Source organism: Saccopteryx bilineata, chromosome 2, assembly GCF_036850765.1.
Source record: "Saccopteryx bilineata isolate mSacBil1 chromosome 2, mSacBil1_pri_phased_curated, whole genome shotgun sequence".
NCBI lineage: Eukaryota > Metazoa > Chordata > Mammalia > Chiroptera > Emballonuridae > Saccopteryx > Saccopteryx bilineata.
This window is the reverse complement of record NC_089491.1, coordinates 378140326-378261042: the sequence shown is the minus strand read 5'-3', so window position 1 is coordinate 378261042 and position 120717 is coordinate 378140326. Positions and strand designations below refer to the sequence as shown.

General features: G+C 45.1%; 2 protein-coding genes across 5 annotated transcripts; one reads left to right on the top strand and one right to left on the bottom strand.

Moving 5' to 3' along the window:
* Nucleotides 1-2555: 2555 nt before the first annotated feature.
* On the top strand, nucleotides 2556-85926 carry SPOP (speckle type BTB/POZ protein). Of its 4 annotated transcripts, XM_066263896.1 has the most exons (12): nucleotides 2556-2729; nucleotides 26652-26760; nucleotides 47280-47326; nucleotides 63188-63331; nucleotides 63997-64118; nucleotides 67203-67354; nucleotides 67511-67638; nucleotides 74883-75060; nucleotides 77691-77746; nucleotides 78966-79088; nucleotides 83188-83330; nucleotides 84697-85926. In XM_066263896.1, exons 4-12 carry the CDS (start codon nucleotides 63254-63256, stop codon nucleotides 84839-84841), a joined length of 1125 nt encoding a protein of 374 aa, XP_066119993.1. In that variant the 5' UTR covers nucleotides 2556-2729; nucleotides 26652-26760; nucleotides 47280-47326; nucleotides 63188-63253; the 3' UTR covers nucleotides 84842-85926. The 4 variants fall into 4 exon arrangements, with proteins under 4 accessions (XP_066119993.1, XP_066119994.1, XP_066119995.1 ...); XM_066263897.1 differs by lacking the exon at nucleotides 26652-26760; XM_066263898.1 differs by lacking the exon at nucleotides 47280-47326.
* Nucleotides 85927-103953: 18027 nt separating this feature from the next.
* NXPH3 (neurexophilin 3) lies at nucleotides 103954-108355 on the bottom strand. Its single transcript, XM_066255503.1, has 2 exons — nucleotides 107943-108355; nucleotides 103954-105593 (listed from the first exon to the last, which is right to left on the bottom strand). Exons 1-2 carry the CDS (start codon nucleotides 107994-107996, stop codon nucleotides 104889-104891), a joined length of 759 nt encoding a protein of 252 aa, XP_066111600.1. The 5' UTR covers nucleotides 107997-108355; the 3' UTR covers nucleotides 103954-104888.
* Between the last annotated feature and the right edge of the window lie 12362 nt (nucleotides 108356-120717).

Here is a 120717-nt window from a genome sequence, read left to right as displayed (position 1 = left end):
GGAAAGATAATAATGAGAATCCTATTTTTCAGTCCCACACTAAAGGGATGCCTAGTATATTTAATCATGCTGTACAAATCCTGGCAGCTTTCTCTGAGCCCAGCCTCTGCTCTAATTACATTTCTAGATTTTAGTAAATTGAAAGGGAAAATGTAGGAACAAAATAATTAAAACCAAAGAGGAAGTGCATATTAAAAAGGAGAAGCTGTTTAAAATTCTTCCACACAGTGCTTCCAAGGACATCTCTAGTCATTTAATCAGACCCACACCAAATCAAAGTCCTTTGTACAGAGGCTGGTGGGATCACATCTCAGGTGGGCGGTATGTTCCCCACAGTAGAATGGGAGCCTCATTGCACTGGGCTACAGATGGGGATAGGACTTTTATGTCCTCACAGATCTCTGGGGATTCAGGGCCAGCCTGGGCATGCTGCTGGCAGACTCACTAGCCCCAAAGAGTCCCCTCCCAGGTGCCAGGCAGAATCTGACTAAACTGTAATGATTAGCCCAAGTTGTGTAGTAGCTAAAGTATATTGTCCATGCCTCCAGTTTCCTCTTTATGCACCTCTTACCCACCTTCAAGAAGGGAGTACTCCTTTTTTTTTTTTTTTGCTGCTGTCTTGTGAAATCTAAAGTCAAGAACTGAACAATCTCATGATACCAGGAGTCTGTTACTAGGAACTGGTTACTGGGTTGCTTGTGGGGCTCTTTCAGTTTTCACAGGGACTAAAAACCTTGCTGGTTTCGGCTAAAAGAATTAATGTTTGTTGATGATGATGTTGAGTGAAATCTAATTGGAAAGTTTCAAGCATCAGCCTAATAAGTGACAGAAGCTCTTTTTGTTTCAAGAAGACAGGCACAGTAATCACCACACTATTGTCATGTTTAGGATCTCTATTTCTTGATCAGTTTTACTGTAATTCAAGTAAAACTTGATCAGTTTTACTGAAATTCGGTTTAGGCAAGCTCTAGGAGTTTGGAGTGTTTTGTCTGTGATTGCTAGGACATTTTAAGCTGTGGGATCATAGGGTCTGCATGTGTATCTGAAAGGAGAAGGCAGCCTGGTACTGTCAGGGGTTTCTTTCCAACCCCCCGTGGCTTTGTTCAGGGGCTCCTGGTCTTCCTTGCTGAACAGACTCACCAGCCACTTGGTGCCAGCAAACATGCGGCAGGAGGTGGTGAGCACTGTCTCCTGGAGATAGTCCCACAGCGGCAGAGCTTCCAGAAGCTGTTCGCAAGACAGGGCCCACGCTTTGTCACCGCATGACCAACAGGTTCACTTGGCTGTTCTTTTGGGTCCAGTGCCTCCTGTGTTTGTGTGTCTGCATAACGATGCTATCTCGGTATGTAAAAGAGACAATGTCTACTCTGGATTATTTGGCTTGATTCAATAAGAATAATTTTTTTTTAAATTTTTTTTTGGTTTTTTTTTTTTCTGAAGCTGGAAACGGGGAGAGACAGTCAGACTCCCCGCATGCGCCCCACCGGGATCCACCCGGCACGCCCACCAGGGGCGACGCTCTGCCCACCAGGGGGCGTCGCTCTGTTGCAACCAGAGCCACTCTAGCGCCTGAGGCAGAGGCCACAGAGCCATCCCCAGCGCCCGGGCCATCTTTGCTCCAATGGAGCCTTGGCTGCGGGAGGGGAAGAGAGAAACAGAGAGGAAGGTGGGGGTGGTGGAGAAGCAAATGGGCGCTTCTCCCATGTGCTCTGGCCGGGAATCGAACTCGGGTCCCCCGCACGCCAGGCCGACGCTCTACCACTGAGCCAACCGGCCAGGGCCCAATAAGAATAATTTTTAAAGTTTAAGCTAAAGGAAAGCATCATAGCAATAAAGATATCCCATCCTGACGTTATTACTGTAACCAGGAGATGACAGTTTTCCTCGCAGGGTCAAGAATGCTCTGAGACTTTTTACCACTAAACTCAGGAATCACTGACAGCCCTTGGGAGCTAGAACATGAGGCCAACTGGGGACCCAGGTGTCCAAGACAACAGATTGTCACTGAATCAGCTTCCTTTCAGTTAAGTCATTTATGCCCGCCTTCTCCCAACCCCCCCCAAATGTTCCTTCCTATTTTTGTTTCCAAATGCTAAATTTTAAGTTACTTAACAGACTTGAGCACTATCATAAAGTCCAAAAACATTTTACTGACAACTGGTTAGAAAAAAGAGGTAATGCACGTAAAAGTCCTTGGTAATTCATAAATTACTTGCAAATATAAGTTGCTGTAGTTACGTGCCTTATTGTTACACCGCCTATCCCTCCACTCCTCTGGGTGTGCCTCTATTTGGTCCTCGCACCTCGAAGCAGTCTGCGGCGCCCTACACACAAACCCCATCAAGATCCCGCCTCTTTCTTCTGAGGCCCCTCCTTCTCTTCATAGCTCCTGGCCCGGGTGAGACCCCCGGGACGCGTGCGCGATAGGAGAAGTAGGCGGGGTCTTGAGGAAGAGAGAGGAGGGGCAGGAGAACCCAAGGAGGAGAGAGGAGGGGAGTAGAGTGGGCGGAGGCCGCGCGGGGTGGGGCCCGGCGGGTGCGCGCTGCTGCGTCGACGTGCTGACGCCATGACGCCCCGGCCGGTGTGTGTCGGTGTGTGTGTATGTGAGTGTGCGCCTTCCGAGTGTGTGTGTATTTGTGTATCGGCAGTCCCGCAGGTCCCGGATGTTGCGGACAGTATGAGGCGAGCGCAGGCGGACGGGGACCAGCAGCTGTTGCCGCCGCTCTCAGGTGAGTGGTGGGGAGGAGAGTCGAGGGAGAGGGTTGTTCTGTCGGAGTGGGGGGCGCCTCTCTTAAGAGGTGACTGACACCCCCCCCCCACTCCTCTCGTCCCCCCCTCCCGGCACACATATACTCTTCTCTGCCCCATTTTCATATCTCGGGTTACGTGGCTTGTGAATGCCAGAGCCTAATCAACCGTTCCTTCTCCCAATCCCAAGCATTCAGAAGACACAAACGCGCCCCCTGCCTTCAGCCCCCCCCACATCATTTTCCCAGCCCCATCCCCCTTGCCAAATAGTGAGCTGTCGCCTGCGGCGAGATGGGGGACTGCGCATGCGCAAGTGTGAACGAGCTTGGGGTGCTTGGTCGCTGCCCTCGGGGCGCATGCGCATCGCTGTGTTGCAGGGACCTGCGGGATAAAGAGCCCCTTGACCACGCGCCCGCCTTCTTAGGCAGTGGGCTAGACTTACTGCTAGTGGTGAGCCTGTTGCTCTTATTCAAGAGGGAGAATTTGAATTATTTGAGGTACTTATTGACAAAAGACTGTTTGCATCTAGTGTTGCCTTAGAGACTCCCCGGCTACAAACGCTTCCCAGAGCCAACTTGCCCCACGCTGACCCTTCTTTCGAAACTGTCATAGAACTTCTAGTTGTCACATTACTTTTTTTTTTTAACTCCCATCGTTATGCTGTACCTTTAATACAAACATCCCCTAAATATTGGAGTAGATGCCCAAACCCTTTCAATTTATCATACTTTGGCAGGGGATTTTGGAAGGCTTTCTCGGTCATAAAAAAGAAAGAGGGGGTTTCCTTTTAGTGAAATTCTTAATTATCTTCGCAGAACTAGATAAGGTATAAAGAGCACACAATGAAGATACCAGAGTTCTCTCATCTCCAGCCCTCTTGTTTGTGTGACCTATTTGCCTCTTTCTTTGTAAAAGATCTTAGCGCTTTCGTTTTCACTGTACATTATTGATGCTCTGTGAACATCACATGAAAACAAAAGCAATCTGAAACTACTGGTGGATGATAACCAGTGGAGGTTTTACCTCTTAAGTAATGAGAGTGCAAGTCACAAACAGCGGTTTAAATTTAGGAACATTAAAGTACAGTAGTATTTCAGTGATCTAGACCCTGGGTTCTCTGTTGGCAGATTATCCATGGTCCTTTAGTTTGCTCCGGTGTTGCCACTCTTTTGCATACTTTGCTGTTTCTTACCTCTGCCATTAGAACGGGATGAGGAAATGATAAACTCTTACCAACAGAAGGGTTTCTGAATAGTATGAGTAGCTAAGTGGTTAGGTGTGGGGAGAGTGGGACGTGTTTTCTGTGTTTTTCAGTTATCTTTGCCAACCATGCCTCTTATCTGGATAACTGGGAAGAAGATATTTATTAAGCTTTATTTTCTGTTCTCTTTTCTTTGTTTTCTTTCTTTGGTATTCTTCTCTCAAGGCTTTTTTGGCTGCTTTTTTTTTTTGTATTTTTTTGAAGTTGGAAACGGAATCAGTCAGACAGACTCCCGCATGCGCCCGACTGGGATCCACCCGGCACACCCACCAGGGGGCGATGCTCTGCCCATCTGGGGCGTCGCTCTGTTGCAACCAGAGCCATTCTAGTGCCTGAGGCAGAGGCCACAGAGCCATCCTCAGCACCCGGGCCAACTTTGCTGGGAGGGGAAGAGAGAGACAGAGAGGAAGGAGAGGGGGAGGGGTGGAGAAGCAGATGGGCGCTTCTCCTGTGTGCCCTGGCCGGGAATCGAACCAGGGACTCCTGCGTGCCAGGCTGACGCTCTACCACTGAGCCAACTGGCCAGGGCCTTGGCTGCCATTTTTAACTCTAGGACCTTATGTTCTTGGGCCTTAAAGTCTATATTTTTCACTTCCCCATTTAACTCTGGCCTTTGCATGGTTCAGCTGTCTTTTGTGCTGTTTTCTGTTGCCATGGTTACAGTGGAGCCAAGAGATGACACAGGAAGCATAGGAATTTGGGGGCATATATCATCCTTACTCTGGGAAAGAGCTGGAAGCTCATCTCTTTTTTTCTCCTTGTGTGAACATGAGGAGTGTTCATTTATTGTGACAACCTAGGGTTGGGGTAGTTGGTCCATTTGGTACTTTAGTGACTTCGCCTTTTAGAGCTCTTCATAGTGGTTAGTTTGGTACTTGCAGATGATTAATGTTGCCTAGTCCAGACTTCCATCAGGTTCTGGTAAAATCTTAAAACTATTGAGGCAATAAGTGTCCATTTCTTTTCTCAGTAGGCTTTTGCCATCTAGGATGCATTGTTTTTATTTGGAAGTGTTACATCTGGTTGAATTTACTGAAGCCTCATTTAAAATTGCTGTGATACCAAGGCATGATATGCCTTTAGCATTAAGAGAAACATATTTTTTTTAATTTATTCATTTTAGAGAAGAGAGAGAGGGAGAGAGAGAGAGAGAGAGAGAGAGAGGAGCTGGAAGCATCAACTCCCATATGTGCCTTGACCAGGCAAGCCCAGGGTTTTGAACCGGCGACCTCAGTATTTCCAGGTCGACACTTTATCCACTGCACCACCACAGGTCAGGCCCATATTTTTTTTTGAAGTGAGAGGAGGGAAGATAGACTCCCACATGCACCCCAACCGGAATCCACCTGGCAACACCCGTCTTGGGCTGATGCTCGAATCAACCGAGCTATCCTCAGTGCCTGAGGCTGACACTCAGACCAACTAAGCTATCCTCAGTGCCTGAGGCTGACACTCAGACCAACCGAGCTATCCTCAGTGCCCAGGGCTGATGCTTGAACCAAATGAACCACTGTCTGTGAGAGGGGAAAGGAGAGAGAAGAGGGAGGTGGAGAGGAAGAGAAGCAGATGGTCACTTCTCATGTGTACTGACCAGGGATTGAACCCGGGACTTCCGCACACCTTGCCAATGCTCTATTCACTGAGCCAACTGTCCAGGGCCAAGATAAGTATCATTAAATAATTCTTATTGAGCTCTGGTTGCATAGCTCCATTGGCATTGTCCCAAAGCACAGAGGTTGCTGGTTCGATCCTGGTCAGGGCACATACAGGAACAGACTCATGTTCCTGTTTCTCTCCCTTCTTCTCTCTCTAAAATCAATCAATAAAATTTTTTTTTCTACAGAGACAGAGAGAGAGAGAGAGATAGGGACAGACGACAGGAACGGAGAGAGATGAGAAGCATCAATCATTGGTTTTTTGTTGCGACACCTTAGTTGTTCATTGATTGCTTTCTCATATGTGCCTTGACCGTGGGCCTTCAGCAGACCGAGTAACCCCTTGCTTGAGCCAGCGACCTTGGGTCCAAGCTGGTGAGCTTTGCTCAAACCAGATGAGCCCGCGTTCAGCCTGGCAACCTCGGGGTCTCAAACCTGGGTCCTCCGCATCCCAGTCCGATGCTCTATCCATTGCGCTACCGCCTGGTCAGGCTAAAATAAATAAAAATTTTAAAATTCTTTTTTTTTTTTTTGCATTTTTCCGAAGCTGGAAACGGGGAGGCAGTCAGACTCCTGCATGCGCCCGACCGGGATCCACCCGGCATGTCCACCAGGGTGTGATGCTGTGCCCCTCTGGGATATCGCTCTGTTGCATCCAGAGCCATTCTAGCGCCTAAGGCAGAGGCCGCAGAGCCATCCTCAGCACCCGGGCCATCTTTTTTTTTTTTTTTTTTTCTGAAGCTGGAAATGGGGAGAGACAGACAGACTCCCGCATGCGCCCCACCGGGATCCACCTGGCCCGCCCACCAGGGGGCGATGCTCTGCCCACCAGGGGGCGATGCTCTGCCCCTCCGGGGCGTCGCTCTGTTGCAACCAGAGCCACTCTAGCACCTGGGGCAGAGGCAGCGCCCGGGCCATCTTTGCTCCAATGAAGCCTCAGCTGCGGGAGGGGAAGAGAGAGACAGAGAGGAAGGAGAGGGGGAGGTGTGGAGAAGCAGATGGGTGCTTCTCCTTTGTGCCGTGCTGGGAATCGAACCCGAGACTCCTGCATGCCAGGCCAATGCTCTACCACTGAGCCAACTGGCCAGGGCTAAAAAATTCTTATTGGTACAGAGCGGTATTTCAAAAAAATAACTCTTTAAAATGGGTAACACAGTACATATGAAACAAAATTCAAAAGGTATACAGAGAGGGTAAAAAATCTTTATTTTACTCTCCTCCTTTCTTCCATATAGTTATCCTCCCCAAAGGAAATTGTTGTTACCTGTATCTTACTTACTCTTCCAGAGATAGTCGATGCTTTTTTTACTGTAATTTTACACAAATGGTAAACTATACCCATTATTCTGCACTTTGCTTTTTTCATTTAATATATTTTGGTTATCAATTAATACAGTACATAGAGTACCTCTTTTTTTTTTTTTACAGGGACACAGAGAGAGTCAGAGAGGGAGAGATAGGGACAGACAAATAGGAATGGAGAGAGATAAGAAGCATCAATCATTAGTTTTTTGTTGCAACACCTTAGTTGTTCATTGACTGCTTTCTCATATGTGCCTTGCCCATGAGGCTACAGCAGACCGAGTGACCCCTTGCTTGAGCCAGTGACTTTGGGTCCAAGCTGGTGAGCTTTTTGCTCAAACCAGATGAACCTGTGCTCAAGCTGGCGACCTTGGGGTCTCGAACCTGGGTCCTCCACATCCCAGTTCGACACTCTATCCACTGCGCCACCGCCTGGTCAGGCGAGTACCTCTTTTTGAAAGCTGGCAGGTATGCCGTTGTATAGATGTACCATCATTCATCCAGTTCTCTTATTAATGGATCCTTAGGTTGTTTCCAGAGCTTCATGTGATTTCTTGTATGTACTTTTTATGTACATGGGTGTCTTTTATGTAAATTCATAGTGGAAATGCTGGATCAGAGGATATATGCATTTTTAATGTTGTTAGATATTGTTAAATTGCTTTCCATAAAGCTTATACGAATTTATATTCTGCCAGCAGAGTATGAGTCTACCACTTTTTTTTTTTTTTTAGATGAAAGGAGGAGAAATACAGACACAGACTCCCTCCTGCATGTATCCTGACTGGAGTCCACCCAGCAACCCCTGTCTAGGGTTGATGCTCTGCCTGTCTGGGGCCATGCTTGCAACTGAGCTATTTTTTAACACCTGAGGTGGAGGCTCCACAGAGCCATCCTCAGTGCCCAGGGCCGGTGCACTTGAATCAGTTGAGCCATGGCTGCAGGAGGGGAAAAAAGGGAGGGGAAGGGGAGGGGGAAGAAGGAGATGGTTTTCTCTCCTGTGTGCTCTGACCAGTAATTAAACCTGGGACTTCCACATGCTGGGTCGACACTACCGCTGAGCCGACCAGCCAGGGCCAAGTCTGCCGCTTTCCTCACCAACATTGTATTGTCAGAAACTTTTTACTTATGTGCAGTCTTTTATTTAATATTTTAAAGTTTAGCCTGACCTGTGGTGGTGCATAGACCTGAATGCTGAGGTTACCGGTTCGAAACCCTGGGCTTGCTTGGTCAAGGCACATATGGGAGTTGAGGCTTCCTGCTCCTCCCCTTCTTCTTTCTCTCTGTCTCCTCTCTAAAAGAATAAATTAAAAAAAAAGATTTTAAAGTACATTATGTAGCTTAGATTTCATTACACCCAGGAGTTGTGGATAAATACTGTTTTGCAGATGGGGGGTGGTGGTAGAAGATACTATTCAACTGAAGAATAATGTCATGGGAATAAAGTCATATGCCTAGATAACAGCAAATCCATGACAATGCTACAAAAACATGTAAAACATATATTCTAATTTCTTTAAGTTTTAGATGCCAGCTTTTCTATGAATTTCTCGAAGCCTATAAGTGAGGTTTTATGATCTCTTTTTGATAGCTGTGACTCAAAATGGTTTATACAAGTGAGCTGCCATTCCGTTGAGGAATTGAAAAGCTAACTCTGGCCCTGCCTGATTGGATCAGTGGTAGAGCATCGGCCCGGCATATGGAAGTCCCAGGTTCGATTCCCAGTCAGGGTACACAGGTGAAGAGACTGTTTCTCTACCCTTCCACCTTCTCTCTCTCCTCTCTCCTTTCTCTTGTGTCTCTCCCCCCCCTTCCCGTAGCCATGGCTCAAATGGTTTGAGCAAATTGGCCTCAGATGCTGAGGATGTCCTCACCTCAGGTGCTAAAATAGCTCGGTTGCTGAGCAACGGAGCAGCCACCCCAGATGGACAGAGCATTGCCCTGTAGGGGGCTTGCTGGGTGGATCCCAGTTGGGGTACATGTGGGAGTCTGTCTCTGCTTCCTGCCTCTCACTTAATGAAAAAAAGAAAAGAGAAAAGCGAACTCATTTAAGGTGCTTTACTGAGTACCTACACAGAATGTCAGCACTAGTACTTTTTTCTTTCTCTTTTTGAGAGACGGAGGGAGAGAGATGAGAAGCATCAACTTGTAGTTGTGTCACTTTAGTTGTTCATTGATTGCTTCTCAGATGTGCCTTGACTTGGGTGCTCCAGCCGAGCCAGTGACTTTGGGCTCAAGCTAGCGACCTTGAACTTCAAGCCAGTAACCCTTGGGCTCAAGCTAGCAATTATGGGGTCATGTTAGTGATCCCTCGCTCAAGCTGGTGACCTTGGGGTTTCAAACCTGGGACCTCAGTGTCCCAGGTTGATGCTGTCTATCTATTGCACCACCACTGGTCAGGTTGTACTGGTCCTTTTTAAAAGCCTGCTGATCAAAGAATACCTCATATGAGCTGTGAGGAAATAGAAAATAATTAAAAGATTATTGTTCCTGAAGGAGCTAATGGTCTTGTTGGAAACCAACTCCACTGAATATATGAAATAAGAATAGAAAACAGAACGGGAACATTAATACACTGTGTTCTGTGCTGAGAGGACTTTGTAAACAAGGGATTAAGGGTTTGAGGCGAGTCCTTTTGAAATGCCTTCCTGGAAGAAGTACATTTTGAGCCCACTTCTTTTTTTTAAACAACTGTTTAAGTGGAAAAAATGTAAACATACAGAAAAATTGAAAAAATGGTATAATTATCACCTTTATACCAGGTATACCCTAGATTCAACAGTTCACATTTTGCTATATTTGCATGTATGTTTATATATATAAATTTTTATATTGCAGACAACACCTCAATACTTTAAGTACGTTAGATGCTTCTTAAAATATGTTTTACTTAATTGTTCTTACAGTATACTGCCACAGTTAAGGCAATTAACAATAATTTCTTAATACCATCTAATATCCAGTTCATATTCCAATTTTCCCAGTTGTTTCAAAGATGACATCTTTTAGCTATGGAGTTTTTTTTTTCTTCAAACATGTCTCTTTTTAAATCTAGAACAGTTTATATGGAAGCCACATGATACTGACTTTTTGAAGAGACCAGGCCATTTGTCTTATAGAATATGTCACTTCTAGACCTTTCTGATTTTCTCACAATCATGTCATTTGTTCCTTTATCCCTGTATTTCCTATAAACTGGCAGTGAAGTCTAAAGGCTTGATTAGATTCAGATTAAACATTTTTGATAAGAATGCTTCCTAGGGCCCTGGCCAGTTGGCTCAGTGGTAGAGCGTCGGCCTGGCGTTCAGGAGTCCTGGGTTTGATTTCCAGTCAGGGCACACAGAAGAAGCGCCCATCTGCTTCTCCATCCCCCCCCTCTTTCCCTTCTGCAGCCAAGGCTCCATTGGAGCAAAGTTGACCCAGGCGCTGAGGATGGCTCCATGGCCTCCACCTCAGGTGCTAGAATGGCTCTGGCTGCAATGGAGCAATGCCCCAGATGGGCAGAGCATCGCCCCTTGGTGGGCCTGCTGGGTGGATCCCAGTCCAGCGCATGCAGAAATCTGTCTGACAGCCTCGCTGCTTCTAACTTTGGAAAAATACAAAAAAAAAAAAATAAGAAAGAATGCTTCATAGGTGTTGTGCTGTAGCTTACAGTGTCACAGTAAAAGAAACATAATGTCATAGTGCCTACTATTAATGACTCTGAGTTTGACCATTTTCTATGATGATAAATACCATGTATCTCCTTTGTAAATGCTTTTTTTTCTTTGTAATTAACAAGTAACCTGCAGAGTGGGGACACTTGGGCACCATATTATTATCCTCTCCAGCAACCTTTCATCTAGTGATGATGATCCTTGTCAGTTTGTCTTTGGTTGTTGCAAAATGGTAATTTTCTAATTCTCATTCCCCCAATGATTTGTAAAAGTTAGTTTTTACATCATCAGTTAGGAATAAATGATAATTTCTACCTAAAAGGTCAGGTAAACATCTTTCTGAGTAAGGAGATGGTATAATAGTCAAGTCTAATGGTGGCAGATTGTTTCTTTTTCTTGCTTTTTATTTTAGTACCATTATTAACTTAGGAATTTCAACTTATTCTGTGCTTTACCAAAAATTACTTTTCTTTGATGTTCAAGATGTTTCATATTTGGTGTATGGGAACCCTTTAAGGTTGGTGTATGAGCACTTCCTTGCCTTCTAGTACAAGAAGTTACTGGCTCACTTTGTATTTTCCTGTACCAGATGTGGAATCCTTGCGTGCGTGTGCGTGTGTGTGTGTGTGTGTGTGTGTCACATTTTCTTCTCTTTTAATAAATTGTTGTTCATCTCCCTATGGAATTTCAGAAACCAAATTCTAAAAGATAAAGGTGCCTTTATTTTAACACAATGCACCTAGTGTGTGACTCATTTCTGTGCCACTGGCATTGCTGGATTCTAGATCTTAGACCTCACAGATTCCTTGTCTTCAATCCTCTTTGTGAAAGACAGGTAGCATCTCTGAAGAGAGCCTTGCTTCCTTCCACTGCGCCCCCTCCACCCCCTTAATATAAGGCTAGCTGGAGAAGAGACTGGGGAATTTCTCCTCTCACGAGCAGCATTGCTTTGTTCTGAGATGAAAGATACACATAATGAAATTTAGAGACTGAAATTGTCTTCATAAGCTTTCTGGGAGATGTGGGATTGTGATTGTTATAGAAAAACATCTGTGTGTGTGTGTGTGCGCACGCACACAAGTACATATTTTTCTTTTCCTCATTTCTGTGCATTATGTCCACACAGTTGGAGTTACATAAGATTATGCTGTAATAGCACATTTTTTTCATTATCACTAGATTTTCATAACAAAAAAGGAGACAAATTGTCCTTTTCTTCAGTTGAATTTATTGGGGTGACATTGGTTAATAAGATTTAGAGGTGAGACAAATTGTTCTTAATTAGGGAAAATTTTCTGATAGGCCATGAACTCTTAATGTCTAGCTGTCTTAACTGAGAGTCAGGAACAGTGCTGAATCCTGGGGTTTCTGCCCTGAGCTGGAGATTCAGGAGAAATGGCGCATCCATAGTATTTTCTGAAACTCCATCACACTAATGAGGGTTAGTACAAACAGAAGAGACAGTGCAACTGCATTCTAGAGCTGGTTGTAGGGGCTGCACTAATTCCTGCTTTACAAGAAAGTGTTTTATTGGATCTTACGATGTAGTGGTATTTTGGGTAACTTTTAAAATTGATTTTAGAGAAAGAGGGAGCAAGCAGTATCAACTCATAGTTGCTTCATTTAGTTGTTCATTGATTGCTTCTTGTGTGTGCCCTGACCGCATTTGGGGTTTTGAACAGGCAACCTCAGTGTTCCAAGTTGATGCTCTATCCACTGCACCATCACAGGTCAGGCTATTTTGGATAATATTTGAGTAAACTGACTTCAGATTACTGAAAGCCTGACAATAACAGTATTCTGATATTTATCTGAAATTCATTTTTCTTTTTACCATCTTGTCATGTTTACTTCCAGATTTTATAAGGTTATTCTCAACCTGGCTTCATAAAACAGTACTGACCCCATATTAAATTCTGGCTGTGTATTCAGGGAAGCACACCTGTTCCTTGTGTTTGTTTTAAGGTGTGAATCACTTTGAAAGGCTATGCTGACACATTTGCTACTAAGGTCCAGTAGTTTCTTTAACTTTTGTTTTCAACAAGCTCCCATTATAGAAAAAAAGATAATAAAAAATGGCCTCTTTAGGAAATGCTTGGGTCTTCATTCCTGCAGCTGTGGTCACATTTTAATAGAGCAGGGGTTGCCTGCCCGCTGTGTGTGGCAGAGCTGGTCATGCCACTTTGAGAGAGCTGGATGCAGACCTCAGAGTGGGGATTAAACATTCAGACAGTAACCCTTATTGGACCATGGCAACCTTTTTTCTTTTTGTTTCTAAGAAGCTGTTGGCAGGAATCTTCTTGCTGTTGTGGCAACCAGCTACATCAAAGAAGGGCTAGTACTAGTTTTCTGAAAGCCTCTAATTCCGCCTGTCTGTCTGTCTATTTGTAAGAAAAAAATGTGTATGTGATTATTCATCTCCTTAATTTGAGATTTATATAATTCTTTTTTGGTATTTAAGCACAACTACTGAGTTCTGTTTCTGTGATTTTGACTACTTGAGATACATCATATGAGTGGAATCATGCAGTGTTTGTCCTGTTGTATCTGGCTTATTGCACTTAGCATATTTCCATGAGAGTCATCCAGGTTGGAGCATGTGTCAGAATTTTCTTCCTTTTTAAAGCTGAATAATATTTCATTGTATGTGGTACCACATTGTGTTTATTCATCTGTCAATGAACACTTGGGTTGCTTCCACCTTTTGACCATTGTTAATAATGCTGTTATGAACTTGGGTGTAAACATTTGAGACCCTGCTTTTAGTGCTTGGATATATACCCAAAGTGGAATTGCTGAATCATACGGTAATTCTATTTTTAATTTTTTTAGGAACTGCCACATTGTTCAGTGTAGTGGCTGCACTATTTTACATTCCTAAAAACGGTGCCCAAGGGTTTCATTTCTCTACATCCCCTCCACCGCTTGTTATTTTCTTTTTTTAAAAATAGTTACCATCTAGGCCCTGGCCGGTTGGCTCAGCAGTAGAGCGTCGGCCTGGTGTGCGGGGGACCCGGGTTCGATTCCCGGCCAGGGCACATAGGAGAAGCGCCCATTTGCTTCTCCACCCCCACCCCCTCCTTCCTCTCTGTCTCTCTCTTCCCCTCCCGCAGCCAAGGCTCCATTGGAGCAAGGATGGCCCGGGCGCTGGGGATGGCTCCTTGGCCTCTGCCCCAGGCGCTAGAGTGGCTCTGGTCACGGCAGAGCGACCCCCGGAGGGGCAGAGCATCGCCCCCTGGTGGGCGTGCCTGGTGGATCCCGGTCAGGCGCATACGGGAGTCTGTCTGACTGTCTCTCCCCGTTTCCAGCTTCAGAAATTAAAAAGAAAAAAAAATATTTGCCATCTTAATGGATATGTTTTAATTTGTATTTAAACTTCATTCTATTTTTTTTTTTTTTTTGTATTTTTCTGAAGCTAGAAACGGGGAAAGACAGTCAGACAGACTCCTGCATGCGCCTGACCGGGATCCACCCGGCACGCCCACCAGGGGGCGATGCTCTGCCCACCAGGGAGCGATGCTCTGCCCCTTCCGGGGGGTTGCTCTGCCGCGACCAGAGCCACTCTAGCACCTGGGGCAGAGGCCAAGGAGCCATCCCCAGTGCCCGGGCCATCCTTGCTCCAATGGAGCCTCGGCTGCGGGAGGGGAAGAGAGAGACAGAGAGGAAGGAGGGGGTGGGGGTGGAGAAGCAAATGGGCGCTTCTCTGTGTGCCCTGGCCGGGAATCGAACCCGGGACTTATGTACGCCAGACCGACGCTCTACCACTGAGCCAACCGGCCAGGGCCTCATTCTATTTTTTTTTTTTTTTTTTTTTTTTACAGAGGCAGAGATAGACAGGGACAGACAGACAGGAACGGAGAGAGGTGAGAAGCATCAATCATCAGTTTCTCGTTGCGCGTTGCGACTTCTTAGTTGTTCATTGATTGCTTTCTCACATGTGCCTTGACCGTGGGCCCTCAGCAGACCGAGTAACCCCCTGCTGGAGCCAGCGACCTTGGGTCCAAGCTGGTGAGCTCTTTGCTCAAGCCAGATGAGCCCGCGCTCAAGCTGGCGACCTCGGGGTCTCGAACCTGGGTCCTTTCGCATCCCAGTTCGACGCTCCATCCACTGCGCCACCACCTGGTCAGGCTCATTCTATTTTTTATTAAGACTAAGTTTTAAACTATAACAGAATCAGATTTATTATGTTTTTCCTTTGTGATGTGAGTTTTTTATGTCTGAATTAAGGACCCCTTCTCTATACTGAGATAATAGTTACATCCTATATTTTCTTCTAAAAGGCTTAAAGTTTTTGCTTTTCACATTTGGTTTCTAATCCACCTAGAATTTATTTTGATAATTGGTGTGAAATAGGGATCTAATTCTTTTTTTTTTTTTTAACCATAAGGGTAATTCTGAAGTCAGGATTTAATTTTTTTTCTAGCATCATTTATTAAATAGTCATATCTGCCCCCTACCACTATGTTTCCAAATATACGAATGTTTGTATTTGTATCCTCTACCCTGTATCATTAGTCTGTTTGCATATCTTAATTTATCATAGCTTTGTAATAATTGTTCATACCTGATAGGACAAGTCTCACTAACCTTGTTCTTTTTCTATCAACCTCCCTGAAAAACCCTGTCAGATTGGGATATTTTAATGAAGTCATTCGCTGTCTAATGTATATATATATATATTTTCTAATGTATATTGACATGATACATAGAATGAACTTCTCCAAAAAAGGGAGGGAAAAAAAAATCAAGCCTCCCTTATCTAGCAAGCTAATCATATCTTTTGTTCTGAATGAGCCTAGAATTTCCATTCAGTTTTTAGGTTTTTTTGGAGTGATTTTCATTTTTATATAGGGATCTGATCTTTCAAATGGAGGAAAGGAAACTTTTAAAATAGCTCAGATAAAAGATTTGTCAAAAGGAAATAGTTGTCATAGAATCCAAGGAGAAGCTGAATAACCAGGCCTTGAGAAGGGCTGGAGCAGGAACAGTTCGGAGGACTTCAGCAATGAGAGCTAATGGACTCTAGTGTTCTGCCATAAATAGACCTCAGTATCCATGGGGCTACTTCAGATTCCTGAGTGATATCTGATTTGGTCAGTCTAAGGCTTGATTTCCCTTGGGCCAGATAGCTGCCCCAGGTTCAACTATGGTTGAGGATGGGGGAAGGGAGATATGGTACAAACAGCAGTGATTGGAGTGGTAGGAATAAGAGGCAGATTCTCTTAGAGCAGTAGTTCTCAAACTGTTTGGTCTCAGTATTCTTTATACTCCTTTAATTACTGAGGACCCCAAAGAGCTTTTGTTTATGTGGTTTATGTCTATTGATATTGGCCAAATTGAAGTAAAAAATGGAAAACATTTTTTAGAAATATTAAAAAACTATCTTATGTTAACATAAATAATAGTTTTATAAAAATAACTTTAAAAACTTAATGGGAAGAGGGGCATTTAAAAAAAATGTTCTTGCAAATCTCTTAAATATCTGCTTAATAGAGATGCTATCCTGGCTGGGCAGCTCAGTCAGTTAGATCATTGTCCCGATCCACCACAACAAGGCTGTGGGTTCCAGCCCCGAGCAGGGCACATACAAGCATCAACCAATGACTGCATAAATACATGGAACAACAAGTCAATTTCTCTCTTTCTTACTCTCACTCACTTTCTCATTCTTCCTCTTCTCTTTCCTTTTTCTAAAATCAATAAATAATAAAGAAAAAAATCTACTTAATACAAGACAGCTAGATTCTCATATCTGCTTCTATATTCATTCTGATATGAGATTATTTTGGTAGAAGTTATGTGAAGAAAGTATGGCCTCAGATGATGTAGTTGGAAAAAGGAGTATTTTCAGACATTTATGCATATTCTTCTATGGTACCACACCAAAACTTGACAATTGCTAGTTTTGCTAGTTTCTTTTTTTTTTTGTATTTTTCCAAAGCTGGAAACGGGGAGAGACAGTCGGACAGACTCCCGCATGCACCTGACCGGGATCCACCCGGCACACCCACCAGGGGCGATGCTCTGCCCACCAGGGAGCGATGCTCTGCCCCTCCAGGGCATAGCTCTGTTGCGACCAGAGCCACTCTAGCGCCTGGGGCAGAGGCCAAGGAGCCATCCCCAGCACCCGGGCCATCCCTGCTCCACTACATCCCAGTCCGACGCTCTATCCACTGCGCTACCGCCTGGTCAGGCTCATCCCCGCTCCAATGGAGCCTCGGCTGCGGGAGGGGAAGAGAGAGACAGAGAGGAAGGAGGGGGGAGGGGCAGAGAAGCAGACGGGCACCTCCCCTGTGTGCCCTGGCTGGGAATCGAACCCGGGACTTCTGCACGCCAGGCCTACGCTCTACCACTGAGCCAACCAGCCAGGGCCACAATTGCTAGTTTCTTATACGTTGCAGTGTGGACTCTGAAGTCATATTGATGTTCCTGTTACATTAAAATCCATTGCTCTGTCTTGCATTGTGGATGGATCTTTTACTTATACATGATTTTATAATACCAAGTATTGGTTGTTTGGGAAATATTGGTTCATTGAGTTAAGCAGATCTTCCAAATGACACATTATTATAGTGCCATGTCAAAAAAACCACGTTAGTTAATGTTACCACCCATTTCTTCAGGAAAGTTACTGGAATCTGTCAAGCAGCTACAAGATTTCCGGAATTCAAATTTTTGGTTAAAAGTTCTTATTTTATCATTGGCAACGCATACTGTCAGTTGTTTTCCTTGAAGTGACAGACTCACTTCATTTTCAAGGAAACGTCTGCTAAATAGTCATGTCTGAATAACCACAGTTTGTGCTTTGTTCCAAGTAAGAGTACTATTCTGTGAAAAAAGAAGTTCAACTCACAACTCAAATAGAGTCACAAGTGCTTTTCCTTGATACAGCCATTATTGTACTGGAGTATCGTGCTGAAGTTCCTTTTGCATACTTCTCATTTCATCACACAGAATATTTAGAAGACCTATGCTCCAGGGTTTAGATTTGTAAAATTAATAATTTTTATTGCTTCATCAACAACATTCTTAAGTGAAATTGACTTTTTAAAATCATCAGTACAGCCTGACTGGGCGATGACGCAGTGGATACGAGCGTCGGACTGGGATGTGGACGACCCAGGTTCAAGACCCCGAGGTCGCCAACTTAAGCGAGGGCTCATCTGGTTTGAGCAAAAGCTCACCAGCTTGAGCCCAAGGTCGCTGGCTCGAACAAGGGGTTACTAGGTCTGCTGAAGGCCCACGGTCAAGGCACATATGAGAAAACAATCAATGAACAACTAAGGTGTTGCAATGCGCAACGAAAAACTAATGATTGATGCTTCTCATCTCTCCGTTCTTGTTTGTCTGTCCCTCTCTCTCTCTCTGACTCTCTCTCTCTCTCTGTAAAAAAAAAAAAAAAATCATCAGTACATGGTGGTGAAAGACATTTTGAAACCACTATCTTGATTTATGCTAAGACAGTAGTTTTACCTATTATTGATTTTATATTACCAGTGGAAATGTCAACATAATGAAAAAGGCAAACAGTTTCTTAGTTTTGACTTCATGGACTCCTTGAAAAGTACCTCCAGGAATACACGGACTACACTTTGGGAACCACAACCTTATGAGAGGATGTGGGTGGAGAAACAAAGGTCTGATACTTGAGGTGTAACAAGTATTTCATGGTAGAATTTTACTGGGTTGCTGGGATGTTACTTAGCGTCACTTAACATGTTGTAGAAATGAATGGAATGTTTTATTTAATTTGTTTTTTGAGAGACAGACAGGGACAGACAGGAGTGGAGAGAGATGAGAAGCATCAATTCATAGTTTTAGCACTTGAGTGAGTCATTGATTGCTCTCTCATATGTGCCTTGACCATGGGGCTCCAGCTGAACCAGTGACCCCTTGCTCAAGCCAGAGACCATGGGGTCATGTCTATGATCCTGTGCTCAAGCTGGCAACCCGCGCTCAAGCTGGTGAGCCCATGCTCAAGCCAGTGACTTTTGGGTTTTGAACCTGGGTCCTCAGCATCCCAGGTTGATGCTCTGTCCACTGCACCTGATCAGGCTGCATTGGATACTTTAAATGATTATACAGTGTTTCAGATTTGTTGTTGAATATATTTTTCTAGTAATTATCATTTTCAGACAAAGTTTAAGATATTCAGATTTTCAGCCAGCTATTCTTTCAAGTATGTGATAATCTTAGAGTAACCCATTTTAATATAGCTTATGAAATTTATGTCATTATAGTAGCACATTACAACTTAACTTTTTTTTTTCAAGCAGTTGAATACATTTAAAAATATGAACTCTAAAAATTGCATTTGGGAAGCCTTTGCCTTTTCAGAAAAGGCATAGAAGTGAGGTCCTTCCAGCTTTGTATCTTATGGTCATTAAAGGGCGTTTCTAAAGAGAATCCCCTTCCCGATTTAATTAAATATGTGTTATAACTGAGGAGGGAGTAATAGTATTAACTGACTTCAACAAATATCTATTAAGTGACTATAAACAGAAGGTCTTGTGAAAGGTAAGGGACAGGTTCTAAAAAGAGTAGGGGAATTAAACTAATATTATTAACTTTGGTATTTAGAAGAGGAAGAGATCATTCTTTGGGAAGTTGGGGTGGGAGTCAGGACTGTCTTTGTGAAGGCTGCATTTGAGCTTGGTTTTGAAGGGTAGGTATTTTGAAAGCTGGAGTTTTAATTGGTAGAGATGGGACAGGATTCAGGCAGAAGGAATGTCATGAACAAAAATGTGGAGGTGGGGAAGTGCAGTGTTTGTTAGTGTTGGGTGTGTACCGGAAATAATGAGCAGTGCAGTATAGCTGAAGCAAAAGATGCACGAGATAATGGGAAATAAGGCAGGAAAGTAAATTGGCCCAGAACATGGAGGGTTTTCTACCAAAGCCAGTCAGTTAGGGTTTAATGTGTTAAGTGATGGAGAGACTTTGAAAGTTCTTGATTGAAAAAATAGCATGATCAGATGTGCTTTCAGAAAATGTATTTGGCATCATTCATTCATCGACTATTTTTTTTGTGTGTGTATTTTTTCCAAAGTTGGAAACTGTGAGGCAGTCAGACAGACTCCCGCATGTGCCCGACTGGGATCCACCCGGCATGCCCACCAGGGGGCGACGCTCTGCCCATCTGGGGCGTTGACCTGCTGCAATCAGAGCCATTCTAGTGCCTGAGGCAGAGGCCACAGAGCCATCCTCAGAGCCCGGAGCCCGCCCGGGCAAACTTTTGCTCCAGTGGAGCCTTGGCTGCAGGAGGGGAAGAGAGAGACAGAGAGGAAGGAGAGGGGGAGGGGTAGAGAAGCAGATGGGCGCTTCTCCTGTGTGCCTTGGCCGGGAATCGAACCTGGGACTCCCGCACGCCAGGCCGATGCTCTACCACTGAGCCAACCGGCCAGGGCCTCATCGACTATTTTTTAAAGAAGTCATTCTCTGCCACTAAGCATGAGAAATGGTGTATAGTATAATGGTGAACCAAATAATGTCCTTATTCTCAGAATTTACAGTCTAGGAAAGAAGCTTCAACAAATATAAATATAATTACAGATTAATGTAAATGTTATGAAGGAAAGGAATAAATTTGTATTCGGGGAATAATGGCGAAATTAAATTTAGTTAGGGAAGTCTGGGAAAGCCTTGCTGTGGAGTTAAATACTGATTATCTATCTTATGTCAGATGTTATTCTGGGTGCTGGAGACATAATTAATGACCAAAATCAGACAAAAGTCCCTGCTCTCATGAAGTGTATAAACAAGATAAAACATATGGTTTGTTAAAAATTGGTACTCCCCAAGGAGAAAAATAATACCAGAGAAAGAAGAGATAGGGAATGTTGGGGTGGGGGTGGGATTGCAATTTTCAATAGAGTGGCCAGGGACAGTCTCACTAAATCACTGCAAAGGAAATATTAGAGTAAATATCTGTAGAAGGTGAAGAAGTAAATCAGAACTCCTTCCAGGTAGAGGGAATAGCAAGCGGAAAAGCTGTGAGGAATGTTTGTGCCTGACATGTTCAAGGAACCAGCAAGGAGGCCAGTGTGGCTGTAGTTAAGTAAGCAAGGGAGAAAATGGTAGAAGTGAGGTCAGAGAGGTTAGTAGGAGTCCAGAACCTGTAGAGCACTGGTTCTCACCCTTACCTGCATGTTAAAATCACCCAGGGAGCTTTTAAAAATCCTAATGCCTGGGATGCACCTCAAACTGTTTAAATAAGAATCTTGGCAGGTGGGACTCAGTGGCAGAGGTGATGGAGAGAAGTAGATGGATTTGAGAAGTGTATTAAAGAAAGAATCCATTTAATTATAGACTGAATGTGGGAGTTGAGGGAAGAAGAAAGTGTCAAGGATGACTCCCACGTTTCTGGCTCAAGCATTTGGATGGGTAGAGGTGCCACTTACTAAGATAGGAGAGGGGGAGAGAGGAATAGGAGTAGGTGTGGGATTTGGAGGGAAGATCGGAAATCGGGAGTTCAATTTTAGACATGTTAAATTTGAGATGTGAATGAAGCTAAGTATAAATATGTTAAGTAGGCAGATATTTGAGTGGTGCTTGAAGTCAGAATTTGAGTTAATAAGTTTATATGTTATCTGCTTATTGATGGTCTTAAAAGTATTTAAATGACATCATATAGGGTAAATTTGATGAAGAAAGAACTGGTTAGTCTATTCCCAGTAACCTGAACAAGAATTGGTAAGAGTGTGAACTAAAATGGTTACAATGGGCGTAAGATCGAGTACATGGAGATTTGAGGACCTGTGGAGCCCATATCTAGTAGCAGTGGACAATAGGAAGGAATGAAAGATAGCTTTGAGATATCAAGTCTGGATCTTTTTAAGTGAAAGGAGAGGAGATAGTGAGGCAGTTTCCTGTATGCATCCCGACCGATGGGGATCCTCCCCATATGGGGCCGATGCTCAAATCAACTGAACTAGCCTCAGTGGCTGGGGCCAATGGTGCAAGAGGGGAAGAGAAAGAGAAGGGGGGAGAGGGAGGGGAAGAGAAAGCAGATAGTCACTTCTCATGTGTGCCCTGACTGGGGCTCAAACCTAGGGCAACCGAACGCTGGGCCAACACTCTATTCACTGAGCCAACCGACCAGTGCTAGATCTGTTTCTTCTATAAAATCAGGGTTTAGACCAGGTGGTCACCAAAGTACTTTCTGGCACTGAAATTATTATGTAATCTTTCAAGAATACCTTGACTGTATGAAATGAATTGCTTGAGTTAGGCTGATACTCACCCCTAGCCCTTTAGGCATAGTAATGCGCCTCCACATCTGTGGGAGCCAGAATCTTTAATTGGATGGTTTTCTCATGACTTTCCAGGTCTAGATTGATTCCCCTTTAAAACTCAGTTGTTCTCATCACTTATTTCTAAGTGTCATTTAGAGATTTTCGCTTGGAAAATTTTTATGGCTAAGATTGAACCTCAAGAGGATGCCGTGAGGTTGAGAGGAATTATTATATAATAATAGTCCGTTTTAAGTTTTCCTCGTGTAAACTATCTGTGGGAGTTTATCTCATGCTGACTTCCTCCTTTCATGTTTAATCATTCCTATGATGTTTCTAATGTACGGCCAGGCTATGTAAATATATTTTAGTATTAGTTCAGCCCAGATACAATTTTGGATATGAAGCTATAGGAAAAATTACATAAAATTTCATAATACATGCCAAAATAAAAGTAAAATGTTAAGAAATTTTGATTATTTATACCACTTTTCACCTCCTTTGGTGTGGATAATTGAGAGCTGACTAGTGTTTTTTTAAACTCAGAGACTTTCTCTTTAAAGTACACAGTCATTTGCAAAGCTAATTAGTGGCATGCTTTATCTCCCTCCCAGCATCACATTCTTTTCACTAGATTGTATCATCTTTGACCAAAATGTTGCCTTTTAGAGAGAACCAAGATAAGGTGTCATAGGTGACCAACTAGCAGTTCTTAAAGCCCTCTCAGGATGCTGCTAACTTGATGGGGTCCTCAAGATTCAGGATTTATTCCTGTTCTGCAAGTAAACTCCATTCATCATCACCAGAGTTGATTGGTCTCATGGTCAAGTGGCTGACCAAACTGCAAGAGGCTGACAGATAAACCAGAATGTCACTTTATTCATGTACATCGAGAAGTAGTCTTTTCCATGACTTAAAACGTGTGTCTGCTCAGTCCATTTCCCTCCTAGCATTGGTAATTATTAAAAAACTAGTGCCTGACCAGGCGGTGGCGCAGTGGATAGAGCGTCGGACTGGGATGCAGAGAACCCAGATTCGAGACCCCAAGGTCGCCAGCTTGAGCGTGGGTTCATCTGGTTTGAGCAAAAAGCTCACCAGCTTGGACCCAAGGTTGCTGGCTCGAGCAAGGGGTTACTCGGTCTGCTGAAGGCCCACGGTCAAGGCACATATGAGAAAGCAATCAATGAACAACTAAGGTGTCTCAACGAAAAACTGATGATTGATGCTTCTCATCTCTCTTCGTTCCTGTCTGTCCATATCTATCCCTTTCTCTGACTCTCTGTCCCTATAAAACAAACAAACAAAAAACTAGTAACAATAGTGTTTATTGAGCACTTACTATGTATCAGGTACTGTTCTAAGCCTTTTACAGGCATTTAACTAATTTAATCTTCACAGTGACCTTATGGGGGAAGTAGTCCTTCTTTTTTCTTTTTTTCTTATTACTAAGCGAGAGGCAGGGAGACAGAGACAGACTCCTACATGTGCCTGGACCGGGATCCACCTGGCAGGCCCCCTCTGGGCCTATGCTCTGCCCATCTGGGGCTGCTGCTCCGTTACTCACCAACCAAGTCATGTTAGCGCCTGAGGCGAGGCCATGGAGCCATCCTCAGCACCTGGGGCCAACTTGCTCAAACTGTTTGAGCCATAGTTGCTGGAGAGTAAGAGAGAGAGAGAGAGAAGGGGTAGGGGTGGAGAAGCAGATGGTTGCTTCTCCTATGTGTCTTGACTGGGAATCGAACCCAGACTTCCACACGCCAGCTGACACTCTACTGCTGAGCCAACTGGCCAGGGCTGGGGAAAGTATTCTTATCTGTACTTTGGGGGTGAGGAGGCTGAGGCACTGAGAGGTTTTTAGTAACTTGCCTGAAATATACAACTACTGTGTTGGACTAAAAGCAAAAGATAACTTGGTAAATATGGAAGTCATTTTATCTGGATCATGAAACATACACTCATGTGTTTTTTAAACATTTATTAAGCATCTACTATTTGTTGGGCACTGCCTAGACACCAGGCTTACCAAGGTGAACAACACAATGAAGTGCCTTCCTGGGACTCGGTCTGGTGGAAAAGACAGATAATTACAACAGCAAGAGTTTTACACATTGAGAATGATGAGGAGGAAGCATTTAATTTTTTTTTTTTTTTTTTTTAACAGAGAGAGAGTCAGAGAGAGGGATAGACAGGGACCAGACAGACAGGAACGGAGAAGTGAGAAGCGTCAACATTAGTTTTTCATTGCGCATTGTGACACCTTAGTTGTTCATTGATTGCTTTCTCATATGTGCCTTGACTGTGGGCCTTCAGCAGACCGAGTGACCCCTGCTCGAGCCAGCGACCTTGGGTCCAAGCTGGTAAGCTTTGCTCAAACCAGAGGAGCCCGTGCTCAAGCTGGCAACCTTGGGGTCTTGAACCTGGGTCTTTCTCATTCCAGTCCGATGCTCTATCCACTGCGCTACCGCCTGGTCAGGCAGCATTTAATTTTACTTGGAGAGATTAGAGTAGATTTTTACCAAGATGAAGGAAAGGCATTTTGGGTGGAAGAAACATTATAGGCAAAGGTGCCATGCTGAAAAAACAGCTTAATCTGCAGGAATGAAACAAGAAAGCATTGCATTAAGTAACCCTGCAGTATACTAATGTCCTGAACTGATTTAGCTGGTTGTTGGTTGTGGGGATCAAGAGAAATAGATCATTTGGGATGAATTTGAGAGGCAAAATTGATGAGACTTGGTGATTGACTAAATTGGGGGTGGGAAGTAATGAAGGAGTGGGGAGTTAAGGCTAACTTCAGGGTTTCCAGTTGGAGTACTTGGATGAATGGTAGGATTACTGGAAGACAGGTTTGGGGCAGGAGGGAGGTGGGTTTCCATTTTGGATTTGCTGAGTTTGAGATGCCCATGAGTCATGAAATGTCTTGTAGCAAGAAATCAGCTTGTGATACAGAACAGATACACTTGTGCATAGTAACTGATACCATGGGAATTAAAGAAATTGGGACAATTGTAGTGATTTGGGTTCACTAGAAGGCAGGAGTAAAAGTAGACAGGGGCCAGTATTCCTCAGTTTTCAGTAAATCCTTGTTTACGTTTTTAGGTCCTATTTATCTGCTTTTTTATGAAGTAAACCCTTTGATAACTCTTACTTATGGTTGTCCTAAAATTCGTATGAAAACTGCTGTTATTTTAACTGGTGGTGGTTACATGTGAATTTTGTCAAAATTCACAGACTATAATTTTATGCAAAAGGTTGATTTTACTGTATATAAAAATTGTTTTTAAAATGCATTCAGAATTTATCCTAAAGTTCTGTGGATGCTCTTCTCTTGACTCTTTTTAACAGGATCTAATTAGAACTTTTCAAAACCACTTTTTAACAAATTCCTCTAAACTTTGTTACCAGTTCTTTGACCAAGCTCACAAATAAGAAAATGGCTGAACTTTATCTATTCTCTTCTTACTTGGTTATCACTATTTGAAGATGGAGGCAACAAAGGATTTGAAGAATCTACAAATTGAGTACTATATGGACTCCAGTCTTTTCCCCCCAGTAAATTGCTAATGAGTTCATTATAGATATCTATAATATTGAAAATTTTTTCTTTCAAATAGTTTTCATCTTCAATAAGGTGACCAACTTTTTTTGCAATGAAAAGGACAAAAATAAATTGAAGAAAACAATATCATAAATAAAAAAAACATTTTATTCATTGTAACAGTAATATACTATAATGTGGTAAATGCATAATAAAAACATTTGTAATATTTTATATTGTAATTATGCTTACATGCCTATTAATTTTTAATAATAATTATAAGAAAAAAGTACTCATTTAGATACAAATATGTCACATCACAAACAATGGATCGACTCTGCATCGATCGAATATGGACATTTACAGATTAGTCTTCCAATATCAAAAAGGAGGACATGTAGGAGGATCTTTTCCAAGGAGGAACTTACAAAAGAAGGACTGTTCTCCCTAAAGGAGGACGATTGGTCACCTTATCTTCAAGTATGGTAGGAATTGAAATAAAGATCATAATTTTATTCTAGAATAATGAGAATATTACCAACTATAATGTAAAGATATTTTAAATTAGCTAAACTAATATCAGTTAACAAAGTTTATAGAGATGCTGTACTTATAGAAGTGATTGGGTTAATTATAAATTATGTGGAAGTTGTACATTAGTTTTTGTTAATTTTTAGGCAGCAATAGACTAAGACGCTCTCATTCCTCTACTGGACTATACCTTGTATAGAGTACATGCTCATTAAAAACTTAGTGAAAAAAAACCCAAACTACTTATTTTGGAAGTTACTTGCAATACATGATTTGATTGGATCAACTTATGGCAAGTGTGGGCAGTAACCAATAAATAATGCACAGTTACTAGACTGTCTACAGCCAGTCATGAACCATTATTTTATGTCATAATAGCTTGCTAAGTAACAGGAAGCCAACCAAACATTGCTTTGGTTTGGTTTTGACTTATGTGCAAGCTCAGTGTTAAATTGAATGTCTTTAGATTTGATTTTTGAATTAATTTCAAGTAGTTATTAATTTTCTCTTCTTCATTCATTATCACTTAATACCAATCTCAATCAAGTCCAAGAAACAGATTGTTGTATGTCTTGGAAACAGTGGATTATATTCAAGGATGTAATTATTTCATGTTAGTCTGAGGCCCGCCTCATTACTTATGTGATTGGAATATTTGTTTCTCTTTGGTTTATAATTTTTATTTGAAAACTGTTAACCTAAAATTTTTATCTACAAATCTGTGGAATTCAGCCTGGTAGATGGGACGTTGAACTCTATTCAGTAGAATTTGCCAGCGCCTAGAAGACTTTCTTCAGCTGCAATCAATCTTAAAGGATCTATCCAAATTATATGCCTACAGGTAAGGGTTTCTTTATTAGTATTAGAATTTGGGGACCTCCCACATGATTTTTTTATAATATCATAGGCAGGACACTTGCCAAGTAAGTTTTATTTGGCTTTGTGTCCCATTTAGTTCAACTCCCTCTTGCCTTTGCCAGTTGATGCCTTGCTAGATGCCTGAAACTATGTGCTCTGAGTCTGGTGTCGGGCACTGGGCCCCACTGATCATTTGTGATGTACTCAGAACAATGGTGACCACCTCATTTTATTTATTTATTTATTATTTATTTATTTATTTATATTTTTCTGAAGTTGGAAACGGGGAGGCAGGCAGACAGACTCCCGCATGCACCCGACCGGGATCCACCCGGCATGCCCACCAGGGGGCGATGCTCTGCCCATCTGGGGCGTCGCTCTGCTGCAATCAGAGCCATTCTAGCGCCTGAGGTAGAGGCCATAGAGCCATCCCCAGTGTCTGGGCCAACTTTGCTCCTATGGAGCCTTGGTTTCGGGAGGGGGAGAGACAGAGAGGAGGGAGAGGAGGAGGGGTGGAGAAGCAGATGGGCGCTTCTCCTGTGTGCCCTGGCCGGGAATCGAACCTGGGACTCCTGCATGCCAGGCCTACGCTCTACCACTGAGCCAACCGGCCAGGGCAACCACCTCATTTAAAAATTTTTTTTCTTTTTTTCTTTATTTTATTTATTTATTTTTTATTTATTTATTTTTTAATTTTTTTCATTTTTCTGAAGCTGGAAACAGGGAGAGACAGTCAGACAGACTCCCGCATGCGCCCGACCGGGATCCACCCGGCACGCCCACCAGGGGGCGACGCTCTGCCCACCAGGGGGCGACGCTCCGCCCATCCTGGGCGTCGCCATGTTGCGACCCTCCTGGGTGTCGCCATATTGCGACCAGAGCCACTCTAGCGCCTGGGGCAGAGGCCACAGAGCCATCCCCAGCGCCCGGGCCATCTTTTGCTCCAATGGAGCCTTGGCTGCGGGAGGGGAAGAGAGAGACAGAGAGGAAGGCGCGGCGGAGGGGTGGAGATGCAAATGGGCGCTTCTCCTATGTGCCCTGGCCGGGAATCGAACCCCGGGTCCTCCGCACGCTAGGCCGACGCTCTACCGCTGAGCCAACCGGCCAGGGCCTTCTTTATTTTTTTATAGAGACAGAGTCAGAGAGGGATAGATAGGGACAGACAGACAGGAATGGAGAGAGATGAGAAGCATCAATCATTAGTTTTTCATTGTGGCACTTTAGTTGTTCATTGATTGCTTTCTCATATGTGCCTTGACCGTGGGCCTTCAGCAGACCGAGTAGCGACCTTGCTTGAGCCAGCAACCTTGGGTCCAAGCTGGTGAGCTTTGCTCAAACCAGATGAGCCTGCGCTTAAGCTGGCGACCTCGGGGTCTCGAACCTGGGTCCTCCACATCCCAGTTTGACTCTCTATCCACTGCTCCACTGCCTGGTCAGGTGCAACTACCTCATTTTAAAAGAGATACTTCTGGCCCTCAATTTAGGGCTTGCTGTGCTTGGTTAGTTTTATGCATAGGTATCTATAAGGTTTGTCTTGATTCTGAATGCTTCCTATTGATGCTTGAAATTGTGAGTTCTTTTTTTTTAAGTGATCCCCAATAATAGAAGAAACTGGGGGTAATTTTCTTACTCTTTCTTTTTTTAAAGATTTTATTTATTGGCCCTGGCTGGTTTGTTTAGTGGTAGAGCATTGGCCCGGCATATGGATGTTCTGGGTTTGATTTCTGGTCAGGGCACACAGGAGAAGCGACCATCTGCTTCTCCATTCCCCCCCTCTCCTGTCTCTCTCTTCCCCTCCTGCAGCCAAGGTTCCCTTGGAGCAAGTTGGCCCCATGCGCTGAGGATGGCTCCATGGCCTTGCCTCAGGTGCTAAAATAGCTTGGTTGCGGAGCAACAGAGAGCAACGGCCCCAGACGGGCAGAGCATTGCCTCATAGGGAGCTTGCAAGGTCAGGGTGCATATGGGAGTCTGTCACTCTATATCCCCACTTTTACTTAAGAAAAATTTTAAAAAAATTACTGATTTTACAGAGGAAAGAGAGATTTGAGGGGGGGGGACTAGAAGTATCAACTCATAGTTGCCTCACTTTAGTTATTCATTGATTGCTTGTCATATATGCCTTGACCCAGCAAGCCCAGGGTTTCGAACCAGAGACCTCAGCATTCCAGGTCTATGATTTATCCAGTGAGCCATCACAGGCCAGGCTGGGGGCAGTTTTCTTAAGAGAATTAGTGTTGGGTATGATTGATTAACTTGGGTGAGGAGAGGAAAGAATGTGTTGTAATAATCTCATATTGAGTGTTCCTAAATTGTATTTTGCTACTTCTCTTATAAAAATGAAAGGGAATTTCTGCTGAATATAAACATACTACATCAGATACACTGCATTTCTCTGATTATAAATGAAAAAATTATTTTTCACATTTTAGTATAAGACCAAAGTATAATTTTCCTTCCCTCTATCCCAAAATGTGATAGCATGGTACAACTGAGATATAATAAATATTTACATAGTTGACTATTAAACAATGTGGGCATTAGGGGCACTGACCCCCATGCAGTCGAAAATTCACGTACTGTATAACTTTTGACTCCCCCAAAGCTTTACTGCAGTCATTCTTCAGTATCTGTGATGGATTGGTTCCAGGACTACCCCCCCCCCCCCCCCCCCCCCCCGCCATGGGCAGAAACCGAAATCTTAGGATCTCAAGTTCCTTATATAAAGTGGTATAGAGCAATGGCGTAGACTTGGCCCTCAGCATCTACAGGATCTGCAGATGCGAAACCAGGGGACACAGAGGGCTGGCTGTATATTTATTGAAAACATTCTGCTTATAGGTGGACACATGCAGTTCAAAGCCATGTTGTGCAAAGGTCAGCTGTAACAGCAAATTACCAGACAGTAAAATGAGAACTTTTGTCTGTATTTAGGTTTTAGAAACTTATGTGCGCGCGCTTTCTCTCTCTCTCTCTCTCTCTCTCTCTCTCTCTCTCTCTCTCTCACACACACACACACACACACACACTCAGTCCTTCAGTTGCCTGATGTTCACATGGTTTTTGCACATACATACTGTTATCAATGAAGATGATAATTTTCAAAGTGGACAATGTGAATAATTTAGCAGTTACTTATTGAGCATAATCTATTACATGCTAGGTATTATTCCAATTACTTAATAAAAAACACTTTTAAAGTATAGCAAGAATTGCTTCCTATGTGCTTTAACACTTTTATCACTGCTGGAATCATGCACTATTTCAATTAATTTTGGAGTAAAAAGCTGAATTAATAAATGGATCCTTTGCCAGTGGTAAAGATAAGCAACTAAATTGACTTTTTACTGTGCTGATAACCATCCCTGGATAAAAGTAGCCAGATTATACGTGGAGGAATTTAGTCATAGATGTTATTGAGTTCATATCCTGACCTAAGACAAAACTGGGTGTGCTTGGAATTACAGAATCTGCAATACAAGTTGCTCACCTTCTAACCTTATGTTTCCTTTCCATACTCCCAAAATTTACTTTCTGTGAGTTCCTTATTTTACAAACATCTGAAGCACACAACACTTAAATCTTATAAAACAAACGAGTACCACATATCATTTCTGGTATATATTTTTGGCCAGAGTTTTTCTGCTTAATTCATAAAGGACATTTTTGGTTTAAGTCTCACTGGCTGCTCTGCTTAAAGGTTTGTTTATGTCTGTCTCTGGCCATCCTGGATGTATCTATCAATAGGACAGATGCTCAAAAGTGTAGAGGATCAGGCAGTCACCTGGGAAGTACATATCATTGGTACCACATTTTGTGGGGCAGTTTGGCAGCATCTATAAAGATAAACAATGCAAGGGTTCTTGGGCTTGTTTGCACTTATGTTCAAGTATACCTGTTTGCTAAGTTGTCTGCTGTAGCAAAATTCTGAAAATGATACATCAGTGTACACTAGAATTCTTTGTAACCTTTAGAAAGAATAAGTGTATCTACAAGAGAAGAGAAAGGAGAGAGAGTGTGTTTGCTGCTGCATGCCCCTTTTTTGGTTTTGTGTGTGTTTTTGTTTGTTTCTGAGGATACAGAAGAAAACTGGTTATCTTTAGGCTTTGGAAGAGGGATTTGGGTGTCTATAACTTTTGAATTATTTATGCTGTGTGTATAGTATTGTTTTTAGTTTTGAAAAAGTATATATGAAGAGAGGTGGCCATAATTTTAACAGTATTTCCAAAGACGCACAGAACGTTAGCTCTGGAAGGGACCTTAGAGATTACTGGACTGTTGGCCTCAATTTAGAGGTGAGAAACTCAGATTTCAGAAAGTATCTGCAAAGCTAGTACTAGAATTCAGGTCCTGAGGACATGCAAAAGCTTATGAATAAATTGACGTGTTCATGATCTAACAGTTAATTTAAATGATGTCCTTTTCTTGTTGTGAAGAATTGATTTTGGAAGACCCAGTAAAATGTTGACCTTTCTAAGACAGTTTTTTTTTTTTTTTTTTTTAAGATTTTATGTATTGATTTTACAGGGTGTGGGGGGTGGATGTAGAAAGAAGTATCGACTCATAGTTGCTTCATTTTAGTTGTTCTTTGCTTGCTTGTTGTGTGTGCCTTGACCAGGCAAGCCCAGGATTTTGAACTGGTGACCTCAGTGTTCCAGGTCGACACTCTATCCACTGCGCCACTATAGGCCAAGCAGTTCTGGTTTTTTGTGTTGTTGTTTTTTTTTAACAGTTTTTTTTTTTTTTTTTGTATTTTTCTGAAGCTGGAAATGGGGAGAGACAGTCAGACAGACTCCCACATGCGCCCGACCGGGATCCACCTGGCACGCCCACCAGGGGCTACGCTCTGCCCACCAGGGGGAGATGCTCTGCCCCTCCGGGGCATCGCTCTGCCGCGACCAGAGCCACTCTAGTAGTGCCTGGGGCAGAGGCCAAGGAGCCATCCCCAGCGCCCGGGCCATCTTTGCTCCAATGGAGCCTTGGCTGCGGGAGGGGAAGAGAGAGACAGAGAGGAAGAGAGGGGGGGGGGGATGGAGAAGCAAATGAGCGCTTCTCCTATGTGCCCTGGCCGGGAATCGAACCCGGGTCCCCCGCACGCCAGGCCGACGCTGTACCGCTGAGCCAACCGGCCAGGGCCTTTTTTTTTTTTTAACAGTTTTTAAAGTCACTATCTCTGGCACTCGATCCCCTAAAAGTGAATTTATTTATGAGTTCTGTAAGAATTTAATATTTGAAGTGAATATGTGTCTAGAATCTAAGCTTCCCTTTGTGACCTGAGAACTATTCTAGATTTTACTGAATTTTTGCTTATATTATATCCAGAGATGAATAGATAGAGAAATAATTTTTGTGATTTCTAAGTGGTTTGCTATTTAAAGGCAATGTACTGTAAAAGATGGTAGTAAAATTGTTCAAAGGAGGAAAATTTATATATGGAGAATTTCTCAGTTCTTGAAAATATGAGCATTTCTTTTAACTATGAGTTGAGTCCTTTCCTGGCTCGTTAAGGCAAAAAACATTTTTCTTTATTCAAACCAAGTCACTGGAAAGTCATTCTAAAGAAATTGGTAATGGTGAGGCTGGTAGTTAGTTCTGCATGGGACTGGACATCCAAATTGCATTCACTGAATTTTTTTTATGGTTGATTGACCTTAGGGCTCCAGCAATAGAAACATTAATTTTTTTAGCATAGGTACTGCCGAAGCAAGCACAGAAACATTAATGTTAATTGTTAGATTTTGGATAAAAATCTATCTTTGCTTGTAATTCTGCTACTTTATAGGTGGGAAATACTACTCTTCCAAAATTTAAGTTATCCATAGGCTTCCCTCAAAATGGGCACTCTATTTGATAATAATTTGATGAGGCTGTTAAGATGAATCTTTGCTTTTTGAAGGAACAGGTATTTTTCACATCTTGAGGATCAAAGTCAAATCGTGTCTGTGCACTTTAAATCAGTAAAGGTTTGGTTTAATTGAAAGAGAGAAAAGGTTATAGAGGGCCAAGAACAAATAGAGGTGCAAAATTGTCTTTGTAGCCCTGTGTACTTAGGGAGGAATCCAGTTTGTATAACCATTTGAATTCTGTTCTGAATGAGCAGTGGAACCGGGTAGTCTGACAGTTGACTTAATTGGAACAGTTGTATTAGGTAGGACTTTAGAGCTAGGTTGGTTGGAGGATGTCAGCGTTGCATGTGTTTTCTGGTTTGTTTTCGGTATCCTTTCTGATAATGGAGAGAAGAATTTGGTTGATCCATTTGGACTCTACATAGTGGGTAACTGTAGTGTTTCATCCAGGTGTTTTTTTGCCATTCAAATCATTATTGAACTCAGTGTTCTTGAACCCAGCAGCTGCTTTTTCCAACATAACTGTAGGAAGATAAAATAGCTTGGGCTTTGGGCTCAACTCAACTCCTGGCATTCTGTGTGTAGTGTGTCACATTGGGCCAGCCACTAAGCTACTTTGGGGTTCAGTTTCCTGATCTGTAAAACAATCATTTGACTGGGTCTTCATTAAGTCCTTTTATATCTCTAGAACTATTTTACAAATTTATTTGCCAGATGTTTATGAAGCGCCTTCTACGTGCCAGGCACAATACAGAATCCTCTGGGTGCAGGTCCCTTGCCCTAGGAGAGTCTTCAGGCTAATGGCAGAGAATGCCCTCCTTTTTATTCAGATCACTTCAGTCTTTTACTCTTGAAGAATTAAGCACTATTAGCAAGTTTTCTTTATTATTATTATTAATCTATAGGCATTTATGAAAATTGTTGGTATTATTTATATCTCCATTTCCAAAAATACTCTTATCTCTACCTTTTTCTGTTTAAAGATTTTATGTTCTGATTTTAGAGAGAGAGAGAAAGGGCCTTGGGGGGGGGGGCAGGAAACATCAGCTGATAGTAAGTAGTTGCTTCTGATATGTGCCTTGACTGGGCAAGCCTGGAGTTTCGAACTGGTGACCTCAGCATTCCAGGTTGACACCTTAAACCACTATGCCACCACAGGTCAGGCTCTACCTTTAGTTTTTTTTTGTAAGCCAGTTTTCCGGATCCCGGATCCCCAGTCCTATTATGATTAGTTGTTGTTTTCTTTAATTGATGGAAAGTAAACTATGTATTATATGGTAAGGCTTAGTGGTCAGAAAAACTAGTGATTTCTTTAAAGCAAATAAAAAATAATGATTGAGTCTAGAGGCTTGATACTATGATTTTTAAAAAGAGAAGCATAAATGAATATAATAGGAAGAAGTTTAAAGATTAACAGTGGCACTATTTTAAAAATTTATACCTAAAAGAAAATTTAATAGAGCTTCTGTTGGATGCTAAAAAGGAAAAGATCAGGGTGCTGCTTCTGACTTTGAAATGGGCATTATATTTACATAGCCCCACACTGTCTAGGGCAGGGGTCCCCAAACTACAGCCCCCGGAGGGGGTCCCTTGAGACCATTTATCTGGCCCCCGCTGCACTTCCGGAAGGGGCAGGCACCTCTTTCATTGGTGGTCAGTGAGAGGAGCACAGGATGCGGATGCTGGAGTACTGTACGTGGCGGTGCCGCAAAGCGCGACATCGCTCATGTACAGTACTACTTCTGTTTTGTTTTTTTTTACTTTAAAATATGTGCACTGTGCATAGGGATTTGTTCATAGTTTTTTTTTTATAGTCCGGTCCTCCAACGGTGTGAGGGACAGTGAACTGGCCCCCTGTGTAAAAAGTTTGGAGACCCCTGGTCTTAGGGTCTGGTTTTCAGCTTGGCAGGACCAGAATGTCAGCATTATAAGTGCACTCAGAAGTGATGAGCAGGCCATATAGACTATAGACAGTGTAGAGGATTAATTTGCATAAAACAAATTCATAGAAAGTGGGGGGTGGGACTGCTACTTTTGACTGTAGTCAGAAAAGGCCTTTAAAAAAAAAGAGGTGCCTTTGAGCTAAGACATAAATAACAAGAGGCAAGTAATATGAATATCTAGAAGGGTCTTCCAGGTTGAGGGAGGACAGCGCAATGGCTCTGTGATGGAAACAGGCTTGGCTTATTTATAGAAAGAATGCCAGTGTGTTTAGAGTGAAGTTACTGAGGCAGGAGAAGGGTAGGCGATAAATTTGGTGTAGTGGGCCAGTGCTTGTAGGATCAGGTCTAAATGTGGTTAAATGGAAGAAAGACATGATCTGATGTACTTTTTAGAAGTTGATGGTAGATTCTATGTGGAGAATAGATTGAGCTGTGGAGGAAGCTGGGAGATCATTGAGAAACCAGTTGACACTGGTTCAGGTAAGAGAAAACTGCACATAAATGGATAAAATTGAAATGAGTACATGTGGACTGTATCAGGGAACAGGGCAGCTGATGGGACTTGCTGATAGACTGGATATGGAAAGATAGGTTTGGGGAAGAGTAACTGAGTAGAAGATCGTGCCAGCTAGTGTTCTAGCCTCGTTAGATATATCAGACGGGTATAGTTAAGTAATGATAGAAGTTGTATTTTTATATTTTGTAATCTTGTGGCAAAAGGGATATAGAGATCTGCACAGGAAAAAACCCACTGGTTTCTAAGAAACTCAGTCTAGAAAGTTATTCTGGCATGTTAGAACAGCAGACATTTTGTTTTAAAAAATTAATGGTGATTAGGTACTAAAATATGGACATTCTAACAGTTATTAGGACATATGATTTGTTTGCAGGGTCCAGTCTTCACACTTGATCTTAGCCAAAAGGCCGAGAAGCGATGCAGGGTCCAGTCTTGAAAGTAGATAGGTGTGAGCCTGTCAACAGTTTGCCCAGGTCTCCCTTAATAATGGTGCTCAGAATTCATTAGAATAGAAGAACATACTTTTCAACAGTGTTGCCACTTGAAAATGAAATCGGAATTGGAAGCTAGGGTATGTGAATGTGTCTTCTGTTAGATTATTTTTCCATGCCTACATGTGAAATAAAAGACCGTACCTGATCTAAGAATCACGTAGCCACATGCATTATAAAGTATTGGATTAGGAGATGAAAGACTTAAGTTCTGAACTCAAACCCCTTAATAGCTGTGTGACCATGACAGATTGTAACCCCTGAGCTTCTGTTTCTTTATTTGTAAAATACTTGCGCTGCATACCTCACAGAGCTGTTTAAAATCCCAAATAAGATCATGAATGTCAAACTACTTTGAAGACACTGAAGCACTGAATACCGCTTGTGAGAGAATGCTTATATAGCTGAAAGCACTTAACAAAAAAGGACCTTGGAAGGTTTTTTTTTATTATTTTTTTAAAGGCCAGGAAGATGAGGTGGGAATGTGTGAGTTCTACTGTGAATCTTGAGGTTATGTTTCTACGAGGCTATAGTACTCAACTGTACAGACCTATTCTCAGTGGCCTTATCTTACTGAACCCAAGTGCCTGTGAACAGAGGACTCCAGATACATTTAAATGCTATAAACATGATAAAATGTATAAGCAAGTTTGGTTTTGCTCTTATTAGGTAGAATTTTATCCCTAGCCATCATCTCAAAATGAAAGGCAGGAAAATATGGTTATTATTTTTTCCTTTAGTTTTTTTCCCCTGTATTTGACCTTTGGGCTGTGGAGTGGGATTTTGTTTGGTTGACTTGGGAGTATCTTTTCCTTAAGAAGTGAAATGTATAAAATGCTAGAGGCTTACTAGTAGTTGAAAGCAATGGTTGGTCAGCAAGAAAAAGGAAAGAAAAAAGACAGGTTGGGGATGGAAAAAATGAAAAGGGAGGAAAAACATTTGCAAGAGGAGTAAAAGCTTAAATAATTTCAGAAAGTTTCAAACTTTCTTCTAAAAAATCTGTCTTTGAGTATAAGCATTAAAATTTGAGGTGAAGAAAGGAGGGATTGGTCCTTACAGAAGAAATGAGTAAAATGAGGGGAAGATGGAGCCGAGTCTGTAAGAGGTTATACAGTAGACTAGAACAGAGGGGTCTATAGCAGTTAGAAGGTTAGAAAGGAAGGTCCTCTCCAGAAACATGGTTTCTTTTGAGGATTTCCAGTCTCTCCGAAGATATGCTGGATTGCTGTATTATTTTTTTCTAAGATTTTATTGATTTTACAGAGAGAATAAAGAGGGGGAATGGAGTGAGAAGTAACCACTCATAGTTGCTTCACTTTAGTTGTTCATTGCTTGCTTGTTGACTGACTTGTTGTGTGTGCCTTAACCCAGTGAGCCCAAGGTTTCAAACCAGCGACCTCAGTGCCCCAGGTCGATGCTCTATCCGCTGTGCCACCACAGGCCAGGCATGAGTATTATTTTGATTTAAAATGTACTTTTTTGCCTGACCAGGTGGCGGTGCAGTGGATAGAGTGTCGGACTGGGATGCAGAGGACCCAGGTTCGTGACCCCGAGGTCGCCAGCTTGAGCGCAGGCTCATCTGGTTTGAGCAAAATCCCACCAGCTTGAACCCAAGGTTGCTGGCTCAAGCAAGGGGTTACTAGGTCTGCTGAAGGCCCACGGTCAAGGCACATATGAGAAAGCAATCAATGAACAACTAAAGTGTTGCAACACGCAATGAAAAACTAATGATTGATGGTTCTCATCTCTCTTCGTTCCTGTCTGCCTGTCCCTGTCTATCCCTCTCTCTGACTCACTCTGTCTCTGTAAAAAATAAAAAAATAAAATAAAATGTACTTTTTTATGGAAATATGTATAAAGTCAGTCTGTTTACTTCTTCCCTTTTCAAGTAATGCCAGTACTATGTAATTCCCATCAACTGGGGGAAATATTTTATAATACTAACAAAAGTTATCTTTTCATTATTGAGAAGATAGGGACTGAATTCATTCTTTTTTCTGGTTTGATTCTGATTACAATATTGTCTATTTAAAATATTGCTCTAATGTCGATTGTTAAAAAGCTTTTCTAATTTACCTTCCCTCTGAATTTATTGTTTTTGAGAAGTTTTTTCAAAAAGCCAAACAAGTAGAGAGATTGTGACAAGCACCTTCAACTGAAATCCTTTTTACTTATTTTCTCAGTTCTTTTTCCCACCCTCGCTCCCCAGAGACAGCCTATTACCATAAATTTAATGTGCATTCCTCCAGTGCAGCACGTGTGAGATATATCAGTGTGTTTATAAATATGTAAGTCAATTCTGTGGAAGTAATTTTTTTCATTTATTCTTGTTTTTCTTCATCTGTTTATCTGCATACACATATATCTAGGTTCTAGGTCCCTTGTTTTAGCTGTTTTATTTTTATTTTACTGTATTGATTGCTTTATAGTTATTCCAAGACCCTTTGATGTATATATAAATTTCTCCCCTCCCCTTCCCCTCTCCCCTCTCCCTCCCCCCTCCCCCTCCCCTCCCGCTTTCCTTCCCTCTTCTTCCCCTCCCCTCTCTCTCTTTCTTCTTTTGCCATTAAAGATACAACTAGTGAACAAAAAAATTGCATACATATCCCTTATGGTTTTCTCTCCCTACTCCTTTTTTTTGCTGTTGCTTTGGTGGTTTGATTTTGTCATAAGTATCTTTTTATTTGAATTCTCCCACTTGGTCTACAGCTTGGAGGAGAGGGAGGAATGAGGAAAATCTTCCATAACTTGGAATGCCAATCTTTTACTTGGGCCAGAGGCTCTGAAAATTTTCTTTTCCTGTGGATTCTTTTTGGAATCTGATAAATTTGGCAAGCTTTGCATGTTAATATTTTGTGATTTAAAAAATTTTTATTTTTAGAGAGAGACAGGAAGGGAGGGAGATTAGAAGCATCAACTCCTAGTTGCGGCACTTTAGTTGTTTGTTGATTGCTTTTAATATGTGCCTTGATGGGGGTGGGGGGCCTCCATCCGAGCCAGTGACCATGGGATCAAGCTTATGAGCCAGTGCTTAAGCCAGCAACTTGGGGATTTGAACCTGGTCCTCAGCGTTCCAAGTCAGTGCTCTATCCACTGTGCTATCACTGTTCAGGCTTTATGATTTTGTTGTCTCATATCCAATATCTGTTTTTTATAAATGTAAATAACTATTCAACTTTTCCCATTCTCCCTTCTAAGTTTTCTTTTTACTACTTTTTTAACTCCTAGAATATTCCCAACCTACTAAATGTAGACCTATTTAGTGAACTCCAGTCTAGTTCATGCAATTCTTGTGTTACCTTATAAGTTAAGCATGATCCAAACGTAGTTGATATTTATGAAAGAGTTTCTTGGAGTGTTCTTAGCTAAATTAAGCATTTAAAAAATATATAAACCTTCACTTTAAATTAGAATTATTACAGGTAAATTTTGTCAGGGACCATATGTTTCAATGACCAGTGGTTTTCATTTATAATTTTTTCTGGAGTCTTTAATCTCTACTATACTTTTATTTGTTATTGTGAGGTTAAATATATTTTTAATTTTTTTTTTTTTGTATTTTTTTTTTTTTTCTGAAGCTGGAAACGGGGAGAGACAGTCAGACAGACTCCCGCATGCGCCCGACCGGGATCCACCCGGCACGCTCACCAGGGGCGATGCTCTGCCCACCAGGGGGCGATGCTCTGCCCCTCCGGGGCATCGCTCTGCCGCGACTAGAGCCACTCTAGCGCCTGGGGCAGAGGCCAAGGAGCCATCCCCAGCGCCCGGGCCATCTTTGCTCCAATGGAGCCTTGGCTGTGGGAGGGGAAGAGAGAGACAGAGAGGAAGGGGGGGTGGAGAAGCAAATGGGTGCCTCTCCTATGTGCCCTGGCCGGGTATCGAACCCGGGTCCCCTGCACGCCAGGCTGACGCTCTACCACTGAGCCAACCAGCCAGGGCCAATATATTTTTAATTTTTATGTTCCATTTTTCCCTCTTAAATATGGATCCAGTTCAGAGCTTTGAGCACTTGGAATGCTGAAGTGTAACAAATGAAAACTGTTACTCTTCTCTAATAATACATTCCGCCTGCTGCAAGTATTTGAGTAGGAATTTCTTAACTAGTTTGGACAGCCAGCTCATATTATGAATATATATTCATGATACATTTAACCCCAAATATATCAACTATTTTAAGAACTTGAGAAGAATTTACATGCTATGTATTTTTAAAAACAATTGATAAAACTATAACTAGGCTATCTGATGGCTGTATATTTTCTCTAAGATTTATTGTATCTTAGGATATGGTTCAGGTCACAAATACTGTGGTTAGAAAGTAACCTTTTGGATCTAGGCTTATTCTGACTTTAACTGGGGTGAAGTATTCCATCAAAAGAATAAGCTCTGCCTGACCTGTGGTGGCGCAGTGGATGAAGCGTCTACCTGGAATGCTGAGCTCGCCGGTTCAAAACCCTGGCTTGCCCAGTCAAGGCACATAGGACAAGCAATCAACGAACAACTAAAGTGAAGCAACTATGAGTTGATACTTCTCATTCTCCATCCATCCCACCCCCCTGTAAAATCAATAATTAAAATATTTTTAAAAATAAGAAAGAGAAGCTCTACCTCTACTTTCAGCGTTATCTGTCGTGTCACTGAGTAGGCTGTACTTAGTGAATTACCTTCCTTACGCCATTGTAATCACTTAAGTTGAATGGAATTGTTACCTGCACTGCATCACACATCAGTCCTGCATTTTATGCTGTGGAGAAATGTTCCTATTTTAAACCTTTCTTTAGAATAGAACTGTGTTCTTATGGAATACTAATACCATGGAGTTCCAAACATTTTCCCTTCTACTCTGGAAGTGCTGCCATAAAAGTTTTTAATTTCTAAGTCAAAAATGACTTTCCCCCCCTCACTCTAGTCTCCTTCTTGGGCTATTTCATCTGCATAAATAACAGAAGCCTTTATTGTTTCTGTTAGTCACAATATAATGTAAAGAACTTGAAATTATATTTTGTTTGCAAAATTTTTTAAAACGCTTTTTTTTTACTGACTATAAAAGTAAAACATGGTTATTTAAAAAGAAAAAAGCTTTAAAATAACGAAAAGTATAGCTCAAGGGAGCAATCATTCAGTCTTCATGCTCTGTCTTGTTAGGTAGTTGGCACGGCGATTGTGCCAGTGCGTACCTGCACCAGCGGTACAGGGGAGGGCGTGTCTCCCAGGCTCGCCAGCGAAGTCACTGAATGAGGCACCGCATGTGTGTCAGGGGAGAGCACAGTCAACTTCGCATCAACTGTATGTTTTACCTGTGACTCATTCATGTTAATAAGAACATAAATCTGATGCTTGTTAGGAACGCAGACTTACAGTGTGTTGTTTTTAAGTGTATGGAGTTACTGTCTAATCTTTCAAGGATGAAATTCAAACGAAAAGGAGATTAATTTACTTGTTTCTTAAATAAGTATTTATTCTGGCCTTCCATGTGCCAGACACTGACGGGGTGTGGCAACAAATGGACCAGAGTCTTCCTTTTTATGTTCCAGATACAGGATATAGATGTTTAACTGCTATAGAAAAAATAGTGAAGGAGGAATACAATTAGGGCTGCGGGGTTGGGGGGTACATTTTTAAGGGTGTCATGGTAGGCTGCACAGAGATGGTGACCATCAGAGAAAGACCCAGCAATGGGGAGGGAGTGTGCCAAGAGACTGTCTCAGAGAAGAACTATCCAGGAGAGAGAGGCAAGTGCAGAGCGTGGGGCCGAAACGAGCCTGGTCTGTTTGAGTAAGGGCAGCGTGGCTGGAACCTAGTGAGCTCAGGGGAGTGCAATTAGAGATGAGGCTGGAGAGGTACAGATGTCCAGATTGTGCCCGGCCTATCAGCCATGTAAGGATTTGGCTTTTTTTTTTTTTTTAGAAAATTGTGGGTTTTTTAATTTTTTATTTATTCATTTTAGAGAGGAGAGGTAGAGACAGAGAGAGAGTGAACGGAGAGACAGAGAGAGAGAAGGGGGGGGAAGAGCTGGAAGCATCAACTCCCATATGTGCCTTGACCAGGCAAGCCCAGGGTTTTGAACTGGCGACTTCAGCATTTCCAGGTCGATGCTATATCCACTGCGCCACCACAGGTCAGGCAGGATTTGGCCTTTACTGGGAGTGAGATGGGAAGTCACTGGAAATTTCATCAAAGGCCTCAAAAAAACCCCCAAAAACAATAATACCAAAAAAATACTTGTATCCTGGCTTTGCTTTTTCAGAGGCTTTTGTTTGTTTCTTCTAATAATTTGGGTATTAAATAATGGCTTCTGGTGAGTAGATCATACTTAGATTTAAATGTTTGTGTTAGTATTGAAAATTCTCGCCCTGGCCGGTTGGCTCAGCGGTAGAGCGTCAGCCTAGCGTGCGGAGGACCCGGGTTCGATTCCCGGCCAGGGCACACAGGAGAAGCGCCCATTTGCTTCTCCACCCCTCTGCCGCTCTTTCCTCTCTGTCTCTCTCTTCTCCTCCCGCAGCCAAGGCTCCATTGGAGCAAAGATGGCCCGGGCGCTGGGGATGGCTCTGTGGCCTCTGCCTCAGGCGCTAGAGTGGCTCTGGTCGCAACATGGCGACACCCAGGATGGGCAGAGCATCGCCCCCTGGTGGGCAGAGCGTCGCCCCTGGTGGGCGTGCCGGGTGGATCCCGTTCGGGCGCATGCGGGAGTCTGTCTGTCTCTCCCTGTTTCCAGCTTCAGAAAAATGAAAAAAAAAAAAAAAAAAAAAAGAAAGAAAATTCTCCTGAAATACAGATCTTAGGTATTGTATATAAATTCAAAGAAAGAATGGTAAGAAAGTCTGTCTGTCGGTGTTCATTGCCAAGTGGCCCTGCTCTGTCTTGGGGGTGGGAGGAAATCAAGGGTGGATTCTGTGCAAGCCATTTATTTACCCTTAGACATTGGAGGAAATAAATAGGTATTTTTAAAAATATGTAAATAGATATATTTAATACAATATTTAACAAAAACTGTATTTAATAAATAGGTATCGTAAATAAAATTTATATACACACAAAAGTTGACCCTTAAACAATACAGGGTTTAGGGGTGCTGACCCCTGTGCAATTGAAAATCCATGTATAACTTTTGGACTCCCCCCAAATCGAACTACTGTTGACCAGAAGCCTTACCAGTAACAGTTGGTGAACACCTATTTTGTTTATTTTTATGTATTGTATACTGTATTCTTACAATAAAGTAAGCTAGAGAAAAGAAAATATTATTAAGAAAGTCCTAAGAGGAAAATACATTTATAGTATTTATTGAGAAAAAAATCTGTGTATAAGTGGACCCATGCAGTTCAAAACCATATTGTTTAAGGGCCAACTCTGTTGGATTATTTTAACATGTTTTGAACATTTTGATTTGTTATATATTATATAACAAAAATACACAAAACTATAAAGTTTAATTATAAAATTGGTAGTACCTATATACCACCAGTACGTAGAAATATGTCATTGCTAGCACCCAGAAGAAGTTTACTCTGTGCCCCTCCTAGCTTATAACCCATACTTTCATTCAGAGGTATGACTAGTCTGACATTTATGATCATTATTTCTTTGTAATTTTACCACCTAGGTTTCATTGCAAACCAATATAGTTTAACTTTGTCTGCTTTTGATCTTTATATAAATGGAATAATACTGTAAGTGTTCTTTTGTGTCTTTTTTCAGATCCTAACTGTGTTTGTAACTTTCACCCATGCCGTTATGTAGAACTGTGGTTTAATTTCATTGCCATATAGCATCCTATTACAGTATATGGATATGCCACAATTTATATAGACGTTCTGCTGCTGCTGCTGATTTTGGCTGTTAGAAACACTGCTGCTGTGAACATTGTTTTATGTGTGCTGTTGGAGATGTGCAGGAGGAGTTTTTCTTGGCTATATTTGAAAATAAAATGGCTGGGTCTTCAGTTTTGTTAGATATTAAACTGTTTTTACAAATTGGTTGTACTGCTTTGTCCTCTTACCAAGAATGTGAATATCCTTGTTCCTCCTAGTCTTTACCAGTATTATTAGACTCTTTAAATTATGCTAATCCTTTGGGCCTAAAAATGTTCATTGTAGCAAACCGAGAAACCAAAACCTAAAACAAAAACAAAAAAAGAGAGAGAGAGAGAGAGTAAAGGACTAAAGTTATTGGTTCTGACTTTAAGAATCATGGATATTCTGAGCATTTTTGTTAAAGTTTGTTGACAACTTCTGCCTAAGGAATGTTTATAAGGTCTTTTTTTTTTTTAACTGAGCTGAGAACTTATTTTCTCAAAAGCAGTGTTTCTCAACTCTTTTTCTTTTTTTTTTTTTCACAGGGACAGAGAGAGAGTCAGAGAGAGGGATAGACAGGGACAGACAGACAGGAATGGAGAGATGAGAAGCATCAATCATTAGTTTTTCGTTGCACATTGCGACACCTTAGTTGTTCATTGATTGCTTTCTCATATGTGCCTTGACTGTGGGCCTTCAGCAGCAACCTTGGGTCCAAGCTGGTGAGCTTTTGCTCAAACTAGATGAGCCCTCACTCAAGCTGGCAACCTCGGGGTCTCGAACCTGGGTCCTTGACATCCCAGTCCAGCGCTCTATCCACTGCATCACCACCTGGTCAGGCTGTTTATAAAGTCTTAAAGGTATATATCTCTCAATACCCTGTATTGATCAGGAACCTTGTCTTTTTTTTTTTTTTTTTTTAACCACTATATATCTCAAAGAATGCCTTCACAGTTGGTGTTCAGTAAATACAGTGTGTCCGTAAAGTCATGGTGCACTTTTGACCGGTCACAGGAAAGCAACAAAAGACGATAGAAATGTGAAATCTGCACCAAATAAAAGGAAAACTCTCCCAGTTTCATACTTATTCAGTGTAGTTCGGTGTGGTCTCATGCACAGATTTTTTAGGGCTCCTTAGATAGCTATCCCATATAGCCTCTACAGACTCGTCACTGACTGGTGGCCTACCAGAACAGGGTTTCTCCACCAAACTGCCAGTTTCCTTCAACTGCTTATCCCACTGAGTAATGTTATTCCTATGTGGTGGCGCTTCATTATAAACACGCCAATATTCACGTTGCACTTTGGTCATGGATTCGAATTTAGCGAGCCACAGAACACACTGAACTTTCCTCTGTACCGTCCACATCTCAACTGGCACGGCCGTGGGCTGCTCTGCTGTATACACGGTGTTACGTCATCATCTGCGTATGCGCACATGCTGCCACATCATCCGCTGCTACAGAAACTGGGAGGGGTTTCCTTTTATTTGGTGCAGATTTCACATTTCTATTGTCTTTTGTTGCTTTCCTGTGATCGGTCAAAAGTGCACCATGAGTTTACGGACACACTGTATTTATTGAATAAATTCAGCCTGACTCTTGCTACTTTTAAATCTTCTGATCATGACTATTCTATTTTAACATCAGTAGTTTTGTTTGTTTGTTTTTTAATTTATTGATTTTAGCCAGAGAGGGAAGAAGGGATAGAGAGAGAGAGAGAGAGTGAGTGTGAGTCAGGAACATCCTGTACGTACCCTGACTGAGGATCGAACCAGCAACCTTTATGCTTCAGGCTGATGTTCTAACCAGCCAAACTGTTTAGCCAAGGCTAATATCAGTAGTGTAAGACAGTTTTTGGCCTGACCAGACAGTGGCGCAGTGGATAGAGCATCACCCTGCAATGCTGAGGTCCCAGGTTTGAAACCTTGAGGTCGCTGGCTTAAGCGTGGGTTCACCTGCTCAGCTGGAACCACCCACTCCAACCCACCCCCAGTCGTATGAGAAAGCAATCAGTGAACAACTAAGGTGCCACAACTATGAGTTGATGCTTCTCATCTCTCTCCCTTCCTGTCTGTCTGTTCTGGTCTGTCTCCATCTCTCACTATAAAAAGAAAAGTTTTGGGTGAGGGTTCATTTCATTACTGATAATAACCAGACTTGGTTTACCAATGTAAGAGAAACTTATTTGTACCAGTGTACCAGTTAAAGATGGTGTTTACATCTTCAGGAAAAGATTCTGCTTTTAAAGAATTACCCACAGTGTATGCAATACTTCATTTTCCTGCAAAAGGGAAGATAGCACCAGAATTTTCTGCCTACGTGAGGTTCCTGGAAGCCTTATAACCACTCTTACTCCTGTTTCTGTTTTGAGTCACTTTGTAGGATTTGGTCGATTGTTAGGGTGGTGTAGTTGTGGTGTTTAGCTAAATATTATCACCAGTCTTCAACAGGAACCTCGGTGTGACAGCTGTTTATTATTATAGGATGCATGGTTTTGTTTAAATGCATCTTGCTTTCGTGAAATTGACCCACAGAGCACTTTTTAAAAAAGATTTTATTTTTTTTATTTTTATTTTTATTTTTTTTCATTTTTTCATTTTTCTGAAGCTGGAAACGGGGAGAGACAGACAGACTCCCGCATGCGCCCGACCGGGATCCACCCGGCACGCCCACCAGGGGCGATGCTCTGCCCACCAGGGGGCGATGCTCTGCCCATCCTGGGCGTCGCCATATTGCGACCAGAGCCACTCTAGCGCCTGAGGCAGAGGCCACAGAGCCATCCCCAGCGCCCGGGCCATCTCTGCTCCAATGGAGCCTTGGCTGCGGGAGGGGAAGAGAGAGACAGAGAGGAAAGCGCGGCGGAGGGGTGGAGAAGCAAATGGGAGCTTCTCCTGTGTGCCCTGGCCGGGAATCGAACCCCGGGACCTCCGCACGCTAGGCTGACGCTCTACCGCTGAGCCAACCGGCCAGGGCAAAAAGATTTTATTGATTTTAGAGAGAGGAGAGAGAGAGAGAAAGGAGAAAGAAAGGAGGGGAGGAGTGAAACAACAGCTTTGGAGTTGCTTCTTTTGCGTGCCTTGACCGGGCAAGCCCGGGTTTTCGGACTGGCAACCTCAGCGTTCCAGGTCAACGCTTGATCCACTGCGCCACCGCAGGTCAGACACAGAGTACTTTTTTTGTGTGTGTGTATTTTTCTGAAGTTGGAAAGGGGAGGCAGTCAGACAGACTCCCGCATGCGCCTGACCGGGATCCACCGGCATGCCCACCAGGGGGCGATGCTCTGCCCATCTGGGGCGTTGCTCTATTGCAACCAGAGCCATTCTAGCACCTGAAGCAGAGGCCATAGAGTCACCCCCAGTGCCTGGGCCAACTTTGCTCCAATGGAGCCCTGGCTGCGGGAGGGGAAGAGAGAGACAGAGAGGAGGGAGAGGGGGAAGGGTGGAGAAGCAGATGGGTGCTTCTGTGTGCCCTGGCCAGGAATCGAACCCGGGACTCCTGCATTCCAGGCCGATGCTCTACCACTGAGCCAACCGGCCAGGGCCACAGAGTACTTTTTATAAAGGTTATTTTACATTAAAACTTCATAGTAATTCTTCTAGTATTTTGTGAGGTAGCTGGCAAATGTGAATTCCCCTCTTGTTGAGGTGGGGCCCCTGTATTTCCTTTCTGCTATATTCATAGGCCAATTGTTTTTCCAAAATTTTTTACTTTTAATTTCTAAGTATCTTTTTGAAAGATGACTAAAAAAAACACTCAGGAGTAGAGATGTAAGAGTGGTAACTATGACTTGTAAATACTAGTAAACGTATCACCTGCTTTTGGAAGATCTTCTCATTTCAGAATAACCAAAGTAAGGACTTGTATGAGGTTCAGAACTTGGTTAAGTCTGATTCATCATCTCTATTTCCAACAGATTTCCTGTTAGACAAGACAAATTAGACTTCCTACTGACTTAACTTGGTGAGTTTTTACATAGTTTTATTCTAAATATAGTTTAAGATGAGGAAAAAAACAATGAAATGCATAGAAATATTTACCATGACTTTAAAAAGCACATCTTGAGTGTAATCTACTGCAGGGGTCCCCAAACTTTTTACACAGGGGGCCAGTTCACTGTCCCTCAGACCATTGGAGGGCCGGACTATAAAAAAACTATGAACAAATCCCTATGCACACTGCACATATCTTATTTTAAAGTAAAAAAACAAAACGGGAACAAATACAATATTTAAAATAAAGAACAAGTAAATTTAAATCAACAAACTGACCAGTATTTCTTTTTTTGTTTGTTTGTTTTTTTTAATAAATTTTTATTAATGGTAATGGGATGACATTAATAAATCAGGGTACATATATTCAAAGAAAACATGTCTAGGTTATTTTGTCATTAAATTATGTTGCGTACCCCTCGCCCAAAGTCAGATTGTCCTCCGCCACCCTCTATTTAGTTCTCTGTGCCCCTCCCCCTCCCCCTAACTCTCTCCCTCCCTCCCTCCCATGTCCTCCCTCCCCCCACTCCTGGTAACCACCACACTCTTGTCCATGTCTCTTAGTCTCATTTTTATGTTCCACCAATGTATGGAATCATGTAGTTCTTGTTTTTTTCTGATTTACTTATTTCACTCCTTATAATGTTATCAAGATCCCACCATTTTGCTTTAAATGATCTGATGTCATCATTTCTTATGGCTGAGTAGTATTCCATAGTGTATATGTGCCACATCTTCTTTATCCAGTCTTCTATTGAAGGGCTTTTTGGTTGTTTCCATGTCTTGGCCACTGTGAACAGTGCTGCAATGAACATGGGGCTACATGTGTCTTCACGTATCAATGTTTCTGAGGTTTTGGGGTATATTCCCAGTAGAGGGATTGCTGGGTCATAAGGTAGTTCTATTTGCAGTTTTTTGAGGAACCACCATACTTTCCTCCATAATGGTTGTACTACTTTACAGTCCCACCAACAGTGAATGAGGGTTCCTTTTTCTCCACAGCCTCTCCAACATTTGCTATTACCTGTCTTGTTGATAATAGCTAATCTAACAGGGGTGAGGTGGTATCTCATTGTAGTTTTGATTTGCATTTCTCTAATAACTAATGAAGCTGAGCATCTTTTCATATATCTGTTGGGCATTTGTATCTCTTCCTGGGAGAAGTGTCTGTTCATGTCCTCTTCCCATTTTTTAAAAGAATGAAGCTGGAGGCATTACAATACCTGACTTTAAACTATATTATAGGGCCACGATAATCAAAACAGCATGGTATTGGCAGAAAAATAGACACTCAGACCAATGGAACAGAATAGAAAGCCCAGAAATAAAACCACATATATATGGTCAAATAATCTTTGATAAAGGGGCCAACAACACACAATGGAGAAAAGAAAGCCTCTTCAACAAATGGTGTTGGGAAAACTGGAAAGCCACATGCAAAAGAATGAAACTCGACTATAGCCTGTCCCCGTGTACTAAAATTAATTCAAAATGGATCAAAGACCTAAATATAAGACCTGAAACAATAAAGTACATAGAAGAAGACATAGGTACTAAAATCATGGACCTGGGTTTTAAAGAACATTTTATGAACTTGACTCCAATGGCAAGAGAAGTGAAGGCAAAGATAAATGAATGGGACTACATCAGAATAAAAAGTTTTTGCTCAGCAAGAGAAACTGATATCAAAATAAACAGACAGCCAACGAAATGGGAAATGATATTTTCAAACAACAGCTCAGATAAGGGCCTAATATCCAAAATTTACAAAGAACTCATAAAACTCAACAACAAACAAACTGACCAGTATTTCAATGGGAACTATGCTCCTCTCACTGACCACCAATGAAAGAGGTGCCCCTTCCGGAGTGCGGTGGGGGCCGGATAAATGGCCTCAGGGGGCCGCATGCAGCCCGTGGGCCGGCCGTAGTTTGGGGACCCCTGATCTACTGTTTCATTTTAGTGCAAATGGTCTGTAAAGTTGGAAGTCATAAGATAAACATGTAAAGCGGTATTTTAAAAAAAAATAATGAGCATAACAAACTGAAAGAAACATTTTTATAAGTGCCTTAGCTTATAAAAAAATAAAGAAGTTTTATTCTGAATGTTCTTCCCTGGAGTAAACCAGAGTTACTTACTCAGATCTTCTCTGGTGACTATTATGTATGGATAGGATTAGGCTTTATACTGATGGTGGAGGGGAGAAAATATATTTGGATTTAAATTTTTAATCAACAGTTGATAATACATGATTTTGAGACCTTAGTGTAAGATTATTTTTCTCCCTAGAGAAGATCTTCACGGAGGTTAGAATTGCAGTTTAGGAAAGGGGATACCTTGAAACAAAATTTGTGGGCTTCATTTTCCTCCATAAAAGGAGTTTGATTTTGAACAGACTGCCTTAGTGTATGTCCTTAGAGCCCATCTCTCTGTGGGTAACTCTAAAAAATCTTTCTACTATTCTGGCTAGTATTTTAAAATTTTTATTTTGGTATGAGTCTTGCGTTAATGCTTATGTATGTTTTTCCAGTGTCTTAGTAGGTAAAATAAGTGTTATTGCACGTTAATCTTCTAAATTCTGACACGGATCATTGTGAGCCAGGAAATTCTAAGACAGACTTTCTGGGCCCTGGCCAGTTGGCTCAGTGGTAAAGTGTTGGCCTGGTGTGCAGGAGTCCTGGGTTCAATTCCCAGCCAGAGCACACAGGAGAAGCGTCCATCTGCTTCTCCACCCCTCCCCCTTTCCTTCCTCTCTGTCTCTCTCTTCTCCTCCCACAGCCAAGGCTCCATTGGAGCAAAGTTGGCCTGGGCGCTGAGGATTGCTCTATGGCCTCTGCCTCAGGCGCTAGAATGGCTCTGGTTGCAACAGAGCAACGCCCCAGATGGGCAGAGCATCACCCCTTGGTGGGCATGCTGGGTGGATCCTGGTCGGGTGCATGAGTGAGTCTGTCTGAATGCCTCCCCGTTTCCAAATTCAGAAAGAAAAAAAAAAAGACTTTCTGTCTAATTCTTCCTTGTTTTTTCTGTCTGGGTGGTATGACTTTTTCCTTGTGTTATGATTTTTGGAATGAACATTTAAAGCTGAGAACTTCCTGTTTGTCCTTTGTTCCATCTAATTTAGTTAGAACCTTACCATTTACATAGAAATTGGCTTATTTTAATAACTTTAGAAGAAGAGAGAATTTATTTCCTGCCCATACTTGCTAGGCAAGGAGCATGGGTCATGTAAGCAGTCATCAGATTTCTTCAGTTAAGACCATAGTTAAGGAGAAGACGAAGCATACAGATGCCTCCATCTCTCATATGTGGAGGCCTAGGTGTCTCTCATAGAGAAGTATCTCAAGAAAATACTGAATTCTGTACTTAAAAAAATTTTTTTAAGCTAGTTAGTATTACAGTAGTTAAAGCTGACAAGAATTGGTTGCCCATGTGGTAAATAACACCAAATCCTCTGGAGCTGGTGGGCCTTCCCAGCTTCTAAGTTAGTGAACTTATTCTATGTTGTATGCCTTAAGACCAATTTAAACTTTCTTCTTTGATATGCATCACTTGGGCCCTTTTTGTAGCCAAATTTTGTTAACAATAAATATTTTTAAGTGGCTTTGTTAAAGTATAGATGGCCAAAGAGAACCGCATGCTGACTTTGGCTTCTGTAAAGGCCATAGGACCCTGTGGGGTTAATGTAACCTCTCCCGATATGTTTTGTGAAATGACTCTTGCTTTTGAATTCCTTGTAGGTTGGACATGCTGAAATTGTGTTAGGGCCAAGCCTTTCATCTGTTTACTATTTGTATTATTTTATAAGGTTCTTCATAGAGGAAGGAAAGGGTGAAAAAAATCCCCTTAAATCTCAAAACAACTTTGGGAATATAATTATATATAAAAAAAACATATTCTTAGCCATAGGATTTCTACACCCCCCCCCCAACCTTCTCCAAAACTCTCTTCTCCCCTATCTCCCCTCTCCAGTTTCTTCTCCCTCGGTTTCCTCTCTCCCCCTCTCCCCTCTCTCCCCTCTCCCCTCCCCCTCTCCACTTTCTCCCCCTCTGCCCTCTCTTCACCCTCTTCCCCCTCTTTGCCCTCCCTCCCCTCTTCTGTCTTCCCCTCCCCTCTTCTCTCTTCCCCTCGCCTCCCCTTCCCCTCCCCATCCTCTTCTCTCCTCTCCCTTCTCCCCTCTCTCCATCCCTTCTTTCCCCTTCCCACCCCCCTTTCTTTTTAAAAATTCTGTTCCAGCTCTTGTTTAAGAATAAAATTTTCTCAACCTAGAGGAGAAATCTTTGATAACATGTGGGATGTGTTAAAATCTTCATCTTTTCTGAATTTGCTCTTTGTGGCCTTAGAGATTTTTGCCCAAGCCATTCAGTGGAATCAACACATTATTATAATTTGAGAAAAGGGAGAAGTTGCTGATTGTTTGGTTTTGCCTATCTAAATTCATTTGTAAAGGTGTTTTCCTTTGGAGCTGAGATCCACTTTGAAGTGAAATAGCTCCTTTGTAATCAGGTTTGTTTGCTGATTTGGATTCATGTGGTTCTTTTCAGACATCTCCCAAATGATGGATTTTGAAAGTGATGTGTGGAGAAGCTTAATCTAATGAACCCATCTGCCTTTTTTTTTAAAGCAGTTGGAGGAGTTTTTCTCTTTCCCAGCAGTGTCTGTAATTAACCAGGGCAGCACATCACCTGGTGGTGTTAACCCAGGTCTTGTGAAATCTGTGGTCATTGCAGCCCTGGTTTATTCTGCTGTATTTTCCAACCAAGTGGAGACTGACATTTTTTCTTACAATGTTGTTTGTAGATCAGGTTTAGCTCAGTAGACATTAGTGTCTAAATGAAAAGGCAAAACTCAGAAAGTCTTTTTAAGGTCTAAGGAGATGCAGTCCTCCAAGGCTGTTAGCTGGCATCTGCCGCCGCTTTCCAGGAGAGACCTCTGCATTTGGCGCAGAGCGTGCATTGCATTCCCCTGGACATATTTGGGGTAGGGAGTCATGGGAATAGGTCTTTGTGAACAACTCTTACATAATGGACAGTTTTCAGTGGAGGGAATGGTTTCCCAACCCTTAACTTAAATTGGCAATAAATTTTTCTGCTCTTTGATTATTTTGCTACCTGGAAAAGTTGCATCCAAAGTGAGACGTATTCCATATTTTAACCTTTGAGCTGGCTGCTTAGGTCTCCTTGGGAACAAGGACACTTTGTAGTTATTTATAACTCCTAGAAAAGGGCAGTGAGACTGTAAACAGCAAGCACACACTGAGGTATGGGAGTCGGGAGAGTATTCTGTTGGTTATCCCACTGCTTTCCATGACTTGAGAGTCTTTCATGTACCTTCTTCTTCATGTTGATTTGGTCCGGATGAGCCTTACTAGCCAGGCTGTTCTTTACAATTCTATTTTATTTTATTTTATTTAAATATTTTATTTATTGATTTTTAGAGAGAGGAGAGAGAGAGAGAGAGAGAGAGAGAGAGAAAGGGGAGGAGCAGGAAGCATCAACTCCCATATGTGCCTTGACCAGGTAAGCCCAGGGTTTCGAACCGGCAATCTCAGGGTTCCAGGTTGACGCCTTATCCCACTGCGCCACCACAAGTCAGGCTACAATTCTATTTTATAACACTTAGATTCTGGAGAAGAAGGGAAAATAACCATTCCATGTATGAAAGCTATCTAATCCTCACAATTATTTTAGAATCTATGCCTGCCTAAGAGCTCTCTGTAAACTGAGACGATCTTAAAGGTACTGACATACATGCATAATACTGTACTTATTTCCGAGTTTTCCTATGTACAGCAGTTGCAAGAACAACTCAACTCTTAATTAGACTAGATTTGGCCGTGACTGAAAATACAGTCTACATCTTAGCCTGGTATAGAAAAACTTTAGTTATATGTCTAGATGTGTTTTAAAGATATATCTATATATTATATACTTGTATTTATTTATATTTATGTATATACATGTTTACACTTGTATATATTTCATGTTAATTATCTGTACATGTCAATTTTAAGGGAATCAAATCCTGTGTCAGATAGTATGAAAATTAGAGGTCAAATCTAGGTAAATGCTAAGGATCTGCCTCACTTATCAATATCTTGGAATTTTATTATGTAGAATTTAATTTGAAATAACTTAGAGGTCTAGCCTGAATTCCCAACAACTGATGCGCTGGTACATTCTGTGACCAGGATTGACTTATTCTGGAAAATGTGCTTATTACTGTTGTCTTGTGGCTTCAAGAGCTTTTTATTTAGCCCTGAAGGCTTCCTTTTTCTTCCAAGTTTTCTTGGATTTTTTTTTTTTAATCAAAGAAGAGTGCAGCTTTGAAATGTATTGAATGAACTCTTTAAAATTGGAGTGAGATGGGCCCTGGCCGGTTGGCTCAGTGGTAGAGCGTCAGCCTGGCGTGCAGAGGTCCCGGGTTCGATTCCCGGCCAGGGCACACAGGAGAGGAGCCCATCTGCTTCTCCACCCCTCCCCCTCTCCTTCCTCTCTGTCTCTCTCTTCCCCTCCCGCAGCCGAGGCTCCACTGGAGCAAAGATGGCCTGGGCGCTGGGGATGGCTCCGCGGCCTCTGCCCCAGGCGCTGGAGTGGCTCTGGTCGCAATGGAGCGATGCCCCGGAGGGGCAGAGCATCGCCCCCTGGTGGGCAGAGCGTCGCCCCCTGGTGGGCGTGCCGGGTGGATCCCGGACGGGCACATGCAGGAGTCTGTCTGACTGTCTCTCCCCGTTTCCGGCTTCAAGAAAAATACAGAAAAAAATAAAAAAATAAAAATAAATAAAAATAAATAAAAATAAAACATCGGGCCTGACCTGTGGTGGCGCAGTGAATAAAGCATCAACCTGGAAATGCTGAGGTCGCCGGTTCGAAACCCTGGGTTTGCCTGGTCAAGGCACATATGGGAGTTAATGCTTCCAGTGTCTCCCTCTCTGTCTCTCTCCCTTTCTCTCACCTCTCTAAAATGAATAAATAAAATAAAAAAAATTGGAGTGAGATGAACTAATGATTTTATTTTTTTAATGTTCTATGTTTTAAAAGTATGACTGGGTTCCTATGCTGTTACTCATTCAGCAGCTCCCAGATGTTAACATTTTAACTAAAGCTCATTAAGAAAAAAATATGATCCCAAAAGACAGTGAGTCTAGTTATTCAACAAGAATTTCACTGAACAAATATTTATTGAGTGCCTGTTAATACCATAAGGCACAGAGGGAAGCTCTTCTCGTTTTGAGCTTAATTTCTAATGGGGAAGACAATAGACAAGTAAGAAAATTGAAGCACACTAATTTCAGATGGTGGTAATAAAGAAGAAAATAACATAGGATAACATGATGAAAGGGATGGGCTAGCAGTGGGCTTCAGCTCGGGTGGTCAGGGAGGACCTCTCTGAGGATACTGCATTTGATAGGCTATCTAAATGCTAAGACAGAGCCAGGTATGAAAAGAACTGAGAAAAGAAAGCGCTTTCCAGGTGGAGAAAAGAGCCTGATGAGTTCACCAAATAGAATTCAAGTTGCAAGTGGCTGAAATATGGTGACTGAGAAGGGTAAGTGTTAGGTGAGGTCAGGGAGGTGCACTGAGGTCCTGGCCGTCATGACAGAAGGTGGATTGCATTTGGATAGTGGGGAAGCCTCTGAAGATTCCTGTCTTGCCTCTCACAAGAGTCTGATTTATAAGCCATCTCAAAACTTTGAAAAAGTATTTGTAAATGCTGCTAATTCTTTAAAAAAAATTTTTAATGTAGTATTAGAAAAGGTATTATAGTCACATAGTTCAAAATTCAGAAAGTACGAAAGGGAATACAATGGACATTTTCCTCCTTCCCCAGCAAGTACACATTTTCCTTCCTTGAAAGGAACCAGTGTCCCTAGCTTTACAGATATATACATATATATCTTTAATATATATATTAAAACAAATATTTTTGCCTCTTTAAATAGCAAGAGCTTGCTAGTTCCTTTTTTTTTTAACAGATCCTTATTGCATTATCAATCCTCTGTTGCATAATTTAGTCAAACCTCTGTTGATGGACTTTTTTTGTTTTGTGATTACAAATAACGTTATAGTGATAAACACTTCCTATTTGTCATGTTAAATATATCATTAAGGTAAATGTATAGAAGTCTAATTGCTGGGTCAAAGGATATATGCATTTCTTATTTGTTCTGACCTATATTTCCCTTCATGGAGATTGTAACAACTTATGCTCTAATCAGAAATGTTCTTACCCTGATCAATTATCAAACATTGATCTTTGCCAAGTCACTGGGTGAATCAGTGTGCGGTTTTTTTTTTGTTTGTTTTTTTTTATAATTTTTTTAATGGGTGTACAACTGTGAACTGGGTATTTTTTAAATTTTTTATTCATTTTTTAGAGAGGAGAGGGAGAGACAGAGAGAGAGAGAGAGAGAGACAGAGAGAGAGAAGAGACAGAGAGAGAGAAGGGGGGAGGAGCTGGAAGCATCAACTCCCATATGTGCCTTGACCAGGCAAGCCCAGGGTTTTGAACCGGCGACCTCAGCATTTCCAGGGCGACGTTTTATCCACTGCGCCACCACAGGTCAGGCTCAGTGTGCGGTTTAATTTGCAATTATCATATGAATGAGAGTTGAACATATTTTCACATATTTAAGAGCCATTGTTTTTACATTCTGTAAACTATTGGCTGTTCTTTGCCCATTTTTCTTATTGATCTTTTAGATTCACTTAATATTAAATACCTCTCTTAAAGAATTAAAAACAAATACAATATTATTTGTCAAGTTATATCTCAATTTTTAAAAAGCAATTATCTTTAACTTATAAACTTTATAAAGCATGAATCTGATAAGGGACATAAGAGAAACTAATCTTTCCTTTGCTGATTGAGGTCTCTCTTTGATTGCTCTTAGTTTTATTTTAAGAAGTATCTCTAAATTTTAAAAAAGTACATTTAGTATTTGGTTAGACTAGATTGAACTGCAGAACGTTTACACATAACAGATATTCAAAAGTTATTCAAAACTTGCAGCAGAGAAAGTCAGTATGACCTATAATAATCTGTCCTTGGAGTAATGAGAGGTTATTACCTCCTGGGCTATATATAATTAAAGACACTGTAACAGAAGAAACACAAAGGCTCCTTTGAAGTTACATCAGTTTGTCAAAAATGAATATACCCAAGTCTTTCTATAGTTTATTTCCCTCCCTCTCTTAATTGTCAGCAGTCTTTTTGCTTCTTCTGTTTTGGAAAATGCAGACGTCTCTCAGGTTTAAAATAGTTATGACATTGGGATTTTTCCTTACTTGGAAACTGTACAAGTCTTTAAACCAAAAGAAAAAAAAGTGATAGGCTTCTAAAAAGTCCCTAACAAACCATTCTTTGGCAAGAAGCTATACTCCCAGCCATCTAGCTTAGGCATGTTTGTGTATTATTTGAACCACTTGAAATTGCTGATATTTGGCTATTTTTGGCCTACAGAACAATTACATGGCTCAACATATTTCTACAATCTTATTCCTGTAATTTTAAGGCCAGTGGATATAAGGCTAACTCGTAGATGTCATGTGTGTGATATGCCTGTGTTAGTTGTTGGTTTTTAAAACAATTCTCTGGGTGACTGAATTAGGTCAAAGATGGATGAATGCTTATAGAGAATAAATGAAAGATAAAAAATAACTGCATAAATTGTCTATGTAACACTTTTCAGTGTTTATTAGCCTAGCTCTGCGTACACTTACAGGTTAAACTGTTACACCACTTCCCCCTGTTGTATAGGGAATTCATCTTCTATCCTGAAAGAGTTCTGATTATGTAAGAGTTGAGTTCAAATTACTGATTTGTGTTTTCAAAATGAAAGAAAATATAACCAGCCTTTCTCCCCATGTAGAATGAAGGTATAATTAATACTGGATGAAACCCTCACTTTTACCAAGGCTGAAACTTGAGAGTGCCAGGCTAGGAGTTTTTGGCTTTGTTTATAACTCATCCAAAAGAACAATTTCATGATTTTCATTACATTGCATCTAATATACTCAGCACTGTTCAAAGAGCTCTTTTAGAGATACGTGAAAGAAACAAACAGAAGTTAATGAACTTGAATGCAACTTGATAAATGTTTCAGTCATCCAAGTATATTTATTTGCTGAATGCCTTGTTCCAGACAGGCTGTGCTAGGTGGTACAGGGGATACAAAGAATGGTGGAAGTTCCTTTTAAGGAACCTAAAGTCTACTAGAGGCACCAGAAGTTTTCATAAGTGTAAAAGAAGGCAGAAGAACAGTGCACTGTGTAGGTTTGATTGAAAGCATTATCTGTGTGTTCATAATACCTGCTAGGAAGATTGTTATTAGTTGCTAACTGATATTACCTTCATTGGAATTTGAGCAGTATTAAAGTCGACAGGTATTTTAAGTATATTTCTTGGTGTGACTCAGAAGAGGTGTAACCTCCCAGGTCAGGGTTTAATAGAATGCCAGGAAAATAAGTGGTGGTATATAACACATATGTTCAGCTGCAGAATTGTCAGTGTACTGGGAAGTTTGCTAAGCTTTGGAGAATAAATTTATTTGAGAACTTGGATAGTTTGTCTTAACTTGTTTGGAGTCGGGAACAATATATTTTGGTCTAGTTGTCTCCTACAAAGATTCTCAAACCATGACCCTCAAACAGACCTTCTCTTTTCTAAAATTGTTTTTCTGCTGGGTATCTGCAGCAGTTGGCATGAAGTGCTAGAGAGTTCATGTAACACCAGGCTACTTTGCTGATGAACACTTTGCTCCTGGTGCCCGCTACGAGTGAAATTAATTAGACTTGTGCTATCCTAGTCTATTTCCCTCTCAGCAGGTTTTGTGGTTAAAGCTTTTCAGAGTCTAAGGCTAATTCTCCAGTTCTTAGTTGCTGGGTTGGACATTTTTTTAAAATTGGAAGAAAGGTGGTATTATTTTCAAAAAGAATAAAAAAGACTTGGCTAAAAAAATGAGTGAGAAGCAAAAAAGAAGAAAAATGGCCAAAACTAAAGTAGTGTTTTTTTCTGGTTGTAATAATGGACCATGGTTCTGTAACGACAATTAAGCCATTAAAATAAACTGGTTTTTAAATGTATCCTTTTCTTAGAGTTTAGAGAATACCTAAAATTGTTAATGGTTAGGTAAATTTGAGGTATTTTTTAATGTTCAAAATAAACTCATATTAGTATTTTATGATCACTCAGTAAGTATAGAGCTGAGCCTGCACCCCACACCTCCAGAGCCAAATTTTATGCTTTTAACTAACATGTAAAATTCACATTTTCATTGCCAATCTGCCCCAAAGATAGTTTTAAGTAAGCATTTTGAAATTTCATTCTGGCCTCTAGTGGCAGTAATGTAACTGGGGTAAGTAAAATTGTGTAAGGTGAATTTACTCATTTCTAGATAAACAGTTCACTGAGAATGCATTTTCCATCAAGTGTAAGCTTACCTGGATCATAGGTGATTCCATGTAGCATTTGGGCTCTTTTCTTGATGCCATCATGGATCATGGATTGCCCGAACCAGGGAGGCTCAAATACCAAAGCAGTGCTTAGTTTGTTAGCTTAACATGACATAGCACACCATATGTAATATAGTTATAACTCCATCTGTGATTACATGGGTTGCCTTATTTGTAAATGCCTGTAGAGTGGTGTTTAAAACCAACAGGGACTCGGGTAATACCAATGGTATTACTGTGTAAGGGTGCAACTAAATCTTATTACTCACCCTCCGTGATTATTATATAAGTGGTTGTGACTGTGTATGAGTTGAGTGATTTTTTTTTTGTTACTCATTTATACTTTTTTCCAAATGATTTGAGGCAGTTTCTAAAAATACTTAACATATTAAAAAAGAGTAATCAGCCTGACCAGGCGGTGGCGGTGGCGCAGTGGATAGAGCATCGGACTGGGATGTGGAAGGACCCAGGTTTGAGACCCCGAGGTCGCCAGCATGAGCGTGGGCTCATCTGGTTTGAGCAAAGCTCACCAGCTTGGACCCAAAGTCCCTGGCTCTAGCCAGGGGTTCCTCGGTCTGCTGAAGGCTCATGGTCAAGGCACATATGAGAAAGCAATCAATGAACAACTAAGGTGTCGCCATGAAAAACTGATGATTGATGCTTCTCATCTCTCTCTGTTCCTGTCTGTGTGTCCCTATCTGTCCCTCTCTCTGACTCTCTCTCTGTCTCTGTTAAAAAAAAAAAAAAGTAATCAGTTAAAGAAATTATGGCAAAGGGAATAACAACATTAAATAAATAATAAAGCTATTATAGAACAAGCATTTGAACCTGTATAGAATATAGCATATATAGAATAACCTATACTTTCAAGAGATGGGTCACAAATTTGGCTCAGGGCTTCTTAGTAGCAAAGCAGAGAGGGCAGCATGGTAAGATTCATATTGTCTGTCCATAGGTGAAAACAAACTGGTATTCAGGAAGGGAATTTCTCCCTTGGGTATTATAAACCAGACAGTGTGTGATATAATAGAACACATCCTTACCTTATTCCTACAGTTAATACAATATATTTAAAAAAATAAAGTAGGACAGTACAAATAATAGTACACAATCAAGTAATTATCATCCCAAACCTAGCAGACATTTGTACTGTCATATTCGCCTTAATCATCCTTATTTTGAGAGAAGTATGAGAGGTCAACTTGAAATATCTTATGCTATTTTCCCAGCCTCATTCTTCTCCCTTGCTCTCCCATCATGAATCTGATGCATAGCTTGTCAATTTTTTTACTTCTACTGCATGCATATATCTGAAAATAATAGATAATCTGTTTTCTTTCTTTTTTCTTCTGTTTTCTTTCTTTCTTTTTTCTTTTTTTCTCTTCTCTCTTTCTGAGGCAGGGGGAGAGAGGAACATTGAGCTGTTCCTGTATGTGCCCTGACCAGGGATTGAACTGGAATAATATATAACCTTAAATTTGTATAAATAATGTATTACACATAACATTGCAAATGTTGATTTTTTTATTAATGTTGTGCTTAAGCTCCTCTCCATGGTTCTATAAACCTAGTTAATTAATTTAAAATTTAAAATATAGTTTTCTGTTATACAGAAATAACCCAATTTAGTTATCTTCTCCTTCGAATGGATTTTTAGTTTGATTCTAGTTTTGTTGAACACCCTTGTCTGTGTCTTCTTATGTCTGTGTGCAGGTTCTCTAGGGCAGTGGTCCTCCAAATGTGGTTCCAGGGCCAGCACATCAGGATCACCTGGGATCTTTGTTAGAAATACAAATTCTCAGGCCCATTCCAAACCTCTGAATCAGAAACTGTGAGGGTGGGGCTCAGCAACCTATTTATCAGGTGACCCTGCTGCATGATAAAATCTGAGAACCACTATTCTAGTGTAATACTAGTTAACAGTAGAATGCTGAGTCTTAGTGTACTACACACACACTCAAGTTTACTAGATATGGCCAAATTCCCATCCAAAATATGCAGTGTATGAGAGTTCCTATATCCCCATACTTGGTTGGGTTGATTTTTAGTTTTTTTCTGTAGCTTTGATAGGTGTAAAATGTTTTAGAACAATTTTACTTTCTTTTTTTGTGAACAGTATCTCTGTAGGTTAGCTGGCCTTTTTCATTTTTTTTTTTTTTTTTTTTCATTTTTTTTTTTTTTTTTCATTTTTCTGAAGCTGGAAACAGGGAGAGACAGTCAGACAGACTCCCGCATGCGCCCGACCGGGATCCACCCAGCACGCCCACCAGGGGCGGTGCTCTGCCCCCCAGGGGGCGATGCTCTGCCCATCCTGGGTGTCGCCATATTGCGACCAGAGCCACTCTAGCGCCTGAGGCAGAGGCCACAGAGCCATGCCCAGCGCCCGGGCCATCTCTGCTCCAATGGAGCCTTGGCTGCGGGAGGGGAAGAGAGAGACAGAGAGGAAAGCGCGGCGGAGGGGTGGAGAAGCAAATGGGCGCTTCTCCTGTGTGCCCTGGCCGGGAATCGAACCCGGGTCCTCCGCACGCTAGGCCGACGCTCTACCGCTGAGCCAACCGGCCAGGGCAGCTGGCCTTTTTCTTAATGATTTTGTACAAACAGTTTATCAATTTATCAATGAAGTTATTCTTTGTCATGCATTGCAGGCTTCAGTTTGGCTTTTGTTTATTGTACTTAAAAAGTTGTGCCTGACCTGTAGTGGCGCAGTGGGTAAAGCGTCGACCTGGAAATGCTGAGGTCGCCGGTTCGAAACCCTGGGCTTGCCTGGTCAAGGCACATATGGGAGTTGATGCTTCCAGCTCCTCCTCCCTCTCTCTCTCTCTCTCTCTCTCTCTCTCTCTCCTCTCTAAAATGAATAAATAAAATAAAATAATTTAAAAAAAAAAAAAAAAAAAAGTTGTAACCGGCCTGACCAGGTGGTGGCGCAGTGGATAGAGCATCGGACTGGGATGCGGAAGGACCCAGGTTCGAGACCCCGAGGTCACCAGCTTGAGCGCGGGCTCATCTGGCTTGAGCAAAGAGCTCACCAGCTTAGACCCAAGGTTGCTGGCTCCAGCAGGGGGTTACTCGGTCTGCTGAAGGCCCGCGGTCAAGGCACATGTGAGAAAGCAATCAATGAACAACTAAGAAGTCGCAACGCGCAACGAGAAACTGATGATTGATGCTTCTCATCTCTCTTCGTTCTTGTCTGTCCCTGTCTATCTCTGCCTCTGTAAAAAAAAAAAAAAAAAACCTTCCAAAGATGCAAAATTAAAAAAAAAAAAAAAAGTTGTAACCGAATTCACCAATTTTTTTAATGGCTTTGTGTTTAGAAAGGACTTGGAGGGGAGAATTTTGTGTAGCAGATATTTGAAAATGGTCTGAGGCTCATGAGAGAGCTCAAAGAGAGATGTGGGAGGCCCTGGCCGGTTGGCTCAGCGGTAGAGCGTCGGCCTGGCGTGCGGGGGACCCGGGTTCGATTCCCCCCCTGGTGGGCAGAGCGTCACCCCTGGTGGGCGTGCCGGGTGGATTCCGGTCCGGCGCATCCGGGAGTCTGTCTGACTGTCTCTCCCCGTTTCCAGCTTCAGAAAAATACAAAGAAAAAAAAAAGAGAGAGAGAGAGAGAAAGATGTGGGAGAGATACATGTTTAAAGGCAGAAATTTGACACTGTTGGGGTTGATAAAATTGTCATGAAAGAGAATGTAGATTGAGAAAATGAGGCTTTAACTATGGGGAATAATAGTGAAGGAAGAGAATCCAACAAGAGATTGAAGAATGATCAGAAAACAGGGCAAGAGTAAGGAGAAGAATCTGAAAAACTGAACAGTGATGGGGTATACGTGGGGCTGATCTCTAATGCTGCAGAGAAAGGAACACGTCTGAAGGGATCAAGTTGCTCTTCAAGAGAGCAGCTAGCAGTGGGTTGAGGAATAGAAGCCTGCTCTTCCTTAGTTTGTACTGAAGTGTGAGAGAAGATGAGACAGTAGCTAGAGGGGTAACGAGGTCCTTTTCCTTCAGGAGTAGGGTATTTGTGTCCCAAGTGAAAGAGCCAGTGACAAGAGTTGTATGGTGTTCACTGTGCTGTCTCCTCTTCAGGCAGCCTTTTCATAGATATATTTTATATGCCCTTTGAGTAAATTCATTTTGGTATGAGAACATTAAGTATTGTGCAGAGGATTAAAATAGGGTGATACAATTGTGACTAGGAGACTAGATTCGATTAGGTGATTTTCTCCAAGGTTAACATGTAAATTTGAGATCGGAATGCTAAGCAGCCATTTGAACGATATGGATAGAGAATTCTAGGCAGGAGACAAGTTTCCAGTCTCTGGAAAGTCAAACAAAAATAGTAGGATGGTATGCCATTAATGTAAAACATCCTCTTGTTTCTTGGATTGGCTAGGGTGAAAAGAAAACAGAAATCTTTGTCCCCTGATTTTGGAAATCTCGCTTAACCTTCAAACTGGCGATGTCAAGGGTTCCAAGTCCTCCGCCTCCGGCAGAAATGTCAAGTGGCCCTGTAGCTGAGAGTTGGTGCTACACACAAGTAAGTTCATGTTTTCACTCTGTGAATCTGGAGTCTTGGGAGGATTTGGTGGCTGAAAGGAATGAGATTTTTTTCTCTACATTAGGTTTCCTGCTTTCTCTGGAACATAACTGCCAAATAGCGGACAGATAAGGTGCTTGTCAGCTGCTCATTCCTTGCTTCTCACCTGGAATTTGAATGCCCTAGGCCAGTGGATTTCACTGGAGTTTGGAAGGGAGCAATCTTTGAAACTAGACCCACTTACATCCTCCTGGATGGAAGTGTGTTCCTCAGTTGGGCAACTCAAAAGGAAACTAGGTTTGAGATTTGCGACCCCTGGTAGCAGCATCAACATCTCAATTGTCAACACTGCTCTGAGCAGACGCTCATTTTAGGTGTGGCTGTATCGTCTGCATTCCTAACCCTGTCTAGGTTTTTCTCAGTCTCCATTCAGTATTTCTCAGGAGCTGAGAAAAGTTATGGAGCAGTTGGTCACTGTGAGATTTGTTAAAACGTGATGAGGGACCTGCGGTGAGACTGTGGCTGAGCCTCCATGCTGGCCACACAGCTGTCTTCCTCTGGGGGTCACGCAGAGGGAGGGGGGAGGGAAACGATAATCTGATCTTCAGCCTGTTTTTTAGGTTGCCCCCTTCCTATTTAATTGCTTCCTGGTTTTCTATCAACAGATCAAGGTAGTGAAATTCTCCTACATGTGGACCATCAATAACTTTAGCTTTTGCCGGGAGGAGATGGGTGAAGTCATTAAAAGTTCAACCTTTTCATCAGGAGCCAATGATAAACTGAAATGGTGAGGAAGAATACATTTAGCTGTAAAAATTTTTCTAAAAGTTTCCTGTTTTGCTTGGTTTTATGGAGAGACTGACTAGAATATAAGATCCTTAGCAGACAGGGACTTTGTACTTAATATATCCCCCCAGTGCCTAGGACACTACCTGGCATGTATAGGTGCTTGCTATATAATTGTTGAATTAATGTAATAAGTATATCAGGGATCTGCAAACTCAAATGGCTGTAGGGTAATGTAAATGAGTATAGAGAGCCAGTGTGGTAAACGATGTTCTGATCTAGTGTAAGTGTAGACTGTGTACTAGGCAAACTAGCGAGCCCCTTCTCAAAGGGGTGGTGGGTACTGAGATCCAGCTGACTGTAGCTACGTGTGAACACGGGCGGACCATTGCCAGATTTTCTGGTTATTCAAGGAAAGCAAGACATCTAGATTTTAACATACAATCTCTTGACTTTTAAATTGCCTGTTTTTAAACAAATAAAGGAGATTTATTTGCTTATATAACTGGAATGCCCAGGTAGGATGGTTTTGGAGCTTAGTTTGATCCAGCAGCACAGTGGTTAGATTAAGGACCCCATCTCTCTCTGCTCTGCCCTGTCCTGCCCTGCTCTCCACACTTGGAGATCTCAAGTCTAATTTCCCTTGTGGTTGAAGGATGCCTGGTGTTAGTAATGGGCGCATTGCACTACCATCCAACAGAAGCCTTTGAATTTCCTCTGAACTGACTGTTGTGGCCAAGAATATGGCACGCTTGTACTGATCAGTTTAGGTCTGGGTTCCTTCAGTCCCTGTGGCAAAGGGAATACAGTCTGAGCGGGGTCAGTCCCATCTATACCCTGTGTCCTCTGGAGGAGTAGGCAGTTCAATAGATAATCATGTGCTCACATCAAAGACCAGACCACGGCCCTGGCCGGTTGGCTCAGTGGTAGAGCGTCGGCCTGGCGTGCAGGAGTCCCGGGTTCGATTCCTGGCCAGGGCACACAGGAGAAGCGCCCATCTGCTTCTCCACCCCTCCCCCTCTCCTTTCTCTCTCTCTCTTCCCCTCCCGCAGCTGAGGCTCCATTGGAGCAAAGATGGCCCGGGCGCTGAGGATAGCTCTGTGGCCTCTTCCTCAGGCACTAGGATGGTTCTGGGTGCAACAGAGCAATGCCCCAGATGGGCAGAGCATCGCCCCCTGGTGGCATGCCGGGTGGATCTGGGTAGGGCGCATGCGGGAGTCTGTCTGACTGCCTCCCCATTTCCAACCTCAGAAAAAATACAAAAAAAAAAAAAAAAAAAGACCAGACCACATGTCTGTGAACCACCAGTTTTAACCTGATAATCCACTGAAAAGTTAAATAGGTCCCCATTTAGTATTTGTTGTCTATGTACAGTAAGCAGTGCCCTACTAGAAGCTGAGAGAGAATGCTTATTCTTAGGTATTTTATTGAAACCTACAACTTGAACACAATGTATAGTGATGTAAGTGGCATATGCACTCCCTAGAGAGGCACTGGATTAGGCCACCTGTTTGAGAGAGGTGTTGGAACACTGGCGAGGCCTAAGGGTACATATGGCCTGTCTGGTTGAGGCAGTGTCTGAACCACATGCAGTTCAACTGACATTTAGCACTTAACTCAGTTGAACCTATTAAATTCTGCCTGAATTTTGTTGTGCTCCATTGGTAATAGATTAGCATATCTGACTGTATAGCTTGGAGCTATATACCCTGTGTAGCAGGTGTTTACTTTTATCTGTACTTCCTCTGTACTACCTCCTTTATTATAATTTTATAATATTATTGCCAGACTTATAAAATATTGGTAAAAGATTAGATACTATTCACATATTCTCTTGAATACTTTTTCTCTTCCAAGGTGATATTAAAGGGCTCATTGGCCCTTTTATTTCGTGGGGTTACCACAGTCTCCACAAAATTAGGTGCTGTCTCCCCTGAGATTGAGGATTAGAATAGTCTGACTTTTGGCCCTGGACAGGTTGTTCGGTGGGAGTGTTGTCCCAGTATACCAAAGTTGCAGGTTTCATCCCTTGTCAGGGCACATAAGAATCAACCAGTGGGCCCTGGCCGGTTGGCTCAGCGGTAGAGCGTCGGCCTGGCGTGCGGGGGACCCGGGTTCGATTCCTGGCCAGGGCACATAGGAGAAGCGCCTGTTTGCTTCTCCAACCCCCCCTCCTGCTAGAGTGGCTCTGGTCGCGGCAGAGCGATGCCCCGGAGGGGCAGAGCATCGCCCCCTGGTGGGCAGAGCTTCGCCCCTGGTGGGCGTGCCGGGTGGATCCCGGTCGGGTGCATGCGGGAGTCTGTCTGACTGTCTCTCCCCGTTTCCAGCTTCAAAAAAAAAAAAAGAATCAACCAGTGGCTTTTTTACCAGGGGTTGGTGCAGTGGCTGGAGCATCGACCTAAGATGCTGAGGACCCAGGTTCAAAACCCTGAGGTTGCCAGCTTGAGCGCGGGCTCACCAGCTTGAGCATGAGATCATAGATGTGATCCTGTGGTCACTGGCTTGAGCAAAGGGTCACTGGCTTGGCTGGAGCTCCCTCTTCCCCCACATCAAGGCGCATATGAGAAGCAATCAGTGAACAACTGAAGAGCTGCAACTATGAGTTGATGCTTCTCATCTCTTTCCCTCTCTATCTGTCTCTCTCTCTCTCTCTCTCTCTAAAATATAACCAGTGAATGCATGGATAAGTGGAGCAACAAATCAATGTTTCTCTCTCATTCTCTCTCTCTTGCTAAAATCAATTAAAAAAAGAATGGCCTGACTCTTAAAATATTTTAGGGAAAAAGTGATTTGGGAAGTGATTGGCAGGTGTAAGCGGGGTGTATGGTTGAATTCTAGACTGCCCCTATATTTTTGGTGTTTACTTTTTAAAAGTTGACTCAGGTTGCTCTAGAAAAGTGATCCCTAAATAGTAATTCTACTAAATCATAACTTCCTAGTTATGGGGCCTGGGTCGGTTTGCTTGTTTATTTGTTTTTTAAACATCTCCCTCTCTTGATTCTTATGTTCTGGTTCTCTCCTATCACTTCTCCAGCCTGTGAGAATGGATAATTTCAATATTTTTCCCCTTATCTGTTTTGGGCAGGTGTTTGAGAGTAAACCCAAAAGGGCTGGATGAAGAAAGCAAGGATTACCTGTCACTTTACCTGTTGCTGGTCAGCTGTCCAAAGAGTGAAGTCCGGGCAAAATTCAAATTCTCCATCCTGAATGCCAAGGGAGAGGAAACCAAAGCTATGGGTAAATGCTTTCTTATTGGATCCATTCTTTATTTTCATTTCCAGCAACTTTATGCACTGATAAGTTGTAGATTCGATCTGGGTTTTTTTGTTTGTTTGTTTTTTATTTTTTGCGTAACCCTAAATATGACTTTTTTGGTTTTTTTCTTTACCTCAGAGAGTCAACGGGCATATAGGTTTGTGCAAGGCAAAGACTGGGGATTCAAAAAATTCATCCGCAGAGATTTTCTCTTGGATGAAGCCAACGGCCTTCTCCCTGATGACAAGCTTACCCTCTTCTGTGAGGTGAGTGCTTCTGCCTGCTGCCGGACGGGCAGCTCCCAGGCCTGGTCAGTGTGGGCAGATTTAGTGTATAGTACCAGGAGTGGAAAGTCAGAAAAACCCCAAACAGAGCGACGCTACACAAACATTATTTATGTGACTGAAAATTCTCATGATTTCAAGATCGTTGGGCACCTCAGCTTTCCACTTGTTACTGTTCTTTTTTTTTTTTTTTTTTTAATTTATTTATTAATTTTTGGAGAGGAGAGAGAGACACAGAGAGAGAAGGGGGGAGGACTGGAAGCATCAACTCCCATATGTGCCTTGACCAGGCAAGTCCAGGGTTTCGAACCGGCGACCTCAGCATTTCCAGGTCGACGCTTTATCCACTACGCCACCACAGGTCAGGCCTGTTACTGTTCTTAACAAAGATTGTGTACAATTTTGGGCAAGTGCATACGTCTGTTTGTTTTTTAAACTTCATGGCTCCTCCTTGAGTATGAAGTCCACATAGATTTGACTATACATCGCTTTTCTTTTCTGCTCCTTGAACTAGTTGATCATTAGGAGTTGAATGTCTCAGGTTGTCTTGCTAAAGTGGTTGTGATATAAGAAAGTCATATACCTCCTTTTTAGAGTGAAGGTGATGTAGATGGAGGTCTCCGACTCCTGCTTAGCTGAGAGTTATCTGTAGTCAGCTCTCTCACCAGCACCCTAAGAGCCTTTCTCAGGCTTACAAGAGAGAGCTGGGAAGTGGTTTCTTTAATAGTATATACTAATAAGTAATCTCATGCTGTTATAAGCACATATTTATAAATACTCATAAGCTCACAGTGTAACAAATGAATAAAAGCCCTAGCCAACTTGGATGTCAGTGTTTCCTATACCTATCGTATGGCCTAGGAGCCACTTCCTGAGCATCATCGCTTGATGAAAATGACCGCTGTTTTCAGGGGGAGGGTGCAGGCAGGCTCCCTACAATGTGCGCTGTCAAATAATAGGTTTACACTATTATTTGAGTGAGTTAATGACAGTTCCAGAGGCGTGTCACCACCTGTGCAGCCAGAAAGGGTGTCCCTTAGGAATCTTGCCCTTTTGTAAACGAGGCCTGGCCAGTAGTCTACCGGCTTCTTTTCTGAGTCACAGTTCATTGATTATTTGCACAGAATAGTTCCTGGTGGTTAGGAAATTTTGGAGGTATAGTTTATTAAAATACCACACTAGATACATAAAATGCAGTTTCCACAATAGCTACCTTTTAATTTTTTTTTTCTTTTAGCAAGAGAAGGACAGACGGACAAACAGACAGGAAGGGAGAGAGATGAGAAGCATCAGCTCATACTTGGCAGCTCTTTAGTTGTTCATTGATTGCTTTCTCATACGTGCCTTGACCAGGGGCTCCAGCTGAGCCAATGACCCCTTGCTCAAGCCAGCGACCATGGGATCATGTCTAGGATCCCATGCTCAAGCTGGTGAGCCTGCACTTAAACCAGATGAGCCCTCGCTCAAGTCAGTGACCTTGGGGTTTTGAACTTAAGGTCCTCAGCGTCCCAGGCTGATGCTCTATCCACTGCACCACTGCCTGGTCAGGCTTCTTTTTAATTTCTTAATAAAAGAAGGAAATGCTAACATAATGACATTTAGATAAATACAGAAATTGTTGTAGTTGTTTTCTGTCTGATGAGCTTGAAATTTGAATTTCATGGAAATCTAACTAGTTATAAGAAATGAAAACAGTTATGTGGTTTTGTGTAAGGTTAGACGATACATAAACAGACCAATTTAATCTTCACCTGTCTTAAAGATCTAAATTTCAGAAAAATTTAAAAGCAGTAGAAAATTCTAATTTCTGTTGGAAATGAAAGCCAGTCTTAACTGTTCTCTGAAGAAAGATATCGCTTCTAAATGTCGCATCTGGTGTTTTAGGCAATGCCATAACCTTTATTGCAGCATTTGCAAGTCCACAGTGGGTCCAGCCTTTTCTCATATGCTTCTTCCCTCCCCCAATCTGCTCCAGCCCCTGTATGACATTCTGGTTCTGAAAACAGTTGTCCTGCCCTCACTTGGCAATCTCTCATCCTGTGGTTAAGGCTGAGGTGCTCTCTCCCCCTTCCTTTCCCCACATACAATTCTCTTAGGAGTGATCCTGTGGTTAAGTTTAGATTTGCCTTACTGACTTAGAAGGGAAGTGAGATGACACTTTGGAAAGGAAAAGATGTTGAGCAGGGAAACGTCTGCTAGGTTCTGCTGATGCCATCGGTTTTTTACCCTCGGACCAGGTATGCCATCTGTTCCTCTCACACTTCTCTGTTGGCCACAGGTGCTGAGTGTTGCTTCTCATACTTGGGCTCCTGCCTAGTGAGACTCGTTTCTGTTCCAAGGCTCTCTGTGGACTTAGTAGCATTCAGCATTGCAAGATAGTTGTGTGGCGGGTAGGGAGGTGTTGGATTATGTGGGTTTTAAAAATGTCTGCAGCTCATCTGAGTTCTTAGCGCTTTACAAAGCTAGATCATTCTTCGCTGCAAGTTCTATCCCTTTGACCTGTTGCTCCCTTTTATCATCGGAAAATGTGTATACAAGTTTATTTTAGTTCATATTTATATTTATTATTGGTTTAGTTAGTATTTTTATTATTTAGAGGCTTTTATGACGTTGTTATCTACATACTTCAATTACTAGTACTCCATGGCTCCATTCCTCACTCTGCCTTTGTCCCAGACATTTCTGTCCTGTTGTGATGCAGTAAGTATAGTTGTTTCATGATTTATTTATTTTTTGGTTCCCAGAGGCCACAACAGGTAATCCTAAAGTACAAGCCTAAGAATCACACATGTGTGAGTGTGGGCTTTATTTCGGTAGTATTACTGTTCATGAATATTTAAATGAAATTAGATTACAAACCTGAACATGCTGAATGGGTGGTCTTGTTTATAATGTGCCGCACTGGGTTCACTTTCAATCTGTGGTGTTTTTGTCTGACTATTAGGAAATGTGGCAATTCTTCCAAGCTGATTTTGCTTAGTTAATATATTTGGAAGCATTTCAAAGCCTTCCTTGAATTGTCTCTCTTCGCATCCTTTGAGCTAGTTAGTTCTGTTATCCTCATTTCATGTTGCTAGGGAGAGAAGCAGTGCCTAGGGAGGTCAGGTAGTTTTTTCCCTAATGTTGTGCAGCAGTAAAGTCAGCTGTCCATTTTCTGTCACTGGTCAGCTGTGCCACATGACATGGGGACGAGGGCCGCTCACCCCAGGGAAGCATGGGCTCTACCAAGTTCTCTTAACAGTATTTATTTTGGAAATGAAACAGAATCATGAAAGATTTACACTTTTAATTTTCTCTATAATAATTTGGACCATAGAAAATCTACTTGAAATATTTTAGCTTCTGTTGACCCTTCTCTCCATTTCTTTATATTGAAAACAAGTAGCTATTAGTAATGAGGAAGCCTGTATTCCACCTTCAGGGTCTATGCCTTTGATAGGTAGACAATTCCAGTGTCTCTTTGTAATGTTGCAATTATAATTGAAATATGAAATACCTAGATACTAATTAATTCTTAAAGTATCCCTTTCCTTCTCAAACATAGAATATTCCTTCATAGCCTGGGCATATGATTTTTGCCAAATTTTAAGTATATGGGTCTCTTCGTTTTTTTCCTTTTTATCATTTTATTAATGGATTATTTGGATATATTAGTTAAACTATATTAAAATGCCAATATTAGATTTTGTCCTACAAGATGGTGATTTAATATGTAATATTATTATAAATTATAAAATATGATGTAGTAAATCTACAACCTGACCCGACAACATCACCGGTAACTTGGAATTGACCTGTACGTTTCCCCCATCCCTTAGATCTGTTGTCTTCCCCACTCTGAGATATTAAATAGCTATTTTGAATTGTATGTTATCATCCCTTTATTATTTGTATGCCTGAACAATATATTGTTTACATTTGATTGGGTTTTTTTTCTTTTTTTGTGTGACAGAGACAGAGGGAGACAGAGAGAAACAGATAGGGACAAACAGGAAGGGAGAAAGATGAGAAGCATCAATGCTTTGTTGTGGCACCTTAGTTGTTCATTGATTGCTTTCTCATATGTGCCTTGATCAAGGGGCTACAGCAGACCAAGTGACCCCTTGCTCAAGCCAGCGACCTTCGGCTCAAGCTGGTGAGCCTTGCTCTAACCAGATGAGCCTGCACTCAAGCTGGAGATCTTGGGATTTCGAACCTGGGTCCTCTGCATCCCAGTCCAATGCTCTATCCACTGCGCCACCGCCTGGTCAGGCTACATTTGATTGGTTTTGAGCTTTATAAAAATGGTGTCAGAATGTAGTCAACTAGGGCTTGCTCTTTTCACCTTATGTTTCTAGAATTTATATTGTGGACTTAAGTATAGTTCATTCATTTTTAGTGCTGTAGAATAGTTGTGTGAAAATACAATAATTTATTCTCTTGTTAATGGACATTTAGATTGTTGCTAGTCCTTTAATTACAAGTAATGCTGCTGCTATAAACAGTCTGTATGCAGAGTCTTTTTTTAATCCTCAATTGTTTTAAATATATAGAAGTAAAAAAATATATTTCCATTGGTTTTATTTTAACTTTTTATGTTTAGGTGAAATGTGCAAGAATTGGCACATTTTAATCTTTAATCTTTATGATACTTTTTTTTTTTTTTAAGAAAAGGAATTGACTTTAAAAATGAGGCCCTTTTACAACTTGAAATTTTTTTACAGCCTTCCTGAGACATTGCATGCAGTCATTTATAAGACGACATAAATGTCACAGTCATGTCATCTTCACAGCTGTAATTCGGAATGAGTCTCCATAGTCAACTTTATAGGCATTAAAAAAACTTCCGTTTTTCTCAAAATGGTTTCATTTTAGCAGCATCATTTGCAGAGGTAAACAATCCCTTTTTAAGTTAAAAGTTTGGGCTCTGAGGACTCATTTGTGAATGCCATTTAAAATTTATTTTTAATTAAGCGTATTTAATGTTGGTGAGAGGTGCCAGACATTCAGAGCTCTGGAGACTCCAGGCATCCATATATCTACAGAACAAGTCTGGCTCAGACAGAAAAGGTGCATTCTCCTTCCTGCTGTGCTCCTGTCTCTGTCTAGAGGAAGGAATTGTCCCTGCGAGAGGTCACAGTTTTGAGGTCCTACTCATTACCAAGTATGCATGTAACCAGCAGAGGGTCCACTGATAACCATATTTGAAGTTCACCTTATTTCTTACCAGTTCATTTTACCTAGTCTAGTCAGTTGCCATCAAGGTTTAATAACGTTGGGCTCCTGTCAGCCTGGTTTAATTCAGGCTTATACCTAGTGCCAAAAGCATTCTGTTCCCTTCGTTGGTCATCCCAAGAGAGTCCTGTTTTTCTCTATGAGGAAGTTGGATATACTTCATCTTTTCCTTTAAAAAAATTAGCGATATTTTGAAACTATAACTGGAAACAGCAACTTCTACTTTTGTGTATAATATATCAAAGAAGTAAGGGTGTTAACGTGAGAGAATGGCTGAACCAAATTAGAGATCTTGAATAGGACAGTAGAGAATCTCTGTGCGATAGTTTCTGCTGGGTCTCGGGCTATTAAAATAATGTTATAATCTGGCTGATGAATGTGCTGCTAATGCTAAGCACATTCATAATTGATTAACTTGGTTGCTTCATTGCTCAAGATTATAACAGTTCATTTTAAACAAATGAGTAAATTTCTTGACCTGATAGTAAACATTTCACTCCTACACAAATGAGACTGCCCGTCATTTGGATGAGGTAGTAACTTTGCCGCAGGGTTTATGACTGCATTTAAGGGATGATTTCCATCTTAAAGGTTAAAAGAAATTTGGGTCATTTAGGATGCTCCTAAACTTTATCTTCTAACTTAGGAATAGCAAGAGTGGGGAGCTGATTCTCAAGGCTTATAAATTCTGCTTTGATTTTAACATTATTAACTTAGTACGATGTAGGAAATGAGGCAGAGAATTAATTGGTGGTTTGGCAGAAGACTGATCTTCTGGGTCTTATCTTCAGTTTGGTAACTTAAGTTTTTATTTTATAATGTTATATGGCTTATACCGTATTTCTCCATGTATATGACATACCATTTTTTGAAAAATTTGGGGTCTAAAAACTGGGTGCGTCTTATACAGTGGTTGTGGCATTTCAAATGCCGTAGATAGAACCAAGGATGAGGCAATATATGAAGACTTATTTGTCATCAGACACTGATGAGGGCAAGCTAATGGTTGGGAGTTTTGAGAGTAATGAGGAGATGTATGAATTTTATGATGACTAAAACTTGAGTTCAATAACTTTATGTAATACCCTTTTCCCCCAAATTTTGGGCCCCAAATTTAAGGTGCGTCTTATACTTGGGGAAATACGGTAAATCTTTGTGTCGGTATATAGTAACAAATTTATCTGACTTTCATTGACCCATCTAGAAGTTAGCTTGGTCGTTTTATCTAAGCTGAACTGTTAAGTCAGCTGGTTAGAATATGCTGCTGCCAAAGCCATGGTGGCAAGTTGGGTCCCTCTTTAAACCTGTCCTCATCTTTCTGTTCCAAAGCTATCAGCACATGTCTAGCTGGAGCCAGTCGCCTTGTATATATATCTCATTGTCACAAAAGACCGAGCAAAGGTACAGATGGTGTAGGATTCCCACTCACACTACCAGAAAGGTCTTCCAAGCCCAGTCCTGTTCATTAAACTAACATTTGTGAGGAAGTAGCAGTGATTTACCAGCCCAGTGGAAGCTGCATTTTACTAGCATGCTCCAGACCTAGCTGAAGTAAGTGAAGTGCTTTTAGGCATACTAAGTTTTTCTCTCTGAAGAGTTTAGTTTAAATGGTTGTTTCTATAGGAGTTCTTTATATTTAACCTTTTGCTTAAAGCAGAATAAGGAAAATACTTGAGTTTAACACTTGTTTCTCTCAGCTTTTTCTCTCTGATGGCTTTGCCCAGGATTTCAGGGAAGGGGATATGGAGCTTACTAGAAGCTGGAGAAGAAGGAGAACATGGATCTGTCTCCCCGTTGTCCTGGGATGGTGTGGACTACATATGATTGTAATAGATTGGAAATTACTCGATCCATAGGGTAAAACCTTGATTTGTGGAGGTGGTTAAAAGAGAATCAGACTGACATTAGTATCTGAGCATACCATAGCAACAAGGTAAAAATCATCTCTCTTCCTGCTGGGAAGAAAATTCCTGGTAACAAAAGCTTTGTCTGTGTTTCCTTGTCTTTCACAGGTGAGTGTGGTGCAAGATTCTGTTAACATTTCTGGCCAGAATACCATGAATATGGTGAAGGTTCCCGAGTGCCGGTTGGCCGATGAGTTAGGGGGACTGTGGGAGAATTCCCGATTCACGGACTGTTGTTTGTGTGTTGCTGGCCAGGAATTCCAGGCTCACAAAGCTATCTTAGCAGGTTAGTATTTATTCATGGGAAGCATTAGTTTTGGTGAAACAAGGAAAATCAGTGGCTGTATAAGTCACCTTTTGAAGTAGTGCAAAAAAAATGTAACTAATAATTTTTATATTATGCTGACATTACTTGTTATAACCAAAAAGGCAGTTCTCCATAAAAATGATATATCTGTTTTTCCTCTCTGTAGTGGATGTAGGCTGCCACTTTCAAGGAACAGGTGATATATATTGAATGAATGCCTTTGTGCCTAGAGAACAGATGTCAAAACACTGGTTAAGGTTAGGTATTGGTCCCTAGACAGGGACTTAGGATGTAACAGAGGGGATTCTGGACTCAGGACTAAACTGTTATCTACCCAACTCCCCAGCCCTAGAGGTCTTAGCCCTCTTTTTTGTATAAAGGTATTAAAGAATGAGAAGGCTGCCAGTGACATGGAGGATGAGGTCTAATTCCAATAATAGGCCCTTTGTCTTTAAGACTAGAAAGATTGACACAGAGGAGGAACTGATAAGGCAGGACTGACTACCTACCTCACGTGAGAGCACAGTAGTCAACTTCTATTCAGGCCATAAGACAGAAAAGGAAGTAGCATGAAACTTGAGGCAACATATTTCTTACCGAGACCCTCAACTCATCTCTGTTATTCTGAAATAGATATCTGGCAAAACTTGAGTCTGGCCGATCTAACCATCTTTCTGTTCCCTCTCTCAACTAGATGTTACTGTGTAATGCTAGAGAAAGTCCTCCGTCCTGGAGGGTAGCGGCTCTGCACTCAGCTAGGCCCCCGGCACTGCTAGGAAGTCTTTCTGCAGTCAGCTCCCTTTCTTTTTCTCAACAATAGGTGCTTCAGACCTTCACCACTCTCCTTTAATCTCCAGCTCCTGGAAGATGACCTTGCTACTTCTTCCAAGAGAAAATTGAGGCCCTTTCCCGTAGCTTTTGCCTCTCGCTTTACCTGCATTTTCCCTGCATTCTTGGTGGAAGGGGTTCTTCCGTATGTCCCAGCAGACTACTTTCTGCTTCTGTTCAGTTTCATATCCCATCCTGCCTTCTCAGAAGCCTTACTCTGCCTCTGAACACCTTGTTATCTGGTATCTCCGCCATCTCCTTTCTCCTATTGCCTATTTCACCTCAGCTTGGAAAGAGGCTCAGGCGTCTCCCTTTAGTTACTCTTTCTCCTTTTTTTCAGAGCTAAGTTTCTTAAGTTAGCACATTGTCTCTACGTCTCTCCTCCCACTTATCCTCAGTTCACCTTCATGCAGGGAAAGCAGTTTTTCAAAGTTGTATGACCTGCTAGTTCTTGAATTTGAAGGACTCTCTAGTTCATATATAGTTTGACTCTTTTCTCCTAGTTTTCTTCAGGGTTTATGGCTGCTTCTAATGCGTGGCCTTCCTCTTCTTCAGCTATCCCTTTGAACATTGGTGTTCCCTCAGTTCTCTTTTCATTCTATTTATTCTCCCTGGGAAATTTTATTTATTCTCATAACATCAGCTTCTGTCTACCCATGAGGACCCTCTCAGCATTATCACTGCTTCATCTTCAACTTCTGTAGTCTATTTCTTTAGTAGCCCTTCTAAAATAAGAACAATGAGAATTAATATCCTTTGGAATATATTAAAACATTGAGGCTCAGAGGGTTAAGTGATTTGCCCAAGATTATGTGGTTAGAAAATGGCAGATCTAAAATTAGTCCTTTCCGACATAAACTATAGATCAAATTTCCACTTACCTGTTAGCTCAGGGTTCTGCTCTATATTCCATCCTTTCTTCCTCTCTCAGGTAGAGATTCATTGGTAGTTTCAACTTTCAGCAAAATTTCTGATTTATTGGACAACATGATAAAATTTGACTTCTTAGCCATTTTATTACTTCATGGTTGAAATTAAGTTTACTTATTATTTATAGTGTTCATTAGACTAGACTTGGGCATGATTTAGAACACTAAATCCCAACCTTTTTTCATTATTCCCACCCCTAAGGAAAAAAATTAAATTATCCCTAATGAGAGACATTAAATACTAAGGAATTAGATTTTGTTGGGTAGGGTTGAGCTTTGAAGGGCCTTACATGATTGTAATAGCTAAGTTTTTCTTTTGTTGTTTGTTTGGGTGTTTTGCTACTTTGGGGTATTATTATTTGAAGGAACAGAAAACCTGCCATAAACAAGCATGTATGTCATCTCATTAATGGATGCTGTTGGGCTCTGTTCTTGACCTCCTTGCTGTGTGTTCTCTGGACGTGGGGAAAGTAGATATCATTGTTTCACACAAACTAGGTATTAGGACATCCTGCTTAGCCTGAAGGACTTCCATTTGAACCCCCAAATCTACCCAGAGGATATCATTGTCATCCAGCATAGGTAATTGGAATTATTTCCTTAAACTATGAATAGTTGGAATCGAGCTAATAAATTATTTTGAAAGTAGCGATTTCTTTTTTGTCCTGTGTGTTATAATTATTCACTTAGTGATATAAGAAGAAAGGAATTTTCTAATTCTGGTGTAATTTGAGGCAAAGACCCTTTCCTGAACCAGTGTGACAGGAAAGAAATGATCTCTTACACATAACAGAACCATGAGATTGCAGTGTAATAACCATATCTGTCTTCGTTGCCTTTCACTCTTTCTAGCTCGTTCTCCAGTTTTTAGTGCCATGTTTGAACATGAAATGGAGGAGAGCAAAAAGGTATGTATCAGAGTAAAAATACGCCTTTCAGCTAGGTGATTAGAATAAGATGGTTTTTCCAGTTTGTCAGCAGATTTATTTGCCTCATTAATGTTTCTTACTGTGTTATTGAAATACAGTGCAAATTCCCTGGACAGGCACTTTGTGGGAGGAGAGAGGTGGTCCAGAAAGAGTCTAGGGATGCAGACTCCCTCCGTCCCAGGGAGATCCTCCAAGCGGTTCAGGGTGAGGGTGTTAGATGTGTTTCTGCTCTAGAAAAGAAAGGTGAAAATGAAAGATATAGTTGTCTTCCTATTGGATTTGAGAAAACAAAGATGGTACATATGATGGAGAAAGGCTGTTATAATCAAATTGGCAAAGGGCAGTTTTCCATTCATGTTAGGTTTTTATTTGTCTATTTATTTATTTATTTTTACAGAGATAGTCAGAGAGAGGGACAGATAGGGACAGACAGATAGGAACAGAGAGAGATGAGAAGCATCAATCGTCAGTGTTTCATTGAGACACCTTAGTTCATTGATTGCTTTCTCATATGTGCCTTGACTGCGGGCCTTCAGCAGACCAAGTAACCCCTTGCTTGAGCCAGCGACCTTGGGTCCAAGCTGGTGAGCTTTTGCTCAAACCAGATGAGCCTGTGCTCAAGTTGGCAACCTCAGGGTCTCAAACCTGGGTCCTCCGCATCCCAGTCCGATGCTCTATTCACTGTGCCACCGCCTGGTCAGGCCATTCATGTTAGGTTTTAAATAATACAAGCACTGCCCTGGCTGGTTGGCTCAGTGGTAGAGCGTCGGCCTGGCGTGCAGGAATCCCGAGTTCGATTCCTGGCCAGGGCACACAGGAGAAGCATCCATCTACTTCTCATGCCTCCCCCTCTCCTTCCTCTCTGTCTCTCTCTTCCCCTCCTGAAGCTGAGGCTCCATTGGAGCAGAGTTGGCCCGGGTGCTGAGGATGGCTCCATGACCTCTGCCTTAGGCGCTAGAATGGCCCTGGTTGTAACAGAGCAGTGCCCCAGATGGGCAGAGCATTGCCCCCTGGTGGGCATGCCGGGTGGATCCTGGTCGGGCGCATGCGGGAGTCTGTCTGATTGCCTCCCATTTCCAACTTCAGGGGGAAAAAAAAAAATACAAGCATCTCGCCTCACCAAAGCCTAAAATCTTGAAAATTGTTTAGGGATTTTGTTCTCTTGGAATGTTTCTCACTTCTGGTTTTTCTGGCATAGAATCGGGTTGAAATCAATGATGTGGAGCCTGAAGTTTTTAAGGAAATGATGTGCTTCATTTACACGGGGAAGGCTCCAAACCTGGACAAAATGGCTGACGATTTGCTGGCAGCTGCTGACAAGGTGAGATGGGAATGGGAAAACGTCACAGACTGGGCGTCTGTGCCACATTGTAGCTAATATGAGCATATATCCTAATTTGGGTGGACAATTCTGGGTTACTTTTGTGTTATAGTACAATTATGACAGAACCTTTTTTATTTTCAAAGTATCTTGCTTTGGACAATAAATTCTGTGGCCACCCTGCCTGTGGAAGTGTAAATGGGCCATTTGCCTCTCTTCCCCAGCTCAGGTGTAACTGAGTGATATTAAAGACTCAGGTAATAACTAACATTTGGATTTATAATTTATAACGTTCTCGATTTTGTTAACTTTGAAACTTTTTCAATAAGAAAATAATCTTTTACGCATTTTTAACTTTCCCCTAAGTACTTAAATATTTAAAATTATAAGATTATTAATAGTTCTTTGGAGAAAAAGAGATACTACCACAGTAAATGCATACTTCCTGCGATAGTAGGATAGATTTTGATTTGAAAAATGTTAAAGTGCAAAAATAAGTTGTGGCTCTTAGCAAGGAGATACAGCTGTCCCGGGTTATGAATGAGAGAGGTCCTGTAGGTTTGCTCTTAAACTGAATTTGTATGTAAGTTGGAACAGGTACATTTACCTATTAAATGCAACTTAGATGTTTGTCTTAACATAGTGCTTATTTTTACTTTTCTGTGCATGTAAATACTTAAACATTTTCCAATTCAACCTTAAACAACCTCGGATGATGCAGAAGATGACGGACTTGTTGGAAAGGATGGGACAGGTGTTAGAGAGTCAAGGTTTGATTCCACTGCTGGAGTCAGTTTCTTGAATAGGTATCAAGGGAGGTTTGTACCGAGCTTTTCTTTTTCTCAGCACAAATGGCCCTGTAGCATCTCAGCCCTCAATAACTGTCCGGTAAACGTTGGTGAACCTCTCTGTATCAGGATCTTGCTCCTCTAACTGCTATTCCTGCTTCAATGAGACAAAATGCATCCGCTAACTCTTGTAGAAAACTTTTTTTGGTTCTGGAGTTTCTAGGCCCCTGTTTTTTTCCCTAAATGCTATCATCTGCTGCTCTAGCTCTACTCTTTGTTGGTTAGTTCTTTGTCATGGGAGTCGAGTGACTTTGAGATCATTTTCACTGAGGTCCAACTGCAGTTGATTACCAGTAACCCTTATGGCACTCTGTAAGTGTGAGTTGTATGTAAGTCAGATGTTTGTAACTCGAGGACTTATTGTATGGTGATTCCCAATATAAGCTGGTAAACTGGAGGGTGGGTAACAAAACACTGAGGTTAACCAAGTTGAGTGGGGGTTTTTGTATGTTGCTATTTGTTGCAGGGTCTCTCAGAACCTTTAGTATGTTTGTGCACTGTGAATTTTCTGAAAGGGAATATGATAGCATTTCTCCAGTTTAGTTAACCCTGGAATTCTTTTCCTCAAGATCAGCCCTGGGATGTGTTTCCCCCAAAACGCACTTGGGAAATGGACTTTCCTCGTGTAGATACACCATAGAGAGAGCTCAGTGACCTGACATCAGAGGCTCTGTGGTCTGAAGAAGGGTGACGGGTGTGTGATTATCCTGTGGAAGCCTTTCTTGTGTTGTGAAGGCGGGTTGAGGCAAGGGTATCGGAGGGAAGACCCAGCCAATAGTAGATGCTGCAAGAAAGATGGTTCTGATGCTGCAGCACCCATTGGAGGGCAGAGCTGGTTCTGACCTAAGGGCACCAGAGCCTTTTCCAGATTTGAGCCTTTTCATGGGAATAGTTTCCTTCCGCCTTCCTCTGCACCCTTGAGGACAGAGGAAAGTACCTATGTTTATAGTGGAGACTTTGTCTTTATTGATCAGCTCTTTGGAGTGTTTGTAGAGGATAAGGCATGTAAACCCAGTCAATGCTATAGATGAAAAGGATTGAGTAATAGCTATATACTGCTTATCACCTCTCAAGACTTCATTAGTATAATAAAGCAATGCGAAAACCTCATACTTACCCTTCCAGTCTAGCTCAGTGCTAACCAGAGGAAACTTGCTTCCAGTGGAGACAGTAAGAAAATATACATTGTGAGCTCTAGGGAAATTGAAGACACACAGCCCAATGCCTGCCTTTTTTTTTTAATGCCTGCTTTTTGTAAACATGAATATAGAGCAATTCTGATTATACGCCCTCTGATTTTCAGTGAAGTCGTCACTTGTGCTTATATACACCAGGCATTATCTGCCTCAGGTTCTAGCTACCGTAGGGTGAGTAGTATCGAAAGGCCCACTTCTTAGAAATACTGAGGCTCAGAGTTGTGTATTCTCAGAGCCAGGGCTAGATATCTGTGCCCCTGGGGTTTCATTTCTGCTCCTGAGCCAGAGAGGCTACTGGGAACCTGCAGGTGCACAGAGCTTGGTGAGCAGCCCCAGCTGACCTTCTAAGGGGGGCATTTCCAGTACAATGTGGTAACTGACGATTTTACAAGATAAAGCAACCGAATCACAACAGTGCTTTAAATTTATGAATGAGAAGTAACTGAAGAGTGTGTTTTCAAGTTCCATCCAGAATTTCCCATTGAACACTCTTTGCTCCACACTTATTTGAGAACATTTTTATCTTTATTTTAACATTTTATCCTTGTAAACTTCAGGAAGACACGATAAGAAATCTTTCATGGAAGGATCTCAACATCTAGAATTTACCCAAGACGCTGAAACAGCCTCTTCTGCTTTTCCAGTCTCTTGGGGACATGTAATTAGACCAAAAACAAAACAAAACACATTGGCCAGGCCTGGGAGACACAATTTGAATCTCTCGGGTAAGTACTGCCATTAGGCAGGTTTTTCAGAAGTATAATTAAGAAAAAACTTTGTCCCCCAAGGGACAGGAATGGCTACTTTTATCTAATTACACAGTAGTAAAAAGTTTTTTTAAAAAGAAGGTATTGAGAAAGAGAAGAGGAATATTCTCTGCAGCACTGTATAAACAGAACATTTACTCAACCTTTTAAAACAAAAATCTAATTTCTTGCTTGTCTAGTGTCATTTCTGTTTCCCATGGAAACTGTTTTCCAGTTGCTCAAATGTAAAAAATTAAAGCTGCACTGAAACCAATAAAACTCTCTTTTTGCTGCAGGAGATCACAGCGCCAGCAGATAGGCCTCCTCGCCCAGAATTCAGGAAATAAGTGTCCTGGTTTGAGTGTCACGGTTCAACCTGGAGGAGTATTGTCATTGAGGTCCGAGGCCCCTAAGGTGGGGTCTGTATGGAGACTGGATAGCCTCAACCGGACCTCTTTCCTGGGAACTGATTAATGATGTTTCATTATGTGCCGCCTTTTATCCCTCCCTCCTCTTCATCCCTGAAGTCCTTAGTAAGGTCATAGTCTCATACTCGAGAGCACGGAGGACAGTTGCATCAAAACAAATGTGCCCAGTGTTAATCTAGACTTTCATTTCCAGAACATTTCTACCCTTTACTTGGGAAGTAGGAAGATTTCAGACTGAAACTGGATCCAGGGTCTTTGGGTCTTTGCTCTTCTACCCTGAGAATCTTAACCTCAACCCCAATAAAATAGGACTCCATTTATCCTTCTCCATTTAAAAGGAGGCCTTGGTTGACCCTCATTCAGGAACAACTGGTGGCAGAGACACTGGTGAAAGTCACCACAGGGCTCTTTCCCATAGCCTGATGGGCCAGTCGGAGTACCCTGCTGGGCTAGTGACAATGCTTAAATAGAAAAGACTGTGCTTCCCCCTGGTCTGGGTCTGAATAAAAGGATTGCAGAGATTAAAATGTAATGTCCCTAGTGACTTGAAGCAGAGTGATGCTTCATTGTAAGGGTAGGTGATGGTTTGAGAAACACTCAAATCATAGTTGGAATAGGGTAAACCTGAGGATAGGGGCCTACTTCATAATCGCCATTTTCCTTGTAGGTACGCTATGGAACTTGAACGGTAAGTATGCACGTTATTTTAGCTGTCTTCCTTTCAGCCCTCAGAGCACGGTTATGTTTCATAATCGCAGTGGCAGCCTTCTCACAGTCTGCGGTCTTGTTTGGGCATCCACTACGTGATGGTACAGCTGCAGAGATCCAGTTCAGCCGCGGCCCGCCTGCGCCTGCGCTCACCGCCTGCTTGTGTCTTGCAGTACGCCCTGGAGCGTTTAAAAGTCATGTGTGAGGATGCCCTCTGCAGTAACCTCTCCGTGGAGAACGCCGCAGAAATTCTCATCTTGGCTGACCTCCACAGTGCAGATCAATTGAAAACTCAGGCAGTGGATTTCATCAACTAGTGAGTTGGCATCTTCAAAGTTCTTCTTTCAGGGTAGTTGGGATAGCCAGAGCAATGAGAAAGACTTTGAATTAGTGAATAAAATAGACGAAAAGCTTCATTAACCTTTTAGTAGTAAGTATAGAGTTTTCATCTTTCCCTTCATCTTGACAGTGTGGAAGATGGTTTTGCTTTCATGGGTCTAATTTGATTGCTGAGTGAGGTGTTTTATTTCCTTATAGTGATCAGAATTGATGAAAATGATAATTTGCTGGCCAGAAACAGCTGTGCTTCCCAAATGATAGCATCTTTACTTCATATTCACTGGCTTAATAAAAGGCATATAGATCTCTGGGAGAACAGAAGTGTGTTTTTATGAGTTAGTAAAATATATCTAATGGTTCATTGTGAAATGGGGAAAAGAGAAAAGATCATCAGTAGTAGGTGAGGTTAAATACTGTTTTGAGAAAACAATGTTCATTCTGTTTCTTCAACCTGAAATGACAAATGACCTGGCCATATTATTTCTGAAGTAAGGCTCAGTGGGGCACATTCTGCTCCCTTGCCTGACGGAGTGAAAGTTACAAAAAGCCTAAGGTGAGACGCAGGCCTCGAAGCCCGCGCAGCGGCGTTTCTGCTATGAGACGGGTCTAAGAGGTTGCCAGGTAGATGAGTAAACATTATCTTAACACAGAAAATGGCCCAAATAAGGAAATGATGTCCTCTGAGTTGGTGTTTTTCAACCCAGTGATTACAGACTCTGTAATCTCCATACTGCATCAGGGTGGTTAACTCATTCACAGACCAGCACCGGATTTCTGAGGACTAGCACCCGTCCGCAGACCAGCTGTTGAAAAGCACTGCTCTGTCTGTCTGTAAGATTGTTTCAAATGAGGTAGTTACAAGAGGAAGGACTAAATGGTGGTCCCAGCGGGTGCTCACTCTGTGCTGGACACCTGCTTGATGCTGTGTAGATGCTGACCATTCAGTGAAGTGTGGTTAGTCCCCTCCTCCTTTACAACCAGGTAGAGCGCAGGCTCTGGTCTGCTCTGTGGCCAGGGCAGTCGTAACTAGAAAGCCATAGGAAAGCTCAGAGCTGTCTCTTCATTAGTAACATCAAGGGCATGGACAGTATAGAGGGGCCCAAGGAACACTCGTCTTGTAATTGGTAATATAGTGGCTCAAAGTCCTGGTTTCAGCCACAAGCTGGTCAGCTGTCTGCACATTGTCTAACAAGTGAATGTTCATGCATGTTAAGAATTTTCTGTCTGAGTGTTTCTTGAATTGACACTCTTTGCAGCAAACTGAGAACTTAGGCTATCTAGGTGGCTGTTTAACCCATTCTTCACTCACTCTTTTGATAACCCATCTCTCCACGTTCTCCTAGTCATGCTTCGGATGTCTTGGAGACCTCCGGGTGGAAGTCAATGGTGGTGTCACATCCCCACTTGGTGGCTGAGGCATACCGCTCTCTGGCTTCAGCACAGTGCCCCTTTCTGGGACCCCCACGCAAGCGCCTGAAGCAGTCCTAAGATCCTGCCTGTTGTAAGACTCCGTTTATTTTCCAGAAGCAGCAGCCTCTGTTGCTGCCACTGACCACCAGGTAGACAGCGCAATCTGTGGAGCTTTTACTCTGCTGTGGGGGGAAGACTGCATCATGGCCCCAGACTTTTAAACGCACTAAATAAACTTGGGGGAAACGGGGGGGAGGGAAGGGCTGGGGCCTCGGGGCCGTTCATCCCGATGAAAAGCCTGTTGCTGCGTCACTGTGTTCCCTTGGGCCTGGCCGAGTGCGACCCGGTGGGGCTCGGTGTGGGCGTGGTCCCGGGACGCCCCAGCCGGGCACTCGGAGAAACCTGTCTGCGTCTGACTGAGCAGGACACGTCGTCAGGTGCCGGGAGCAGAGAGGAAAGAAAAGAAGGACGTTTAGTTTTAAGAGAAGGGGAAAGAAAAGGAAAGAAGAAGGGATTTTTGCAGAATTTCTCAAAGATCAGTTTGTGGATTCCAGTACTATTTATATTGAGAGAAATTTCAGTTTCATCCGACTGTGCTGAAACTTGGATATTTGTGAAAACTCCTCACCACCATTACAAGTATCAGAAGAGCTCTCTTGTTGTTAGCACTTATTGTTTGCAAGAACAGAATAAATCCTTTTATCCCTTTATGAAAAATGACAAGTAAAGGCGAAAGGGGAAGGAGGTTATTTGATCTGGAAGATGAGTGTTCTGATGTGGTGGCTTTTGCAAAAAATCTTTATTGGTGTTGAAAACTGGAAAAAAAATTTCACCCAGAATTCATACTGTCTTGACAAGAACTATGGTTCTCTGTTTTTAGATATTGTGGAAAATGTTTTTTTGGCATTTTTCTCTGGTTTTATTTCTCCTTCCTCCCCCCCCCCTTTTCTAAAAAAACCCCAACAAAACAAAAAGAAAAGGAAATTTTATTATTAACGCTGTGTGGAAAAAGTCCCAGCGCCCATTGCTCAGCTGTTCGTACCTGCGCCTGCGTAGGAGCCAGTCCTGTTCCTTCCACTTCGCCCCTCTTCGTATAGAGGAGAACTTCCAAATGTTAATTTTTTTCTTTTTGAAAATATAAATAATGACTATTTTGTACTGTGTGGTATCTCTGGTCTTTTGTTTCACTCATCTGGTTTGTCTTTGGGGTCTGAGCCCCGTCAGGGATTTTGCAGGCCTAGTTTGATCCTGCAGTTTGCAGAGATGATGTTTGAAATGTCGGAGTGGTGCACATTTATTGCATCTGCCTAATCTCAAGTTTCCTTGGTGAATTACCAGCATCTGCCAGTCTCCTGTCCTTCTTGAGTCTCTCCCAGTCCACATCCTGCAGGCCAGGGATCAGGCTCCTGCCTCTGCCAAGGCAAGCAACAGAGTGGGCTTTCTGCACCTGACACATTTTAAGATCTACTTTCAAGTGCCCTTTCTAGTGAAATATAAAAGGATCGAGGGGACATGAATGTGGAGATTAAATAAAGGGAAATGATTATCTCTGACTGGTTCTGTCACCGATTGATGTGTTTTCAGAAAAGGTAACGTCTGAAACCCCGCGAGCCACCGAGCGTGCTCCGGGGCAGCTCCTCCGCCTGTCTCCGCCCCGTGCGCCGGACAGCAGATGCAATGGAAAACGCCTTGGCCGTCTGGCCAGTGTATGTGTTATTTGACCTTGATGGAAACATGGCATGGTCCACCTTCCATTTCCCTTTGGTGACTTTAGCCTTTGCGAATATTCCGATTTTCATTGATCTTGTCACCCCGGGAATGGAGTAAGTAAGATCTATTATCTGTATAATCAAAGACAGGATTTGCTTACTGGAAACCAACCACTCATTGCACTTTGTAGTTTCCACCTGAGCATCACCTGTGTTAGGAAGTGCCCAGTTCTGTGTGTTTTGGCTGCTGTCCCTGTGCCCTCACCTCCCAGACCAGCACACAGCTCCGGGGACCAGGGCACACAGCCCCCTCTCCCCACATTGTCTCTCAGGTAGCGCATTTGCTCAGCAGTTCTCAGTTTCCGGTGAACCTCCCATGTGCAGTATTGCCATTTGAACTCCCCAACCACTTGGTGAGTGCGGTAGGACAGGTGATAAATAGCATCTTCCCATTTTAGAGATGTGAGAAGTGGAAATCCAGAGAAGTCAAGTGACATGCCTAAGGACACAGAACTGTTGAGTGACAGCCCTTCTAATGCAGAACCCTGAAAAGATTGTCAGTAACAGTAGGAAGTTCCTTTCCTGAAACGTTTCGGTATGAAATCTGAGCTAAAGCTTCCTTCCTGTGGGAACGGCAGCGCAAAGCTCTGGAAGGGCGCCTTTCCCAGCTTGCTCTTCAGAGGCTCCAGGAGGACGAACTCGACTTGAGACCTGCTTTCTTCCTCATTCGCAGACAGCAGCAGGGCTGGGGCTGCTGGGTTCGGGACGCGTCCTCAGGAGGAGAGCGACCCTGGCATGTCTTGTCACTTCTGGCCGGACGAAGGTCTCCCTGGGGTTTTCCAGTGTTTGCGGAATTGCTGACCTGGGAGTTTCACTGTGGCTACAGCTGCTAGGGTCCCAGGTACAGGAGGAGCTACTCCGTGCTTCTCCTGTCATTAGTACGTTATTTCTGGACATGTTTGTTTTTGTTTAAATGATACAGTTGAAGCCATCTGGTTGTGACAACATCAGAGCCCCGGCATACTGTTCGTAAACCTCCCACTGCCACCACCCCCTCCCTTAGCTCCCCCACATCTAAAATTTAATTCAAGTTAACTCCACAATCTGGGGCATGTGCTGTCACTGCAGAGATGTCCGTGCCAGTGGAACAGTTGGAGATTTCAATTCCACAAGGATATGGCTTACTTATCAAAACAATATTTCAGGCAAGTAGTTTCATGGAACCTTTGGTGTTGCTGTTTCAGGTCCAAATAGCATAGCTGACGTCACTCGCCAGCTCCCCTACTCGCCTGTTTTAACATCCCTCCCCACCCCACCGAATCCCTGTACCTGGACATGGATACAGATGAACAGTCCACAGAGATCTGTTCCCCTTCTCTAGGTGGAAACTAAACCTCTTGTTATTGGGTGTCTCAAACACCTTTATGGGTTTTAACAATTTAGGAAAGAGATTCCTCTTTTCCTTATCACTGGTAAGTCAGCTGACTTTTTAAGCCTTTAGCACTCATTGGTTGATTCTTGTATGTGCTTGACTGAGGATCGAACCTGTGACCTTGATGTATCAGGATGATGCGCTAACCAACTGAGCTACCTGGCCATGGCAAAGAGATTCCCCTTTAAAAAAAAAAAAACTCCAGCCAGGGACATTAAGGTCTTTTCTTAGGCCAAAAGATTTCTGGCTTGACCACCACTCTGCATATTTATTTATAAATCTGGTTGAAACCAATTATGGATTCTCCATATTGTGTGAGCCCTGTGCAGATGAAAGGCAGCAGCTTGTCTGTTTAAGAGCAAAACAACAAACAGAGGAGGAGTTGAGTCGCACTTTGAAACTGACTGTTGCTTTGTTCTGGTTCCTCAACTCCTATAAAAGAACAACTAAATTCCCCCAACATGCCTGTATTGGATCCTTTGGTTTATCTTTGTCAAAAACAAATTCTTGGCTAGGGCCCAGTCTTATTTTCCACAATTAATTATCCTTTTAATCAGCCTGGGCCCAGTGTTTCCTTCCTTTATCTCATGACTTTTCACTGAACTCTGCCCTACGTCCTTTAAATTCATTTCTAATGGTTTGCCAGCTAATCTAACATTCAGGTGAGTATCCGTGGCCTGTTCTTTATGTATGTGTATGCGCAAAGCGGATGCGTTTTCCCCCTTTTAATTTCAGAGGTGACTGCGCCACATTGGGGCCTTTGACCCAGTAGGTGGACACCTCATGGAGACAGTGAGCGAGGAAGCACATGTAGGACGATCAGTATTTGGGATAATGAGCTAGGAGAACCAGCAGCTTTGACCTCCAGACGAGAGTGGAAACTTGAATGTTGACTGATGGGATTTTTGTGCCTCGAAGCCATTAGCAAGATGGTCACTCCCCATCTGTAAATCCTGGGATGCTGGAGTGGAAGCGGGCATGTGGAATACTGTTGGGTTCTGATTCCTGCAACTCTGGTAAGGACAAAGTTTAGACTTCAAGGAATTCAAACAACGGAAATGATTAACGAGTTGAAGGGGACCAGCTCAAGGGTGGGAAATGTTAAGATACAATAGACGTGACTCGAATTGGGGAATGTAGCACCCGACCACAGTTTGCAGATCTCACGGGAGTTTTGAACTCTTGCGGGCTTGTCTTGTGCAGCTCCCGTTCATCCCAACCATAGAGCTTGGGAAGGTGATAATGTGACTTCCTCAAGGTCACTCAACCTGGCTCTGAGCCAAGAAGCAAAGGAATAGTTTTGGGCTTAGGACCAAAGAGAAAGTGAAAACCCAGGCATTTGCCTGGCACTAAAGGCCATACCTGCTCCTCTTGCTCAGTGGAAGTGGGAGTTTCAGTCCCCTCTGACACTTGAAGGCGAGCTCTTGTCAAACTGAAGGGCAAAAAGGGACCCCGACCTAGTTCACCTTCCTTCCATGTCTGAGAAAATAAGAAAAGTGAAATGACCGACTTGAGGTCACAGAAATGAGAACTGGGCCGGTGACTCAGCAAACAATGACAGCCCCTAGAAGGTGCCAAACACTGGGAGGCTAGGGTTGAGGGGGAGGGTGGGGTTTCTGCTCTATTGCTTGAGGCTAATGGAGGAGGCCCGGGAATGATCCAGAAACAAAGCAGAGGTCATGGCATTGAGGACTGAGAAGGTGCTGAATTTGGCTGTAAGGAGGTCAGTGGTTACCTGAGAACCGCTTCTGACAAATGGAGGAGGCAGAAGCCAAGGCTGAGGAGAAGGTAAGTAAACAGACTGAGTATAAGCTACTCTTTCCAGAAGTTTGGCAGGGAGAGAGGAAAGGAATTTCTCCCACCCATTCTTAAGAACTTATGTCTCAATTTAGTCAACACATTTTTATCTAGAAGTCATGGCATACAGGTTGTTCCATAAAATCATAGACACTTTCATAACTGGCACTTGTAATAAAAGTCATGTTTATAGACTAATTATACCTTAAGTAGAGAAAACAATCATCTTCAACTCTAACACGATTTTGAGAAGGGTTTCCTGAAGACAGATATGTTTCTATACTTCAACCTAGCCGTCTCCCACATAAAGGTTTGTTTTGCACTTACTATAAACCCTTAAAGTGTTTTCATGAGCCAGTGGCTTGGTTCACATCCCCAAAATATAAGCCCTGATTGGTAGCATTTGTCATTTTCATGGTGTAAAGACTCCCACCACAGCCCATTTCATTTCCAGACATCACTGGGCACAGAATGGGCGAGGGATGCGCAGCTCACCATTGAGTATTTCTACCATACAGATAAGTAGACGTATATAAGTCACCTCAAGCACACAAATAGCAATGTGCAAAATAATTAGGAAGAGATGAATTTTGAGCATTACATTGGCAACTAATTGTTAATACAGTTTAGTTTTCAGTCGACCGTTCAACAACAAGCGCTCGAAATTCCTGAAAATTTAACAACTGGCTCTGGAGAGCCAGTGTAAACCAGCTCCAACACCCCACTCCCTGTGTGGGCAAGTGTTTCCGCCAACATCTGTGCACCTCGTTACTTCCTGATACCCCATAGCGCGTTAAAGTGCACTTCCCTAGTTTAAAGGTAGAGTGACACCTATAAATAAGCCAACGTTTTGAGACAGGAATCAAGTCATATATTTTAATATCTCTGGTTAAATAAACATTTTAAATATCTTTTAACAGTGTTGGAAGTGTGTGTAGTATTGAAGCACTAATGAAAAACGGGCATCTCCCTTGACACATTATCCAATATCATCCTCAGTCAATCCGGGGGTTGTGGTCTCCACAGCATGTGTGTCCCGCCTGCCACCATCACCTCTGCACACAGAGAGGAAAACAAGGAGAGAAAGGGGCATTTGAGAGTGGTCAGCCTACAAGTAGGTGGTCTGTAGGGTCTTCTCCACCCACCAGAGTTTTAATAACTGTGCCTGGGTTTGGCCTTTTAAGAATGAATTTTTAGCCTGACCTGTGGTGGCGCAGAGGGTAAAGGGGCAACCAGGAACCCCAAGGTTGCTGGTTTGAAACCCCAGGCTTGCCTGGACCAAGGCCCATAGGAAAAGCAACTATGAGTTGATGCTTCCTGCTCCCCTCCCCCCCCGCCCCAACCTTTCTCTCCTCTAAAATCAATAAAATCTAAAAAAAAAAAAATTTTTTTTAAAGAAGTTTTAGAACCTTTTCTGTTTCCTTTGCTAGTAATTCACTTCCACATTTGCTATATGATGTGCCAGGGACTGCTAGTTTCTAGGGATAGCCAGTGAGTAAAATCGCTCCCTGCCTTCATTGGAACTTCGCCTCTAATGGGGAGGTAGTGTCCTTAGTAATCCCCAAAATATATAATGGGCAATGACCCCAGATGGTCCATCCCTGGGGAGTTCTCTGAAAGAAATGGACAGGCCATGGTTAGAGCCTGTGAGTGGGAAATTCATCTCATCTGGGAGACCCAGAAAGGCTTCCCAAAGAAAACAGCTTCTGAAAGGGCTGAAGCAGGAGGAGCTGTCAACTTGGAAATGTTGAAAGAGGCACAGTCCTCACAAAAGACATCGCATACATTAAGCCCCAAGTCGAGTGAGCTCTATGTGTTCCGGGAGCCCCAAGGAGGCTGGGCTGCTGGAGTGCGGAGAGGCCTGAGCAAGTTAGAAGCCAGTCTGGATATAGTCATCTTTATTTTATTTTTTTAATTCATTTTAGAAAGGAGAGAGAGAGAGAGAGAGAAAGGGGGGAGGAGCAGGAAGCATCAACTTTCATATGTGCCCTGACCAGACAAGTGCAGGGTTTTGAACCCACGACCTCAGTGTTCCAGGTCAACGCTTTATCCACTGCGCCACCACAGGTCAGGCAAGTTAGAAGCCAGTCTGACAGCACCTTCCTAGGTCATTTTTGGACCTTATAGGTCTTATACTAACAGTAGCAGGAAAAATCACTAAGTTTTAAGCAAGAGGGGGTGACAAGAGTTTCATTTTAAGATCTTTAGCTAGACCATAGAAAAGTTAATGTTGGCCCTTTCTGGTCGGCTCAGTGGTAGAGCATCAGCCCAGCATGTGGAAGTCCTGGGTTCAATTCCTGATCAGGGCACACAAAGGAAGCGACCATCTACTTCCTCACCCCTCCCCCTTCTTCCCTCCCCCTTCTCTCTTCCTCTCCTGCAGACTTGGCTCATTGGAGTAAGTTGGCCCCAGGCACTGAGGATGGCACCATGGCCTTGCCTCAGGCACTGAAATAGCTCGGTTGCCAAGCAATAGGCAATGACCCCAGATGGGCAGAGCATTGCCCCCTAGTGGGCTTGCTGGGTGGATCCCGGTTGGGGTGCATGCAGGAGCCTGTTTCTCTGTCTCCCTGCCTCACACTTAATTAAAAAAGAAAGGAAAAAAAAGTTAATGTTGGGAGTAGGAATGGAGGAAGGCAGGAGATAATGCATTGAATGAGGGCAGTGACAGCTGGGAAAGCACAGATATATTTGAGAAGTTTAGGGGGAAAATTTGGCAGCACTGGGTGGATGGGATAGAGTAAGGATGAAGAGGTGACTAGACCTGACCAGACGGTGGCGCATTAGAGCATCAGACTGGGATGCGGAGGGCCCAGGTTCAAGACCCCGAGCTCGCTAGCTTGAGTGCGGGCTCATCTGGTTTGAGCAAAGCTCACCAGCTTGGACCCAAGGTTGCTGGCTTGAGCAAGGGGTTACTCAGTCTACTGAAGGCCCACGGTCAAGGCACATATGAGAAAGCAATCAATGAACAATAAGGTGTCTCAACGAAAAACTGATGATTGATGCGTCTTATCTTTCCGTTCCTGTCTGTCCTTATCTATCCCTCTCTGATTCTATAAAAAAATAAATAAAGAGGTGACTAAGATGGAGTCACCAAAATAGAGACCAATGGGAATATAAACAGGCTTGATGGAGATTAGATCACTTATCTTATTTTACTTGATTATGAGATGCCTTGAGAAATCCAAAAGGAGGCGTCAAAGGGGCTGTTGAATTTCTGAGCCTAGAACTCCGAGGAGAGATGGAGACTGGACAGGAGATTCTGGGGAGACACTGGTTTACGGTTGTAACTGAAGTGGGACACACTGGATCCCAAGGAGTGCCAAGTGAGGTGAGGGGGATCCAGGACCAAATCCTAAAGAACTCTTCTATTTAAAGGACAGGACGATAAGCCACAAAGGAGAAGGAGAAGTGGCAAAAGGTAGGAAGAAAATAATAGAAACGAAGAGAACCAAGCCAAAATTGTTGAAAGTATCAAATGCTGTAGAATAGGCAAAAGAATTTTGAAATTCCCATTGGAATAAACATCATGAAAGTCACTGGTGACTTTAGCCAGAAACATTTCAGGGAAGGGACCCCGGATGGGGTATGGTGAGGAGTGAGTGGGAGGTGAGGATGAAGACGGAGTGCAGGGAAGTGTCTGAGGTATAGCTGAAACGGGAGGGACAAAGTTGGCTCCAGAACAGCAGGAGGGAAGGAGGTGTTTTATTTTTTCCTATAGAAAGAAAGCGAGGTGAGCATATTTACAGCTGGTAGGAAGGGTCCACTAGAGAGCAGCTGATCTGTGCCCTGGGGCTCTGACTGGGCTGAGGGAGGGAGACAGGACACCCTCTCTGGGTGTGAGAACTGCAGAAACAAGTGGGTTTGTTCGATAGCGGGAAGTTGAGCAAGTTTGTATCTGGTGGTGTGTATGTTTTTCAGTGTTAAGTGAGAAATAAGATCGGTGACTGAGGATTCCTGGAAAGGGTGGCGAGCTGAGGTGAGGTATCAGCTGCTGTTGGGGAGGAATTGGTAGGAGTGAAGGCTGCGCTCGGGGTCCAGCCCAGCGTGGTGTTTGCAGAGCACAGATAGCATCTGGAGTCCAGGAATCTAGCTCTTGACCTCCCACCACACTTACGATCCTGATGAAAGTACTTGCCTGTGTGAGTCTTAGTTTTCTCATCTGCGAAATGGGCTCATCTCATAGAGTTCTCCTGGCAAATTAATGAGAAAGTACATGTCCAGTCCTTAACACAGTGACTGCTATTGAACAAGGGCTCCAGAATGCTAAACTGATGCTAATATTGTTACTGCTTTTCATTCTCGTTGGCTCTAACCTAAGCTCTCTGTAGTCTTTTGAGTCTTATTTCTTTTAGGATTTCTTGGGTTGGAATCGAAATCTGTGATGAGACACTGAAACAGGTCCCTTTAGGAGTGTGGGAATCTCCCAGAGCAGGAGAACCCATGGAGGAGGAATTCTGGGGGCTCTGAGGCTCCTACCTGCCATAACGCGCGGAGGACGGGTGTCCACAGAGGTCTCCGATCCACCTGCGCCGAATCTCTCAGTCACCTGCAATAACGTCATCCTTCATTTGTGATCATCACTGTCACCACTGGTACAATCTCTGAAAGCTAGCAGTGCCTGACACGAGGCATCGCAGCGAGGGAGGTAGGAGGCGAGGCAGAAGCACTTCAGCCCGGAGGTGTGAAACCAGGCTTGGGGAGAGGACGGAACTAACCCGGGGACCCAGGAGCCCTGCTTCTGGGCTGTGGCCGCCTCCGAGGGGCCAGGGGAAGACACGTGACGCACACCTGCTCAATCAAGCCCATCTTTCCTACACTTTATTTTCTTTAGCTTCTTTTTTCCTTCCTTTTCTATCCCAATCTTCCCTTCTCCAGCAGCATGGAAGGCTTCCATTTATTTTTCTCCTGCTTTCCTAGACATTTTCCTTTCCCTATCTCCAGTCCTGCTCACTAGAGTGACATCCTGAGCCTGATCCTGCCGCATTAAAAAAAAAAAAAAAAAAACCCACAACTGCCTACAACGAGCCCTCCAGTGCTGGTCTCCGCTGAGATGTGGCAGATGGCAGAGCCTGACTGAGCAGCGGCAGGCCCCTCCTCTCCCAGGCCGGGAGCTGCCAAGACTGGTAAACGGGGCACTTAGATACCTTTCCACTCTGTATCCCTCACTGCCCCCCAGTTTCCCCAAACCAGCGTCCTTCTCACATTGCAGATGCCGCCCAGCAGGGCTCAGCTGCCTCCTGACCTGTGTGTCTCCTCTTCTCCCTGTCCTTGTGAAAGACACCCACGGTAGATGTTCAGTTTGTGAACCCAGATTTACTAACCGGGCCCTGTGTGTGGACCCCATGTACCTGGCCCTCCTCAAAGTGTGGAAGAAACGGGTCATGCACAGCCCAGTCCCCAGGGACTCACTCTCGGGCGAGCCCAAGCTGGGCACTTTTCTCACACTTGGTTGCCAGGGTTGCCAGCAAGGGACCACACAGGCCATCCAGGTTGATGAGAAATTGATCTGTTGGTGGAGGTGATCAGAATATGGGGCAGGGGGAGAAATCAGGACAGGTGGGGTGGGGTATGGGGCCAGGACTGCGTCAGGAGGGGTCCTCAGCCCTGGGGGTGCACTTGGCTGCCTGGGTGTTAAACTCTGTGCTTCTAAATAAAGACCTTTTGACCACCTGCATTGTCTGAGCCTTGTGTTGTGCTTCCGGGTAGAGGTCCCAGGCGGGGGAGGGGGGGACTGTACACAGGAACCCCTCTGTGCCACAGGGGTTTCTCGAGTGTAGAAGTGAGGTTCTGGGCCCCAGAACAGTAGGAATGCAACCAAGGGCCCAGTTTCTTGGCCAGAATCAAGGAAAAGGAAAGTAGATTCCTTTGTATAACTGTCATCTTGTCATCTTCTGTAGACAGGACAGAATTCCCACCTTCCCTATGGGGTTTCTCCTGCACATTCTTCCTGCAGCAAGAACGAGTGCCCGCAGCCATCCCGCTCCCGCCCGCCCTCCAGGCGTGGCCGGGACCCAAGGGCGCAGTGTGGGATGGCTCTCAGAGCAGCTGGCCTCCAGCTCTGTCCCTGTGCCAAACACAGTTCCAGCTGCTTTCCTCGCTCCAACTCACCACAGCCCTCTGGCAGGTAGAGATCATCCTCCTGTTACAGATAAGGGAAACTGAGACACAAAGGTGTGTAGTCACTTGCCCAAGATCTCCAAGTAGGCACCCTGGCTCCGGAATCCATGTTCTCAACCACAGCGCTGCACAGCCTGCCCAGAAAGGAGAGAGAGAGCAGCCTCCCGCTTCCGGGGAGGCCCTGGTATGCGTGAACCCCAGGAGAGGGGGATGGAGTTAGATAGCGATAGCCCTACACTGATGTAATGTAATGCCACTGTTGTCAGGGCCAGGCTGCTCCTCACAGTCACCGGTGAGCAGGTGGGGGAGCAGTGCCACCCCAAACCCAGGGAGGCGAGGTGACTAGATCAAGACCACATGACAGCTAAGACTCAAGCCCGACTCCCTTCAAACATAATCATAGCTGGGCATAGTCTTGCTCTGACCTCAGAGGTGCCTAGGCTCCTTGGGACTGAGCAGGCCGCTCTTTCCCAGGTGGGACCACCCCACACGCCATGAAAGGGGCCTGGGGCAAGGAAGCCTGCTATGAAGGAAAGAGTAGCTACTGGGTTAGGAGCTGGACACCCTGGCTTTTTTTCTTTTTTCCATTTGGGGAGATAGACTCCCACATGCATCCTGACCAGGACCCACCTGGGCCTATGCTCTGCCCATCTCTGGCCATGCTCACAACCAAGCTATTTTTAGTGCCTAAGGCAGAGGTTCCACAGAGTCATTCTCAGCACCCTGGCCTGATGCACGCGAACCAATGGAGCCATGGCTGTGGGAGGGGAAGACAGAGAAGGGGGGGGGGAGAGAGAGAGAGAGAGAGAGAGAGAGAAGAAGAAGAAGGAGGAGGAGGAGGAGGAGGAGGAGGAGGAGGGAGTGGAGAAGCAGATGGTCGCTGAATGGGAATCAAACCTGGGACATCCACACTCCAGGCCAACATTCTACCACTGAGCCAGCCGGCCAGGAGTGGCCCTGGCTTTTTTTATGACTGTCAGTGTCCCCCACTGTGTCCCAGGAGCTAACCTGGGTCTCTTCTAGCCAGAGGCCCTGGGAGTGTTGGAATATGACGGTACAGTAGCTTGTCCCCCTGTTGTCACCTCCTCTCCCAAGCTTCATCCTGACACAGCACCCAACAAGGCCTATTGGGATGACACCCCTGCCCCCCGCCCCAGAGAATGTGAGTGCAGGGCGCCTGGGCTCAGGCAGCTCACTAGATACGCCTCACAAGGACCTCCTGTCTCCGGGGAGTCTCTAGGCCGACGGGACTGGGTCACGTAGCCCCTGCTCATGGAGTCTCCAACCTGAGCACGCTGAGGGGGAGACAGCTTCTCTGTCCAGTGGGGGACACCCACATTTCTGGCTGTCCCCAAACTGGCAGGCACATAGCAGTTCAGACTCGGCTGGAGTCAGAAAGAGGAGCAGGCTCTTGGGAGAGGGCCGGGGGTGTGAGGGGACCCAAAGGAAGCAAGGCAGGTGTGGCGTTGGGACCAGATGCTGGAAGGGAGGATGGGGGGGAATGGTGGGAGGGGGGGGCGGAGAGCAAAACGCCCTGAAGCCCGGCGGGGGCCTGTTCGACAGAGCAGACTACAGAGCCTCCCGGCGTCAGCTTCGAAGGAGAACTTTAGGTTGGAGTGGTGGGACCAAGTGACTCCTGTTCTTCCCCTGAGTTTCTCCTTCCTCATGGGGTGTCTTCAACTTGAGCCACTGACATCACTCTGGCCCCAATAGGTCATTTCCTTTTAGGCAATGGCTCAAGTGTGAGCCAAAACCTTTTCCTCTGGACCTACTGGCACCACGGAGGCCAGCTGGGACTTATAGAGGCTTTATTAAACAGTATTTGTTGAATGAATAAGTACTAAAAAAACAGAAGGGTATTAACGTATGATGTCCGCAAGGCTTAAAAATAGCCCAGCTCAGAGAGTCTGGGTTCCAGAATCTGCTCCTGTTGAGACTTGGCAGCTCTGGCCTGGCCTGGCCTGGGCTCCCTCCTTCTGCCGCCAGAGGGAGGGGCCAACGGAAGTCTGGCGCCAAGGAGGGGTGTCCTACTGGTCCCCAGGAAACAACATGGCCCCTCTGAAGCCCACCTAATCACTCCCTTTCATCCCACTCCCCAGGGGGATGTCCGGGTTTGCAGGAGCATGGCTCTCCTTTGCTGGGTGTAGAGGTACCTCTGTTTCTGAAGCTAGGGCCGTTTGGGAGGAATCAGAACCATGCCTGCTCCTACCCAGTATCCTGGGCAGGGCCAGCGTCTCAAGAGAGCTCAGACCTGAGTTTAAACAGTCTGTGCTGGTCTCAGTGTAAACACAAAACCAGCATTGGCAGCTTCAGGCTCGAGAGCCTGGTACTCTGCTCCCAGAGGCCTGCTTTGCCCCACACCCCCACTTGGCTATCCACTAAGCTAGAAGCACGGGCCGCACTAGCTGGTCCGGGCAGTGTGTGCCCACGTGGGTGGGACAGATGCCTCCCAACCCCAGGTTCCTGAAGTGATGGAAGGGTACCAGTACTCTGCCCTGTCAACCATGCCCCTCCCGCCACAGGCCCCCTTCTGCATTGGACTTCCAAAGCTGTGTTGTCGCAGGTAATTAAAGGGTTTTAATTAAATTAGGTTCCCATCTGGCTGGGATCAGTCAGGCCCTTAACGAGGATTGTGTGTCACCAATTCAGAATGTGGGTGGGGACTCAGACGCGTGGGGGGCTGAATTTGGGGACTAGAGGCCTTTCAGAAGGGCAGAGAAGCCTCCTGAGCCCCTCAGCAGCTCCCTGCCATGCGGTGGCAAGTTGTTCTGCCTTCAAAAATGGAGGCCAAATGTCCTGATGCTGGAGAGAGGGTGGACCAGATTTCCCATGTTTGTTCTTGTCTGTGAGTCTTTAAAAACCACTGCAGGCCCTGGCCGGTTGGCTCAGTGGTAGAGCATTGGCCTGGCGTGCAGAGGTCCCAGGTTCGATTCCCAGCCAGGGCACACAGGAGAAGCGCCCATCTGCTTCTTCACCCCTCCCCCTCTCCTTCCTCTCTGTCTCTCTCTTCCCCTCCTGCAGCCGAGGCTCCATTGGAGCAAAGATGGCCCGGGCGCTGGGGATGGCTCCTTGGCCACTGACCCAGGCGCTAGAGTGGCTCTGGTCGCAACAGAGCGACGCCCCCCGGAGGGGCAGAGCATCGCCCCCTGGTGGGCAGAGCGTCACCCCCTGGTGGGCGTGCCGGGTGGATCCTGGTCGGGCGCATGCGGGAGTCTGTCTGACTGTCTCTCCCCGTTTCCAGCTTCAGAAAAATACAAAAAAAAAAAAAACACACACACAAAAAAAAACCCCCCGCTGCAATGTGGCAAGATATGCGAGCTCTATTTCATTTCTGCAGGTGAGGAAACTGAGGTCCACAGAAGGGCAGTGCTCAAACACGTCCTTTGTATCAGGTGGAACTAGATTTAACTCCTAGAAACGGAGACCCAATAAGATAGAAACTTGACAGAAATAAGATAGAAATTGGATTTTCCTCTCACAATGAAAGTCTGAAGGTAGGTAGCCTGGGGCCAGTATGATATTTCTAGCCCATAAATTTTTCAGGGAACAAGTTTCCAGTTGTTTCTAGGCTATATATAGGTCTTATTCTCATAGTCCAAAACGGCTGCTAGAGCTCCAGCAATCACATACATATTCCAGGCAGCAGGATGGAAAATGAAACAAAGAAGTGCCAAACTATCTTAAGATTTCTGGAAGTTGCCAAATAACCCTTTTGCTTATGTCACTCTTAGTCACATGGCCACAACTTGGCACAAGGGAGGCAGAGAATGTATTCATTTCAGGAATTCATGTGCCCAGCTAAAACAGAGGATTGTATTACTAGGGAGAAAGGGGGAATGAATATTATGAAACAATTAGTGGTCTCTGCCACATTCATTATGGGTCAGAACCAGGACAGGAACCCAGGTCTCCTCCTCTAGCCTGGGCCCTTTCACCTAGTCACCCCAGGAGCAAGGCTGAAGTTAGCCTCCACCGATCTCCAAAAACCAAGGGGAGGAAGTAACATTTGTTGAACAGCTCATTTAATTTTCCCGACAATGCTCCAAGGGAGGTAGACCCTAGTTTTTCACATAAGGAGGCTCTGGGAGATTATGTCATTTGTCCGAGCCACCCAGCTAATAAATTACAGACCCACGTTGCCAGTTCATTGGCAGCCTCTGTGGTTCAGGAAGTGCCAGCTTGTCCCTTGGGGCCATCCAGCCAGGTGGCCCTGAGATGATGAACCGGGAGACTTTGAACCAGGCATCTTTTGCTTGGATTGTTACCAGGTCAGGCTTTGAGCTTGGCAGGCCAAAAGGAAAAAGCATCCCCTGTGGGACCAGCTGCCAGCCCCCCGCTGCTGAGTGCCAGGTCTCTGCTGGCATTTGTGCTTTGGTGATGGCGGCAGCTGTGACTCTAGGACTTTGGCATAATCAGCAGGTGCCGCCCCCCCTGATCTGGCTGCTGCCTAGTGGAGCTGGTGGGGCCTCTCCTCACCCAGCACCCTAGCCTCTGGTTCTCCTGACAGTACCGTGAGCCTCCGCGTCATAGGGAGTAACCTCTCCCTCTCCCACCCCCAGCCATGACATCGGATCGCTTTCCAACACAGAGCAACTGATTCATGTGTCCCCCATAAACCCCTCCACATGATCACTTGATAAGCCAGGTCCCTGGTCACCCCACGACCTTTGGCTGTCTCCACCCCTCACCCACCCCCTTCTCTGAGCTTCCCTGCCCACCCGTTGCCTCATGCATCTCTGAGCAATGGGCCCTGCCAAAGGAGTCGGCCACAGGCAAGGTCATGAGCACTGCTGCCAGGGAGGGGGAAGGGGTGACTCAGTTCTTGCTTGCTCATCCCGGGAAAGGAGAATGGGGGGGAGGGAGGAGGCAAGGGGAGGAAGGACCAGACACCGCTTCACTTTGGCCTTAAGCTCCACCAGCAGCAGGAGGAAGACTCGCGCCAGTTGACGGATGCACATTCCCTCCAATTAGCTTCCCGGACAGCTGGGGGCCCCACCCCACTAGAGACGGGGGTGCTGAGGCCCGAGCGCTGCGGGTGCCAAGTCCGAAGGGCAGAGATGTTCTCCAGGTGTTCGGATGCTTAGAAAAGAACAAGCTCCCCTCACCAGCACCACCACCACCACGTCCACATCGCAGTTCTTGCCCTCAGGGAAACTCCAGTCTGATGAGGAAGGCACAGACCCTGGCCCAAGGGCTCCCCAGTCGGATGGGGAGATACCATGCTAGGAACTCAAAGAGCCCCTGGTCTGGTAGGCTTGTCCTAGGGGCTCCACTCAGATGGAGGGGACAAGGACCTTCCTTGGGGCAGCCCCCAGGGGGGCTGAGCAGTTGGGGGAGCAGGACCACGGGACCAGCAGCCTGGTCACTGCAGGGCAGTGGTGGGGAGGCCAAAGGGTTGGGGTGAAGGCAGGACCTAGGGCTTCTCTCTGGGAGCGGAGACAAGCTCCTTCCTGAGCAATCTGCTCTCCTGTGAGTGTTTGAATGGGAAGAGGGGTGTCCATCTCCCACGGGTACGCCATAGACATTGCTCACCAGCGGGGCAGAGGTTGGCACCTTTGTAGCCAGAGGCAGCTGGATGGGCCCCTAACCCCTGTGAGGACCAATGGGGTGCAGCAGTATGGTGATGGCAAGAACAGTAGAGCCCAGAGGGTGATTCCAAAAGAATGATGATTTTGGAGGACGTGTGTCAGCAAGATCCTCGCTGAGCAGAGCAGCCGGGTGATGGGGAAGGCAGAGAAGGAGAACCAGGCGGCGGAGTGTGTGTGTGGGAGAAATGGAGTTATTAAGATGAACCCACCCCCTGCGCGGGCAGAACTGTGTGCCAAGCAGGCCGGCCCTCCAGCTGTCGCAGCATCTGGCTCTCCACAGGCGGAGAGGAGCCAGAGGGGGTGGGTCAGGGTGCCCCCAGATCCTGTCGCTAGTTCAGCCAGGCCAGAGAGAGGCGGGCCCAGGGACCACCACTTGCTGCTCGCCCGCTCCGTCCTCCAGGCCCCGCGGGGCTGTGGGAGCGGCTCCTGGCTGGTGTCCGGGGGGTGGGCATCTGCAGGGGATACAGCGTACCAGGTGCTAGCATCCCCAAGCCCCCCCAGGCAGGGCCCAGGCCCCTAGGCCTCTTTGAACACTAAGCACTCGTCTCCGGGGCGGGAAGGGAGAGAGTGACCATGGAGCAGGGAGAGGTGCCGGTCTCTCACGTTCAGGTCTCTGCCCAGGAGAGACGGGAAACATGGTCCAGGGCCAAACGCTGGGAAAGCAGTGTGAGCTCAAGTCCTGTGCCCTTTCTCCGTCACTTCATACGAGGTGGCTGCTGAGGCCCCGTCCAGCCCTGCTCTGCAGTGGGAGGGGGGCTTGTTCACGCTGAGTGCTGCTGGTGGCGGGGACAGGGCACCTTCCCTTCATGCTGGGACTCTTCTAACTGTGGCTGCACGCCAAGAGTGGCCCATGGGACCTAAGTGCCGCCCTCCTAGAAGGGGCCCATGGGACCTAAGTGCCACCCTCCTAGAAGGGGCCCATGGGACCTAAGTGCCGCCCTCCTGGAAGGGGCCCATGGGACCTAAGTGCCGCCCTCCTGGAAGGGGCCCATGGGACCTAAGTGCCGCCCTCCTGGAAGGGGCCCATGGGACCTAAGTGCCGCCCTCCTGGAAGGGGCCCATGGGACCTAAGTGCCGCCCTCCTGGAAGGGGCCCATGGGACCTAAGTGCCGCCCTCCTGGAAGGGGCCCATGGGACCTAAGTGCCGCCCTCCTGGAAGGGGCCCATGGGACCTAAGTGCCGCCCTCCTGGAAGGGGCCCATGGGACCTAAGTGACGCCCTCCTGGAAGGGGCCCATGGGACCTAAGTGACGCCCTCCTGGAAGGGGCCCATGGGACCTAAGTGCCGCCCTCCTGGAAGAGCAGACCCAGCGCGACCTCCAGAGAGAACAGTGATCTCGGTTGTGAGGGCCCGGCCTTCCCCTTGCTGAGTGAGCCAAAGGGCCTAGCCAGCTCTCAGACCCCATTCCGAGGCCCCCTAAGGACTCTGGCAGGAAAGTCTCCGGCTGTCCGCACTCCACCCTGGCCTTTTCCTTCGCTAGCAGCTCATCAGACTGAAGACCCAACACCCCCGATTCTCTGAAAGAACCCCTCCCAGGAGGCTTCCCCAGGAGAAGCAGGTGCGAGTCGCAGCTGGGAAAGAACATCAAAGGTGTGTCTTCGACCTGGGGAGCCAGAGCCAGAAAGGGACTTGGAGGTCATCTGAGTGCTCCTCATCGTGTGGCCCCAGAGCCAGGAGCACTAGTGTCTACCCAGGCCCTGGTTAGAAAGGAAAATTCTTTTCTTTCTTTTTTTTAAAGAGAGAGGAGAGGATATAGAGAGACAGACTCCCACATGCGCCCCGAGCAGGATCCACACAGCAACCCCTGTCTGGGGCTGATGCTCGAATCAACCGAGCTATCCTCAGTGCCCGGGACCAATGCTCAGGCCAACTGAGCCACTGGCTGTGAGAGGGGAAGATGGAGAGAAAGGGGGAGAGAGAGGAGGGAGAAGCAGATGGCCGCTTCTCTCATGTGCTTTGACAGGGGATCGAACCCGGGACATCTGCACGTCAGGCCGACACTTATCCACTGGGCAACTGGCTAGGGTCAGAAAGGAAAATTCTTAAGCCCCTCCCAAACCTACTGGAGATGGGACCAGAAATCTGTCTAACAAACCTTCTTGGTGGTTCAGAGGCCCATTCACATTTGAGAACCCCTGGGCTGGGCAGCTCCTCATTTTATAGAGAAGGAATGGAAAGAGACCCAGAGAGTGGGCTTGCCCTAGGATCTGGGCCCCACCAGATGGCAATCCAGAAATACCCTTCTGTGGCCCACCCCACTTCCCAGTTCTGCCTCTGTGAGCTGCTGCTCCTGATGCCACGCCCCTTAGCCCCCATGGCTGGCTGAGCCCTGACAGCTCAGGTCTCCCGGAAATGTCCTGCCACCGTCTAGAAGTGCAGGCTGGACCACAGGACGCCGGGGCCCTTTCCCCTGACAAGAATCCAGTGCCCCGGGAGAGCTTTATTCCCTGTCCAAGAACAAGATTCTGCACACAGTTGACAATCAGGTGGTTTCACAAGACCTCCCGCCCCCACCCCCCACCCCCCACAGACACACACCACGGAACAGGTCCAGCATGCCCTCCACGGTCCGGCTTCCCTGGGCCCCTCAGCCGAGAGGGGAGGCACCATCTCCGTTCAGCCCCAATCTGACGGGCAAGACTGACGATTGAAGGGTGGCTTGCTGGACAAGGATGCTCCCAGAGGAGCCAGCAGGGGCTGGGATGGACGAGGGACACGGCGCACAGGCGGTCTTCCACCCGTGGCCTTGGTGCTGGGGAACCACGATCACCATCTCAGCTAAAGGAAGGGTGTCCCCTCAGCACCGAGAGGGGTGGGGGGCAATGACGGGAGAGGGAATTTCGGAAAGGGGTGGCCTGGCTGGGGGCAGATGATCCATTTGTCACAACATCAAAGACTCCAAAGTCACCACTTCAGCCTCAAGCCAAGCTCAGTCCACCGTCCAGGACAAGGGGCTCAGGGCTGCCCACTGAGCGGGACCAGAGAGTCCCTCCTGCGTCTGTCTCCGAGTGCTGGCTCCCAGGAGGCCCCGGCTCAGCCATCCTCACTGCCCGCTTGGTGTCCGTGCTGATGAAACCCCCTTCTCCTTGCTGCTGTCCTGTCTCAGGATGGCAGGGAGAGGCAAGGCTTGCAGCTCCTCCCCACGATTTTATTGAGGCCGCACTGGTCCGCTGGCCCCAGGGGCCTCCTGGACACAGCATCTGCCTGTCACTCAGTGGGAACACCCCGTGAGGCTCTGTGGAGAACCCACTCCTCCTCCAGTGTGCCTGGGTCGCAGTCGCTCCACAACCTCAGGACGGGGCCAGCACTTGGGACCCCTTCCCCACCATGTGACACTTGGCCCTGGCCCCACTTGGCATCTCGTTCTCTGAACCCCACTCCCTGCCTGAGACACCCCCCTTCCCTGCCCGGAGTCCAGACAAATGGCCTCCTGTGTGGGCAGGCCTGTCCTTCCAGCCCCGGCCCGGCCTCTGAGTGTGTCAGCCAGAGGGGTAGTAGGGAGTATCGCTGTGGTAGTTGTAATCTGGGCACACCTTCTGGACCAGCCTGTAGTCCGTGCTGTAGAAGGCGATGTAGACGCAGACGACTTTGAAGGGCTGGGAGCAGCTCCAGGTGGCTGAACTCTGAGCGTGGTCTCGGGAGCAGGTCTTGGCTGGGTCGTGGGTGCAGAGAGAGGTCCGGCGACCCCGTTCTACCTTCTCCCATTCCATTCGGCAGTTGAAGATTTTGGAGGCCTTGGCTTCGATGAAGATCTGCTGTTCCTGGTGGAACTCTACGGCTTTACTGGGGGGCACCAGGCTGATGGAGATGTTGCCCTGGCCCGTGGCGTTGTGCCGGAAGTGGACGCTGAAGGTCCCATTCCCGTGGTCCACGATCTTCCCCGTGACAAGCAGGTTCAGGGCAACTGTCTTGATGTTGGAGTAGAAGTCGCCCCAGCCAAAGATTTTCTTCACCTTGGCTGCAGGTGAGGGGCTTTGGTTCGGGCGGTTGGGGGGCTGCCCAAGGAAGCCCCACGCCTCTCCGGGTGGAGCCAGCAGCCCTAGAAGAGTAGAGTTGGCCACGGGACGGGACTTAGGGGAGATGTGGCCCCGCTTCCGAGGCATTCGGTGCCGGGGCTGGCTCTCATGGTCATCACGCTCGGGGTCCTCTGAGCCAGGGGGACCATCATCCTGGCCACAGATCACCTGTGGAGGGAGTTGGGATGAGTGTGAAAACCCCGTCCCCAGAGGACCAAGGGCTTCTGGTCGATTGCTCCCCACTGCCAGCATCATCTGTCTCCCTGTCTGTTCCACGGACTTGGGGCTGAGGGGCCCCTGCACACTGCCCCCCTTTGCTGGGGATTGGGTGTACACTCTGACTTGTGTCATGGTTCCATCCCATGTCCTGACACTCGCGTCACCCCTCACATCCTCTCCTGTCTTATCTCTGGCCACTAGTCTGAAAGGATGGATGAAAATTCTCTTCAACGGACCACAGCTCCAAGGGTAGATGGCCCCTACCCCTAGGGAGTACGCAATCTGGTGGGGGAGGCCCAGCTTCTGATCTTGGAAGAGATGCTATCTGATGGCAGAAGCATATCCCTGTGCTGACAGAGCCCCTGGAGAGAGGAGAGGTAGAATCCTGCCTGTTAAATCCCAGGCTGATGGGGAAGCGCAGTCTGCTCTCAAAGAGTCAGATAGGAGCGCTCCATCCCTAGGCGGGGAGAGCCCCCAGCTTGACAGGGGAGGCAGAGCCCTGCCTTTGGGGACTGCCTTTGTCTGCTGGTGAAACACCGTCCTACCATGGGACAGTTTCTACCTTTAGAGGCAACGAGAACCAACAAACAATGAAATAAGAAATGGATCCAGTGACATTCTCCCTCAAATATAAATGCAGGAGGATTAGGGGAAGGGCTGGAGTGAATTTCACACCCAAGATGGCCAAGGGAACGAAAAGCCTAACAACCCCACTGGGACCACTGCTGATGACATGCCAGAACATTCCTTGCACTATGAAGCAGAAATTCTTGTTCCCATTTCACAGACCAGGACACCAGCACTCCAAGGTTACGTCACTATAAGGCTAAGTCACATAAGGTCGGTGCTCCCACTGCAATGCACACTGCCAGCCTCACAGACCAGATGTATCCTTTAACAGGGGTTTTATCCAAGCACCACCCCTACCCCAAACCTCCAAGGCTCTGCTGGACCAGCTCTGGCAACAGGCGACACCTGGGGAGGCTTCCTGGAAGAGCTGTAGGGAGGGCTGGCAGGGCAGCATGACCGAGCTCGAACATGGGACAGCTCTGGAGGGCAGCCAGCCAGCAGACCAGATTTCCCGAGGGCAGCCGCCTGTGGTGTGTCTCCTCAGCTTGTGACCAGAGCACTCGCCCTCTATGTCTATGTTACAAGGACCAGGGGCAGCAGGTCACAGCTGGGTGGCATCTGGATTTGCTGGCATCCCTGGGGTGAGGGTGGAGATGTCTGAAGGCTGAGGTCTGGGGGACTACTCCAAAAGAGTTTGGGGTCTTCGTGCCCCCTGTTCTGGCCCTGGCCGGCCCGCGGATGTGTGCTGTGGCCCAGCCTGCTGAGCGCCAGGGGTCGGGTAGACAGCAGGAGGGGAGGCTCTGGGAGGCTCTGGGAGGCTGGGCTAAAGGCTGCAGACTTGTGTGCACTTGGTCCTGGGGGTCACAGCTGAGTAGGTCGAGGATGGGGAGAAGGGCTGCAGGTGGAATGTGAGAAGGGAAGGGCTCTTCCACAGTGAGTGGCAAAGGGGATTATTGTTTTGAGGAAAGAGGCAGATCCAGATGTGGGGCTGAGGCTGCTCCACGACAGGATTGGAGGCGGGGCGCGGGTGCTGGGTCAGAGGGGATTTGAGCCTTGGGCTGGGGCCTGGGGTCCGGTTCCCGGCATCCTGGCGGCCCGGGCAGCCGCGAGCAAGAGCTCGGGAAGCGGGCTGTGGGCGCCCGGCGCAGCTGCCGCGAGCGCCCGGGGCGGGAGCCGCCTGCCCAGGTCCTGTGGGGCTCGGGCTGCGCGCAGCCGGGAGAGGAGAGGAAAACAACAGGCGGGGAGGGCGGGAGCGAGAGAGAGCGGGAGCTAGGGACGCGCGGGCCGACCCCGCCTGGACCGGCTCCGCGCGCTCGGGGACCCACAGCCCGGGGCCCTCTGAGCTCCCAAGATCAGAAAAAGCCCAAGCCCCCCGACCTGGCCGGTCACTGGCTCCACAACGCACCCCCACACCCCCTCCAAGCGGCCCTGGAAGGGGTCGGATAACCCTTTGCGACCTAGCTGCCAGCCTTTTCCCTCGTGCCGGTCGCACCTCCCGCTACCAGCGGCCGAATGGGTGGGCCAGACAGGCACCCGCTCCCCGCCCCTATTAACCCTTTCCGTACCTTCCTCGGCCTCGGACCCGCCCTCTCCCCCAGGCGCCAGGCGTTTCTCTATCTCGGGGCTGTTGGGGGGAGGGGAGAAAGTTTCCGGGCTCGGGAGCTTCCCGCGCTCTCCCCCAGTCCTCCGAACCCCTGCCTTCCGGGCAGCTCCCCGAGGACCACTCACCAGATAGAGGCTGCCCTGCACTAGGAACACGAAGCAGCAGCGAGTCAGTTGCATCTTCCTCCTTTGCTTTCGTGCCTCTTTCTCTCCTCTTTTCCTCTCAGGGTCCCAGGCCCCTGCCTCACCCTTGCGCTTTTCAGACGCGCCGTCCCATGCTCCGGTCGCCGGCGACTCGCGGCCCTTGTTTCTGCCAGTCGCCTAGGACCGACCCCGCCCCCTTCGGACCAGCTGTGCAGCCACCGCCCCCTTTTCCTGATCCAGCTACGCGCGGCGCGGCCCCCTCTCGAGGTCCCAGATGTGCGCCCCGAGCGCCTTAAGGAGCCCCAGCTGCACGGTAGCACTGCCGCTTCAGATCTGCGTTCCGCGTCCCCCTCGGTTCCAGCGGCGCTGCTCTCGCCCAGATGTGCTGGGGACCCGCGCGCGCGCCCGTCCCTAGTGCTAATTCCCCAGACCAGACGGCCCCTCCCGCCCCGTCGTGGCGCGCCCCCTGGCGGACGCCCCTGGCCGAGCGGAACGCGGCCGCCGCTTCCAGCTCAGCACCCGCCAGACTGGAGCGCTCCTGGCGCCCAGGCGGCTCCCGCTGCCTCGTCCCTCCCACAGGCGGCGGCGGCAGCGGCGGCGGCGGCGGCAGCGGCGGCTGCAGGTACGGTGAGCCCAACCCGTACCTCCGGAGTTAACTCCTCCCCTGCCGGCCCGCAGCCCTGGGTCCCAGGACAAACAGGGCAGGACACGGGGGCAGAGTAATTCTTGGAGAGGCAGGGGGAGGATGGTGGCCCCGGGTTAAGGACCCTACCTTACCCATCCCTTTGGCAGCGTGTTAGGCATCTGCAGCCTTACCCTCAACCCCAAGAGACCTGGGATTTGGAAAGTTCATTTTTTTCCCCAAACCCATTCCAACAACAAAAAGTCTTATTGCAACCTCTTTTCACAGCCGAAAGTCCACTTTCTGTCTGCAAGACGTGCTTTCGGAAGTTCTTCTGGGTGTCTAATCTGTACTCCTTTAATGTCAGTTCCTTTCCTCTTCTACTTTACTCAGAGGGATTGGGATAACTGTTCTCTTCTACCACCCCACCTCCGCCAACATACACACACACACACACACACACACACACACACACCTCAGGGTAATCACTGTGACCGGAAACTCTTGGCTAAAGTCCTGGGCTGAAAAGGCCGCTAGAGGTCAGTAGATTCTGGGGCTGGGGTCAGGGGTAAGTCTTCTGAGAAGCTGAAGTGAGCAAGGTCCCCATGGAGGCTGTCCTCTGTTCTTCACTCCTTACCGACTCTGACCCCGGCAGTTACTAGGTCAGCACATGGGGCTCTTATACTAGCAGGGTTCCTGGTTATCTCTGTTTTCTGCAAACTTCCAGGACAAGGAGGGAAAACAGGATCAGGATCCTGATATGAGATTCCCAAAGGTGGGACCCTCCCCCCCAAACTCCATGTTTCCTTCCGGGAATTTAGGGCCCCTTTAGTTCTTAGGAAAGCAAAGGTCAAGTCCTAGCACCCTTTGAAGACTGTGAGATGAGGAAGTACCCCAGCGTTGGGAGTGGCCTCAGCTTGGGCTGGACTCATGGGGCCCGATGGGTGGGCACTGTGCTCAGTGGCCCTTGAGCTCCAGCTTGGTCTCTGGCTGCAGCCCCCAGCAGGCACCCAGCCTCCTCCCCCACCATCTGCCAGCCGGGTGCGCTGAGAATGCAGATGAATCTTCATACCAGCCTGGGCCAAGTGCGATGAGGGAGACAGTTTCTGCAGAACCCAGACAGCGTCAGAGATCCCCCTTCATTCCCCAGGCACCCAGGGCGGGGCGGTACCAGGTGCGGCAGCCCTTCCCTAGTGTTGGCGGTGGGGTGTGCGTGTCTAGTCAAAGACCCCAAAGCCAGGGGAGGAAGGAACAGATAAATCCTCTTCTAGCTTCGGAGCTGCAGGTCGAGCTGGAAGGAAGAAGCTGTCGGCCTGAGCGTGGGCAGCTGGTTCCGGCACTCAGCTAGGCAGAGGCATCGCCGAGTCCACTCCGCGTACATCTCCAGAAGGCCCCGTCCCCCAGAGAGCAGTGTTGGCCGGCAGAAAGAGTACAGCTTTGCAGGCCAGACAGCTCCGGATTCCACTCCAGGCCCTGCTGTGTGACCTTGGGCAGGTTGCTCTGGTTCTCTGATGCCAGTTCCCTGACTTGCTGTTGCAAGAACTAAATAAGATGAAATGTACAAAGCGCAGGCACAATGGCTGGCGGGCAGTCGTGGGAGTGCAATGGAGGGAAGTTCTCGCCTTTCTGCTTCCCACACATTTGCTCTGGCTGCTCTTTCTGTCAGCCTTGCCCTCACTGCCCTCTTGTTCATTCCTGGCTCTCACTTCCTTCAAGTTTCCCCTCTGCATTCATCCATCAACCACTAATCGAGCCTGTCCTCAGTGTCAGGCACCAGGCCAGGGGCTGGGATACAGAGATGAATGGGACACCATCCCTGCCCTCAAGGATCTCACTGGTTAGTGCCAAACCAAGACATGGAAATCAATGCTTATAACTCAGTGTGTTGAGTGGAATAACAGAATCCTGTACCAGGCATTATGGATGCAGCAAGGATAGTGGAGACAGGAGCAGGGTGGGTCAGGGATGGCTTCCCGGAGGAGGTGATGCCACAGTTGTGGGGAGGAATCAGCCAGCTGAGGGCTATTTATGGCAGGGGGCACTGATTAGTCAAAGGTCTGGAGGTTAGAAGCAGAAGCAGTTTGCTGTTACTGGAGCACAGAGGGGAGAAGAGGGAGCCGGGGCAGAAGGCTGGGACCAGCTGATGGAGAGTCTTATGTGTAGAGTCAAAGGGTTAGAACTTTTGCTTATGAGGATTTTTTGAAGGATTTTAATAAGGGGGCTGATGATCATAGTCAGATTTGCATTTCAGAAAGATTTTGGAGAATTCATTGGAAAGAGGAGAGACTAGGAGGGGACGAGTAAGGGGATGAATGCAGTAGTCTGGGGTGGGGGGAGCCGAAAACATCCTCAGGAGATAAAATAACTAGGACCTAGTTGGTGCTGAGTTGAGGGAGGAAGGGAGGAAGGGGGTCCCTTTCAGGTGTGATAGCCAAGTTTCTGCCTTGGACAACAGGCAGGGTGCTGGCTGAGATGGGCACCACGGGGGAGGGAAGGAAAATGGGTTCTGGGGAGAGAAGGTGGTGGGGTCAGCTTTGGTCAGGTCAGTCTGGGTGCTCTTGGCCACCCCAGCGCAGAAGAAAGCAGCTTTGGGTGCTGAGGATGTGCGTATACAAGGGGAGTGAGGGGCTTGGGTCGGGGGCCCTGGACCCTCTGGTGTTTAAAGGGTGGGCAGATGAAGAACTCCCAGAGGTCCCTGGGCAGGAACAGGCAGCCAGGGGCACGGAAGCTATGTGGCTTTCCCACAAGTAGAGTGGGGTTTTTGTACACGGAGATTCTAGGTCCCACTGCAGGGAACCTTAATAGGTAGATGGGAGCCCAGTACCATGTATTTTTTTATTTTATTTTATTTTTTAAATTTATTTTTTACAGAGCCAGAGAGAGCCAGAGAGAGGGATAGACAGACAGGAACGGAGAGATGAGAAACATCAATTATTAGTTTTTCATTGCTCATTGCAACACCTTAGTTGTTCATTGATTACTTTCTCATATGTGCCTTGACCGCGGGCCTTCAGCAGACCGAGTAACCCCTTGCTCAAGCCAGCGACCTTGGGTTCAAGCTGGTGAACTTTTGCTCAAACCATATGAGCCCGCACTCAAGCTGGCGACCTCGGGGTCTCGAACCTGGGTTTTCCGCATCCCAGTCCGACGCTCTATCCACTGCGCCACCGCCTGGTCAGGCAGGACCATGTATTTTTATGAGCCCCTGCCCTATCCCAGGTGATGCCAATGGAGGTGGTCTCTGGACTTCACTTGGATAAACTCTAGTGTGTGGGAAGCCCTGGGAATGAGGGAATGAGAAGCAGCTCAGAAGAACAGAGTGGAAAGGTACAGATGGAACAGAGGAACCTCAGTTTGGCTGAGATTCCTCCAGCGACTGTACCCAAGCTGGGTCCCTCCAGCTGCTCCCAGGGCGGGAAAACGGTGCACAGGTGTGCTGGGGGTAACCCCAGCATGCCTGGCATTCAGGCTCACTTCTGTGTCCCCCAACTCCCGTCCTCCAGCGCACCCTGCAGAGAGCAGATGCTCAACAAAGAGGACAGGACTCAATGTGCTAGCCCCACCCCTCGGCCCACACCCAGCCTCCTCAGTGCCCATTTGCACTCCACACAGGGGTTGGTGAGCGTTGGCTTAGCACTTGCAATGCCTTCACCTGCTTCAGTCTCACTGTGGGAAGAATCCTATCGCCCCGCCCCCCTGCCTCTCCAGTGCTGCAGGAAAGAAAACAACACCGTAGGAGCTTGATCAGTGCTTACTAAATGAATGGGAAATGGGGTTCCTGATGGTTTGAAAGGCAGAGAGTGAATGCCCTTGAGTCAGCTGGAGCCGAGCAGTCCAGGGGGAGAGGTGGGAGGACATCATTATTGTTAATAATCATTCATGTTTATCTGGCAAGCTGCCATTTTAAAGTGTTATTGTAGAGTGCTACGTAGAGGGGACTAGCAGAGCCCAGAGGGAAACTCTAATTCAAATGAGGGGGTCAAGGACGAATCCCAGAGAAATTATCTTGTGATGTGTGGATCAGCCCATGTGGGAGAGGAAGGAAAGAACCTTCCAGGCAGAGGAAGCAATTCATGCAAAGGCCAGAGATGAAAGCAAGCCTGGGAATGGGCTTCTGATGAGGACGAGATGAAAGAATCATTTGTTCCACAAATAGTTATCAAGTGTCTACTTTTATGTTGGGTCCTGGGCTGGGTGTGGGGCCATAGCTGTGAACGGAAGGGCTGCAGTACTTATTTGTATGGAGAATTTGGGCTTTGGGAGAGAGAGTAAACAGCTAAGCACGAGAAAACATAAGCTCTGAGATGTTAGCAAATGGTAATGAAGGAGGAAGAGCAAGTTCTGGGCCAGAGAAACTAAAGACGGGTCCCAATTTACCTGGAAGGAGTCAGGGGAAAGTCTGAGAGATATGACTCCTCGGCTGAGATCTTGGCCAGACACAAAGCTGGGAGAGCGTCCTTCCAGGCAGAGGGAACAGTGCATGCTAAAGCCCTGAGGCTAAGAAGACTTAGTGCTTTGGAGGGGCTGAAGGAATTGTGTGCAGTGAAGGAGGTGAGGGTGGAGGCGAAACTGAGAGCCCGAGACATGGGTGGCAAATGGATCTAGGGCTTTATGGATCTAATTAAGATTTGGGGTTTCATCCTGTATTAAGGTATTTTTCTTTTATTTTAAGTTTTAAACAAGGGTCAGATTTTCACTTTAGATGGATCATTAGAGGCAGGTAGCTCAGCTGGTTAGAGTGTTGTCCTGATACACTAAGGTTGTGGGTTCCATCCCTGGTTAGGGCACATACAAGAAGCATGCATAGGGCATATATAATGAATGCATAAATAAGTGGAACAACAAATCAATGTTTCTCTCTCTCTCCCTTCCTCTCCTTCTGTCAAATCAACCCAGTCAATCAATCAATCATCAGTCAATCAATCAAAGAACTATCACTGGAATAATCGCTCTGCCTACAGTGTAGGGGTGGACTTGAGCGGATGGGTGGAACTAGAGGCTGGGAGGTGATGGTGGCCTGAATCGGAGCAGAAACCATCTGGGCAGGAGGAGGCGATGCTCTCGAAGGATGTTTAAGGTGTGAAATGGAGAGGAGTTAGACTCCAGAATACTTGGTGTTGAGGAGTCAAAGATGACTTCCACCTTTCTGGCCTGTGGACACAGGGTAGCGAGCAGGTTTGCAGGGGAAGCAGCAGCACCTTGTCCTGGACAGGTGGAGGGTAGGTGCTTCAGGGAGCTCAGGTGCATAGCTGATTAGCCGGGTGCAGAGTGGAGTTCCACCTGGAGGGACAAGACTGGGAGGTGTATGAGCCTCTAGAATAATCGGAGGGGAACATGTGAAGAGCTCGCAAAGAACCCATCTTGCAAGGGTGCAAGATGGGGCTGCTGGGGCCAGTCATGTAGCAAAGAGTGAGGGGAGAGACAGAGCACCCAGCTGGGGGAGGGCAAGGGAGCCATGGAAGCAGTGAAAGACCCCTGGTCTGAAGGTCGGGAGGGAAGCTGCCCACTGACAGCCCAAACTGCACATCTCAGGCTTCGGGGGGTCGTTTTGTCTATGCCTCTGCCTCTCAGAGGACTTACCACTCAGAAGGGACCTTCTGCCTGTAAAGGTTCCTACCTGGGTTCTTGTAGAATGGGAAGGTGAGAACGTGGAGTTCGGCAGCCCTGGATTAGGAGTCTGGCTCTGAAATCTGCTTTCTGGGTCGTCTTGGGCAATTCTCTCGTCTTCAGCTTTGCTGTCTGTAAAAGGGCATCTTACTGCCCATACCATAAAGCGAGGACGTGCTGAGTGTGAGAGCATCTGGCCTTCTACGGGGCACACAGCACCCCCTAGTCTTTTGTCTGAATTGAGCCGGTAGAAAGCGCTTTGTAAACAGTGACGCACTGAACAAAAGGAATCTGATTATGCTCCTTCCTGCTACGTCTCAAGTTGCTTCGCAGGTGAGAAGCAAAGGGGGGGAGAAAACAGGACCTGAGCTGGACCGCCAGACAGTAGGAGACCTGGCAGGGAGCCAACACCTGGCATCAGGTCACCTGTCCGCCACCTGTCGCTGGACCTGGGTCGCTGTGGTCAACACCAACTCCCGCAGGGGGCGTTGGAGAGGCGCACGGGCGTGGCGCATTGGAGGCTAGTGGGGTCCGTGCGCCACCTGGTGGGCATTTGAGGCGCCTCCAGTGGGCGCCTTGCTCGAGCAGTGAAAGCGAGGCTGAACTCGCCGCAGGGCGCGGTCCCCAGGAGCCTATTGGTCAGGTCCTCTCTGCTCATCCGGGGCTGAGGAGATTAATCAAGATTTCTTACAGCAACGAATGGCTCGGGAGCCAGATCTCCTCAATCATAATACTGGATTTGGTAGTGTCTTGGGGAAATTAGTTCACCTCTCTGTGCCTCAGTTTCTTCATGGGAATAATAACAGTGTCCTCATAAGGTTGTTGAAAACAACCTCTGGCATATAGTAAGTGCTCGATAAAGTCTAGCTATTGTTATATGCTCATTCAGTTACCCATTCAACTACAGATTTTCAAATGCCAAGAGCTTGCAGGAAGGCAGATCTATAGTGCAAATAGCCTCAACTGGGAGGGTGAGAAAGGGTTCCTGCTCAAACCCAGGGGTTTGCGCCCCTCTGGACCTCCGATGGGCACTGGGGCTGAGCACCAAGTGGCAGCCAACTCCGGAGGTCAAGGCTTCTCTCCCGGAGCGTCCCCGCCCACCCGCACAGGGCTGCCTGGACGCTTCTCTCCCTCTCTGGCGACCGTCGGGCTTCCAGACCGGCCCGTCTGCGCCTTCCATTTCCAGGCCGGTAGTGACGCCTGGCGGCAGAGGAGAGGACAACCGCGACCTGCACTCCACGGAGAACCCCTACTGAGAAGCTCTTCACGACCTGCACCGCTAGGCAGCGCTGGGTTGGGGTGGGGGCGGGGAGTAGACACTGTCGGGGGGGATCCGGGAGGAAGGAGGGATTGATTCTCAGAGCATCCCCTTGCCTGTGCTTCTGTTGAAGAGATGAAATCTAGGGTCTTCCAGCCAAATCAGATCAGAGATGGGCCAGGGAGAGTCAAGCCCCACTGAGGAAGGGGCAGCGTTGGCGTGTAGCCAGATGACACAGCAGGGAGTTCAGGCGGAAGACTTCCTTAGTTTTCCCCCTTCGCCCTATTTGGAGTCATTACTATTCCACGTTGGTGCACCAGCTACCCAAGATTTCAACGGGGGGCGATGTAGAACAATCCATGGGGAGAAATGAGCCTGGGAATGGCCACAGCCTGAAAGGGTCCTCCGTCCTGGCAGCTCCCAGGAGGAGTCACCTGCAGCCACAGAGGCCTGGAGCCCAGCAGAAGATTGGAGAGGCAGCAGGAAGGACACCCCCTGGAAATGTTTGTCTGACCTCTGTACTGCCTGGACCACTATGGAAATGTGGCTGCCCATACCCGCTTCATGCAAACTCAGCACCCACCCACTTCAGGACCCTGCAGGCTGGTGGAGGTCTGACCTTAACCTACTCATTCTTCAATGCCAGACCTAAAGTCAGCCATCTCTGGACATGGGATTCCATGGACTCTGCCAGCTCAGGGCATACAAAATCACTTGGCACATTCTGACCCATAGACCTGTGGCCTCCTGTGTTCCCTGTTCCAAGAAGGGCCTCACCCTCCACCACATTAGAATCTTGGTGCCAACCTTGCCTCTGGCCTCTCCCTGATACCCAGTTACATTTCTTCCATCCCACTTCAGGCTTCAGAACTCCAGCCTTGCTCACTGGGACCACAGCAGCCCTGGACGGGCCTCTCTCAGCTTTCCGTGCCTACCCCACAGCCTGAGAGACTGATTTCTGGGAGGCAACCTAGATGGTGTCCCTCTCCTGTTTCAAATCCCTAGAAGGCTTTCCATGACCCCAAACCTGCCAAGGTGTATTGACAACACTCAATAATGTTAATTGAATTCTCATTTAACTGCACCACCCAATAAGATAGGTTTTATCATCGCCACATTTACGGATGAGAAAATTCAGGCATCTAGAGTTAAAGTGGCTTTCCTAAGGATCCACAGCTAATACTCTTCAGAGCTGAGATTTGAACCCGGAGACCTGGCTTTCAGAGCCATGCTTTTACCCACCGCACCAGTTTATTATCATTATGTTGGCTGGGAGATTCCTTTTTATTAATATGACCAATAAACAATTTTAATTTTCATGGAAATATCTTTCTTTTTAGGCTTTCTATTCTCTTTTATTTATAGCAAGGGTACTGGTTTCCCATTTATGGAAGTGACATCTCATTAAGTTGAATTTATTTAAAAAAAAATAAAGCCAATTGAAAGAAAAGTAGTAAGATGATGATAACACCGGTGGAATGTGGATGTGGAAGAATAAATGTTGGCATATTCACTGTGACATACTGCTTCTAGGGAGAAAGTTCAACATCTTTAGCATGCTTATGAGAATGCTCCAGCCCCGACTGTCTCTCACTTTCCCTCCCCTCCTCTCTCACTGTGGCCTCTGAAACATGTGCAGTTCCCCAGACGTGCCAGGCTTTGCCTTGCCTCTGTGCCTTGTACATGCTGTACCCTCCACCTCACTTCCATCTTTCTTCTTGGTTGTCTGACAAACACCTGCTCACCACTGGTGACTTCACTCAGCTCAGGCATCATTTCCTTCTTCGTGATTTTATGAAACGGACTTTTCCTACCTTTGTACCACCACCAGCGTCACCTGGCCTCACAACATTGTTGTACTTTGTCCTCCCCTCTTTCCTCCCCAGAAGATGGGGACAGTCTTCTCTGGTCCAGCACCTGACACCAGGAGGAGGTCAGTAAATGTGTGTGCAATGAATGAATTCCGTGGGGGAGGGCAGGAAGTGGCCAGGCTAAGTCCAGCTGGGAGGAATGGGCAGGTGATCCAAGGAGAAGGCGGGTGTGGACTTTGGAGCCGGATGTTGATGAGGGCATGGAGAACTGGGGAAGATGGTGTCCCGGAAAAGGATCCAGTGATCTGCATGGGAGCTTATTACCTGTCAAGGGGAAATGTTAATTGAGGGGGAAGGTTGATTTACTTAACAAACCATCTTGGTGATCCATCTGGAAGAACATAAAGCCAAATTTTCCCCTTCCACCTGACAAAGCAGATCCTGGATGAAATAAAGAGATTCAAAGTGATATAAAAATTAAAAATATTAAAAGAAAACTTGGAAGAATAATTCTTTACCCTTGAAAGGTCAGGAAACCCAGAAGCCACAAAAAGAAAAAGATTTGGTTAGAGCAGGGGTCGGGAACCTATGGCTCGAGAGCCAGATGTGGATCTTTTGATAGCTGCATCTGGCTCGCAGACAAATTTTTAATTTTTAAAAAAATAACATTAAGGCCTGACCTGTGGTGGCGCAGTGGATAAAGCGTCGACCTGGAAATGCTGAGGTCGCCGGTTCGAAACCCTGGGCTTGCCTGGTCAAGGCACATATGGGAGTTGATGCTTCCAGCTCCTCCTCCCTTCTCTCTCTCTGTCTCTCTCCTCTCTAAAAATGAATAAATAAAATTAAAAAAAAAAAAAATATTAAAAATGTAAAACATTCTCATGTATTACAATCCATTCATTTCTTACTGCTCATGTTCATGGTTGCGGGTGGCTGAAGCCAATCACAGCTGTCCTCTGGGACAACACCAAATTTTTATTGGATAATGCGTAACGTACACGGGTCGTTGTATGGCTCTCATGGAATTACATTTAAAAATATGTGGCGTTCATGGCTCTTTCAGCCAAAAAGTTTCCCGACCCCTGGGTTAGAGGATAAAGTATTTTTGATTGATGTAGGTCTCCATAAACAAAATAAAAAGACCAACAATAGACTGAAAAAATATTTGCAACACATATTACAAAGGGTTAATATCTTTATTATGAAAATTTTTTATAAACCACTAAGGAAAAAGCAAAAATAAAGAATGTACAGAAATATGAAAAGTACAGTTGATAGGACATATACATGAAAGGAGACTCACCCTTAGTAGGAGTCAAGAAAATACAAATAGGCCCTGGCCGGTTGGCTCAGTGGTAGAGCATCGGCCTGGCGTGCAGGAGTCCCAGGTTCGATTCTCAGCCAGGGCACACAGGAGAAGTGCCCATCTGCTTCTCCACCCCTCCCCCTCTCCTTCCTCTCTCTCTCTTCCCCTCCCGCAGCCAAGGCTCCATTGGAGCAAAGTTGGACTGGGTGCTGAGGATGGCTCTGTGGCCTCTGCCTCAGGCGCTAGAATGGCTCTGGTTGCAACAGAACAGCACCCCAGATGGGCAGAGCATCGCCCCCTGGTGGGCATGCCGGGTGGATCCCGGTCGGGCGCATGCGGGAGTCAGTCTGACTGCCTCCCTGTTTCCAACTTCAGAAAAATACAAAAAAAAAAAAAAAAAAGAAAATACAAATAAAAAGACCAATGAGATGTGTATTTTTTAATCAATAGACTTTTTTTAGAACACTTTTAGACCTACAGAAAAAATAGAGCAGAAAGTGCAGAAAGTTCCCATAGACCACTTCCTCATACAATTTCCCCAACTGCTAACAACTTACAAATGGTACTTTTGTTACAATTAAAGAACCACTTGTGACATGTTATTATTAAGCAATCAAAGCGCACAGTTTATTCAGAGGTTCTTAGTTGTTATCTCATGTCTTTTTTCTGTTCCACGATCCCATCCCATTTTCTGTAAATGCATTACATTTAGTCTGTTTAGGCTCCAGGTGGCTGTGACCTTTTTTCAGACTTACCTTGTTTGTGATGACTTTCCCAAATTGAGCAGTACTGGTCAGTTACTTTGTAGAATGCCCCTCCACTGGAGTGTGTCTGATGTTTTTCTCATAGATGGGGGCTATGTGTGGAAAAGCGACCACAGAGATAAAATTCCACTTTTATCACGTTATGTGAAGGCTACATACCATCAACATGATTTATGATGTTGAAGTTGACCTTGATCACCTGGCTGAAGTGGTGTTTGGAAGGTTTCTTCACTGAAAAATAAATTATCCCCAACTCTCCCAGCCTGCCTATACTGTACTCTTTAGAAGTCATTATGTGCAACCCACAATTAAGCAGTGGAGGGTTATGTGCCCCCTCTTTTAGGATGAAGTATCTATATTATTTATTTTGAATTCTTTTGTATGAGAGATTTGTTTTTCCTCCCTTTAATTTATTCATACACTCAACATTTACATATTTAAATCAGTGTGGGCTCATGAATATTTATTTTACACTTTGGGTTATAATCCAATACTACCTTATTTATTTCGTTCCTCAAATTGTTGTAATGTATGTTTTTCCCCTACTTGATCAGAACAATTAAGAGATTAGCAACGAGGGCTGAGGCAGCTGTGGGTGCTGGTCATCCAGAGAGTGAGTAGCTGCTCCTCTGGAGTCAGCTCTACACATTCTGAGCTGAAGGCCCTGAAGGAAAAAGAGCCATCCATGTGTGTATGTTGTCAGCGCCCATTTTTATATAAAAAGAAGGAATATGTATCTATTATCTATCTATCTATCTATCTATCTCCATTTGCCTCTTGGGAGCCACACTGACCCAGCTTCAATCCATTCTCCATCCAGTGAACTCCCCAGGGGTCCTGGTGCAACTATTCCCTACTCTCAGTGGCTTCCTGGTGCCCTTAGAATAACATTCAAACCCCTCACAGTGGCCCACAGCGTTCTCTCCTGGGGCTCAACAGAAAATGTCCCGTCTCAGAGAGCCCTTTCGCGGCAACTCCACCTAAAGCATCCTGGTCTCTGCCCAGGCCCAATCACTCCCAGCCCATCACCCCACCAAATCCCAGAAAATTCATCACTATCTGAAATATTTGAATTCACTGTCTATTGCCTTTTCTTCCCCACTAGAATGTAAGCCCCATGAGGGCGGTGAGCACCATAGCTGTTGTCTTATTTGCCCGGGTAACCCAGGCTAAGCACAGGACATGGTGCATAGTAGGTCTCAAAGTTCTTGTTGAATGAAATACCTTAGAGAAATAGAGGCGTCTTCGGGTTACAACAGTCTTGACATACAACATTTCGAGTTTGCAACACCCCTATAAAACCCTTAAAAAATTGAGACGTGAGCGTTTTGGCTTCTGCTGTTGGCGTCATACTCACGGACCATGTGGGTGAACTAGTTTGGCTGTGCG

Excerpts from the sequence above, each read along its gene's own strand:
- SPOP (XM_066263900.1), top strand. The coding sequence starts at position 63,254 with ATGTCAAGGGTTCCAAGTCCTCCGCCTCCGGCAGAAATGTCAAGTGGC. Across the intron at positions 67,355-67,510 it reads AGAGGAAACCAAAGCTATGG|AGAGTCAACGGGCATATAGG; the intron begins GTAAATGCTTTC and ends TCTTTACCTCAG. Across the intron at positions 77,747-78,965 it reads AAATGGAGGAGAGCAAAAAG|AATCGGGTTGAAATCAATGA; the intron begins GTATGTATCAGA and ends TTTCTGGCATAG.
- NXPH3 (XM_066255503.1), bottom strand. The coding sequence starts at position 107,996 with ATGCAACTGACTCGCTGCTGCTTCGTGTTCCTAGTGCAGGGCAGCCTC. Across the intron at positions 105,594-107,942 it reads TGCAGGGCAGCCTCTATCTG|GTGATCTGTGGCCAGGATGA; the intron begins GTGAGTGGTCCT and ends CTCCCTCCACAG.